The sequence below is a fragment of the Melospiza georgiana genome, chromosome 1 (assembly GCF_028018845.1).
Source record: "Melospiza georgiana isolate bMelGeo1 chromosome 1, bMelGeo1.pri, whole genome shotgun sequence".
Classification (NCBI taxonomy): domain Eukaryota; kingdom Metazoa; phylum Chordata; class Aves; order Passeriformes; family Passerellidae; genus Melospiza; species Melospiza georgiana.
In genome coordinates, this window is record NC_080430.1 from 64,786,602 (window position 1) to 64,930,780 (window position 144,179).

Genomic DNA, 144,179 nt, shown 5'->3' on the forward strand with positions numbered 1-144,179 from the left:
CTGCGGCAACACAACTTGGAATTTAATTCCTCAAGTAAAATGTTTGGCTTCTGCATTCCATGCAGAAGTTTTTAAGTAGAGACCACTTTTTTATCTATTCCTACAGCTGCTTTCTTACAATTACATTAGCTATCTATTTATTTTCCTGCTTTAAAAAAATTGTCAAACCAAACAACTCACCATTATGTCTCTTAAAGTATATATGCACTTTTCTATAAAGCTCTGGAAATTCTACAGCACTTCATGCCCTTCTTCTCCTAATAAGACTCATTTTAAAGGGCACCAATATTCCCAAAGAAATGGTGCAGCCTTCTCTTACTGCACCAGAAAACACATTTCAAACATAAACAAGCTAGCAGCAACCATATCTTTGCTTGGCAAACGGAGTAGTCTCATCACTTAGTCCTGTTCATAGCAACACACAAAGGAGTACTCTGTAGCCAGGGGTAATAGCTGATCCCATAATCTGGCAGTAACACTTAGAAAGATTAATTACCCTATTAAGATCTTAGACACTACTAAGAAAATCTTTGTATAAACCTTTTAACTCACAACAAATGCAGCATATTTGGTGCCATCAGTTTGTTGCACAATAAAGGTTCTCACCCTCCCACACTTGCTCAGTTTAGTCTCTGTCTCCCATACTATATAAACACACACACACATGTGCTCACACACACAGCGCTTCTTTCCTTTTTTTTTTTTCTTTTTTTTTTGCTTCTTTTTTTTTTCCTGTTTTCCCAATACAAAGGAATAAAGTACAAGTGTGTTTGGAGCAGATAAAGTAAAGACTCCTTCTGTCCCCAAATTGGCTGCCTCAGAGATTAAGCAGCAAGAGCAGATGCTCGCTGATTCAAAGGCTGCTGCTGTGTCAGAAACCAGAGGCACCTAAGCAGATTCAGGTTGTAAACCCTACACAAATTATATATCCAAAAATATAAGGAGGGTTAAATTATAAAGGCACGTTATCAAAAGACACCTTCTAAAGTACACGGTTCCTGATTAGCACCATCAGATGCCAATGCAAAATAGCTCGTCACCTTGGCACGGCCTCCCACTTCCACACTATCTCACTCTCTCACTCTGTCCTTCTCCGCCACATCGTCACCAGCAAGAAAAGCTGCAACAGTGTGAACAGACTTAGATAAAGCGACTGTGAGGCATCCAGCAATGTTTAAGATCACCATTACTGCCCCGGCTATCCATAAGGCGATTGCATGTGATTAAAGTCTGGCGCGAGGGAAGAACGCGCGCCTTGGGCACAGCCTGTGGGGGAGCAGGCAGGGGCTCTCTGCTGGGAAGCAAGTGGAAGGATGCAGGGAAGAACACTTTACCTGCACCCTGCTAACCTTATTTCCATCTGGGGACTAAGCACCAGATTTTCCACTCGGGGAACACTTGGCCTGAAAGTCAAAGATGCGGTTTAACATTTCACAGTCCTTTTTTGAGGAAGCACTTCCAAAAAGAGCATTATAAAATCTTTGATACTTCTGTCTTGTAAATGAAGTGGTAGGAGCAACTCCCACCCTAGATCCTAAATGCAACAGGCATGAGTAGTAGCTTCCAGTTGCCAGCACACTGCCCATACTACAAAAATCACATCTGCTTTGATGCATTCCCCCTGAATGCTTGTTGTCTGAGCTTACTATTTTGATTTCAAAAGATATCTGAAGAAGCTGACCTTGGAAACATACCAGGAAAAAGAAGTACTAACTTTCACATCCTAAAGCATAGTTTTCTTATTGTTCATCACTGATTTTCTTGATAATTGCCAGGCCCCAGTTTTGTCAAGGATGATTTCATTTGTCAGTGGATGGTGTGGGTGGGCGAGGACCAGTATTCCTGGTACAGAGGGAACATCCAACACAGCTACAGTCCTTCACCAGGGGTTGTCTGAGCATCTTTTCTTATTCCCATCTGACACCAGCCACAGAAGTAGCTGCTGCTTTGCAAATCAGACCCAAGTGCCCAAGTAGACTCGTTGCATTTCCAGAGCTTTCCCCACAAATACTCTCAGTTCAGCATAACCCACTGCGCAATCACATTGTTCATATATCAGCAGTCAATGACATTATGCGCAAAAGCCTATGCTGAGGATGACCCATTTCTTCCTCCCTGACATCTGGTAGGTTTTATGCAACTCAATGGCCAGGACAGAGTGCAGTAACTCTAATAATCTTCCTCTGCCACATCCAGGTCCCTCTTAGTGCCTTATGGCCCGCGCTGCTCCTGCCGCAGCGATTATGGAGACAGCAGTTGTGCTGTAATTAGGATCCTCCTGGGCAAGCCAATCTGAGTTAGCAGCAGAGGCCAGCTGCTCCACTGCCAGCCACATCTTTTTGGCACACCCTCCTCTCGGGCACTCATTCCCTCCTCTCTTCCCAAGCACCGGCAATGCTCGGACGGGCTTTGGATGAAGAAATTTGCCTCCTTTCCACCACTGCCAGCCCCATCCAACACTGCAGCCAGACAAAGCTTTCCCCAAGGAAGGCTGAGCCCGGAGCACAGCCCAGTACCCCCCTGTTCTGTCCTACAGGGGCCTGCTGCTGTTTCAGACCTTTCATGCTGTTTTCACTGCCAGCAGCCACATTTTGCACAATACGGATGTGCACGTTCCTTTTTGCATCAAAATATAAAGGCAGGAGGATGGAGGGGGTGCATGTTCAGTACAGTTCTACCCTGTCCTTTTCCCCTCCTGATAATGACCCAGACAGTTACAAGTTTGACCACTTCTGAGTCACACATTAAGAATCTCATTAGAGTTCCATCTTTTAATTTTTTCCAGAGTTAGAGTCCTGCATCAGTTCTGCTTCCTTTCATTACAAAAGAAAAAAAGTGTTGACTTTTTTGTTTGATTTCTACTGCTACCAAGAGCATATAATAGCTTGTATTTAAGCATATAAATAAATTTAAAAAGAAAATAATAACAAAAATCCACACATGTGCCTTTTCTCTTGACTTCTTAGTGTCTCTGGTTTTTTTTTCAGGCTTGAGAAACAGACAGGCTGTGGTCACATTCATTCTTAGTCAGTTTTGCTTTCTATTTTTATTATTACTTTACTTACTATTTTATTACTATTACTTCCATGTTGCAATGAACTGCCTAACCTTTTTTCTTTCATTTTTAACATTATTAGAAAAAAAAAAAAAAAAAGAAAGATCTACTGTGATCCCTCAAGAACATCCCTCAAAAGCATATCTTCCAAGAGATGGCAACACCTTTGCCTGCAGCATTTTACAGCACAGTGCTATGACCATGGCCATCATAAAAAAGCTAGAGCAGAGATGCACATTTAGTTTTCTTCTTACAGGGACAGTAGCTCATTCTGACATGTCTAATTTAACCAAACTACACCTTGTGGGGAAAATGGATGGTCCCCTTAATCGCAGGTGAAGGTAAAAACAGCGTAGCTACTCAGTGCCTCTCTGGTGACAAAGCTGACCTTGGATAATTCTCATAATCACAAGTCTAGGGCAGATTGGTAAAGAGCTATCAGGTTTCATGAAATAGGTTCTGAAAGCAAAGGGAAGTAGTTCTCCAGTACTTTCCATGGGATCAGGTTGTCTTTACAAGCATGTTCACATTGCTAGGTTGAATTTGTCATCATCTTGCTCTGAAACTAATTTCAATTTGCTATGTTTTCCATAAAAAAGAAGGGGTGTCTATGGTGCACTGCTTCAAGAATACAAAAAAGTTCCTATCTGCTTTTGTTAAAGATTGGATTTGGTTTTTTCCATTAAATTCTGCCGAAGGAAAACAGCCCACACCTACTACAATTCTACATGTTCCTCACCTATTAAGTCCTAAGAGCATCCGCTCTCCTGCCTGGAGTGGACGGACGGAGCAGGCCGGAGAGGGCGATAATTCCGTGTAGTTTTCCTCCCTCTAGCGATGGAAACCGAGATTGCGGGTCACCCCTGCTCCGAAAGAGGACAAGAAGCTCTGAGGAAATAACCCCTAAAAGTTAGGCACCTCGCAGTACGCTGGAGGAGCCCAGCGACCCTTCAGACCATCTCTCACTGCCCTGCACAAGAGTTCTGTGCCAGGAGAGCCACCATGTGCCAACCCAGGGGCTCAGGAGCCCTGCTGTCCATTCTCTCTTGCAAATAAACCCTCTCTGCCAAGAATTAGGGACAGAATTTTCAGCCTTGACCCAAGAGGCATCCAAGTGCATTTCCTTCCAGAGACAAGGACAAAATGGGGTGATAAGCGTGAACTGCTCCCGCTCTTCCGCTGCATTTTGCCTGGGTTTAATGATTGTGGGGCTCATAAAAGAGCATGTGTCTTCACAGGGCTTCTCAAATATTTACAGAATGTATTTGGTATCCCCTGCTAATAATAGCCCATTAGGTCCCCAGATAGAGTGTGAGAGACTGAGGCACTCTTGTTCTGGTTGCTGTTTCGCAGCCTTGCCTCACAATGCTGAAAGGCTCCTCAGTTCTTGTAAAAGGGTAAGAGACAGGGAAACAGATTGCAGAGGTTCCCGAAGCTGTTATTTTAGGAAGCACTGCTTCATCGGTGCAATTGCATGCTTTCTCCAACCAGAGTTGGGTGAGGTTCACACTTACTTTGCTTCAACTTACTTGTTGAAATTAAGAATAAAACCCCACAGAAGTGGACAAGTTTACTAGACAGATTTCTTGGGCTTACTCCTCTGGAGTGAAAATTGCTTGTTTTGACCACAATACATTTCTGACACCAGATGCCAAAACCAGAAAACACCATTTCAAAGCTTCCTGTCCTTGGCAATGAGCCACCCCAGCTAAAGCCCACCTGTGCAATGGGCAAAGCCAGAGTCTCATCCTTTGCCCATAGAGTATCAATCCTAAGCTACCTGGAGCTACTCAGGTTGGAGGAAAGGAGTTTATCTTTCATGGTCTGGAATGATAAGAGCCAAACAGGCCTTGTGGGAGTGCTTCCCAGGCAGGGACATATAGGAGGAACCATATTTCCCACACCCTTCCTTTGATCTCTGGCACACACACACACAGGGGCCCCAGGGGCCTGCAGTTCTCGCTGCAGTAGGAAAAGGACATCAACAGCATCGACCCTCTATGAAATCTCTGTGGGAGCAAGGACAAGGAAGAGGGGTTACTTTGTATTGCCCATTCCCACAGCAACCCAAACACAGTTCCTCCCATCCCATTCTGCGTCCTCTCCCCTCAAAAGTCACAGCTCTGGTCTCTCTCTGGAGACCCTCCAGCATCATATCTGTGAGTCCAGAGACAGCACCTGAGCAGAGATGGGGTCCAGGGACAGACCTGTGCAGCTGGATGGAGATAATCACTCCTGCCTGCCTCACTGATGCACTCAGGGCCAGGATCAACCAAATCCAAACTCCTGCCCTAGCAGGGGTAAGTCAGTCCCTCTCTTTCACTCCCTGTATCCAGCTGCAGGCATTAGAGAGGGACCAGGCCTGCCTCAAGCTGCAGGTCTTGCTTGGTGCAACAGGGCAGTCACAGCCTGCACATCAGATCCAGGTTTTTCTTTAAGCTCCACTCAAGTCCCACACAATCTCAGTTTGACTCCAGTGTGCAATTAAATTCTGTCCTAAGTGAGAACACTCTTGTGAACTGGGCTCACAAACACAGTTTGCCCAAAGTGTGTTTTAGGAGCAGCAAACTGAAGAGAATGGCTGCTGTCAGGAATGGTGCCAAAGACATCACCACAGAAAACATTTCCCCAGGCAGCAGGGTGGGAAGCAGGTTGCTCCCAAACTGAACTGAGAAATTTTGTCCTTCCACACGTGTGCTTTTTGGTTTTTTATCCCTTTTTTGTCCTTTTCACCTCCTCACTTCCTTCCACCTTCATGATCAAGGGGGAAGGAAGAAGCAAAAGTCACAGCTGTATTTTTGTGCCAAAAGCATTAACAGCACTGCTCAGTGGTGGAAGGGGTGCTCTGTGGGGCACATCTGGGGCTCCAGGAAATCTGGAGCAGGGCCAGCCCTAAAGGAGGCACATCTCTCTCCTGCTTTCAAGAGCACAAAGGCAGGCACACCAAGGGCAGAACCATATTTTGTATGAAAGTCTTGCATGGGATGGCAAGGCAGCCCAAGCAAGGAGATTTGATGCATGTGAACACACATAAATGCCCTTCTCTCCTGGCTTTATGCACAGTCTTCATACCAGGCCGTAAACAAGCACCCTAAAGCCAAAATGATGCTTCATTACTCAGAGTACCCCTTACAGCACAGGCACCACAGAGAAACCATTTGTATTGCATTTGTTGCTCCCTGCACCACAGTGCTGCTCTGGGCTGAGCCCAGGTTCTCACTGGGACGGAAACATATTGACTCAAAAGCCTACAAACTGAAAGACCCAACAGCCATGGGCCTGCACCCTTCCCCAGAGCACAGCAAGTGGCACACAGGGAAAAGGAAGGAGATTCTTCTAAACAAGTCTAAAAACTACCCTGAACAGCCAAAAGACGTGTTAACATTGGCACCAAAAAGAAGCAAGGACGAGTCCGCCAGTGAAGGAAAAAAAGACATGTAACTGCAGTGGAATTTCTAGGAATAGCTTCATTTCTCGTCTCCCTCAAGAATTCATGTGAAGAGCTGGAAATACAGAGGATGAAGCTAGGCACGCACAGATGTCCCAAGGATGTACCGAGGGATGTGCCAGGGCAGCTTCTCCAGGCGCAGTTCCCTGCAGATGGTTGTTGAGTACATCCATATTAGCCCAAGGGTGTTTCTGCACACCATCTGAAGGCAAGGAGATGGAGCAGGGCTGCATGAACAGAGGCTGTACAGAGAGCCACGAGCAGAGGCTGTACAGAGAGGCCCCAAGGCTTCCCCCTTCCCAGTCACACCCCTTCTTCCCACCTCAACCAGCACTGGCAGTCCCACACGAACGCAAAGGGACAAGCTCTGACCATCAGCACTGTAGAGTTTGCATTGACTGGGCTTTGCTGCGTTTGGTTCACGAGAAATTATCTGCCTTAAAGCACTCTTCCACCACGTCCTAGAGTGAGAACTACTCACTTCAGGCTGCTGCTGCCTCATCCTCTTGGGCAGGTCCCTTTGCTTAACCATTTTCACCTTGCTGGTCACCATTAGCTTCCTCCTAAATCCCAAAAGCCATCAGTCTCCACCATCTGGGAGCACTCACTCATCTACTGGCATCCCATATGACACCCTAGGACCTGCAATACTGGGAAAAACAGATCCAAAAATGTGTGCAAAAGGTGCACATCTGAATCCAAATTGCACCCACTTCCAAACTAGCCAAGCTGAGTCTCCAAGGACATCACCACGAAGCAGCCTGTGTCATCACAGACTGGAAGACTTCCAGACTATGGATATTTAGGTACTGGACCCACTATGCTTTGGTCCCTCCCATCCAAGCCAGTACAGCCTGTAGCAGCATGGGGACACGTGCTTTTGGGTGACTCAATCTTCTCCATTCCCAAATTTAAAATGAAACCTTGGAATAGCCCAATGCTCCGTTTCAGCTCAGTTCTTCTGGAGACAACAAACATATGCATGAGTGTGAAAGGGAACACATGAGGAAGATAGGAGTTGCAGAACATACATGAATGCACTTGTGGTTCGTGTGCATTTGATTCACGATGGTTAAAGCATCACCAAACACATCCCAGCAGCCTTTAACAAACCAAGAGCCATTCCTGGTTACCAGATACAGTAATTTTCTACACAGATACTGTGATTTGTCCTTCAGAAAACTTCACAGCCTTGTCATGAATCTCTATGATTTACAGTACCTGCTGCTAGCTGGAGCACACAGATGGAGCGCCAGTACTCCAGACTGACAATACGCAGCCAGTAACGCTGAGCAGGGATGTGTCACCTCTATAAAGGTTGAAAATAGGACAAAAATAACAGAGAACAGAATAAACTTCTGATCGAGTCTATTTTAGTCCTCTAATCTGAATATTCAGGCTTAATTTAGTATTTTACATGGGGCCAATTAGACATCCACAAAATGGCACGAGACTGGTTTGCACTGACGAGTATTCTGGGTTTGTAATTCTTCTGTCAGCAACCTTAGTCACTTGTTATTTCATGGTCAACTTCCAGGTATCTTTCCAGGGATCAAGTAAGGGAACATATTACCTTAAAAAGATATTAATTTAAATTCCATCGGGAGACCATTCTTTCTCACTTACATATGCAAGTTTGCTTAACTAGGTTGCTTGCCATTTTCAAACACCAGAATTTCAATTTATCCACCAAATTAAACAGTTACCTTTGTGCCCCAGGGGAAAGCTGCACAGAGGGAGGAGAAAGGGGAAAACACATACACATGGGCACACATCCACACTTTTCTGGCTTTTAGAAACAAGGAATAACTTTTTTTGTTATAGCAGCATCAGATCATCTAGAAGGAAAAAAAACCCCACCAAACTACTTGTGGGACTTACCAGTTAAATTTAGCTGTTCCAGGAAGGGTATATGGTGCTCAGAAGGGAACATGCAACTGGCTATCAGTGGAAGTCTCTGCCACATCAGTACTGTGAGCCAGCGCTTCTCTGTTTGTGGCACAGCCTGAAAGGGACTGCATGCCTGTCTGTCATGAGCAGATCACTTAAGAAGTGATGAGAAACATTTCTAAAGGAATGATGAGAACTGTCAAAACATTTTAAGTGTTAAAAGCAACAAAAGATTTGATTTAGAATTTTATTCCTCTATCCAGCCAGAACTATTGTCATCAAGGATGCCTGAATCTTCTCAAAAATTTTTCCTCTTTTTTTCTTTTTCTTCTTTCTCCCTGTACTAAATTTAAAAAATATTCCTGTAATTTCCAAACCAATGGCAGGAAATGACGAGCAAGGAAACTGAATCCTCCTAGCAGCCAATGCAAATTCTAGCAGACTTGCTGACACACATTAGAAGACAGAGAAACTACTGACGTTAAGAAGTGATAAAAAGTTCTCAGCAGCCTCTCACAGGTGCCATATAGACTCAAGGAGAAGGACACAGAAGATGGTCCATGCATGTCATGCACCTGCTCACTTTGCACATTGAAAAATCACAGAAGAGGCCAGAACAACTTCCAGTCCCACCTCAGCAGCATGACCCCAGCAACAGCTCAGTTTCAGCATTGATAACCAGAACTCTGCAGGGTGGCATCCTCACCTGAGGAGGTTTAGGCCATGCAGGGGACACTACACATGTTCAGCACAGCTCTGTGCCTGAAGGGCCACGCTCTGTGGAAGGGGAACTGCAGGGCTGAGTGTCCATCACTGCATGCACGTGAGAGTGCCAGGGCACAGCCATGGCAACCACTCAGCAATTTCAGGTTAAGAGGGAGAATTGAAAAGCATAGCAAATGATCAGGATAAAGAGACCTTTATTTTATCTTTTTCAGAACATATCTAATAAGAAAAACTACAGTGACCACACCAATACCAGCCTTCACAGCAGCTGGCCTCCAGCGTTCTTTCAAATGCTACCTTCACAAAAGTCAGAGCTCTTCCCAGCTGAGAAAGTAAACAAGCCATGTTTGCCCTATGACAAACCCGCAGCTGACTTGGGAACACATTGCTGAGCTCTCACTGAGGGAGAAAGTAGTGCTTGTGCACCAGGTTTGGCTCCTGGGGCACTCTGGTCCCACAGGAGTTGGCAGAGGCAGCAAACATCAGTCACAATCTTATGGGTTGAGGATAAGATTCAGATCATGAAAGGGGTCTCAGCTAGAGACAGGTCTTAGAAGAGCTCTGCATCCTCCAAAAACCTTTAAGGAACTGTTTTTTCCTAGGAAGAAGGCAGATTTTAAGTTACCTATTTCCAAAAAAATAAGAACCAAAAGGAAGCTATAAGGAGAACAGAAAACTGTAATATATCTTTTAACTTCTCATTTCCTCTCACACACTGGGAACTCCCTTCTAATCAACTTTAAAAAAAAAAAAACAAAAACCACACATAGAAATGAAGAAAAGGGCAGTCTTGGACCTGGTATCACATGCTTCCAAGACAGGCAGAAGCTTTTTTCAGGAGACTAACAGATCAGTCAGACACAGGACTACTCATTTTTATAACTCCCATCAGGAGCCTTCTTGCCCTGACAAGCCTTCATTGTGCTCTCTGCGGGCAGCAGCCAGTGCAGGCCTCCAGCATCTGATGAACCCAAAAGGATCAGTGGCTGGAGGGGAAAGGGGACAAGAAGGGTGACCCTCCTAAATAACTTTTGCAAAGTGACTCATCCTTTCACTGACAGCATTAACATCTCTGCTCCTGCCAGCTGGGCAGCTGCTGCAGCCCTCGGAACAGTGAGGGAATGTTTTGTTCCAGCGATGGGAAAAGGGGGGCGCAGGGGGAACAGCCCTTCTGTGTGCATGTGAGCGTGCATGTGTAATTGCCGTATGATTCCAGCTATTTTGACCTAATAGGAGTTATTGCATTAGTCACCAGCCCTGGTACAAACAGATGGGTTTGCAAGAATTTAAAACAGAAGGGGAAGGGAAAAAAAAGATACAAGAGATGCCACAGTCTCCAGGGCAAAAGGGCATCCTGGCCATGGGAGCTGGGGAGGTCCCACACAGCACAGCCCCACTGAGAGCAGCTGGCCCACAGCACCTGGTGGCTTCCCACCTCTCTGCAGTGAAGTGCCAGGAGACACCCTCCTTCATCCAAACCACTGGACTCAACACTCCACTTGTGCTGAAAAAGTTTCTCATGAAAAAGAAAAAGCACAGCTGACGTTATACAATGGTTTCTTTAAAACTCTCCATATTTTTGTCACATTGTAGGATCAGCTTTCAGGTCTTCATAAATTTGCAATACAAGTCTGTAAGGCTTGCTTGGGACACACTGTCTGGTTTTGCTAAGGGAGCATACTTGGTGCCTGGCTAAAGGAAAAGTCATGGCAAGGCAAAATCAGCCTTCCTACCCTCTGAAGCATCTAGATTAACCAAACATAAGCCCCAGGTCCACAGGGTTGAGCCCACCAACATTAGGAAAGCAGATTCAGTGCATCTGGAGCACCGTTCCCATAGCCAATATTTACTTTTCCAAACTAGAGCAAGAAGGCTTTGCCATCATTCATGGAAACATGGGCAGTTCTCTACTAAAAATACTTTCTAACCTTCCCCCTTTCCTCCTCCCTACAGCACTTCCTATTTTCTTTCCAAAAGCTTTGCATAGGCCTCTGCAGACTCTACTGCCAAGAGGGACTGGACACACACATCTTTCCTGCCCGGCTCCAACAACATTCCTGCCATCCATGCAAAAAGTCTTTTTCACCCAAGAGCTCTGTCCAAGCCCACAGGAAACTCCTACTGGCTTCTACCTTGGAGCATCAATTCTAAAAAGCTCTCCTCTGAAGCCTCCAACTTCCCCACCCTATCCCTCTATATTTACTCTTTGCCTTAGCACCTTTCATTAAACCAGTGCCATCAATGCCAATTCCAGGTACCTGGACCAGAGCATTCACCAAAACACAGGTACAGCCATTCCTGCACAGAGATAAGGGTGGGACATGACAACACAGAAGGGGGTTCAGTTCTAAGCACAAGAGGCCCATGTACCAGAACATCTCGTCTTTCTGGGGCACCTCTGCCCAAAAATATGGGAGCTGGGAACACTCAATGCCAAAATGCCACTCTCAGTGTGCAGGGAAAGGGAGGGGGAAGCTTCTTGTACTAAATTACAGGTCTGAACATCGGTGACAGAAACCCCAGTCGATGAAAGCTTGTAAGAACCTGCCCAAGCACATACATTTTAATTCTGAAATAAAAGAGAACAAATTTGGGAGCATAAAGGTTTTAAATTGTTGATTGGAAGATTTGCATGTAGACAGAGTATTGTTTTCTTCTCCTGGCTCACTGGGTAGCAAAACAGAAAAATTATGTGTAATTAAATGGAAACAGTATCAATTAGCTGCGATTCTCCAAGCTGTGGAATGAGTAAACCAATGAGGAAAGACTGTTCTTGTCCTCTGGCAGCCTCTTCATGTCAAGATTATTCTGAAGATATCTTAAATCCACTTAAGCATGAGCTATGCAAACAAATTTTAAAAGAAATCAGTGCAGGTGGAGGGTTATTTACTAGCCAGCGTATTACTCAATCAAGCATATCCTGAGGAATTAACTTGATTGCCAGTACTTGAGCTCATTTCATTAACATTACTTCTTTGTCTTCCTTGAGTTATGCCCCTGAAGTTTAAATACGAATCTAGATAGGGACAGGCTTATCTTGTACCACTATAGAAAGTGGCCTTTGGGTCAACACTTTTAGATACTCCTAAAAAAAGGACGCACACAAGGACAGCAAAAGTCACCCAGTTACTGTATCCAGTACACACAAAATCCTGAGTTTTAAAACAGACAGGCAGACTCCACAAAGACATTGCCCATAAGTACAATTGCACAATGACAAATTCTGAATGGCGTAGTGTTTTATTATAGACTTATTTTCCCCCCTGTGATACTGTTAAGTCAGAAATTGTATCACTTAAATCTATTAAGAAACAATAAGAACAGATTGCTTCTTATAATTTAAAAGTAGTATACTGAGTGCACAGATCAGCAAAGATTAATATTCCTGGTTTATATGTGTTTCACACAAGAACAGAGTTGGACCTGAATTTGATGTAGACAGGTTCTTCCAATAGTTCTCATTCATGAGAATAATTGCTGACACATGAAGGAGATAATGCTTTTTGGTGCCCATCCAACATCTCGACTCAGACTTCTAGAAGACGGACATCCACCAAAACACCACCAGCACATTGTTCTTCCATCTTTTTTCATGCATATTTTTAGGCTCAGCACCAAAGGGGCAGAAGTACATGGAGAACACATTTGCCAAAAAAAAAAAAAAGGAAAAAAAGAAGTCACAACTTGACTGAGTCACCAGTTGAAGCCATTTCATAATACTATGACACCTCTGAAATAACACTAATTTCTTCCTGTCCCAGGAATGATTTGTTTTGGTTTGGTGGTCCTAAGAGCTTGATATTAACACACCCCAACTAAAGTTTTTTCTTCTGAACAAACAAATGGCAGCTTGTATTCTCTAAAACCTCAGGATTAGTCTGCTGCCGCCTACCTGGGGATTTTTGGGGTATCAGGAGTGCACCTTGGAGCTGAAAGGAGCAGAAACTGTGTGTGGCCAAGAGGAACCTCTTCTACACACCAAGGTTAGCCCAATACCATGTGTCCTGCCCATTCTCCACCCCGGTGTGACCCTGTTGGCCTTCCTCCAGGCAGGGAGCATGCCACCTCCATAGCACCTGCCAGCACCCTTTCAAACTATTTGTCAAGTAGTTATTTGTGAATAAATTCTTTTAGTGCTGACACATTTTATAAGTTGGCTGAAAATAATTAACAAATAGGGAAAAAATACAATTGTGAAGTAGAATAATTTATTGCTAATTATTCTCTCAGGTCTAAGAGAGCTGCTGACCTTCTCAATACATTTCTTTTCGTTAAATGAGTACAAACAGATGCTGACCTTCATCAAAAGAGCACTGATAGATTTCCTGAGGAAACACAAATGAGAGTGTAAAGACGTGACCAAACATATCACAGCCAGTGGCACATTAGTCATGAAGAGCATTTTCCAAAGTGCTTACTTGGTTCTAATGCTCTGTGTTTTGGAGGGGAGTAAAGGGCATGTCACACCTCTGACAACCTAAGTGCAATGGTCTTGGAGTTGAGCAATTGAAAACCCAAGGACATAAAACAAGTGGGTACTTCACATCATTTTATACATTGTTTTGCACCTTTTTTTTTTTGTCACGACAGCTTCTGGACCATTGCTACTCATCATTTGCATCAAGTTTTAAGCTAGGGACAGCAAGAATCGTGAGTTTGAAATGTGACACCACACATCACAATTTAATGGGGCCTCTAGGGCTACGTGCAGCACAGCCCCATTCCCCCTGCACATACAAACACACTCAGATGGTGAATCAGAACGGAGAGCATCTTGCAAAGAACCCCAGGGCTTTATTTAAAGGAAAAAAACCCTGCGATTTGTCAAAGACACTACAGCTCCCTGGAAAGAATGAGATAGTCTTTCTGAGTATTTGTGCTCATGGAGACTTAGAGATCCTTGTCAGGAGTAGAAAATGGAATCGTTCTGGTTTTTAATCCTGAGCAGCAAGTCATTTTAACAGCAAGGTTTCTACAAAATCATTTTTCTTGACCTGAAAGGGTACATACATACAGCCTCCAACAGATGTGAAAAGCAGTTAAGTCAGCATAGATGCTCCATTCAAGGCCTTCCTGAAGAGAGATGCCAGTGCTACATAAAGACAGGTATTCATAGCATCCTCTTAGAGAAATTCCAGCCATCCAGCTTGGACATTATGCGCAGGAGCTAAACTCAGAAGCACAAGTTTCCTCTGCAGTCCCAGGAGCAAGGAGACTGACCAAGCACAGCTGTGACTACCCACGCTATACTAGAGTGGGATGGGCTGAGTGAGGACCACTGCTCCCCGTCAAGAACTTTTTGAGATACAAGTCAGTGTCCTGTGTGCAGCAGACCTCACACAAGAAAGCCAGCTGAAACCAGCTAACAGGCTGCAATCAGGCACTTTAGGCAGCTTTGAAATAAAATGACCAAAACATCAAATATCCTTTTCCCTGGCTGCTGGAGTGAAGACAGAATCAAAATTACAATAGTAAACTTTTGCTTTTAGTGTTGAAGGATGAACTGACAAAAAACACTCAGTGCAAATCCAGATCCCAGTTTCCTCCTAAGGCTCCCCAAACATGTATTTCACCCACTGCTCATGCACACTCAAACTTAGAAAGCTGAAAACACTAATTTTGGTATAGCATAGAAATCATTAATTACAGAAGGGTGACTAAGCTTCATATTTCAATTTCCACAACCCCATTTCTCTGTAGGCTCTGCAGCTATGATACACACATAACCTGCAGGAGATCTGGTTTTCCAAGTACAAGCAAACTGCCAGCAGTACGTGCTGCCCCTCATGATGAAAGTTAGTACCAAACCCTGTTACTTACACAGAGAATCATAGAACATTAAGGGTTGGAAGGGGACCTTAAGGATCATTTAGTCCCAACCTTCCTGCCATGGACAGGGACACCTCCCACTAGGCCAGGTTGCTCAAGGCTTTATACAACCCGGCATTGGACAATGCCAGGGATGGGGCATTCATAGCCTTCCTGGGCAACCTGTTCCAGGAGCTAACTACCTTCATAGTAAAGAACTTCTTCCTAATATCTATCCTTAATTTCCCCTCTGTGTTTGTGAATAATCTGACACTTGGAAATTAAGATCTTTAACACAGGATTCATATTTCCCATGAGACATTGTTTTAAGTGTCAGCAGTGCTCTGATAGATCACTTCTTCCTACCTACCAGGGGGCTGCACATTGTCCACAAAGCCCAGGTTTCAAACTTTTGGAAGGTTTATTCAAGAGCCTACACCACTGCCTGTGTACCAGAATGAGTGGGAAGGGCTGGTGACACTATTAGATCCCACATCTCTCTGATGGCTGGAAATTCAATTGCTGAGACATCTGGAAAAGGCAATTTGTGTCCTATTGCAAAGAAAAGCAAAAAAGCCTTAAGGTTTTCGTTACTTGATCCCACACATCATTCTGACTTTGGGCATTACGTAACCAGCCCCATCCACAGGGCTTTAGATCCCCTATCCAGAGCTCTGCCGACCATGATATTTCAGAGAAAGATAAGAGCTAAAAAACAGGAGAACAAATTCCCCAAGCTTGGAAAACTCCTTACTAGCAAGTAAGAATAAAGTTTGACATCCATTCTATAGGGTGTGGCCCAACAGGACATAGCACTCTACCCCATGAAAAAAACCCTTCTTTCCTGAATATCCTCAAAGACACGGGTGAATGAAGGGATCCTTGTACCAAGAAGTAGTTGCTGACTTCACATATAATCTTATTGTTAAAAAAATACACCAAACAAATAAAATTTCTTTTTTTTTTTTTTCCTTTTAAAGCTGCAAGTGAATCTCTCTTCTGCTGAGCTGCTCCTCTATTTGCACTACTCAAATACCTGTAACACCATCTCTCTTACCAAGATTAAACTCAGGGAACTGGCAGGGACTAGACAGCAGCTCTTTCACAGAAAAATAGTTCTGGAAAAGGTGTCTACGTCTTCCAAATATAGGTACTTATATGGAACGTTCAAGTTATCCCTCAGTCTGTTTCTGATTCACTGAAATGCGCAAACCTCTTTAGATTCACTTCATAAACAGATAGTTTCTAACACCCTCATCATTTTGCTGACCTTCCCTCAGATTTTCTTTGCATATCAGCACTGATTCTACTAAGAGTTCAGAGATGGACTATGGTCCGTCCAACGCAAACTTGACAGTTATAGGCAGGGGAAAAAAAGAAAAGAAAAAAGGAATATCAAGAAGATAGGAAGTTAATTTCTCTGAAGGCATAATACTTATATGACTATTTCCCAGTTGTGACAACAAATTCCCTTTCACAGTGTGGGTACAAGTTATCACCCACCATTCTCAGAACATTAGCAAGCAAATGTCTGGATTAACACATCTAGCTGGAACTGCATTATGAATTTCAAAGGTGAAGAAGAGCCCAGAACACCTGAGCACCACAAATGCACACAGCACACTGTACTTTGAGCACCAGCCACTGAGACTACATTGAGCTGAAGCACAGGAGGAGCCACAGTCTTAAAGTACCAAAACAAAATCCAGCATGATTTGTAACTCAGCAAGTAAAACACTAACTCCTAAATTGAAGATAGGACAGAAAAACATGCAGGAAACAGTGTATCCTACTGAGAAAAAAACCCTCTATAAATAGTTCTTCAGAAATATGCATCTTCCTTTACTCACCATTTTAGCAAAAGTATGAAGGAGGAGAGCACTATTTTAACATTTCACAAAACTTTAGAGAAAATCAGTGAATCTTTTAAAAACAAGCACTTACCTAGGACTTTTCCCAGAGCTGGTCTACTTCCTTCAGGCACCACACAGAAAACCACCTCACATTCTGCACCTTGTAGCAATGAAGCTCCTTTACAAATACCTGTCTTGCTCTCTGTAGACTTTTGTGATCCTAAACTAGTGTTCCAATGGAAACAGCTGCCAGAACTGAGGGAATGTTGGAACTAACATGCCCTCACCCTCTTTTCTCCTTGGTTTCACCTTTGCTCTAGAAGATGCAAGTATTTGCAATGCTTGGTCTTTTGAGACTATTTACTTTTATTTTGCCTTAAAATTATACTTCCCTTTGTTACCTTTAATGCTCTATTTGCATGTTTCTTACTGTTTGCAGAACCATCTTAAGAGGCCTTGGAAGACAAGGCTAAATCCCATTTTTGCCTCCGTGTAAATGATGTTATCTGTGGGGAAAACAAATTCAGCTTTTCTAGTAACAGCAGAGAGAACATATGAAGAAGGGATTTGGAGAAAGCTGGGTCTGACAAAACCTTTGTAATTAGTGAGGCTTGGGACTGAAGATAAGAAATAAGGCCTGTGTTGGGAGATGCAGGCGGGAAGCTGAAAGTACCTGAAGTTTTGGCAGCTGGAAATAAACCCAGGGGCTACAAGGGTCAGGGTGACCATGCCTTTCCAGAAAGGTCTTTCTCTGTCCCCCCAGATTTCCATTTCCCTAATCTCTGTGACTACTTTCCTTGATTGCATTCCTTTTCCTCCTATTCCCCCTCCTTGAGAAAAAAACAGAAGTTCAAGGGGTATTATTTTGAAGTGCTGGATATCAGCATTTGTACATCTTGCTGTCACCTCCTTCACATGCTTCCACCTCCTCATGGCAATGGTCAGTGCAAGGCAGGGATGGGGTTCCCATCTGGCTGGGGCAAGGCAGGCGGGTCCTTCTTGTGGACCACAAAACCACACACACATCTTGGGCACTGCACCTGTGATGGTGAAAACCATGCTGAACCAGAGAGAAAGGAGGGCAGAGAGAGCCAAATATGTCAGGGCTGCTGGGGATCAGCCGTGCCTCAGTGATGTTGGATTCTGCTCTCTATTAATAGGCCACCAGCTTCCTGCTCCTCCAAGAGTCAGAGATGCTTTGAAGTAAAATCAGCTTTTCCGGGGACTGATCAAAATAGAAACCCAAGCTGCCTAAATCTGCAATGGAAATTTCAATCAACATTAAGTTTTTAAATAAAATTTGGACTCTATTCTGGTTCAAAATGAATTGAATAAAGAAATCAGATACACAAATAAGGCTTTTGGTCAGCTTTTGCTTTACATTCACTCTAATAAAACTTCCTGTATAATGAGCATTAACTCTAGGAGATCCCAAGTCCTCACTTGTGTTGAGACACTGCCAAAGATGCCAGCAGTCAGCCCAAAGAAAACAAAGAATAACTAGAAATTTTGTACAGGTGGAGACCCCATCCTCCCGTTCTGACAGCTCCCAGTCGGCCTCCCAAAGAGTTAACGCTCATGGGCCAATAAAGTGTGATTGATTCATCGATAGCACACTGCTGCTGCCTCAGGGAGAGGGAAGAAGCCATCTCCAGAGACAAGCGAGGCAATTGTTTGCTGTCCCCGGTGCCCGCGGCGTGCCCCGCGGTAACCCCTGCGCTCTGGAATACTCACGTTGGTTATTGCCGAGCAGGGTGCAGAGCTGTGCTTTCCCATGGCTGCCACTAATGACTTGCAGCTGTTGCTAATCCGTGCCTCTGATTTCCTTTGATTGCTGTGTGTATGGATGCCTGTGGTAAACAGGCATCTGCCAGGTGCCAGCACAATCAGGGGGGAAAATATAAAAAGTTCCCTGTTTCAAATTCAATGTGACATTGTGCTTGTCGAGAGGCAGCCGTTTAACTATTTAAGGGGAACAGTTTCCTGGGCTCTTCACTGGCCTCCTGGCTATGTAGGAGATTCTCATGCATTTTGGTGACAGCAATCTCCCAGCCCCAGCTGTAGGAAATAGCCATGGGGAGAAGCTGGTGTCTTCAGGAACTGTCCCAGCCATATAACACAGCCCATGACACGCGAGTTTGGCTCTGCTATCCCAGAAAGCAGGGGCTCTCTGGCTCCACTCATTCCTCCCTCCTCAGGCACAGCATCCCAGAGCCTTAGAAGGACATTTGTTCCCATGTGAACCCTCAGGCTGACCTCAGCCTGCTGCCCCTTTCTCCTCAAAATTCTCTGCTCTTGCGATGTATTACACAGAAAGGCAGTGAAACATCTCAGCTCACAGTTCCAGGCTAAAAAGAGTGGAGCAGAGGCTTCCCACAGCCCATTAGGAAAATGTATGCCTTGATGGAAGCCAAGGCTAATATTAAATTTTACAGAAGGAAGCACAGGGGTCTCGCAATAAGAAATGTCCCTGAAAGCATTTCCCCAGCAGGGTGCTGTAGCCTGTTTCTAGCACTAATGTTTTGCCTCAGCCCCACAGCCCCTCCAAGCAATTTCTCTGGGCATTTCTGATTCCCCTCCTGTCACAGCAGCCAGCTGAAGATGCCACACAGCTGCTCCATGCCTCCATCCATCATCCTTCCTCCTGGTAGCAGGTAATTATTCCCAGCTGTTCATTACCCAAGACCATCACACCTGACCCATATTGTTTGCCTTTCATTTGCACCTCAGGTACAGAAAAGAAATACGGAAAGGAAAGCCTCAGAGAGGATCTGATTATGTGCCAGTGCTAGAGAAAGGGGTATCCTGCTCTCTCCAAAGCTGCTTTCGTGGCTCCTTTCCTTGGATTCCTGCTCACTTGTGCACCAGTGAACATTTACGGGGCAACAATAAGTCAAAGGGGCAAGTCTACTGGAGTCCTCAGCACTGGCTCATTCTGGTATCCCTGGCTGCTCATCCTGCTCCCCTGCATGCTGTGAGCAGTCCTCAGGGTCAGGAGAGCAGAGCACAGCAAAGGATGCAATCCCTGTCCTCACAACAGTGCTGGAGAAAAGTCATGAATATTGAAATTTAGTGCAGTTTCTTTAAGTCTTGCTCCGCTCTCTATTAGAAAGAAGGGGGAGCTCAGCTTAGGAGAGGCCAGTGATGTTGCACCTGAAAAGCCAGAGGGTACATGACTGCAAGAGTTATGTTCTCTGAGAGTCATAGCTGTGTGCTGGCATTTTAGACCTCCTTCCCAGTCAAAAAAAGAAGGCTGAAGATGAACCATGTATCCAAATGTGCACACACAATTTCTACAGCCAAAGCTGTTCACCTTGGCTACCAACTAACAGCTAAGATGACAACTAAGAGTTATTTGACTCATACCACTATCATAGCTGATCCTGTCCTTTCAGTTTTGTGCAAAGTGCTAATTCTGGTTCCCTACAGATAGATGACTGAAATGGAAAGCTGGGCATCCTGCTCTCCTAAAACAAAGCAAATAAGGTACCTTGGAAATCTAAGGTCTCTCAGTTAAAAATGATAGGGCTCAGAGAGCCAGGATAACAGAGGGAGTTGGTGAGAAGCTGATCCAGATGGAGAAGGGGAAAAGCCCTTCATCAGTGTGCCACAGTGCACGGCCCATAGGAGAGGTGGAGAATGGGGTTTTTGAGCAAGGGGGAAGTGAAGGGAAATGAGGGTTTTGAAAAAAGAGGCAGCCTTCTAGTTGTTTGACTGCTAGTGAGTTTAGGGTAACACAGCCTTGTACCTGGGAGTTACCATCTGATTTCAGAGACAGCCAAGTTCTCTATCAGCCTTTTCTCCTCCATGAAATAACTTCAACTTTTAGCTTTGGTCATTATGTCACATTTAGCTGATGTAGAAAAAGCACACCAATTTCAGTCAGCTAACAAGAGAAAGTAAAAAAGCCCTCTAGCAAATATAATAGCACATCCAAAAAGTTTTCTTTAGCTTAAAGACTGGGTGATTTTGGGCTTGGAGCTACACTGGCCCTCAAGACTTCTGCCAAGGAAGACTGCTCTGCCCCTTTTAATCAACACTGACACTCCAGACTTCCTCTGGGCTGTAAAGCAAGGCTCTCCACACTCCCAGCTCGCGATGGGAAAAAGATGGACATTGGCAAAGAGCAGCAGGGTGAAGGTCGCAGCACCTCCCAATTAGCCTGTCAGCTCCCTTCAGAAAGTCACATATCCTTGTTCAGATGTGGCTGGGGACTCAAAGGGACAGGAAGGTTTTACGTTTCACCACTGAGACTCCCAGAGGTTTTGCCAAGTACTTACCAAGTTATTTAGAAGGAAAACAAGAACTCGTCTGGGCTTCTCCTTTGTTTCAGTCCTGCTCTGGGATCAGGCACCTGAGCTGGCAGCTGCATCTCGTTCTAATGACACAAGAGAGAAGGGGACATTCATGCTGTCATCCCTGCTGGCATATCCTGTTTCTGTAAGTTCACATCTTGTAACTAGCCTAAGCCAGTCAGCGCTGTGTTTTTCAAGGAAAAGAAAAACATCTGAACTTTGGCATCAAACCCCTCTGGAAACTGGCCATTGCCTAGGACGTAACCAAGCCCTTCAGCTCAGCTTTCATTACAGCAAGAGTTCCCAGGAGAAAATGTACAGAGGTCCAACAGCAAGGGTTTCTGCAGCAGTAAAACACACAGACACACCACCAATCCCACTCAAAAGCCATTCACAGACCCACATATCTGTTATCAGCCTCCCCCCAGGCAAGGCAGGAGGGTGCCTGAGGACCAGCTGTGTGGCAGTGAGCAGGCTCTCCCAGGTATCCCTGTCAGTGTGGCAGCAGGCAGCACAAAGAACAGAGGGGGCCCAGGGTCCCAGCCCAAGCATGGTGCCAGTGATGCCAAAGAGAGACACCCTGCCCCAAGGAAGGCCTGTAGGGTCCCTCCCCACGAGGGAAAGTTGAGATCAGACCAGACCCAGAGTCTAACCCTGCTTCCCTACATGGATTTGCAAGGCTACACGCTCTGCCCCTTGTGCATTATTTAATCTCCAAGGTGCACTGGACAGCACCAGGTCCCAACAATGGCAGCAGCCACTTTTACAGCTCCAGCCTCCACAAAATAATAGAGTGGGACAAGTGCCTCACAGTGGACGGATGCACTGCTCAGTTTGCCACTCTAATCTCTTCCCACCATACCTAGGAATGGTTATGAAGATAAAAGAGAGGCTGGAAACTGTTATTGTATCAAAGCAGATCTGCAGTACCCAGATTTTGTGTGGCTCTGTCGTATTCTCCTCTGCTGGCTCTCTATTTTTAAAATCTGAGCGACAAAAAATAAATTACTGTCGACCTGAGTGTGAAAAAGAATTTTCTTTTATACTGGAATCTTAACTTTATCTGATAATGAGACTCAAGTAATTTCCTTGAGTTTCAGCTGCAGCAAGTAATGAAACAGTGAAATCTTTCTTCACTGATTAACAGTATTAGGCTTCCAGGGAACTGAAGCAATTCTCCAGTCTCAGGGAACACGAGAAATTTGCAGGTAATCCTAACCTCATCCGTGTCCCCTCTGACTCCCCAGCTTCTGTCTCACTCAATATGTTAGATTGGCAGCAATGCAGCAGAACATAACTTCCCAAATCATTAAACTGATTTAAACCTCTTGGGGAGAAAAAGTTTATGGGATTTGTGTTGTTGTTTTCCAGGGTTTCAAATCCTTAAGGGACACATTTCAAGATTTTTTCGTAACTAGGAAAGGAGGCCTGCTTGCTCTCCCTTGTTATTTCTAGATGTGTCATCTCAGCTAAAGTACACAGAAACTCAAGAAGAGACTTTCCATTAACTTTGGTGGGCTCTCAAGCAGTGGGTTTGTGTCAAACACCAAAATGTCTTTTAATCCAGAAAGAAGTATATCTCCCTATAAACTTATGTCTGCGCTCAGGCTGTGATATGGATGCACATCTTAACCATATAAATTGCAATTTGATTATATAATTATAAATTATTCACATTTTAATTATATAAATTCCACATCTTCTCTTACAGGTTTTCTGATACATCAGCACGTTTGCCAAGCCTCAGCACTTGTACTTCACAGTGATCAGTCATCAGCCAATCTCCAGTTTTCTCTCTGCAGCCAGGAGACCATGGGCAGTCACAGGCAGAAGCAGCCACTTTTTGGGAAGAAGTAAAAGTGCTGCAACCGAGACCAATTATGACAATAACCCATAGCTGTGTTACAGAAAGAGTAATCTAGAGTCTTTTTAGAGAAGCTGTTTGGAAAACAGCTAGCCATTTTGGTGCCAAATGGCATATAAGCATCTGGCTTCCAAAGGACACTGAATATCTGTTCTCTGGCAGTAAGACACCTCTGCAAGTTTCACAGGCTAGCCATTAAAAAAAAAAAAGACACCCCAAAATTCCAAAAATTCCAAAATTTATCAATCACTAGGCTGCAACTAGTTCTTTTTCAGAGCTGAGAAAATGATGTGAGATGATGAAGCAGCAGATAAAACTTCCAGAAGGTTTTCCTTTATTTCCACGTGCTGTATCCTCCATGCTGGTGCTTGCAGCTCCTGGAGCCTGCACAGCGTATGGTAACTGAGGGTGACATTAATGCTCAACTCTGTGGCAACCACATGCCTGCCCACAACTGAAGTCAGTTGCACACACTCGTATATAAGCCTACTATTTGGGTATTAATTGAATAAGCTTTCAGAAATAGTTTAAGCAAATTAGTTCCTGATACATTGCACATCTTGAGCTTTCCATTTGTGGCCTTTCATTCATAAGCGATCATCCACAGAGTGAAAAGAAGCACACTTCACTCTAATTAGGGAGGAGCTAATTATCCTCCATCAATTAGATCCTACAACACTTATCTGTAAACAGTTGCTGGAAAGGTACATAACAGATTAGTGACTGAAGACCTAATTAATAAGGAATAATGAGCTCCTTCCTGCAGGAAATGTGCTCTCACTCCTTGAAAATGCCTAGTGATAAGAGCCATAAAACAGACCATAAACGTGGCAGGAGTCATTTTGTACATAAGAGTTTCCTCATTTTTACATCCAATGTGCAGCCTGTGCTTTCCCAGCCTCACTGCACAGCCATGCCACACCACTCTGCCTGCACAACAGGGTCATGCAAATAAAGTGAAGGAAATGCTGGATTTCCCAGCTCTTATGCCTCATCTGCTATTTGTACTTCTTTTCATTAAATTAAATATGCGTATTTTCCTCTGCCTATTTATAGAAAAGCAGCAGTTTTGATTTTTTTTCCCCTAACTGGCTTCACATGTGATTTTTTTCTGCTTACACCCAATCAGTTTTATGCTGCTTTGCTGCAGTCACTGCCAGTTATGAGTCCCCATTTCCACCTGTCACATAAATCCCTTTGATTTCTAGGTCTTGGCTCCTGGTGCAGTTGGATGCTGCTCTCCTGCTCGGTTTCCTCTTTCTTTTGCATCAGGATAGCTTACCATTCTGCTTTTGTTAACAGCAGTTTCAGTAACTGACAGTTCATTGCTCTCCAGGGTTACCTTCCCAGAAGACACACATTTACCTGTTTCCCAGGCTTGTTGACATCTGCTTTTTGAAGTTTACTACTCTTTTTCTTCTCCTTTCACTCCCTTCTTTCCCCAGAACAGTGATTCTGTTGTTTCATGGCTGCTTTCACTCTAATTTCTTTCTAACTCTGGTTTATCTCCATCCATTCATCCCTTGCAGAGTCAAATTTTAAAATAGACACTGCTCTGATGTTTTCAATATTATAAAGTTGGAGCTTGGATCAATAGGGAAGTTATAAGTGATGCTCTGGTTTTATGCACCAAAGTGTCTCACTGAGATGTTTCTCTTACACTCTGTCCAGTGGAAGAAACTCATCACGTTACAATAAAACCAAATAAACCTAGATTCCATTAAAAGTTCTTAAATTTACCAGTATTCTGTTTAAAAATATCAGGTAATACATATTCTGCAGATAAATAAATTATATCAGTCAATGAAAAGTTCTATGTGTGTCCTACGAAAATTGTTCTAAGCCACATCAAACAAATGTCTAACTTTGAAGCCTTTGAAAAGATAGGGAAATAAATTATTCCTGAGGAATCACTGACTGAGGTTGCATAGAAATAAAATTAAGGGGGGGGAATTAGAAAAGTTAAAAAGCAAACAACTCAAAAGGTCTCAAAAAACCCAGAAAATGCCCTCTTAGTGGCTGCCCTCTCCTGTTAAAGAATCTCCACTAGTGATTATAACAGTGCAGATGGACAAACATTTCTAAGATGGCCCTGGTCCCAGGCTGCTCCAGACTTCAGACCAAGAAGATTTTGTAAGAAAGCCTGGGTATGATCTGGCCGGGAGGGAAGCAGCAGCAACTTCAGGCTGTTCCTCCAGCACATACAGGCTTTACACACTTGAGCATTTTCCTGGAGTGTGTGTGTCCTGCACAGCCAGGAACAGGCAGAACTGAGCCATGGACAGTGATTTAATGCACACCAAAGCCAGATATACTGAAGCTGCAGGGTTTTGAGGAATGAACGCATGACAGTGCACTAAGAGTTTTCTGGAAAACAGAAACTGATCAGAAAAGACCAATATTAGAAAGCTGCAGAGGAAATGGAAAGAAAATTTGCTGCTCCTATACATAGCAATTTGTTTCTTCTGCTCAGGATGATGAGTAAGGCCTCAGCTGGAGCATGGTCAACAGGTTTGGGAATCACACTGAGGAAGATAAGGACTAATAGTAAATTATTTAGAGAGCCACAGAAACAATTAGGTCTCAATGGGATTACTTTATAAGAAAAAATTGTTTGAACAATGCCAATTTATTCAGAGAAGAGAGAACTGAGAGAAGTGGGATGTGTTTAAGAATTAAATGTTTTATCCAAGGAAATCTGTTTCACATACTGAAGACAAGAAACAGATGTCCAGCAGAACCACATTAGAGAGGGGAAAAAAACAGGTAAAACAATAGGTGTGGGATTAGTCTGACTAAACACAGGCATCTCTGCTGTAGGCATCTTGAGCTGAAGAAATCAACATCAGTGAAGGCTGTGAAGGTGAGACTCTTTTTGTCCTCAGTAGATGACTACAGTCAAATTCAGCTACACTGAACAGAGAGACCAAATGTTCATTGAGCATCACGGCAGCCAAGAGTGCTGGGTCAGCATACAGAGAGCAAGGGAAGTCTGGTTTCATGGAGGAGCTTCCATTCCAGTCAGAGACCAGAACTGTGACAAAGTCCGCTGAAACAAATACAGAGCAGCTGGAACTTCTTGGGACTCTCTCATAACTCATTCACCACTTAAAAGTAAAACTTATATTCAAAATACTTTTAAACCAAAAAAGTGCCCATGTGTGCCACAATGTACTTGAAGGCAGCATTTGACAAGTGTCTCACTAATAAATTCATAAGTAAACTTAATTCACTGTTAATATTTTTATATTTAATAATAATACACACAATACTTAGCTATAATATAAAAAAGTAAAATAAGGTTTCAATGGGAATATGTTTGAGGGCTGTTACTAACTCAGCAAAACAGGGAGTCTTGGAATACAGACGTTTTATCAACCAACTGCCTGCTTGGGTAGATCCTGCAGACATCAAATTCAACTCTAAGAAAGACATTCTGAGTAGGGCACAGATAAATCTAAATAAACCAGTACAACAAGCCCCTGGTGAATTTGGGGCAAATCCCTGTTGCAGATCAAATCCCCACACTCAGGGATTCTCTCTGTGTTTTCCAGCTCCCACAAGGCACAGCTGAAGCGCACCAGGGCTGAAAGAAGAATTTTTGCTCTGGACTCAGACGTGGCAGTTCCCCTCACCCAAGTGTTGTACCAAGCCACCCCACAGAGCCCCTCTGCCACCAGAGCTGCTAAAGAGCCAGGACCAGGGTGATTGGCACTCTGGCCCCTTACAGCACTGTGCCAGCTGCTTCTGCAAGCATACATGGCTTGAAGGAGGTTCAAGAGATGAGTGATCTCTGACTCTATGCGTTACCTAAACAAATGCTAAATTCCAAAACATTTTTAATCCACATGAGGTTAAAATCTAGGCTTGCCAAACAATTTCCCTGGGCAAGGCCAGCTCCTTTTTCAACTACCCAGCTCAGCTACTGTCTGACAGAGCCCACAAGGGCAGCTCCCTTGGGACAGACAGGCATGACCTGAGATAAAGCTGATAAGTAGGACTGATTAGGATTACCGTGTAATGAATTTGTCCATCCTTACCTACCACAAGAACTGCTGGACAAACCTGATGGCAAACCACCGTTACTTTCCACCTCAAGGGCACTGGAAGCAAAGGCCAGAATCATTCTCATTTGTACGAAAGCAAGCACGCCTTCAGATGCAGAAAACCTCAGTGAAGAGGTTTTCATTAAACATTATCGTCCAGATAGAAGCACTGATTTTTTTAAAACATCTGCAAGCATCATGACCCAGTGAAGAGAGGAAAGACAGTCTCTTGCCACCAAATCAAACAGAAAAGGGAATCTATGTGGATGCAGTTATACTCTAGCTGCTCTTCTCACCCCAGGAATGCTCCAGCTGGGAATGAAGAGATTGCAGTGTTAAAAACCAAGGTGATCACATCTGTTTTATTTCTGCACGTATCCAACACTAGAAGCCCTTGCACATCTCCTCCTCTGCTGAAGGCTGCCCTCAGTTAAACCCCTGTGGCTGAGCACAACAAAAAATTACATATTTTTAAATCAAACTCTCTGCTTGAGGAGTTCCAGCCCAAATGACTGATAAGAGATGATGGCTGAAACTTTAGGCCTGTGATTTTTCCTGCCTTAGCATCCAACACTCAGCCTGGGGGCTTTAGGTTTGATACATAAACTTCAGCAATCTCACTTAGGCTTCTTGTCCAACTTATATCTTCTGGCATCCTTTCAAGACAAAGCCAGACCAGTTGTTTTTTTAATCCATCTATTTAATTCAAACAATATCAGAGGATTATACTTCACCCGTGTGCTTACATGTGTTCATCCAAACTCCAAAAGACATGCACATTTTTCTGCCTGCCATCCAAGTAACGAAAAGCACTTTCTCAGATGTTTTTCATCAGTTTTACAAGGAGTTCTGAGGTCCCAGTTTTGGTCCTCTGATGCAGCTGGCTGTGAAGTTGATTTGAATGTCAGCCATGTGCATGGTTCCTAGCATGAGGAAAGGCTGTGAATGGGACTTTGTACATAATATAATAATTCTCTTTTTCCTCTGCCTCAAATGTTACTTCACTGGAGTCAGAAATCTTCTGATTTGGTTCATTGAAGCCAGCTGGTCATTTCTGCACCCTCACATATATTGGGGGAAATAGAGGATAGAGGGCAAGAACTTGAGTGTGACCCCTGCTAGATCCTGCTTCCCTATCCTAATTCTAGCAGAAGGTAAAAAGTAACATAGAACAGCTCTGGAAATGTAAGGCACCGGAATCCTTTGCAAGGAAGATACTGCTACCATTAGGATTTTACATCACCAACATAAAAGTCTTATGAACTATCACCTAATAAGTTTGGGGTATATACTGCTGCTCTTGCTATGCCCTGAGCCCAATTACTCATGGCTTTGTAACACCATGACTTTGGGAAAGATATTGCATCTTGATTTGGCAACTTAAAAGGATGGAGATTGCACCAGCTATTCCAAGAGTAACACTCCTAGTTGTAAACTGGGTCTGGTTTCCAGTCTGGACTTGCACTGTATGCGCTGGATAACGCTCCACGAGAGTCTTTTCCACTCATAGCTTGCCATTATTGAACCTGTTGGGTACTACATGCCCAGGGTTTGGTATCTGTGGCTAAATTCCTCCAGATGGTCTCAGTGGGACAAGACAAAGAGCAAAATCCTTCCTGAGTAGCGACTCTTGGTCATCAAGTGTGACCAGTGACTCCTCCACTGCTGCAGAGGACACATCTATCCTGTACACCCAAAGCTCTATCCTGCCCCAAAATTAATGCCCAGATGTGGTGTGGCCAGCTGTTTCACAAAGCTGGCCTCCGGATGGGAGCAGCAAAGGAGGGATGCAGTGTCCATCTGGAGCTGGCTGTGCCCAGCAGCAACTCTGCTGCCCCCACGCTGCAGCCTCCTCAGCCACAAGCCCAAAAGCTCACAGGTGCATCCCTCCTGCTGCTCACTGGGGAGCAGTTGGGGCAAAAAGGGGCTCATCAAACCCAGAGGGACCTTATTAGTTATGCAGTGCCATGGTACAGGCCCAGGAAGGGAAAGTTTGGCCTGTTTGCATGTGGCAGGTGGGGAAAGGGCATGTGCCTCACCTTGTGAAAGTCACTGCTCTGCTTTTTTGTGCACCTTTCACCACCTTAGTCTCATCCACACTCCTCCAGGAGCTTTTTGACTTTACCTCTGTCCAAATTTTTACCTCCCCAGTGATCAAAAAGGATAGCAAACCTATCACAGCAAAGACAGATTCACCTTCAGAGCAGGGAAGTACTTCACCGCCATCCCCTCACGAGGCTGTGTGACCAACCAGCAGCCCCAGTTCACCTCTCACATCCCACCTGAGTGCACTGTCAGCTCCTCTGGGGTCACACACACATCACCTTCCTGTGTCCAAACTAACCTCCCCACTCCAATGAAGGGGACTGTCATCTTTAATTCCCTTGTAACAGTCTTTAAAACATTACAGATGCATAAACACATTTTTTAGGCCATCACACATTTGTTCCCTTTTTAACAAGGGATCATTAACCTTGTTTTAAAAATACACAGGTTGGAGAGCAGTAGTTTGAGTGTTACATTTCTGTTTGGCTGCTTGCATTGCCCTTGGTGCCAGCAGTTTGCATTTTATCAAGGATTTAAGCTCTTCTGGGATGATGGCAAGGTTTTTTCTGATGGCTGAAAGCAAGGGTCACTCCAAGTAATTACTACAGCTGCCCCCAAAGACACCAGCAGCACCAGTGATTTATCACCGCTGGCACCATGGCTCCCCAAGATGCCAGGGAACAAAAAGGACTGAAGGAATGGGAATGAGCCACCTGTAGTATTTCTAGGCATCCTGCTTGCAGCAGCAGAAGACCACTTGGTGGGTCTCCCTGCAAAGCTTCAGGCTGGGAGGAAGGCACAGAAAAAGGGGATAAAGGGGATAGAAGGAAAAGTCATTGTGCAATGTCCTGCTTCCATCACAGACCTTGCAAGAGGCTGTTTGGAGGGAGAGGGAAGAAGCCTGCTAGGTGATAACAGGATGCAAAGATGGTTCATGTCAAGGGTATTTAGAGACACAAGAGTAAGGTTAGAGTACCCAAAACATATTATACTGGGATGAATGAGCCACAGCAGCAGTAAACACAAAGGAGCTCCAGGAAGCTTTCTAAAAATGTTTCCAAGGTAAAAATATTATCTTCACCATGTTCTTATTTTGAAGCAGTAAAGGGACTCACAAGTTTTATAGTGAAATCTTGGCCTAATCAGAATTTATAGAAGTTTCATTAATTTCTGTAGAAAATGCACAGATTTTCACCTGTAAGCTCAAGAACATCCAGTTAGAAGATTAATTGCAGTCCTATTAATTTTCTAGATCTGGAAGGGTCAAGATTTATGTGATCCCTATAAACCATTTAAACAATCCATTAATGCCCTATTTCTCTGCTTTTCTAGGTCTGCCTTACACTTCTCCATGGGAAAAAATATTATGGGTCATGGTCCATCATTATTAGGGGAGTCTGAAGCATTTGAAAGTACAAAAATAAATAAATTTTCCCCTTTTTTTATTGAGTTAAACTTTGCTGATGAATCTGGAGTTATCTTGGGGGTTTCTTGCCCTGTCAGGGGCATCACCAGGGCACTGTTACGAGGAATGGGCACAGCCAAGCAAAGACAGCCTGCTCCAATGCAGAGCCACAACGCTATGGAGGAAAAAACCCAGCTTTAATTTTTGCCTCAAATCTGGGAAGAAACCTTATACCCTTATTCAGTAACAAATATATTTCATGACTAATAACCCACCACAGCCTGTCTCGGCGTGCCGGAGCTTCCCGCGGTTGTTTTGTAGGAGATGCAGGAGCCAGACACCAACCACGGTGTTTCGGGATTGTTTCGCCGCCGTTCGCCAGCGCAGCCACTCCGCTCGCAGCCCGGCGCCAGAACCGAGCATTTTTTGACATTTTTAGGTACCCACGAACGTCACTAGATGGCAGCAAGAAACTGCACTTGGCCACCCGATGGGCATCTGCCCACCTGAGTGCCCCCAGCTTCCCCTCACTTTGCCCGGTGTCACAGACATATTTTATGAAACATCCTTTTGCTAGGATCTTTTCTCCTGAGAAGCTTCAGCTTCTCCATGTTTTGCTGCTTTGGAATGTGATTTGGAGAATTGCTTACCCAGCGTGTGAAATTGTTTTTACTTGATGACCAATGACAGCCACCTGTGTCAAGGCTGTGAGCAGTCACAATATTTTATTGTCATTCTTTTTCATTCCTTGCTAGCCTTCTGATGAAATCCTTTCTCTATTCTTTTGGTATAGTTATAACATATCATTTTCTTTTAATATACTATATCTAATAAAATAATAAATCAGCCTTCTGAAACATGGAGTCGAGATTCTTGTCTCTTCCCTCATCCTGGGACCCCTGTGAACACCACCACAGCCCAGGAGTATTGATCCCTTTTACCCAGGACACCAGGGATACAGCTTGCTGCCCACCTCAGTCCACCAGCTTTTACCAACCCAACAGCATCCTTAACACACAATAAGATCACATGGATAGAGCCTAAAACCTCACAAGTTTCACAATGCAGTTTCACCTTCCCAAGAAGCTGGAGGCATGTTCCCATTCCCAAATTCTTTTCATGCCTTTTTTATCACACCTGCCTCACATCACCTCTTGCTTTCCCAAGAGTGAGTGAGTGAGTGTTGTACATCCAGGAGGCAGAGAGGGATCTGCTGGAAAAGGCCTCAGCCAGCTGCAGCCCCAGTCCATCCCAAATCAGGACCTCCAGCAGGAAATGCCCCCTCAGGAGGATCTTTCCTCCCCTGGCCACAGGTTTCTCTAGTGGATGATTTCTCAGGCTGTCCTTACAGCAGCAGGGGTCACACACACTTGGTGTCAGCAGAGTGCTCTGTACTGTGCTTTCTGAAAACCTTCCTCAGTTACCAGATACCTGTCCTTGGCCTCCCATATCCCCCCACTATCTCTGTCTCTGCCCCTCTGACAGAGCAGTTTGCTCCCAAGGATACTTTGGAGCAGATTTTCAGAGTGTTCCCACACACACTCACTTCTCCTTCAGCTCTAAGGCTTGGGTTTCTTTCACCAATATATCTTTTGCTTTATTTTCTATTAGAAAATTTATTTATTTTCTATTTGAAGATAAAGAAATGTTGGTGGAAGAAACCCAACTTTCTATATAACTGTACTGATCTGCATGACAGAACTCTCTGCCTGCCCCAGCTCATCCCTCTGTCCTGAGATACCTAGAGATGCCCTCCTCACCTGCCTGATGGCATGGAAGGCCAGAGAAGAGGAAATAACTCGAATAAGCCATTGGATTTGCTTCATTCTCTTTTCAATACTCACTTAGAGGCCATGGACAGCTTCAGTCACACACCTGACCATTCATTTTGCATTTCCCCCCACCAAAATCCATGACAGCTCCTCTCACAGGGCAGAAGAATCCCTCATCTATCCTGCTTTTTGTCACCACATTGGTACCTCCTATCCAGGGGTAGAAAGAGCAACATGGAATAGGATCTTTAAAATGCGTGACAACAGGCTCAAACTCTTCTGTGGTACAAGAACTAGGAGCAAGGAGGCTGCTCACAGCTTTGCTTCCCCCAGCTTTATTTCCCACTCAGAGGCACCCAACTGTGCAGCTTCCCAAAATGTGCACCCCTCATAAGCCCCTGAAAGCAATGACAACCAGTGGCCACCTGGAGAGATTATTTTAAGGGACTTCCAGGGCTGCTCAAGGGAAGCTGAGGAGGATATACTGGGGTACATCATCTATCACACTCCATTTTTAACCTCATTCTTTAGGTGAAGATGACGGGACAGGATTGAGGTGACTCCTTTGTCTACAGCAGCTCAGTGTTTATGTTCACGCCACACAATATAAAACATATCCCCTGTATTTACCTCTGCAAGCTGTCTGACTCCTCCTGGGAGGGCCCAAACCTGCCAGCCCCAGCCTTGAATCCCTCCTGAATCAGCCACAGAAGGTACAGAGGAGCACACACATTCCCCAGTCTCATATCCATAATAAGCACCTTTCAACCCCCTACTGGCAGAAGGGCAGACCATGAGCACCTCTTACCAGAGGAAGGCTGAGACCTGACTGAAGCCAATGCTCCAGTTACAGTTCCCCTTTGACATCAGACACATTTAGCATCATGTGCACATAATCCCCCTTTTTCATCCTCTCCCCAACACCCAACCCCTGACACTTATTCCAGGCTCAAGGCAGCCCATATCTCATCTCTCCTCTGCAGCCTGCTCTGCCACAGGTGCCAGAGCTGGGACCTGCCCTGGCTGCCCTCTGCAGCCAGGACACACCTGGGCAGGGCTGGGTGTGAGCTGGGGTTCCATACTATTGTCTCCTTATAGGAAAAGTTTCAGACCTTCTTTGTGTTCCTCGTGGGCATCTCCTCAGGATATTGACTAGTTCTTCCTCACAAAGGACCAAACTGACTCCAGTTCCCTTCTTACCCAGCCACCCCACTCTTTCATGGCACTCTTCTTCTCATGGGTTACAGCTGTGGCCTGTTAAAGTCAGGCCTGTTCCTAATCTTTGATAACTGGCCAGCTGCAACTCCTTAGGGGTAAGATTACTTTCTACACTATCTTTATTTTCTTATATTCTATGCCCCTACAGGAAGGGGCAGCATGCCCCAGCTATCCCCAGTCCCATGGCAGGGGGTGAGGGTGTGAGAGCTGACAGACCTGACAGCAACCTCAAAGAGTCAGAGGTCCTCTTGGCAGACCTGCACTTTGTGCCTTAAAGCTGCACAAACTTGGCCAGCTAAAGTGAGACCCTTTTCCTTCTTTGCTAACATTGCCCAGGTTCCTTCCTTCACGGCACTGGGTTTCTAAAGACCAGGGGAAAACATAGCAAAGTGAAAATAGGGAGTTCTTTCATACAGTCTATGTGTATGAAGAACTCTCCTTCCCTGTTAAGGCTGCTCTCCTCCTCTCTGCTAAAGCTGCTCCTTCAAAACACTCTCTGACCTTTGATGTCTCACCCAGATCCAGTTAGTCTGATGCTGCACCCATCACTCTGGCAGTGACTCTGTTCAGAGAGCCCCATTTCACTCAGAGGCTTCAATTTCACCCTCTCTCTCTCTTTTCCCAGCATTTATATTCCAACCTGCTGCAGCACTACCCCACTGATATTTGCTATCTGCAGCCAACCTTCAGCCTCACCAGCTTTCTATCCAACCCAACAGCAGTTCCAGGGAAAACCTCACAGGAAGCAGAAGGGAACCCTTGGAATTCCAGACCCTTCAGAGCCCACACCCAGAAGAAAATAAAGGCTTTAGCAAGAAAAGTATAACTGTGTTTACTGGTGCCTACTCCAAGATAAAAGATACTAATCTTCTAAAAGGCAAAGTGCTGGCTTGTCATCATCAGCTGTATTTACCACCTGTTGGAAAGGTCACACCCTGGCCCTGCCACAGTGGCTGCTTCTGCGGTTCCAGAGCACTCGTGCAGCTTTGGCTCTGAAATGACACTCAGCTGAAACCTCTGCATTAGTGCTCTGCTTTATCCCGTGGGGAGGGCAGGCAGCTGCCTGGCAGAGGGGCAAGAACATCACTGATTTCCCTTAACCCTACCCCTTGCCATTGCCTTGGGTCACACCTGACGAAAGGGGAAGAAGCAGCAAAGAAAAGTCCCTAGAAAGCCCTTCGGTACACAGAAGAAACCCAGGTTGTTCCCAGACTGGTAAAGGCTCTGTTCCTGCAAGTAATAGTGAAATTTTCCATACAGAGAAGTGTCTGAAGCATTTCAGAGACATCCTTTAACTTCCATGAAAAGCAACACTGTTTTGCTCCCACAAAGCCTCACACATCACAGCTGAGGCACACAGCAATCCATGGTAAACCCCTTATCCCAGTTAATGGGAAGTTGCATCATCCCAGGCACCCAGACCATGTTTGGATGTGTCAGATGTTGTGGCATTTGGAGAACATAACCTACTTCCTCTGGCTGAATTTTCTCTTATTTCCAGAGAATCAACCACTGCAGCGCAGCCAGGCAGGGGAGCAGAGCTTGCACTCAGCTGTGCTGCGAGTCAGTGTTTAACCTTCCCACTGCTGCAAAGGGGAAATTGCTGTCTGTGGATCCTTGTAGGGCCAAACCTCACCAGTTTATTCCACTTCTATTCCCACCCTTGCTAGAGGTCAGATAAGATAAATGGACACCATCTGGCAGCTTCCATGGCCCCATCCCTTCTGGCCCCTCTCTTCCCAGATTTTGGAAGCTGACACTTGCTCAGTTAGGAGCCATGAGTGCCCCATTATCTAGTCAGCAAGCACACACAGGCATGATTCAATTTCCTCTGCACCCCTTCCAAGACCCTTGTTGTCACTGTAGAGCCCCCAGACTTGGCCCAGCTGTGGCAGAGTGTGTGACCATGGTGAATCCACACCTCTGAGAAAAAGGGTATCCTGCTTTCTGGAGCAGGAATGTGGCTCTGCAGTGTCTTGGCTTCACCCATCCTCAAGGCCATACAAGGAAGATCTGTGGGGGAGGTGGGGGAGGAGAACAGGGAGGGACAAGGACATAAACACAGCTTCCCACTATTGCTCAAGGATGCTCAAGTCAGGTGCCTCCAAGAGTTATGCAGCAGAGCCCCATCTGCAGGGTCAAGTCAAAGATGTGCCCACCTGAAGCCCTAATATAGGCAAAAATTCCCACAAACACGCTGGAGAAGATTAGGCACCGGTGTCTAAGATGCCAGATCAGGGCTCTGTACCACCCCAGTGCTGGATCCACTAGGCAAAAGGCATGATCTCACAGGACATCCCATGACAGCAGGGCAGAAGGGTCCCCACATGTCCCCCTCTGTGGGTAGCTGTACCTCTCTTATGCCCTGTGGAGCCAACACCAGCTCAGCAACACACGCAGATCTCCATGGGGTCATTCATGCTGTGGTGTCCATCCATGTGCCAATCTCTGAGTTACCGCTTCGAGAAACCCAAATTCCAGACCCTCAACACCCACCTCCAACATCCCTTTTGACTCCTCCAGGAGCATAAAGTCTGACAGTGTGCCCACATCAACTATTTCCCAGCAGTGACTGGGCAACATTAAAGGAAAAAACAGTTAAATCAGTCCGTGAAATCAGCTGGCAAGAATCCCACACTGGTTTTTCGCCTTTGAGTCAGGCAATTATTGTAACCTGCTTTTTGTTTCCTGGCCCATGTTTTGCCTGTTCACCCACGTAATCCCTCACTCGCAAGTTGTTTCCCTGCCATGGCACAAGCAGGAGATCCAGAGCAAGGAGCACAGCCAGCTATCGATGCCCCTGCACAGCTTTTCTGGCAGCTCCCTTGCTTCCTGGGAACAGAGATGATGTAGCACAACATAGCCACATTCCAATGGTGGCTATGAGGGACAAGGGAAACTTCAGAAGTGCAAGACAAATCTCTCTGGCACCCATCACTGTTTGCCTCTCGCTCTCCTTCTCCCTTCCCACCCTCCCTTTCTCCTCTGCACAAAGTCACTGGTGAGCAGTCGCTGTTCCTGCTCCTCTCTCACACATCACCTGCCCTGTGCTCCTCAGGGATGCCAGCAAGGTGGTGAGCTGGGTTTTACCTCAGGGCATTTGACTCTCAGTGTTCCTGCTTAGCCCAGAGATGCACTGAATGGATTTACAGAGGGTACCACAACAGTAAATGGCAGAATCCTACCTCCAAGGCAGTATTTGGCTTTTCTTCCTCCTCTCTCTTTCCCACTTTGGACTTGTACATTTTTCCCCCACTGTTTTCCCAAAGATGTAAGTGAAACACAAATGATACAGCATGAAACAGTGCAAATGGTTTCTAGTTAAACGCTGTTTAAAAATAAATGGCATCTTTGCTTTTAGTACATTAGCATGCATTTTTTAAAACAAATCTTGGGGAGGAAGCTATTATACTTTGCATGATGCAGTCCACAGAGTATAAAGGAGTCTCTTCTTCCTCTGTCCTGCCAGGCCACGGGAATGCTGGAGCCCAGCAGCAATCCCAGCAGGTCCACATCAGTGCCAGCTTTACAGGAAGCTTTGGATGTGCAAAATCCCATAACAAGAGGCAGAGGGCACATCTTCAGCCAAAATCACTGTCATTTCAAAGAATGAACCAAGGCTAAGGGAGACAAGGATGATGGTGACACATGATTTGCAAAGAACAAAATAACTTCATCTTCCCCCAGAAAACGCTTCCATCCTCCCCCAGCAAAGCAATACCCTGCATAGTTTGAGTGCCTCATCATCCCTGGACTTCTGCAGGCCTCAGCCAGCCAGGTATTTTAGTTTCACATGCACTGGAGCCCAACCATGTTTGGGAAGAAACTGGTCACTTCAGGTGTCCCAAGATCACCATGTGCATATAAATATATAGCTAGATAATGGCAATTATATCCAATTATATGATAGTATAATGATAACTTATGGGTAATGGGGCTCATAATAACACCTCCACAAGCAATCCTGGTTGTCACTGGTGCTTATCCTTTCGGCATGACCTCAGTTTAATGACAGCTGCAGACATGGACTGACGCCAAACCCTGGCTCTGAGAGGGACTCGCCTTCCCAGAGGAGTGGGAGCAGGATTACTGAGCACCTTGCTGCTCCTGTACAGATGAACCTGGGGGAGAAGAGGTGAGCAGCAGACACTGCCCTGCCAGGGTGTGGTATGGGGCACACGCTTCCCTCCAGGCCACCATCACAGCCTGTGCCAGAGAAGCCCCTCTCTGTAGATACTTACAGCTGTAACATCCCCTATCCCAGCCTGCACGGGCTCCAGGGGCTGCGGGAGTCACTCAGGAGCAAAGGCGTTCACTTAGAAAAGCCACCAGTCTAGTTAAAATCAAATCTCTACTTGATTTTAACTAGAAGGCTGGGTCTCCCCATGCCTCAGTAACACCCAAAACACATGGATCAGGAGACACAAGGTGCTTGGGAAAAGAAGAGGGCACCACCCTCCATTCCCTTGGGTGGTGTCAGCAACAGATGAGGCTGCTGGAGGGAGGCTGGCATGCAATCCCACCAGTCTCCATGCCCACTGCCATCCAGGGTTTGTCTCCTGCAGAGCTGTCAGCCCACAAAAGTTCATACACAGGCACAAACTTGGCACAGAACACACTGGCAGCAATGGGACACACATACACATATAACACTAAGCACAGCCACAAGCCCAGGCCTGGCACCATCAAAACCCAAGCCACAGCTGGGAAGAGAGACCAAAATCCTTAGAGGGATAATGAACAACCAGAAGCTTAGAATTAGGGGCTTACTTTTAATTAACAAAGAAGAACATGGTTGATTTTTGCTGAATTACCTCCTGTTGTTTTCGTACATGCTCTTTTCTTTGAATTCTTTTATTGATCCCATATGCCTCAACACTGGCAGCTGAACCAAGTCATCTTACAAAAATTAACAAAAATAATGTAGTCTTGTATATTACTCCCATGATTTGTTCTCCAACACAGGCATTTGCCTTTCCCTACTTCGAAAGGGTTTTTCTGTCTCTGCAGTCAGTTTTTTCCCCTGCAATATTCACCTCCAGAGGGATTTGGAGGGGCTCATAGGAAGGGTCTTGCCACACCAGGAGCTAGCTGCCAGGAATCAAAAGTGAGCAGAGCCCTGGAAGGCAGGAGAGACACTGGGGCAGCAGCATTCAGGTATCCCCTGGGTCTCCAAACCTGCCTCCTCTTCCAGGCTCTTCACATGCCCTGTTCAGGTCCCAAGCTGGGATTCAGGACAGTGGACAAAAATCTTCCACAACCATTCCCATTCCCCTTGTGTTTCCTCTATAAACAGGTCTCACCTTAAGTGCACAGATAGTTTTATTGGCTCATCTAAGATGGGATTAGGGTATTGTTTTAGGAAGTTAACTCTTACATGGAGAAGAGAGGTGAAAGGACCAAATTCATAACAAAACTCTCCCTTTATCTCGCTGTAGTAGGACCCTGTCCAAGCTCCCTACAAGTGATAAAGAGGTCCCAGCCAAGCTCTGTGCAGCAGCACAGCCCTGTAAGGAGACACATTTGCCACCTCTCACAGCACTCAGGCAGAGAGATCCTCTGGAGTGGCTGTACTGGGCACCAATTCAAATAAACACAAAACAGCATGAACAGCTGTGCCACTTGTCTGCAGGGAACAGGCAGAAAGAAAACCCACAAGCACCACAGTCTATATGAGGGATGGGACATTATAGGAAATCGCTCATCTTCCTAAATAGGATTAATAAGAGGGTCATAGTTACAGGCTGAACTTTAACCAGGACACCTTTGGCTAACTAGTGAAGTGTCTTATCCTCCAAAAGCTATCTGCAATACAGACTGAAGCCTTTAATTAAACTATCACCATACCAAATGTTATACATTTGGTGCAAGAGAGAAGAGGAAAGTTTTCTTACAGCCGCCTCAAACCTCCACTCTGTCTACCAGACTTCTCCTGTGGCCAAGAGCCCTAGACCACACATAGGAGTGATGTGAAGGCAACATAGCTCAGAGGTGGTAGGAATGAGTGTAAAACCCAGCCGGCCCACCACTACCAGAAGCACTCTTCTGGTTTCTGAGCCACCACAGATTTATCAGGCCCTGCTGCACTTTCTCACCCAGCCAAGAGGGACTCGGGTCTGGCTGCAGCCCAGAACATCCCTGTTACCACTGTGAAACCACTGCCCCTGAGGAGCCACAAACTGCTCCCCACGGAACCTCGTAATGACACGGGCTGGAGGCCCCAGGGCATGTCACATTTTAGTTGTTTGTAGTCATAGCCTGAGCAAAGCCAGAAGTCTCCTATCCATTCTGATTGTGTTTTTAAAATGACACTACCTCATTTGGTGCCACTGGCACTACAACACTGCTCCCTCCAGCTGACTTTGGTAGCAGACAAGCCACAAGGCTTCTCCAGCTGAAAGATCATCAGGAACACCATCCCTTCCAGGCAACATATAGGTCAGAAAAACTGAACACAGAGTAGCAGAAAACAGATTAATTCCCCTCTCCTGGCAAGGCTGAGGGCAGAAGCACAGAACTTCATCAAGCTTCAGTGTCCCAGGGAGTCAGATATCAATCCCTTGATCTATCCCCATGGCATATCTGACTGTACACTCTGACTGGGATCCCAGGGAGAAAAACCTCCAAATGGGAGCAGGTACAGTTAGAAAAAAACTCAAATCTTTCTGAAGAGACATTCAGCTGAGCAGTGCTCAAGGTCCTGAACTACCCCCTCTGCTATCCAGAGTGCTGCTTGTGGGCCCTTCCACAGAGCACTACCTGGAATCCTCTTCCTATGGCGTGACCCTCAGGCCCCCATCCCACAAAATGATTAGGGTTGTAAGGTCCTTGAGGTCATCTAGTTCCAACCCCTTACCACAGGCAGGGACAACTTCCAGGGGACCAAGTTGCTCAAAGTCTTACCTAGCCCAGTTGAACACTTCCAGGGATAGAGCACCCACAACTTCTCTGGGCAACCCAACCAAGCAATGTTGGGCTGTTCAGACACAGTCACATGGGTCAATCCAACAGCTGCCAGAGCAGCTTCCCCACTAGCTATGGTGCCCAGGATGAGCAGGAGCTACTAGAAGCAGTAGAAGCAGCAGTAGTCTCTTACCTCTCATACCTGGGAACCACACACACTACAACAGGCACCTGCGCCCACCTGGGCTTAAATATAAGTTTTTTAGCCAAGACCCAGGAAAACACAATTACCTAGGTTTCTCAAAGTCTGAGCTCTTGACACTGGCATGGATCTCAAGAAGGTGAGACTGTGAAATTACTGACTGTGCCTGATAATGGATTATGCTAAGAAAGGGTCGGCATAAGGAAGGATTTTTCATTTCTTCGCTACATGGTAGTATCAAGGAAAAAGTGCTGGGGTGCTCTTGCTCAGAGGTTTCATCCCTCTGCAGACACTTTTTGTAACCCCATTTTGAGAAATCTGAGATCCTGCAATTTTCCCCTTTTTGATAAAACACAAGCACATCTTCAGGTAGGTGTGGGCACAAGACTTGCTTAAGAGCTCTGACACAGTTATTCCAGCATCCTGCTGAATTTTAAAGTGTGCCTATTGCTAGGTGCACTGTTCTCTAGCTCAGATTAGGGAAAGGAATGACAAGAAAGAATTTAGGTTTTTTTTTTAAAGTGTTGTCATCTTATTGCCAAAGTTCCATATCTTCTTGGTGATTTCTCATGGGCAGCCCTTCACAGCCCAGCCAACAAACTCCAACTCTCTCCTCACCCACCTAACCCACTCTTTTACTCATCGTTATTAGAAACAGCTGTGGCCTGTTAAGGGTAGGCCTGTTCCTAATCTTTGATAATTAGTTCAGCTGCAACTCCTCAGGGGTGAGATTACCTTCTGCACTACCTTTATTTTCTTACATTCTATCCCCCCACATCACAGTCCAGATTTGAAGCCTTGAGTTTGCCCACTGTACACCTGTGAGGCTCAGCATGGCAGTGGCTGCAGACATGGCTCACTGCAGAGCTGTTAACAAGGTGCTCTCTGGGCTGAGAAGCTCAGCATGAGACGTCCCACGCAAGAAGTAGCACATGGCTCTAAGTGGAAAGTGTTTCCTCTGAGACATATAATTTTGTGGGTCGTATGGGATGTTGGTTTAGTTTTATTTTTGTTGTGGATTGCTTTGGGGTTTCAGATTTTTTGGTGGTTTTTATCCATGGAAACTGTAGAAAGACAAACCCTTTTTGTTCTAATTTTCCATGATTTATGGTTTCCAAAAACTAAGTTTTCAGACCAGAAAAGTTGTAGAACTTGAAAGAGAAAGGAGCTGCCAAACAGGCACCAGGATCAAAGGACATTGGGAAAGGTATTTGCAAGGGCAATCCTTCTGAGAGGCAAACGATTGCTGCCTACAGAGGAGGAAGGATTCCCAGGAGGAGTCACGGGCCCCATAGGAAATGTGACAGAATGATGATGGCGTGGGTGGCACCACCCACAGGATCATCCCAGAAAAAAATGGGAGACCGGGAAAGGTGATTTAAGAGGGTGATGTGGGTTGTGTTTGTCAAACTGTAAGGATGGATCAGACTGTGGGTAGCGTAGAAGCGGGTGTGGGTGAGTGGATGGATGTGCACACACACAGAGGTTAAGAAGGTAAATGACATTTTATGTAATCTCAAAAAATATGGAGAGTTTAAAATTGAGGGATTTGGTCACAAATAATTCTGAAATAAAAAGCTTTTGAAGAAAACTAGTCTTCGTGACAAGGGCAGGAGCCAGGAGGGAAAATTATACCTTGAAGCTGGAATCAAATCAAAATTGAATCCATTGAGTTTGTTTTTATTTTCCTGGCCAGAAGATGCTTGGGTTGCTTAGACTAGTCTGATTTGGAATTTTAAATATTGGAAATTCAGAAATGTGTATCTTTTTTCTTGGAAAAGATTTGTTGGTGTTTTCTTCAAAGTTGCCAGGTGAGGAGCTGGCAGTTCACCCGTCTACCAGGTGGGAAGCCGGGCACTTTGCCCACCACTGGCAGCTGGTAGGCTGGCAGGGTACCAGGCACACTGGCTGCCAGCAGCTGGTGTCCATCACAAGTCTGACAGAATGGACACATTCCCATCAGAAAGCTGGTTCCTCAGCAATCAGCAAGATCCTCTGAAGGAAAAGTGGTGTGCTGGAAACCTTCAGTCTGCTGCAGGTCATCACCTTTGTTAATGTGTGGACTGGTAAGTTGCTCCTGCTTTGTTGCACAAGACCAGAGCCTTGAACATACACACATATTTGAAAAAAAAATTGCTGTGTTTAAGTGGAATAATATCAGTGCTGAATTTATTCTAAGCAAACTAGTGGGGGAGAAAATGTACATTCATCACCAAAATTTGAGCTGTAAGCGACAATGGTGGTATTCTCCTCAGCCTTCATCCTGAAAACATATTCTCTGAGGCAAAACTATCAAGACCTTTCAGATAATGTATTGAGGTGAAAAGCCCCACAGATGACACACGGGGTTTTCAAGGATGTGTCAGCCAGCTGGAAAATCCTGCCTTCAGATGATGAGTAATTGTAGCTAAGCTAGAAATATTTAACAGTAAACATCGCCTTCGTGGGTGATGCTCAGAAGCACAGCTGTGATTGTCTCTCGTAAGCACTGCAGGATGCAGTGGGAGTGTGAGGAAACGCATAAAGGAGCATGGATGTCTGAAAGTGCCCAGCAGGATGTAGCCTTCCATCAGGTCCTTTGGGAACTCGGAGCAGGAGGCCCCGTTCTGCTGCAAGGACAGGCAGGGCTGAGGGAGCAAGTGAAGAGAAAGGGGGCTCTGAAGCAGCAGGCTTTCCTCTGTGCAGCCTGCCACAAATCCCACAACAACTTCCTGGGGTATCCCCAGCTCCTGGCAGCTCCCAAGCCAGAGTCTCCACCAGACTTTGCAGGGGAGCAGATCTTTAGTAATCCTGCACGCCACCTATGGAGAGCAAGCACCACCGCTGGCTGCACGCCCTGCAGCAGCTCCCAGGGCTAATCCAGAGCCTGCCCCACACTCTTTAAAAGGATTTTAATGTCAATTATTCTGAGAAAGTAAATAACAGTCCAGACTCTTGATTCAAGCTTTTTAACCTTCTTTTATCCTCAAAATTTCCATTAAGCACATCTGATGTATTCAAATTCTTTCCATAAATTTTCTGTTATCTTTTTAAAGGCAGTTGAAGATTACAACAAAATGAGACGATGTCTTTACACTGATTTTTTTAATGTTGCACATACCGCATTTTATAACATCAGAAGAAAAAAAAAACCCAAAGTAAACCTTAAGGACAGAAAATAAATATAATTTTTATGAATATATGCAGAGAGAGTGCAAAAAACTGCATCTGTAAAACATTTAAATGCTGAATCATACCACAAAAAAAATTTACAAAAGCACTTATTTCTTTATACATATCAGCTTTCTTCTTATAAACACAAAAATATTTTAACAAATCTTACAAAGATCAAACCCTTTTGCCCTTCACCAGAAGAAAAGTGGTGAAGAAAGTGTATTACCCGGAGGAAAAGAAAAAAACCCAAAAAATAACAGATAAACAGAAGGTAAAATCTGCGAGGGGCAGGACAGGGGTCTGTGGCTGCTGCTGGTTCACACCACACACACAAACACACCCAGTGTCAGACTCGGACACTTCCATGCACACACATTTTAAACACAGGCTTTTTTCAGAAATGAGCAATGCTGGGGCAGTCAAAAGAGGTCTCACACAGCGACCCTTGGTGCCTGTGATGCCAATACCAGCATATGGAACAGTTCTGCTTCTCCTCATTCCCAAGCCTTGTTCATTAGGGAAAAGTCAATGATCAGACCAGCTGAGCTCCAAATATCTCATGTGAACTGGATCTTCTGTGAAACTGGACCAGACCAGCAGCGAGAGACTTGGAGAATGAATGGATTTGCTCTGGGTTCTGGGGTGTTTTGAAGGTGGGCAGGTAGCTATGGAAAGGGCAAGCTTGAGACAGGGCCGAACATGGTGAGACAGCCCAGCACAAGAGGTGCCATAGAGCTGGTGACACCCAAAGCCTCACCTGGCCGAGTCCCTTGTGCACCACATCCACCCTGGGCCCCAGGAAGCCATAAAGCTCAGGCACCTTCTGGAAATTTAAGCAACTCACTGCACATGTGCTGCAGCTTCGTACATTCAATCTGTCTGGGATCTCCTGGCACGTGGCCACCAGAAGCTGCAGCTTCTGTCTGGACATCCAGAAGGCATCAGCAAATTACTGACATCCTTAATTTTCATCCAAGAAAAGATAAAGTTTCTGGGGAAGAAGGGAGAAGAATGAGGCTGTGTCCTTGAAAGAGCTGGTGGACCTTGTCAATCAGTATCATCTTTTACAGCTCAGATTGTGATGGTCAATTAAACTCATTGCTAGGAAATCACCTTCCCTAACAATAGAGATTTGCTCGACTCAAAGAACTAACCTGAAGGATCATAAGAAAACCCTTTGATATAACTACAAAACAGTAGGAAACATCTACTGTGGACTGCACCATATCACAGAAATTTACTTTGCAGGTGCACCATGACCTTCTCTACCGGAAGCAGAAGAGAAAAGCCTTCCAGTATGAATGCAATTAAAATAAATATCATATGATAAAGGCAATGATACTTCATCCTTAGTATTTTATAATTACTAATTATAAATTATATTTGCATTGCATAAATTATAATAATAAATTATAAAACCACATTGGTTATGAGAAACTTGACTGTCGTGACACAAGACAGACCTTTGGGCTTTGTATTCAGCAACATCATTCAGCTCTCACTTCATTACTTTGCTAACCAGAGTACAAACTAAAATGAGACTGAAGTTCTCCAGAGTCTTAGCAGTAAGTTAACCTTCCAGAAGGCTGCAAGAACCAACTCTTGCTGTTCCAGGAAAGGTAAATTTTCACATCTTTATTTCGAGCCATGTAAATTATGATCTCATCCTACACACTCATGTGTGAGAGATGTCTGACAACTATTTTATAACTAGCACACTCTGTTCAACTGCCTCAGCATATTTATAAGATTATCTTCCTGGGTAAGTGTACCCTAGAAAGCCTCCAGAGAGCTTGAATTCTTAAATTACGAATCTATACATGATAAGTATTTTTTATTTATATAAGAAAAATATGTATACAGGGTATAGGGGTTTTTGGCTTTTTTTCCCCCCAGCACATTTCCAAAGAAGTCTGCTTAACAACAGAAGCATCTCCTCTGTGAAGCTCAAAAGCTGCATGGCTCCCTTGTCTATTAGCTCTAACAAAGCAGCCCTTATTTAGGTGCTAAAAGAGAACTTCTTAAGTCTCAATAAGTTTTTCTAAACAAGCCAAGTCTGGAATTTCTAACTTTGGTCAGGTAACTCAGCATCAAATTTCTTTTTAAAACCTGGGAGAAAATGGTTGGAAGATTTTTATCCTCATACAAAGAAATCTACTAGCTTTGCTCTAAGACTCTTTGGCCTGAAATACAGGATGAAAAATAAGATCACAAAAGGAATTAGTTTGAGAAAGAATGACTGGGAGAAGGAGATTACAGTGCAAAACAGATTTCAAATTTTTAAAGCAGCAGGCACTACAGTACAACCATCCATTGTGGTACCAAAAAATGGAGTTGCCAAAAATTTATTTTATTGTCCCATTGTGGAAATGCAGTTGTACCTGCCCACTTGTATTTATTTCTTCATGCAAATATGGAGGCAATACCCAGTTTCTCTTAGTTCATTCAAGTAAACTTTGTGTACATTTTAAACATGTCTTTGGACTTCATGCTGTGTAACTGGACAGACAACAAGATGTGGCATTTAGCATCATTAAAGCACGGAGAAATATTCATTATTGTTACCCCTTGTGCCCTTCTTTGGGGGAAGCAACCCCATGCACCAAAAATAAACCGTCACTGAAGAGCACCCACTATAGCTCTGGAATAAATATTGCAGAGATGCACTTGTGCTGTAGCATGACAAGTGTCTTCTTTTTACTAAGAGATGGATTTGGGAGCAGGTATCATCATGCTCATTTTAACACAAGGACATGAAGTGCTGAATGGGATCTTCAGCTGTATTGGACACAGATCCAGTGACTGATGGGAAATGGTGTGATATGTGTCCATGGAGATTTGTGGCCAGATGCAGTACAAATCCAGATTTCTAGCACTGGTCTCTTAAGTTTAGGAGCTGACCTTTAAACACCTAGGGCCCAATTTTCATAAGGTCTGAATGCCCCTGGTTCAGAAGGAACGGAGTACTTTCCACTTCTGTTCTCCAAGAGAGACATCTGTGAATGCTCTCAGTGTAACATTAAAGGCCCAAAACCCCCAAGGTGTCTCTCAGTGGTCAAAGGCCCAAAGACAAACTGGTGATGAGTCCAGGGTGGGCAATTGCTCCTGTGGGGTACCTGCACTGCCACAGCCCTGGGCTCTCCCCTGGCTGCCATCCCCACACCAGCCACCTGCTACAAGGGCAAGAAGAGAGATGGGAAGAGCAGTGAAGCCTGGTAGTTGGTGATGTGCACCAACTACATCACACAGAGGGAGCTCAGGAGAGTGGATTTACAGATACCTCGATTAAAAAGAGTTAGATGTAGTCAGTCCTCTTTTTTAGTTCTCCCTAATTATTACTAGTATTATTTGTCATGCTTTCAATAAATCTTTTATAAAGTGACTTTAATGTTTCCTACAAAATTGAAAAACAAACCAAAGCAACACAAAAGCAAAAGCCAACACTGTAAAAAGATTCCTGCTAAAATGTTTCTGTGGAAACTCTGTGAGCATAGCCAGTTGGTGCAAAATAGCTGCCTTCTGGAAAACAAAGCATCAGGGCTTTCCTGCTCCCAGCACTTCAGCATAGGTAATGCTTGACTCAGCCAGGCCAGGGTCTACTTAATGCACATGCTCAAGTATTCCCATGCAATGAAAAGCCAGGATACATGGGGCATTGGACACAGCCTTTTTTAAAAAATCAATGTTGTAAAACTTTAATTGTAAGCTCTTAAGATATCCAGAGCTTTTCTTGGTCCATTTGTTGCACCTACACAGCCAAAGGAAGGGGTGCCTGTAGCTTGTGTTCTCCTTATCCAGTTTTTGTGTAAAGACCTCCAGCAAAAGCTTGGGCTACCAATCCACATCTAGATTTCTTAGATGCCTGGACTGGGACTGAGACTGCCAGGCTGTGTTAACTCCTGCATGGTTAATTTATATGAGTTTTGGTGTGCCCACCAGGCACTTAAACTGCCTTCAGCGGCCTTTCTTTAGCAGAGGGAGAACCTGACAGTTTTGTTAACACAACAGTGCTAATGAAAAAAAGATTTGCCACCCTCATTCCAATAGGCATTTTAGCAAAACCAGGCCAACAGAAGGAGGGAGAGGAAAAGGAAAGAAACCAGACTACCAAAGGGTCATGGGTAAGATCACAAAACATGAAAAACACTCAAACTTCAACATGCAAAGGATATTGGTACATTGCAATGCTGGTTATGGTTAAAGAGACTGTACAGCTCCTACGTCTTTGTCCTTGAGGCTCTGTTAAAGTAAGACTTGCAACTTCAAGTTCATAAATGAAATGGAAATGACAATAGTGCCATAAAAACGTAGGTAGAAAAATAGTGCAAAGCCAAGGGCTGGACACTTTAATCTGTCACGAGTACCCCAAAGCACTACCATTAGTGCTCTTCAAGAAAACACATACAGAAAACATTCTTTATTTATTATAAATGGCAGTTGCCTGCATTGCACTCTGTATTTAGAATGTACTGTCTACCATTCTGCTTCCCTTCAAAGCTGAGGATGAAGAATAAATACAGCCTTTCACACTGGCGAGCACTGCCTGCCCTCCAGCCACGACTGGTAGCAAAGTCAGACAGTATTTATAAAAGAAATCAATTAAAAAGTAAAACAGACAGTATCATTTAAGGCCTCTGTCCTTGCTAGTCTGCTCAACAGACTACACTTTCTCAAAAGAAGAAAACCTGCCACTTTTGTTACAGTAAGCAGAGAGCAAAGTTAAACAGAAAAAAGGTCACATTTACAGCTGCCAAGAAGGCAAAGTTCCTGAGGCTCGGCCAAGCAGCACACACACACAGGCAGCACTCGCAGCACCCTCGCAGCACTCCCAGCTGAGCTCCGACAGGGCCCAGCGCCAGCCCGACACCGCGCTCGGGCCCAGCATCTCCTTCAAACCCTGCAGCCCTTGCAGAAAGGGGTTTGGAATTACAACCAATTGTACAGTGCAAACTTGAATCTGCTCCCACAGATATAGAATGCACAGACGGGAGTCCAGAACAAAAGCGCCACCGGCCCCAGTTGTGAGGAGCACCATCCATTAAGGAAATAAACTCCAGGGAGCAGAGTCTGATCTCAGCTACTCCTGACTGAAGAGCTGCAGTAATTCCAGCTCTTCAGTGAGCTTTCAGGGAACTTACACAGGTGTAACTGATACCAGGGCTTGAACTGGTTTGGCAGTGATGCACCAAATTAAAGTGAAGCACTTATTAACTGACAGCCTTCCAGATTTAGAGTAAATAAAAAATATCACCAACAGAGTTTGTTAGCCTTGAGCAGGACAAGAGAAATACCCACCAATGGACGGAGGTCACATTTACACAGCATTTCTCAAGTATTCACTTCAGCAGGTCCATAAGGTTTTGAAGGAGGGCTTGGCTTAGCCTGGTTTCAATAACTTTTTATCAGGGTTCTTGCTGCTACCCCATGTAAACTGTTGAAAAAAATATACTGACTGCCCATATGTACTTAGTATATCTGTGCCCATGCTGCCACTCTGCACAGACCCAACCAGGATTCCAACGCTCTGCACAAAGTGGGAACTGTATCACAGTTTTTCTTACGATATTACCTTCACTGTGAGTTTTCTACACCCATGGTACTGACAAAAGGCATGCCCAATGGTAGGGAAATATGCATATTCTTAATATTTCATGGTAGATATGTCATGTTAATGTGAAAAAATAGCAGCTTTCTCAAGGTCCAGTCTCTCAAAAGAGAGCCCTATCTTAGAAACAGTTTTGTTGGTTTTCTACTTCTGTAGTTGAGATCAATGGCAAAAATCATATTGATTTCAATGCTGAAAGAAATGCCATGGCAGCCAATTGACAGGAAACTACCAAACGTATTTTCTTAATGGTTTGTTACATTTAACTGTACACAAGCTATCAGACAGAGGAACCTAATCAGGCTTTTCCCTCTCCCTCTTTCACTAAAGACCCAAAACTTTCTGAGAAATCTGAGTGTCACCAAGAACCAACAGCAAGCACGACAGTAATGACTGAATCTGCAAAGAAGAGTAATGCAGCAGGATCAAGTCATGTGCAGCTGATGGAAAATGGGAATGTTCTATCAGTCTTGAATAGGGTATGAAGGACTGAATGGTGTCCTGTTTTCCTCTTCAGGAAGCAAAAACCTACACTGCATGTACTGCACAATAATCTGGACTTGTTAGTGATAGAGTAGCCTGTAAAGAATAGGCACTTATCCCAAGAACTGGCAAAAAAAGGGAGCATTATTTGGTAGGTATGGCACCAAAACACAACCATTGTGCTTCCTCACATACGTATGCTGTACAGATGGAGACTCAAAAAGACACAGCGTTTTAGGTTGTTGGCAGGCTGGGTTTTTTCTTTTTGCTCCGGCAAGATTTGCAAATGCAACAGATGATGCATGGAGATGCCACAAGCAGCAAGGGGGAGGTCACCAACGCTATGATACCTAGTCCAACGAGGATCCCCACAACCTGAAAGACAGGGTGGTGAAAAATACATATTTAGATAGTATGGAAAATAAAATATGCATGTGCATACATAAACATAGCATAGGTCACCAAAAAAAAGATGAAAATATGAAAATAATCATCTTGGGTCTTCTCTGAAGGCTAAAATCTCTTTGCTTCATGCATGCATGAGAGCTCTGCCCAGCTGGTTAGGAACACACCTGTGTTCTGTTCCACATCACTGAAGCCCGTGAGTGGCCCAGCTTGTTTCTGCAAGGGCCTCTGTCGTAATGCCGTAAGAAAATATCATTCTGAAAAACAAAAGGAGAAGCTGTAAGAGCAGGTTAGAGAACTGCAGGGAGAAGTTCAAGGCCAGAGTGGAAACACAACCTTCCTGGCACTGCTTTGAAATTGCCAGCTGCCAGCAGACAAGTTCACCTGTCTTCCAAATCATTACCTAGAGTAACTTGCAATTTCAGAAATTGACGTATGTTTGGCACCTGAGCTATCATACAGCATCTTTCCTCCTCCACTTTTAAAAAGCGCATGAGTTCCACCTAATTGCACAAGTACCTAGGCTATAATTTGGTGATGATAAAGGGAACTGAAAACAACAGGCATTTCTGAAACCTAGCAATGTGAGGGATCGTCCTCCTGAAGTATTTTACCTTCTGTACTCCTGCTGTACCTACTTCACAGTAATTCTCTTCTTAGACTCAACAGGAAAATATAAAAAGTACAAAAATCCTGTTGAATTTCTCTTTTACCATTAATACTCATTAAACTACTCATTCTTTTCTTCAGAAGGTGACTCATGCCCTGCATTACCCTCCCTAAACCACTGTGCTGTAACCTGATGCTGCCTCCCCTTTCATTTTTCAGCTCTGCTCTCTGGCTTTGCAGGTACTACCTTCATCTACGCCTGGAGCTCCTGTAACCCCTACACATTCAGAAAAACTACATTTGAATCACACAACTACAGTTTCTTTCTCTCTTTCTCCCTTTGAACTGACAAAAACTCGATAAGGGCATGTCTGTGGAGTCTGCAAGAATATGACACTCCTCAGGTTCAGCACAGTGTTAAGCAATCACCGTGTACTGCATGTACTCTGAGGCAAGCCCTAAGACTCATGTTGAAAAAGCACGTTCGCCCACACAGGAAGGGGACATAACACTAAGAGAAATCTGTTTAGTGTGCTGAGTAAAGGATGAAGACTGAGGAAGTCTCATTGTTTGCTGGCTGTGGAGTACAAAAAAGACAAGAAAAGCTACGCAGCACATAACAATTTAGTTCAAGTGCTGGTAAAGTCCTTTTCATGCTCCCACAGCTCTTACTGATGACTGTGCCAAAAGGGCAAGCTGCCATATATACAAGTGCATTACTTCCAAGACTCTTCATGCTGCTAGGATACTTGAAGTCCACACAAGTTGAGACTGGTTTGTAACCTTTGAGAAGTAACTAGCAACATGGACTTCACAATCTGTGTTCATGATCCTACATTTTTATCCTCAAGCCTAATAGGCAATCGTTCTCTTCAGCAAACATGGCACTAAAGATGGACTAGTAAAGGAGACCTGGTGCTCCCTAGCCACCATACCATGGAACAACCCCCTTCACCCAGCACCATACCATTTTTAGACAGACTGTGTCCTTTGCTGTTGAAACAGGTGGAAGACATCTATTTCCCTCACTCTCAACCAAACTGTTTTTAGGAAGAGCGAATCCAAGCAAGGTATTGCTGGAACGAACCTCCAGAAAGCAATGTGTTAGTCCCATTTCCCTCAGAGAACTAACATGGGACGCATAGACATGGCCATAACTGTTTATGGAAGAAATAAAAAACTATATTGATATAATTAAAAGGATTGGGTGAAAGAAAAGAAAACAACTGAGTCAGAAGCTGAATTGAGCCAAGAAATTTGCTAGGACAGCAATGAACAAACAAAAAGCTTGCGCAGGGCCTCAGACTAACCCTTAACACCATTATTCTTTATCCTGGTGTTTTTTCTGCAGCACTTACATCCAAGTTCTGTAGACAATACCAGCAAAATGTGTGCTTGCAGTTCTTGCACATCATCTGAGCACAGCCCTCGTTTCGCTCAATATAAATTCGACAAACTGGGCACTGCTTAATTGGTGCCTCTGTCTCTGCTCCAATAAGGAATCTAGAAAAGTAAGGAAACATTAAAAAGTGAGATGTGAACATATTGGTCGGTATTCAGGTCCACTGCCTGATGTGTATCGTGCTTATCTTTCAGAGCATCTAATGTTGTCCTAAGTGTCCTCAGTGTGTGAAGCTTCCTATATTCAGTACAATACACAATACATTGAAACACACTCGCTACTAGGCGTAAGACTATTAATGTCACACAAAAGTGAAAATCCCTTGCCTTGTTCCTTTATGCTGTATAAATGTAACACTCACTACACTCACAATTAATCACCTATAGCATTAAAACTTAGCATTTTGTTACAGAGACCTTACACAATTCATTTAACAGGACTGGATTATGCAACTCATAATCCTTGTCTGAATCCTCCCTGTCTAAATAAAATAGGCTTAAACCCTACCACAGCCAGAGATCACACCTAGAGAAGAAAAATCACAGCAAGAGCTTTTTGGCAACACCTATTCCATGGAGTTTCTAGCAAGCAGAATGCTCTAGGTTTTAAGTTTTTCATTTATTGAAAAAAAATTATAGAAAACTTTGAAAACATGACTCAATATAACCTGATTCTGAAAACAAAGATGGATAGCCAAAGACATGACATAGCTTAAACACAAAAGCCTCTCTTCTATAGATAATGGCTTTTACAACCTGATCTGCAGGTTGTTTGCAGTTAAGGAAAATGAGCATAAATAAGGCTTCTCACTCCAAGTGAAATTTACACTGTGTAGGAGTTAAGGTTTTTCTATGCAAAGATTCTGTAAATATTAAGCAGGGGTGATTTCTTAACCACAGTATAAGCAAAATTTGGATCCTGCAATATTGGTATATTGGATTTTTGGTATGGGCACAGGTCATAATTCTAGCATGTGAACAAAGCCTTTAGGCAGATTTAAAGTCCTGGAGGGCTTCACCTTTTAGAAGTGTCAGTTGCAACCCAAGCTTGATAAGTACACAAATAATACTAAGTATGTGAAAATAAAATTTAGCATTTAAAGTAATATTTAGACTGGAATTGTATTTAGGAAACACCAGGAGAGTTGGACAGTTTCCAGGCTGAAGCTTTGGACCTAGAAGGAAGCTGCTCCATGAACGCAACGTGAGGCCCTGTGATGAAAAGAACCAAAAGATGGCACGGCCATCGTGGATTCCCATCTTACCCCTGCTCAGTGGGTACCGGGGTCATTTGGTTTTCCTGGCACAGGTGCTGCCCGTGCCATGGCTCCTTGCAGGAGGAGCAGAAGGTCAGGCGGCAGGCGGGGCACTCCACTGGCACCGGCGCTCCCGACTCGCTCGGTGCGATGTGGCACACGGTTTGGCAGTCGGCTGTGGGGCACCATGTTCTCTGGGGGTCCAAATGGACTTCTGAAATGCAACAGAGAGAGAAATAAAACTCTTTATGCAGTCCTCTTCTTGTCCCAGTGACATGTGTCTAGGTACACAGCACCCAATTCTGCACAAGGGTGTGGAAGCCAAAGCGCTCCACACCCACACCCACGGGCATTTGGGCCTGCTCTTCTTCAGGCAGGTCTGCATTTGTCCTCTGCTAAGCAGTTGCACTGAAAGCATTGCGACAATAGAAATACACTACACAGAATGTGTTCCTTGCCTTTTTATAGCAAGGTTCAAAATATGAACCTAGCTGCTGCTGGCTGAGAAGCAAGTGTCTTTTGTAGCACTAGGCCACTCCATGTCTTGGACATGTGCAAGCCATGCAGTAACTTCCATGTAAACAGCAGAAGGACTGTAATTAAATTAATGTCAAGTCACTTTCCATGCCTTATGTACTATCCTTTATCTATAAATTGCAGTTAATATTCACTGCATCACATCATTACTATTTGTCCGGTATCAGATTATCACAGGGGTCAAGATTCAGGGTGTAGACACTGAGTTACAGTCATCACCACATAGCAGAAAATGATAAATGTTGATCCTCTCTCTCACTTCCAAATCTTTATTCAAGGACTTTGCAACAAAAACCCAGCTGGGACACATTCACCATTGGTCATTTGCTACTCAATTCCATGAAGTGCATGAACACACACCCTGCAGAGCCTCCCCAGAAAAGGGCTGTCAGGGGCTACCTTGCCCTTCCTCCTTCCCTGGTTGCTCTCTGGGACCACCACTGAAAATAAATAGATGGAGGGGATGTCTTCAAAGTCAATGGAAATCCTGACTGTGAGATGGCAAAAGGCATTACAAGGTACCTCCAGCAGATAAAATTAGTTGTCCCACTTGAAACAAAAAGCTGCACAAGGACGTCATATACGAGTTCTCCAGCAAATTTTGCTGAAAGCACATATGGACACACAGGTACACACTACTCTGACTTTGGGTAACTTCTGAGTCTGTGTCAGAGAGCTCCAACATATGTAGAGAATTTCTATTTCCAGGCAAAGGTTGTCACCTATAATTTAGGCAGGACAGCAAAACACCTGTGCCATCTACCTTCAGCCATTTCATGGATCTAGTTGCATTCTTTTCTCTTACTGTCTTGCACACACTTTGTTTGCCTCCCAAAACAAACATTTTGCTTTCTATTGAATGACAGCAAAAACAAATTAGATCTCGGCTTCATTAGTAGGGAGAAGAGAGCCACAGCAAATCAAGTAATTTTTCATATTTACATACTTTTAAAAAGTAATGTCCTGACTGAGAAATTTTTATTTCTCTAGGTTCCTTTGGTGTCTCTTAAAAGAAACCCTGAATTGGTTAAGACTATGGCCTAGTACTTGCTATTGCATTTAATCCTTCACACAATAGATTCTGCATGTTTTCTGTTGAAAATTCAGCTTTGTAAACCTAAATTCCCCTATCCCGTGTTTGGGTGAAAGACAGAATGTCTGGTTTTGACATCATTGGGAGGAGGAGAATTGGGTTGTAAACCTGTTTTTTACAAATTTGTTGCAGCAAGATGTAATGCAACAGATGAAAGTCCCTCCTCTCCCACTTCCTCCATCTTACAAAGAACCTACAGATGGTGTTTTGCAATCCACGCTGTCTCATACTGTTTGGTTTGCCATGGAGCACAAGCGAAACCAGTAACAGCTAAAAAGGCACAGCCAAAAAAGGGAAAGAGGCTATCAGCCTGCTCTGGCAAGTTGCTCCATCTCTTGGTTAGGGCCATTTCTCTCCTGAGCTTTTCCCCTGCTACCCTGCAGCCAGTTCAGCCACAGCTCCCTCAACTCTCAGGAGGAAAGCCTTCCCAAACAGTGCCAGTTTTGGGCAGGGATCTGGCCAGTTTTCATAAAACATCCAAGCAAGCAGGTGAGATGTAGGTGGCAAACAGGAGGAATGCAGCACCCTGAAGAAAATAATTTCTGGCTCAGAAGGATAGGACTGAAAGGATAAGACTGTGTTTCACAGAAATCTTCATTTAAAACAGACTACTTTTGAGTCAGGCATAAAATGGAGATTCTCCTCATCTACCCCTCAGCCTACTGGCAAATATTATGCATGTGCCCTAACCACTTACCATTCCTCTATTTCTTTACTTCTGTTGACTACATCAACACCATCCTTATAGACATAGAACAATTCCTGTTTTTCTAATAAATATGCTTCACAAAAACTCTGTGGCTTAGCCCTGACTGGATGCAGAGAAGTTACAGATATGCAAAAAAATCTTGTTTTTAAAAACACATTTGCATTCTAAGAACACAAACCCCACAAGAGAATAGCTTATTATCAGTGCATCTATTATTAAATTTAACAATTGTCTGTAGATACACCATTCTATACCAATTATTTCTCACTATGTTTCCACACAATATTATTGGCCCATTAAAAAAAGAAAGCAATGAAAATGAGAAGATATATATTCTATTAACATAGCTAGCACAGATTGGGGATGAGGGAAACGGCTGTTGGATGAGTAAGTCCTTCCTGGGGTGTTCCAAATTTTCCTCAAAATAAATCTCACAATGGAAAATGTCTGGACAATAAGTTGAAGATCAGGAAGGAGTCTCTGGACAGATTCTGGGTGAGAATTCATCCCCAGCAGATGCCATCAGTGAGGTCTATTGCTGGTTTCAGAAAAAGAGTGTCAGAGCAGGGCAGGCAGGCTTTGCCAGGTAAGGCTCAGGTCTGAGACTGGTGCTCCAGGCCAGCAGAAACTAATAAGCCAAGTCCCAAGTTCCACTGATGAGTGCAGAAAGGTCAGCCTTGGGGACAGCATTAAATCCAGGATAGGCAAAAGGTCTTGGCTAAGGCTGGGATTAGTGCTGGGTGTCCAGGTCAGAGCTTTAGCAAGCAGGAATCGTTCCCAGACATCAGTAAGCTGGATTTATTGCTGGGGCCAAAAGGCAAGGCAAAAGGGCTATGCCTAAGTCTGCTGCTCGGACACCAGCTTTATCATAAAGGAGTAAGGGCAGATCTTAAAATCATAATGAAGAGAGATAGCAGAGGTGGAAGAGAATTTGTCAGACTTAGGCAAGAAAGAAAAGGAAAGGAGGATTTAAAAACTAGACAAGTTTCAGGCTTCTCTGCGTGGGAGGCAGTAAAAAAAAAGTAACAAAAGATCATGAGTTCAGCTTTGGCTAGTTATAGAGGAAGAGATACCAGGAAACCAATAGTTTCAGAGTCATCAGTAAAAAAAGGTTTTACATAAAACAGATTAATGTATTGCAAGAAAGTCCCTTTGTTTTAAACCCTTTAATATGGTGAATTAACAAGCTGTGACTTCCATTGTCTAGGACTGTAGACAAGCCACTGATTAGATTATGAACTGGAGAGACTTTGTAAGAAATTAAGAATAAACAAGAAGGTGGTAAAACAGGAGAAAGAAACAAAAAATAAAACCAAGGTTTGGGATTTTTTTTCTTTTTGTTTGACCTGAGTGCCTGAATATCATATCTACAATCTGCATTTGCCCATAAACTCTGGGGTATATTTGAGTATTATGAGCAGTTTTTCTACTTTGTGGTCATTCACAAGGATTCATGTCAGATGAGATTCTGTAAAAACCTATATATTCTTCTACCTGACCAACTTTTCAAGTGTATTATTTTGCCTAATTTTTATAGACCTCTGCACTGTCTTACACAATCCACTGCATCTAAGCAGGCATGCAAAGTAAGAATATAAATCCAGTCTTTCAAGGAAAGTTTGAGAACAGGCAGAGTGGGGCAGTGTCTCAGACACACCATTCTGCATACTACCATGCACTTAGGTCTTTAAAAACACTGCACCTTCCAGCTGAAACTTTGAAGCTGGCGGCAGTCTTTAAAACCAGGAAGGGGATCTCATCTTTCTGACTAGCCAGTTTCTTCTTCAGCCTTGTCAAGGACCATCTCTTGATGCAGAAGAGTGACCTCTGGGCATAGGAAATCTTGACCTTCAGTTTTAAACCTCTCTACAAAGTAGGCCTTCCTCAGGAATGAGGGCACAACTATTCCTTGGGAAGAAAAACTCTACTAGATGAACACACATGAGGCTTTTACGTAAGCAAAGCTATTTTGCAGGGATGCTTGCAAAAATTCACACTGCATTTCAGAGTACGTGTCCCCCAGAAGCTCTGAAGATCCCTAGGGATGTGTAAAAGGACTGTGTGCCCTGGCCAGCACCAGCCTCTGGCACCTTGACAAGTTCTACCAGTACAACCACCTCAAGGATCCAAGATGAACATGCCATCAGAAGAACAGTGGAGCCCCAGGCACAAAGTCTGAGAGTGTTGCCCACAAGCTTGAGTTGAAGTCTGGTAATTCATTAAGACGCTGCTTCTTTGAGTCTGCAAAACAGAATTTCAACTTTGTCTGTGGAGCACAGCCCAACCTAGTGACTGCTCCTGAACTATTTAAAAGCAAAGACATCTTCTCTGTCTCTTCCTTCACTCACTCCACAGGCTCTGTCTCTGCCATATATAACAGCGCTGCCTCCACTGACAAAAGAGAAAGTAATAGAGACAAAAAGCTTCACACCTCGTTCAAACTTCAACCTCTTGTATAACTCAAACTGGTCAACAGGAACCAAACAGGCAATCTGAAATGAGAAACACACAAAAGAAGCATTAGAAATAGAAACTTTTAAAAGTTAAAAAGTGTTGTAATAGGACACAAAATGAACTATATGCACAAGCTGAAACGTCCAAGGTAAAAAGAGTATAGTTTATTTTTGAACTCCAATATTTATAGACTTTAAAAGTGACTATGGATTGGAGGATGAAATTGCCACTTCTCCAGCCACACTGGTCAAACTAACAATTCATCAAATTTTTCTTTTTCCAGAAAGGAATGAAAAACAATCATTATTTACATGAAAAGTGTGTGAGAAACTCTATTACAAAAATGTAAACATCAGAAGGCTTAGAAGAACTTAGAAGAACAGGATGACAAATAAGCACTATATTCTACACACCTGCTTTCCTGAGCTGGCTCTCAAATTCACCTTTTTGTTCCTGCTTGCTTTCAGCACCACATTCTTCCACACCCTGACTTCTTCTCAAAAAAGTAGTTCTGAACCTCCCCTGTTTCAGCCACACAACCCAGTAGTGCAGCCCATGTCTTTCTTTCCATGCACACACAAACCTTCTCTGTGGATTCCATATTTACTTCAGGCTCCCCAGTTTTATTTCATGTTGGTTTAGTGTAACAAAGGGTGACATGCTGCCAGCCCTGGAGACTGCAGCATGCTGTTCATGCACAAGAATACAGCTCAAATGAATGGTTCTTCATTCACATCTCCCAGTGTTAATGGCAGGGGCCACTTAGCTCTCAGGAGCTGAAAGGCAGTCTGGTTTCCATTTTTTATTCATTCCATGGGGTTTGGACCAAGACAGATAATGCCATTGCTGTTGGAATTTGCCTTAGACACAGAGCAACCTATTGGTTGCTGACTGAAGTTAACAAATGTAGTTGGCATAGCCAAACAGGCTTTGCTGATACATTTTGCACATTACCCTAATTAAACTAGCAGCCTAAAAGGCTAAATGCTCTAATCTCCAATTAACACTCTACGTAAGAAGACCAAGTGTCCTATTTAAAACTAATAAGCAAACCTGCATACAGGCTATGAAGGGGTTTAAAAGGAACTTCACAGGCACTTCAGGAGTCACATGTTTGTCAGATTCAGAATGTGGGACCATTCTCTTTATCTGATCCGTTTGTAATATTGTACCAGCACTGGAAATATTTTTCTCTTTTACTGAAAATAAACCTAGAATAACATAAGACCTGGGACCTGATCATTTGAAGCACGGTGAGACAGAGTAGAACTGACAGCTTCAAAATGGCCTCAGTGAGAGGCTTTCAAATCTCACATCCAGTATCCAACCACAGTCCTTCAGATTATTGTAAAGGGCAAAATTTGCCCTCGGTGAAGTGGACGCTGGCCCTTGCTGTCCTCCTCAGTTGCAAGGCACAGCACCCATGAGAAGAAATAAAATGACAAAAATCCAATATATATTCAATATCATGCTATAAATCATGCTATGAATACATTTTCTTTCACAGATGGAAAAAATTGTACTATAAAATACAAAATTGCTTTATTAATAACTCAAATAATTTGGACTTGATTGTACACAACTGTATTTTGTAGCAGATACTTGGCTCATTTATTTAACTGAAGCCAGAGGATGAATCCAAATTATGTCAAGATTTAATAATTTAAAGATTCACATGGCTTTAATTAATTAATATTTAAGATTAATGTGACTGTAAGACACAGAGATTTTTCTGGGAAACTCTTCACCTGTTCATAAGAAGTCAGCTGAAATACTCTTGGAAAATACTTAAAAAAAAAAATCAAATGGGTAAAAAGAGTGAAGTTTAGCAATTTCAGCAATGACACATCATTTCAGTTTTGCCCACTCCTCCCCAGGGCAGCTTCACATATAAATAGTTTGGAAAATTAAAAGAGTCATCTGCATTTCTTTAGCTGGGTGAGCACTGGCAACTACTTTAAATTTTCCTTCATTACAACTAAATTAAAACAGTGAGTCTCAATGCTGTAAGAGCCACTTGAGTGAATTTTTTAGTTGGCTGGGGTCCTTCTGTACTTGCTTTTACTTCTAACAAACAGTTTTTTCAAGAGCAGTTCTATTGAGCCCAGAATTTCCCATGTATTAAAAATCAGCCTTTTTCATTACAGTGGGAGCGGAGTTATGCATCTTAACTCAGATTTCAATAGGAAGCAGAGGCAGTGCTGAAAGCTTCCCATTCTCCCGGGGAAAACTTGAGCTTGCCATGCCAGCTTTCCCCACTGGCTTCACTCAGCTCCACTCTTTTTCCTACATGTCTTCTTCAGAGCTCAGCTTGCCCCTCCCGGGGTGCAGCTCTGGGTGCTGAACACATGCAGCCCATCACCTGGGCCACTGACTCCCACAGGCTTGGAAAGGCCAGGTCCTGATGGCACCCAGGTCAGCCCGAGAGGGGCTGAGCCAAAGCCTCTGACAGATTTAGCATCTTCAGGCATGAGGAAAACAATGCACAAATTCCTGCTGCTGCCTGAATTCAGTGCCACGTGAAAGCTGTATGTGCAAACTTAATTGAAAAAAAAAAAAAACCCAAACAAACATGAATATCAGGTCCCTATTAAAAAAAAAGCCAATCTTTTCCTCAGGGAACTTTTAATCTTATTTATACCTAATCAAGAAGGACAGTATTAAGTACAATAAGGGGATTAGGTGTTTATCTCCTCCTACTTGGCATCAGTCTAAATGTCCATTTCCAGACAACTTCTCAAGCCCCACCTGGGTGTCTGTCCATCCCAAACACCTCCTCTCCTGCACAATCTCTCATGTCTCTGGGCCGGTCAGGGCATGGAAATCTGGGGAGGCAGCAAACCAGCAACCCAGCAGATGGCAAAGAGCCAAAATAGGAAGACCATGAGCATATCAGAAAACAGGCTATTCTTATTCTATGCTATGAAATTATTCAATGTAGGAAGAAATGCTAGAGGACAGTCTGGTGAACTTGTCTTTTTTTTCTTTTTAATACTGGGGGTTTAAATTAAAAAAAATATACAGGTAAGAACATTCCTCTCCTGAAAATATCTTGATTTGAGACTTATTAGGCTGTTAGGAGTTGAAATAAGTTTTCTGATTTCCCACACCCTGTAAGCAATATCTGCAGTTAAAATCCTCTTGCTATACAGCACAAGGATACACAAGAGCAATTGCTAAGAACAGCAGCATTCACCTGAAGTAAAAACATTGATGGACAAAAGCAAAATTCTGAAGGCTTACTACCACAAAGGGCTCCAGCTGGATCCTTGTCAAGCATTCAAAAAGATCATGTCATGAAATATGTCACAATAACCAGGGTCCCTGCTACTATATGAGACAAAAGAGCAAAGAAAGGAAATTGAAATGGTTCAAAATAATTTGGTTCAGTGTACACAGCAACAAACTTTTCCAGGCAGTGCAGTAACCAGGACCCAAGGAAGAACAACTCCCCTGTTTTTAAATACTGGCTACCACAGTGGAAAGGGAAAATCACTACTCCACCTATTCTCAGACTTTCAAGGGGCATGCAAGGAGGCAATCAAGCAAATTGAATAGATCTTACTTCCTTTCACACCCATATGAATCAAACTTTGATAATGCCAAGGGAGGGAAGTTCAGCGGGCCAAAATCTTCTCACTCTCTCACTTTAGCAGACAGCCAGCAAGGGCAGATCCTACACTGGCAGAAGAATTTGCTAAGGGTGACATTGCCCACCTCTGCCAAAGCCCCACTCACACAGGCACTGTCTTCTTTTGCAAGCAGTGTAAAATGGTTCCAACAGGGGCTCTGGTTTGCTTTTGAAAGGGGTATGGGAGCTCAGTCTCTATGCTGCTAGAAATTACACCCACAACTTTCTTTGTCAAGCTACTATGCTCACTAGACTCATAATGAAACACTAAATTATTCATGTTCTCCATTAAAGAGCTCTTCTCTTATTTAGCGACAAATAAAAACAAAATTAAGGCTCTCTCACTTGCTCCCCTAGGTTTTACATAAAAACAAGTAAATAAGAAGAACAAAAATTTTTGTTTTGACCCTGAAAAAGATAGGTCAGCCTGCAACATGTTCTCACATTGCTTCTCATTTTACCATTTCAATCTCTTCTGCAGCAAAGCATAAACCAATTTTGAAATTAAAAATAAAACTGATATTTTAGACTGAGTCCCAGTGGGATTTTGTGTTTGGCTAGGTATGGAATATGAGGCAATTAAGAATTCTAAGATCTGGGTTACTGTCCTATTTCAGCATTGCTTTACTGACAGCCCTCTGTCAGGTTAGCACTGGCGTGGATCACAGATTTACACAGATAGAGGGACAATGAGCAGAACCTGCACTGCGTGCAAAGGGGGAATTCTGGACAAAGAACCCAAATCAGTGTCTCCTTTACTGACTGCTGCACAGCTTTAATCCAAATCAGATTGTGTATACGTGGATCACTGCATCGATGTTATAAACCACAGAACAATACAGGAATCAGAAACAGCAAAGCACAATGCCCTAGATATTATCCAAGTAAGTATTACAGTAGAAATCCCTGTATGCAGTGGAGATTTACCCTGATTCATAGCTTACACTGGTGACTGGATTCACACCAAGCAAAATAATTTCAAACCATGATAAATTACCCCTTATTTAGATTAGCAGTATTAACTGGTCCAATTACATCAATGGAGCAAGTTCCCAAGAGAGGCAGGAATATTCTAGACATAAGAATTCTGCATGTTTAAAGAGAACTGTATTAACATAAGATGTTCCTTCTACCTTCTGCTTCCAGGAAGGAATCCAAGTAATCTTTGTTTATTGTGCCACTGGAGCTTGAAAGGGCAAACATTTTGTTTAACAAGACTGTTTTGGACTTCCCCTCTTTTGTGTAACCAGCTATTTGAAAGAGAGTCTGTAGCCAAAGCCACTGCCTTACCACCACCACCCCTCATTTATTTCTGCTACAAGACAGCTATACTACAAGCTGCTATCTAGATGTAACAGGTCAAGATGTGACCTAGGATTGCACTTGATTTCAAGCACTTCAGTGGAACAGTTCCTTCTGTTCAAATGCACTATTTGTCAAAACAAAAACTACTGGGAAATAAACCAGTTTCAACTAGATTTTGTTGAAGGAAAAAGAAACCCAAGCCAGAGGGGTTTCAGAAAACATATTTTCAAAGTACTGAAAAGTATAATTTTCTAGTTCAAATGACTTTTCACTTTATGCATTTTAAGATCAAAAAACCTGGAACATTTTTTTTCTGAGGTCCAGAGGGACCTCAGAAAGTAAAGCCTTAATTCCCAACATCTTCTATACTCTATGAATAAGAAGTTTATTCCCTAAGCACCGATTAAATATTCAACTGTTTTAGAGAAACACATTCCTACTATTCACACTTGCTCATTTCTTCATGAGACATACAAGAAAAAATTCTATTCTGTGTTTAAAATGTTAACCAGAGCTTTCCCTCCCTCCATCCCCTAAAAGCAACTGAAGAAGAACACAAATCAGAAGCAAGGCAAGAGCTTTGAAAAGGCTCTAGTAATTTAGCACCAAACTAGACAAACTCTTCAGAATTTTACTGAGAAAATAAACAGGACTTAATTCTGATTTGTCTAAATGAAGACAAACAGGTCACTGGAAAGCACTGAAGGAATGTTACACAGCTTGAATAAGGACCCTGAGAGGGAGAAGTAGGTGAAATTTCAAAGCTATACTGTGCTCATAGCTATACTGTGTTATATATGCTTATAAGCTTTATTAATTGTTCAGTTTCCTTATTGAAGAAAGCTCAATCCAAAATGCACTGAAGCCAATGAAGAGGCTTTCCTTCACTTAAAATTATGTCCAAATTCACCTTTAGCTCCCTTTTTCAGGCTATGGCAAAAACAAAACATAAACAAAACAACTGCTTTAGCTAACACAGTGAGATGCATTTAGCTCAAAGTATAGGAGCCAATTTAGCAACACATCCATGACAAAGACAGTTCAAACTGTTATTTTTTCTTCAAATTGTAACAGTACCTGATGAGCAGCAGTCACAGCATAGTCTGAAATGAACATGACATGAAAAATACACCTTTACAAAACACTGATGCTATCTCAGAGGAGAAAAAAAAAGGATCTTTTATTTTTGTTTTTCCCCACAGTACAGGCAACGTGTACTCTCACCATGGTCCTGGTGAGGAACCTTGTCCTGCCAGAAGCCAGAGAAAAAATCCAGGACCCCCTCAGAGGTGAGAAGCCGCCCACTTTTACACCAGGAGTTTGAGAGTGTAAGGAATGAACTGTAACTCTAAATAGTACTTCCATGACAAACAATAGTCCTAGTTAAGCACATTCTGTATCATCTGATAAGGTTCTGCTTTTTTAAGAAATAGCTTTAAAAGGCTGCATTTTCACAAAGAACAGCCTTTATTTATAGAGAGGAAAAAAAGTAATAGAAAGTATTCATACATAAATCTCTAGTTTACATACTGTTCTTTTATATTGTGAATGGAGTCAGTTTATTCTTTATTTCATTACTGTTTTTCAGGGTGTTTTTTTTTTTTCATTAAAGAAATAGGTATTTGGTAAAACACATAAGCAGTAATTTTAACCAGGCTGGGGATTTGTTTGCTATTCAAGCAGAAGATTGTGTTTCAAGCACCTTGCCAAAAGGGAGTGTCAGAACCTTCAGTCATCCATGGGACACTAATGCACATTCGGGCTGTTCAGTCATTCTGCTGTCAGACCAAAAAACACCCAAGGATTAGGCCAGTGGTCCATTTTAAATACCTCTCGAGTCTCCTTTACTAAGGGGAAATATATATTTCATAATTCTTATAGCATTTTATAACCCTGGTTGAACAGAGCAGAACTCTTCCTGTCATTTGGTAATTTTTCTTTAAAAATACATTTTCAATAAAGGCTAGATGCCTCCAATCTGGTGCAATGGGTGGAAGGACATTGCTACACCCTCTCTGTATCTTTGCAGAAAGAGGAGAAAGGGAAACAGCTGGCTGCTTTTCACAATAGCTGGATTCAGCCAAATAAAAAGGCTCCACCATAACTAACATAGCTGAAAGTCCCATGACCTGATTAAACTAAGCACAACATTTCAAATGTTTCAAATGCTGGGGAATAGATCCAGAATTTTTTCTGGAGAAAAAGTAATTTTTGGTATTGGGAATCACACTGTCACTGATGGCATTTGAATAGGATTATATACTTCTGCCATAGTTATGGCATCTGTGTGCACAGAGCTCAAGATAACACAGAAGACAAACTTCTCTTCTGCAGTTCAAGGATGGAGATCTAATTCTCCTTGATTTTATTTCTCAAATACTGGGAGAATGTACAAAACTTATCAAAAAATCCCTTAGCCATGTTATTTTTCCTGGTTTTTTGGTTTGCCTTTTTTTTTTTTCTTTTTTTTGTCCTATTTGTATTCTCAGGCTCAGCAGGGACATTCCCACCTCACAAAGCAGGCAAGCAAGCATCTTGGGTGTATCCCAAGAGACAACTTCCATATCTCTTAAGACCTACTTCTACCTGGTGTTGTGCAGGTAGCTTTCTCTCAATATAATTATACAGCCCTGCATTATTAGACTGGACTGCAAATTGGTTGTTGCAGCCCAAGATCAACATACACAAGGAAATTCTGGCCTTGCATACCATCAATCTGAGTTCTTGCTCTTAAGAAAGATGCGAGAATTTCAGTGTTTGCAGTCAAATCAAATCTGATTGAAATGACAATCTAATGGAGGCTCAGCAATTCTGGGATACAGGGTACTCTGGTTAAGTCACCTGCATGGGTAATTCAGAGGCTGTCCAGATGCCAAGGGAACTTCTCCTCCAAGGCATAGAGGGAGGGAAAAAAGAGCAAAACCCTTGGAAAACATCTGCTTGTTTCTATCACCTCTTGTCAGTCAGGCCTCTTGCCAAAAGCTCATTAAAAGTAATTAAAGGGAGGAAAAATTGTATGATTACATTTATTATTATGCAGATAAAGAAATTTGGGGGATATATGTTTTAAAAAAAGAGAGAGAGAGAGAGAGAAAGAAGTATGAGAAGTATAGATACCTCTGCTTCTTGTAGGGTCCCATGGTTCAAGCATACCATGTCTGGACATGTGATAGGGGAACCACAACCTTCTTGAATTGCCAGCTCCACGTACTGTTTTAGACACTAGAAACAAGCAAAGAAAAGAAAAAAAAAAAAGTTATAGCCCACATGTTGGTAACAACCAGATGTCAGAGATGCTGTGCAGTTCCCAGCTTCACCACCTTAATTGGCTGTCCTGAAGCTCCAGCACACAGCAAACATCAATTATTGTAAGTGTGAATGCTACAAGTCATTACATTGGAAAGAATGCAACAAAGAACAATTAATTATGCATGACTTCATCTGCCAAGCATTGCATTTACCTAAGTCAGCAAGTCAGACCTTTCAGCCCTAACAACTCTTATGCTCTGCTAAACTGGGATTGGAGAATTTGGCAAGGGTGAGTATCTTTTATCCTAATTAAACAGGCTTTGTGCCTTCGTTTTTCCTCCTGTGTTCTTAATTCAGACTCTCATCCAGCAGTCACCATTGTAGGAGAACTCCTTTACAACACTGTTCTCAGCTGCACAAAAGAGGAAAGGGGTTTAGTACCTGCTTGGGAGGTTATAATGTGCCCTAGAAGACGTGCAGCTATCAGTTTTTCCTCCCCCTCAACCCTGCCCCCCCATAGTTCAAATAATATCCATAATTTATTACAATTTATCATCAGCCCCTACTCTATAGACTCCAAAGTCTATTTTCAGCATGGAGGCCACTTTATGAATGTATCCAAATTGTTCCATTACAAAAACAGTAGGCTTCCCCTCCAAGCTCAAAGAGCCCTCTACTCTCCTCACACTTTATTTGGTATGCCAGTTTCAAATATATTCAACTTGTCTTTATAACTCATATTCTTCAGTAAAATCATGGCACAAAACTCATGCAATGGATCAAAGAACAGTGCTTGAACTGTTCCTCCAAATTGCCTAGGTAAGTAAGTAAGGTCACTTCTACAGAAAACAAAACAACAAAGTCTCCTCAAAATAATGGCAAAGCATAAAATAAATTGCAAGTCACCATTAACAGAAAAACAAAGCATGGACTTCTGACAGATTTTGGTATTAGCTTGCAATGTTTACTGTAAATGAAAATAAACATGTTATGAAAAGTAGAACCGATGTAGTTTTTTCCCCTACAGTTTTATATTTCATGCCCACATTACAAACCTCCTCCCCAGTACTGCTGATTTCTTCATTATTGCCCCATCGATTTTCAAGAAATATGTCAAAGTGAAATAGGGTTTTGAGACCTCTGTCTCTCTGCCAACTTTTGGAAGAGGCACTGAGTTCCAAAGCTAATAGGTGAGTGATGGGGAAATCACAGCCCTTACGAGTATGGCAGCCTTAGACTCTTCAAAAAACATTGTTTTATTATTTATAGGCATGGAACACTCAAGTCTGCGTTAGTCTGGACTATTTTGAGAAACACTTGCATATTGCGCTCTGATTAAAGAAATTTCCTCATTTGTATTTTTTATTGGAAAACTGATTCCCTCTAAGCCACCAGGATAATTAGGACCCTTACAAATGGAAATGAGATTTCCTTATTATTCTGTCTGTCTCTCTACTGAAATCTCCAAATCCACATTTTGTTGAATTCTGATGAGCTATAGAGATACTAGCTTAAGCAAGTAGAATAATCTTAACTTACTGGTATTTGAAATTAACTTACTTTTGATTTGTAAATATTTGAAGTGCATTCTCTTAGAAGAACATTGGGATATAACCTAACCGGTAAGCTTTAAACGTGTATCTCATTAAGAACTAATGTATTCAGCTCCAGCATGCACCCCTATAAGAAAGCAGCAGAGCAGGTTGTAAGGAATTGATGGTGCAAGTAGTGTGTGGGAGGCGAGGGAGATACTCACAGGTGAAGAGCGAAAAAGAAATCATGTCAGCTACTGAAAGCAGTATTAGCTCCCTAGGGATTATCAGCCCAGATTTAACCAGCGTTATTCTTTTATTATTCCAACAGCAGTCTCCATGCCCTGTCCCATCTTCTCGCCCACTGCTCCCAAAGGCACCCAGGCACAGTGCTTTTATAAAGTCAGTTTACCCACGGGATCAAAGCACCCCCTGGCACAGCAGCTCCATCACAGAGCAGTGAGCAGCAAACAGAAGCAGGTATGGAACCACAGTGGTGCCTGGAGTGGGCTCCTGGTGACACTGGAGCTGCCACGGCTGTGCCCACATCCGCCACCATGGGCTGGGCAGTGGCAGCAGGTGACATAGGGAAAGCCCAAAAAAAGCATGCCCAGAGCCCAGGGTGGCTCCCAGTGGTGTTACTGATGCAGACGGAGGCTGTGGGTGACCTTGTCCGGCAGCTCCATATTCATTAAGCACTGAGCATTGCCCACATGCTTCAGCACATATCACAGGAGAAATGGGGCAGCAAGTACTCACTCCCTACACAGATTTTCTCCCTGGTTTGTACCTGTTCACAGCCTCCTCCACAAATAAAGTAAACAGAAAATTCTGCCCTCAGAGCTCCTTCCCCAAGGCCTGCACAGGCTGCAGTGTGTTAAGTGTACTTCTTAAATCCATGGGCAGAACCTCCTTACATCTCACTTCATCTCCTCATGGGAGACCTGATTATTTTCTGGATCAAGTCTCAGGGCAGCATTTGGTGAAGGGCAAATGTTTCCTCCCCACCAAAGCATTTAGGTTGCCTTAATTCCTCAGCAAGCATGAGAGAGCAACCTTTTACTTTTGCTAAGATCCTGGCTTCTGTCTCCTCCGTGGGGCCGCCTGATATTTAGTAATTTGTTTTGACAGCATGGAACAGTAGATTTGTATTCTGGGGGCAGCTCAGGTCAGGTGGTTACAGAGGGAGGACAAAGCCTGAGAAGTTACTGCAAGCCCAGCAGCAGCCCAGAGGCTTGTTCTTAATTTAGACTCTCAGGACAGGAGCTCGGAGCACTGACGATTACGCTTTCGCACAAGGATGGGCATGAAGCTCTTAAGGAGCTTCGATCCACAGTATGGATTTTGCAATCATTTTCCATATGCAGTATCTAAGTCATTATGGGTACCAAGCCAGGAGAACAGAGGTTTCTGAGGATTGCTAATGATCTAGATTCTTCTTCTCTTCTAACCCACTGCTTGATTGTAGGTGAACATAAGTGGCCAATCAACCTTCTGTGGTTCTTTTAGAGGTTGCTGTGTTTTCAGCTTGGGGAGATTATGTAACTGGGCTATGCAGTGCCATGGATCTTCAAGCATTTCCCAGAAAATCTCTCTGTTAAATCATTTTTATAGATATGAAATCTTTGGTCTTGACTTTCTGTGCTTGGAGAAGGTGCTTTGGGTGTAATACAAGAAAGGCTTAAAGTTGCCGGGAAACTTGAAGGAAGCATTTAATATTTATTGCTGAAGGATTAGGCTTTTTACCAAAGGATGTACATAAATGAAGATGTGAATTTCTTGTTCCCTCTTAGCACCAAAGAAGAAACATTGGAAGATCACTAAAAGTTTAAAATATGCCTTCATCTTGCAGAGAAACTCTTCTCAGAGGGGTTTCACCATTATTTACAGCTCAGCTACTAATTCAGCTGCTTACTTGAGAAGTGGCAACTAAGAGTATCTGAAAAGATGCAAGCCAAAAACGTGATGAAAAGATGCTTTCATGTCTGTATAATGAATTAAAACTGACCTTCTCAGCAATGTGTCCTCCCACACTTTAGAGAATACATTATTACAGACATAAAATGGCAAGATTTTTTGGGCATTTTGTCTACAAAAATCAGCAGTGTCTCAGGAAAACTGCATACACTACATATGCTACTTAATTGCTCTTCAAAGTGAAGGGAAAATCAAGATGCTCTGCCTTCTGTGATACAAAGAACTTCCTGAAAGGGTCTTAATCTTGACATCCTAGCAATTATGAGATCTCAACACCCTGGGCTATACTCTCCCAGCAATTTCTTGCAGTACAGTGACTTTTGAGCACAGAGAGCAGTCAGTGGCTGGGGTGGCCTCAACACAGGATCTGTGCCTTATGGTGACATTAATGCCATCCTCTTATTTTCCATGGCCAGAGCCAGCAAAGTTTCCATGAATTTTTCACATAGCCAAGGCAGGATGGTTGAGACAACAAACTAAAAATTGACCAAGGTCCTGCTGAACAGGTTAGAATCCTGCTGACCACAGAACACACACTGGAGGTTTGATTCCATTATGTTCACCCCTCAAATAAAAAGCAGACACCAACACAAGTAGTTTTAATTCTCATACCTGCAAGTGTGCTCTAATCAGTTAACTCAGATTTTGCCCCACTGAGCAACTATATCATGTACATATCTGTGCTCTGGGAAACATAATAAAATCCTGAGGCATTAAAGCAAGAGAGATCAATTCAAATGTGATAATATAATTCCACTAGTAAAACTCAGTACACCTAACAGAATGTTTTGTTGCTGATCTAGCTTTGTGAAGCACGTTTTGCTCACACAGGACTACTGACAACTTCAGTCAAAAGAGGACTACAACTATTTTTTTCTCTGCCTGAAATTCATAATGTGTAATGACTTTTTTTTTTTTCAATAATTTGCTGTCTAAGCATTTTGGGGCAAGATTTTTTCCTCTTATGCTGGTTTTGTCTTTCAGGCCATTGCCTTCCTCTGTTTAATAAAATAACATCAATATCCAGTTACCTATGTCACAAAATGTTACCCATGAGGTTTTTTGGTGGAGGTTTTTTTTTGGGTTTTTTTTTTTTTTTTTTTGGTTTTTTGTTTTGGGTTTTTTTGTACCTTGCAAAACTTGTAGGAAACATTATTATTTAGGCAAATTCTTACAAGTTCCCCAAGTAAATATTCCCCTCCTGGAGCTAAGGGGCTGTTGAAAGAGTACATTGAAATGCAATGGAGTCATCTTTATTAATACACTGAAAAGCCTAATCAAGGAATGCATGAACTAGTAATGTAAAAGATTCCTTCTTCAATAATAAACAGAAGTGCTTTCTGTGGTCAGCTTTGAGTCTAAGAATGAAAATTCTGTTCAGACTATTAATGGATTTTTATTTCAACACTTCTGCATGCTGGTCTAACTTCAACTTTTTTTTTCCCCAAAAGTATATTGTACAGAAGCTATTTTTAACATACTTACCAAGAAAAAGACATCTATTTTGTTATGTATTTACTCTGCAAAGGGATCATGCCAGTTCTGCATTTTGACATAAAAATGAGTTCAAAGTGTAACTTTAGCGTTAGATTGCTAGGTAATGATGTGACAAAGGCACTATATCCCTTTCACTGTGAAATCTGAGGTTTCTATTCAAATCCACTTTAAGATAATTTATGTATCAAAGACAAAAGATGGATCTCAATCATTCCTACATACTGCTTTTCAAGTACCTGGACATGTTTCATCACCTTGCCCCTCTCCAACCTCCCTCAGATCCCAAAATACAGCCTCATTAGTTTGGATACAAAAGCATAAAAGAAACCCCTTGTGTAATATGACTAAACTGAACAGGTATCTTTATTAAGAAACATGGAGGGAGGGCTAGAAACAAAAAAGAAACAGAAAACACTGGCTTATTTTCCTGTCAAATGCCACCAATACTGCTGCCAGCCCCTGTGCAGCAGCTGGTACAGGACAAGTAAGGGTATTTGTCTTTAATTCAATGATGCAAAGGTAAAGAACAGATCTACAGTATTTCCCAGACAGTACGAAGCCATTATCTACATTAAATGTGAAAATTCAAAAAATTATTGAAGGCATATTGCCAAAACAAGGTCTTTCCTCCTAACATTTAACTTGAAGACAATTTCCATTCCAAAAAAAAAAAAGAAGAAAAACTCAGGTCTCCCTCTTAAAATCCACAGGAATTATTTACAATGTTAAATCTGTCTTCCAAAGATCTTCTCAAAACTCTGTTTGTTTGGGGGTCAGGTTTTGTTTAGCCTAGGCTTTTTTACAAACTCCAAGTTTGAGGGCAGAGGGCAGAAACACTGTATATGGAGAGAATACTTCACTTTTCAGCTGACATTCCAGAGTGCCTCATGATTCAGAGCAGATGAACAGATAGGCATTCGGTTTTTATTTTAGTTCTGGGCCATGGTTATGTACTTTTTATTCAGTGAGACATAACATTCATTTTTTTCTTATACTTTAGAAATGTTACCTGTTCTTTAGCGTGTACACAATCTACTATTACGAATTTTGGTGAGATGGTTCACATCAGAACTCTAAATTTAACTACCTTGATCTACCCAGCATCTAATCAAACATGTACCAAGATAAATGTACTCCCCTAGACAGTGCTCATAGTGTTTATGGCAGACCTATGTAATGTTTAATAATATGTTCATCATTGCTGTGACATCTGCACTTCCACATGTTCCATCACCAAAATGGATCAGTCACTTTCAATGTGTAGTACTCAAAGTCCTCAAGTATCTCTAAGAAAGTCTTAAAACTAGATGAAAAAAGTCTATTGGCAATTAGCTTGGAGGCATTTGCACTTCACTTGGAAAAAAAAGTGAGGCTCTTCCAATTAAAGTTTTTAGACAAAAATAGAAATCTCTTCATTTGCTACAGATAAACTTATGATAGGCACAGTTTAAAGCAAGAAGCAAAATTCCAATGAAATATTGCCCAATCTCTATTTTAACTGCTAAGGACCAGATACAGTGATAAATGAACAGACAGAAGATCAAATGTAAAGAAGATCAGGCCACATAAGAGTCTTACCAATAAAGATGCTTGAAAGGAAGTGAAAAAATGCCCCTGTAGCTTCAAAGAACATCTAGTCACTTCATGGCTCAGAAGGAGGGAAGGAATAACATCACTAACAAGAATTTAATTTTGTAATGACCAAGTGAAAACACCAAGCAAACAAGACAGTGGACCAGAACATAATTGCCTCCTCTTGGTCCACAAGCCTATTTTTTAGGGGATCCTGCAAATGTACCTGAGAAATATATTGTCATCAGCTTTGTCTCAAAATATCTACCAGTGATGCTGAATTCTGCTCAGAAACACAGTATGAAACCATGAGGTCCAAGACATCCTAGCAGCCTTTCATAAAAAGCAGGAAAGGTTCCTGGTAATTGCTGCCATGAAGAGGTACCACCAAACAGAAAAGGCCCAGAGAAACTCATACTTCACCAAATTGAACCAGCTGCAAATGTAATTTCTCTTGCCAAATATCCGTGTCAGGCCAAACCTGGCCTTACAACAGCTACAAAACAGACACGAGCAGGAGGCTTATGTCACAGTCTGGCTCAGTTACTGTGGCACTTCAAGGCACTGACAACCTACTTCATATAGATTTCTTCATTGCTTAAATGGAGATAACACCAACTGCATCGATGCAATGCTGTCATTAAAATGTTAGTTCCCTCTTCCTCCCATCCTCCCTTGGCCACCATCCAGAGGCTGCCACCTCTACTGACTTCGGAAACATGCAGTCCCTCTTCCTGAATTGTGGTATTCCTCAAAAGTCAATGGGTACATCTATACTGTTTTGATAACCCAACTCTGCCTTTGGTGTTACTCTGCACAGAAACACATGCAAGAAGTTCTTAAACCATCAAAATTACTACAGAACTGCTCTGTGTTCCGTGCCAAATTACCAGGTGTAGGAATCCTCTTTTTTAAAACTTGAAAAAAAATTATTCTGAAACATTTCAAATGTTGAGCAGGGAAAAAAAGAATCCCAAATGTCAACACTTCCAAATGGAAAACAACCTGAGATGAGCTCTATATAAAGTAAGTGGGGCATTGCAGCACAAGGTATATTTAGGAAGAGGAGAAGGTCGTGAGTGTTCTGGTGCAGTTGTGAGAAGGTGTCTTATAGGATGGGGAGAAAAAAGAGAACAAACCCATTCTTGAAAATGAGGACAAACAAACAGAAGTGATACTAAAACCCAGTGTTGGCTAGATGATGGCAAATCCAAATATTCCCTTACATAAGTTTTACTAAGTATTATTTCAGTGGGTTATTGATACGCAGCTGTTTCACTGAGCAGGTATCCCACTCTTTTTTGCGTCCTCCTTGTCCTTGATCTGCTTGATCTCCTCTGCTCTCTGATTCTTCTGCTCATGTTTTTTACAAAGACCCCTCATATTAGTTTTTCCATTTTCCCAGTGCCCCCCTCCACAAACAATCTGAAACTTCACGGCACTAAGGGCCAAATGTCACTGTTCAGCCACCCAAAGGAGGCAGGACAATGCACAGCTGCTCCTGAAAACATTAAGGAAAGCAGAGGAGCCTTAGAGTCTGATGTTGATGGAAGTACCAACAGAGAGACTCCTATTTCTCTAACAGTTTCTTCTTCTCCTCTAGTAAAAGCAGCCATCAGCAGCCTCTTTCTGAGGCTGAAGCCCCCCCAGGGCCCAGGCAGGTGACTGTCCACGGCACCACACCATCCATGGCAGCAAAGGAGCCTTCTGAGCCCATGCCTAGCCCTAGCCTTGCTGTCACACACCGCTGCAGCAGAAAATCTTGTTCTCCAACTGCCTTTGGAACACTGCCTACTTGTAGAAGCACAAGAAAGCACAGAAGCTACCTTGGCTAGCATGCTGGCTCCTGCTTCTTCTAAGGTTGCATTGAAGTTTAATCTCATTTGGACTGCATTGTGTGCACCAAAATAACAAACAGGTAGATCATCATGGTATTTGTTTTGCACATTTTGTAACCCAGTTGCCTCACACACTTCTCAGAAGTACAAGACTCAACAAAGAATTTGCTTGGGAAAAAGAAAGGGTGAATCATGCTAGTTCTGCATAAACCTGTGCCAACAACACAGAATAACATACATGAAAGCATTTTCTGTTTTCAGTTTGTTACACATTGTCTTCGCCATCTCACACCCTGTGCCAGTAAATAACACAAGACAGATGGACATAAGATGCTGCTTGACATAATTAGCAGCAATCCCATTTATTGCTCACCTGGCTCTCACTGAGGCCCTGAAATGCTTAAGAGGAGGCAAAGAAAAGAGGAAAGACAAAACCAGAAAGAATTGGTGTGCAGGGTAAAGCCAACTCTGGTAATTTTTACTGACCCCTAAGACCATGTTTCTGCAACAGCAGTGCACTGGTTCCTCCTGTCACCGCTGCCACCAGGGCAATCTTACCCCACCTGCTAAAACCTCACCTCCACGACTGCTTACAGGCTACAGACTCACATGGAGTCTTTCATAGGGCCCTTGGTATTTCCAGTGTTCCTGCCAGTCCTGCACTCCTCTCTAGCACTTCCAAAGGGTAGAGTGTGCTGTGCCAGACACCGGGGCAGTTCTAGCCCAGGGGATGCAAGGAGCACGTGATCACACCACTCACTGTCTCTCCCTGCTGCCTTCCCAGTTTCAGCCATGTTTTGAAAAGGCAGGAGTCTCCTAGATACACACTTTCCAGACTGTCTAATGAGTACCAAAGCCCAGGCAACACCCAGTGTGCTGTGCAAAGGCAGGGTGGGGAGGGTGGCCCATCCATTCCTGGCACTGCCTCACCAGAGCACTCCAGAGCCTTACCTGAGTGAGCTACTGTGAGAGCTCTCTGGGCAAAGAAGGAAGGAAAAGAGCAAACATTCAGGGATTTTATCAGAAGTAAGTATAATATTCAAAGTATTATTCTGTAAGTGGATCAATCAAGAAGTAATTAGTTAGTCTGCTTTGGACCCAGATGCACTAAAGTGTGATAAAATACTGTATTTTTTAACACTGTAATGGTGTGGACAGACACAGTGTATAATTATTTCACATACATATGTGAGCACCATGACCACTATGGGGACAAAAACCTGAGCAGCTGCACATCCAAGGAAGAGAAAATTGTAACAAAAGGTAAATGTAAGGGCCTGCTGATAAGAAGGACATCCCCACCAAATATACAAGAATGAGTGGGAAGACAAGGAACAAGATGAGCAGTATCAGGAACAGATGAGACCCCCCCTCCCCTTTTGGGAAAGGGATACGTAAAGGTGACAAAGGGACCATAAAATCATGGAGCTTGACCAGTACAGATGTTGCTGAATATCCATATGTGAAAGTGCGCACCACAGCATGGCACCCTGCAAATATTTTATAGACACAGGAAATGAACTGAATAATGTAAAGTTCAGTCCTCTAAAACTTTCACAGATAAAATATATCTCACATCTCTTCCCAGCCCTCTTCAGAGATCAGCCTTTCATTAAAAACTAATGTAAATCCAAACACAATGAAACCAAGTCATTAGGTACACTACAGCCATGTTCAAATTCTTGGGATGTGTGTGTGCTTTATCTCACACTGCAGTGGAATCTTATGCCAAGTGCAACACATTTTGAAAAATACAAGGCTCATGCCTCTTGAGACCTGACTGAGCTACCAAGTAAGATGGCAAGTATGCTCTGCAAGCCATCTGCTTTTTCTGCTGAGAGAGAGAGAGTAAAAATGCCTACAGTTATTTGAAAAACTCCTGCCCTACTAGCAACATTCCACCAAAATGCAAACATACACATGCTAAAGCACAGTTCACTTACTTTGGCTAGAACACAGCTTTTATGGGGTATTTTGTTTACGGCAAGTTTCTAAGATGAAAAAAAATAGCTGTACACAATTCTAAGTTGTCTGAATGCCTTGGTTTTACAGTCTACAAATGAAAAGGAAATATAACCTCACCCCCACAGATATCTAAATAGTAACAATTTTCCAATTATTTCCACAGCCACAAATACTATGAAAAATAATCATTGTTGCAGCATCACCATTACAGTTAGGAAGGGAAAAAAAAAAAAACCAACAGAAGACTTCACATGTAACAGAACAAAAAATTAACAAAAACAATGGTTTCAACTTATTGGAGCAGAACCTATTATTTCCATGTCAAGCCCTTTTCTATTCCAAGTTTAATACTGCTCCTGGATATATAAAATTACCCTTAGTGACAGAAGAATAAGCTATACAAGCTGAGAGCATTGCTAGCTGAAAAATTGCAAAACTGATTGGTGCTCAATCCCAGAGCTCACAGTGGATATTCTTACCCCAAAATCTTTCTTAAGTGTAATGTGAAGGTATCTAGATGTCCTGGCATGGGTGAGGGGAAATTTAGGGCATGGCACACCAGCAGAGCTGCTGCAGGCTGCGCCCCAAGCAATCCCCCATGCAAGTCCCGACACTCCATGTCAAGCTGCTCCTGACACTGGTTTTTGGAGGCTGCCCAAAAATGCAACTCATATGGCCTCCCAGAAACTGCTCTGGCTTCAAGACAGAGAGCCATATAGCCAGATTAAAAGTTTCCAGAGCCCTCACTGTTACAGGATGCAAGATCTACATGTCTGGGCATGCATCAGCCCAGACACATCCATCGGGAGGACACTGGGACACAGGCAACAGCAGACAAACGCTGGACTTGGGAGCACGAACACAATTGAGACATATTATGCTCATTGAAACAAATAGAGCGTGTCTAAAGGCTTCTCCCAACTGCATTCAGGCTCACCTATGGCTGGCTCTTGGTTCAAAGTCAGCAAAGTTTGCACAGATGCCAAGTAACCGTGACACTGTCACAGCACTGGAGCACCAAGTACACAGGAGACTCTTCCTGGTGCTGGGCAGGGAAGGAGTGTATGGATGTGATGGCAGCTGTGGCACTGACAGGGGGCATGCAGGCACAACAACACTCCCAGCCATCCCTGACCTCTCCCTTTGGCCAGTGCCCTGCTGGAGGGCAGAGTCCAGCTCTGCCAGGCACAGTCCTCAGCAGCCCCTGCTTCCCTGAGGGTTACTCTACCCAGCTAGCACTGAGGTTCTTGTACCATTAATACTAAATCAGAGACACTGAGTTCTTGGCATAGGAGTGGGACCACTGTAAAAGCATCAACTTCTCCAATTTTCTGTTTTTTTTTTTTTTTTTTATTTAAAGCAGTATTTTCATATCTACCTTTTAGGTTACATGAACTTCAAAGTTTTGCTACAAACTAAAATACAGAAATCTTTGGTGCAAGTCAGTATGGAAAACAAACTTCATGAAGTTCAGGTTGAAATGCATATTAACCACTCTTATCTTCGTTTCTGGAAATACACAGCTAGATTCTCATCCTGTTTAAGCTACCCTAAATTCAGCATAAGTCAAGATATTCTCACCGTAGCTGGCATCACAAATATCCAATTTCTTCATGAATTCGAACAAGCAAGGGTAAAATTAAACATACTTGCTTGATGTTTATCCACAAATTTTTAAAAATAAAATCAAGTACATTTATTCTAGAGTTTAAAATAAAACCAAACCAACATCCACCCCACCCCCCCTCCACAAAAAAAAAAAAAAAACAAAAAAAAAAAAAAAAAAAAAACAAAAAAGAAACCAAGCAAACAAACAAAAAACAAACAACAAAAAGCAGCACACCAACATCCTCTAGTAACTTCTGACCTGTTTTCAGGTCAGGCACTTTAGTTACCATTAGTGAGGTACATCAAAGTCACTACCACCAGAGAAACAAGGTCCATTTTTCCCATGCTGACAAAGAGACTGGAAGAGTACTACTATCTGTAGGGCTTTTATCAACTCATTCAACTTCTCCCTCTATCACTTCCACCAGCTTTATTTGATCTGAATTTGCAGGCCAAAAAGTCTTTACTGACTACTATAGGCAATGCATGACCTGAGCAACATCTCTGCAGCACAGAGGCAAAGGTTCAAAAGGCCACTTTTGTTTAGGTTTTCTGATTGCCCTTAAAAGTTACATAGAAGACTTTAAAGGTCCGTGAGAACTCAGAAAAGGATAGCAGGGAAACAAAAACTCACAGGTATCCTATGATATTTCAAGGTTTTGCTTCAGAAAAAAGTAAATACTGAGATTGCATGCAAACTGTGTATGTTCTCCAACACTCAAACTGCATCTTATTTCCTTTTGTTTATACTTTTTACTAGTGCTTGCGATGGGAACATATACTAGTTACAAATCATCAAAAGTAAAATGACAAGAGAAATCTTTTAAATAAGGCAAGACAGGCTAACACCAAATGCTCTTTAGAAAAGCATCCTGTGTCAGCACGGGTGTAGCACATGCTTGTACAAGACAAGCAATCCCATCTCACAGCTCTGTCCATCTTCCATTACCCTGCTTCTGTAATGTAAAGGCACTGACAGATCTTACCGCTGTACAAAAGACGCAGTTGCATTCCTGAAGAGTGGTCATCTTATCCCGGGAATATTCACAGAGACATAGCTTGCACGTGAGGAGAGGCTCCAGAGCTAACTCTCCAGCTTCTGACTCATCAGCTGTCATGGTGTCAGGACAAGCCTTCTCAGCAGAGTCCATTCAGTCATCAATGGTGCAACTCAGCCTGAAAAGAGAAATTGGCAGCTGAAACTTTGTACAAGCCATGCAGTCACTTCCGTTGCTTTGAAAATTTACATCTCAGATCCATAAAAGTACCTGCACACCCAAATGAACTACTCAACATCTTGGAGCCAGTCTCAACTTCAGGCCATTCAAAATTTACAAAGAGACCTGAACTGGCTGAGTTCTCTGAGAACATTCACCTTGCTGGCAAAAAGCACCTCAGTCAGGCGGCTTAACATCAAAATAAAAAAAAAGCCAAACAAAAACAAAACACATACAGATGAGGCATTACATATATATATATATATATATATATATATATATATATATATATATATATATATCACTCTGCCTTTTCAAATGAGTTTCAGACTCATACTCCCACCCAAATGGGATCCTTCAGTCTTCAGTGCACCCACACAGTTTCAGTGAGTGTCTCCACTCCCACTTTCTATTCCAGTTGGTGACTTGGAAACTTCCCTAGGCAGTGCAAGACAAGAACAGACTCCCACTTTCCAGGCAGGCACTTCAAACATTTAGTCTGTAATGCTGGTGGTGGGTACCATGAACTCCACCTTCTTGTCACTGAGACAGTGAACTGCCAAGAGGGATGGTGAAGGCATCTAACCCAGGAAAGGACTTCAGCTTGCATGTGCTACTTCACACAGGGCTGGAGCTTAAAATCAAATGAGTAAGAGCATTTTATGCACAGTACTCTTCTTTGCATTGCCTTAATGATGCCAAAAAGTAGCTTTTGTGCATCCCACTTCCTGGCATCCAGCTCTTCTATTTATTTCATAGACCTCTGAGGCATTTAACTGATGTTTGTGAACCAAGTGCACTAGCACTTTGACAGAGAGATGCTCACCAAAGCCATGTTTTCACTACACATCACAGCAGTGCTTGGGAATGAAATTTGTCTTCTCTGATGAGCAGCAGATGGAAATGCTATGTCTGCATGTAATGCTTTCTGGCCTAAGCATTTGAAAACACTGCACCATAATCGTAAAAAATCTCAAGACCCTCATTCTTACACAGAAACACTGAAAAAGCAATTAAAGAGAATATCCTTGTGCTTAAGCTGAAACAATGCAAAGCCTATTTGCAGATTTTACTCACCTCAGCACAGACAGTGGGGTTCACTACTGTATTTAAGGCACAGAAAAATCTATCCACATCTCTAAGAAACTTGGCCCAGATTCCACAGACCTCCTTCTGAATACAATTTGCTGATGGCAAGACAACCTTCACACATATTTTACAAGCAGAGACCTGATGGCCAGCTGTGCACAGCTGCTTGCAGCAGCACCAAGAGTGCAGCTCCACTAAATCTGAAGAGCTGCATCACAAATGAAAGCTGCATGAACATGAAACCAATCAAAACCTATTGATGTGCCTGTCAGATCTGACATCTCATGAGGGAAACCAGAGACTTGAGCCCTTTGGTCCTCTTCTGCTGGCCTCCCCTGCAGCCCTGAGCACACTCTGGGCAGGGCTGTCAGGTCACATTTGGCAGCACGTCCCCGCTGCCATTCAGTGGCTGCCGGAGCAGCCAACGCAGCTGCAGACCGTCAATGCATATGTGATGTACTGACTTGCAGTGTCTGCTGAATTCCTCCCTAGGGGGAGAATGATGGGGCTCGTGGAGTTTGTGGAACCCTTCCCTGCAGCTCTCATCTCATAACCTTACTCACAGCTGAGCCCATCTCCAGGCCTGCCCCCAAAGCCTCATGCCTTGTGCTCCCACAATCTGCAGGAAGACACTTTATCCACAATAAATCTGGGTCAGAGGATACTAAGCCCTTTTTAATTTTTACACTTGGTAGTTTCCTAGACTATCCCATCAGAGAAGCCATCAGATTTGTACCTTGGAATGTCTTTCTTGTAAACACACAGTTTCAAGAGATATGAGCATCATGGCCAAGATTCTGGCAACCAAACTCCTGACCACAAATCCAAAGCAAACTCTCTTTTTATGACTTGCTATCACTAGCCCATAACATACACTACTCCCACACAATTCTTGTTGCAGTCCTGGGGCCTGCTACCCTGATGCCCCTCACAATTTGCTCCGTACAACTCCAGAGCTGGAGGTCCAGCATGGCCAGAAGGCTTGGAAGGAAGTCTCCCTCTGAGTCAGGAACTGCAACAATCTTCTGTAATTACTGCAGAAGGGTGGGAGGGAACACTGAGTCACTGGAAATGCTATGGCAGACCAAGAACTACCTGTTATTTAAACCCACGTGCTAGACATTGTCTCAGTATTTAGGAGAACTGTAACACATTTACTCAGGTTGCTTTTCAACAGCAGCTGCATCTGTACAGGTGAGCTACTCACCCTCACTCTGCAGTGATCTGAGATTTCTACACAGTAAAAGGCAGCAAAGCTAAAAGGACAGATGCACAAAAGAACAGGTAGGAAGATTTCAAGATGTGGGAATGGATATAAAATGGATACAACCATTTCAAAAGTCACTGTTCTTCGTATAACTAAAAGGGTTATGACCCTGCATGCAGGCAGCATTAAGACAGCTGTAGCAAGATTCAGGTGTGTGATTGAGTTTTAGGGCTAGAGGCTAATTTTAGATGGCCTAAATCCAGCACTCAGTGTGACAGTGAGGAACAGGCTCCTGACACACTGCTCTGTGCTAGTAGCAGCCTAATGCCACAGTGTGATGGCTGTAGGAACTCATTATGATATCCTATTCTCATTGATGATAACCCCTGTCCCTGAAGACTGTAGGTTAAATTCAGTTTTACTCCTTGTCCCTCCACATATTCACCCTTCCCTCACACCAAGATGCCAGAGCACAGCTGAGGTTCTCTGTAAAACAGGCAGAGCACCCTGTGGAAAACTCCAGCAGACAACACCAAGCACCACGCAAGCCTGGCACAACAAAGGATCCACCCCCATCCAGCCCAGGCTGGCTCAGCTCACTGCAGCCCCATTAACTCCATCGGAGTTCATCAAACAAAGACAACAGGATCAGAGAACACAGAGACAGCTCTGTGTCCTGCCTGCTCAGCCCTTGAAGGAAACACCATGGCTACCAGGAAGAGCACTCCTCCCTGAGAGGTCCCCGGTCCCTGAGAGGCCAACATGTCCACAAGCAGCTCTCTGGGTCAGGCTGGCACAGGCAAAGCCATCCTGTTAGCGCTGGACACCTGCCTGTCAAAGGGGCAGCAGACCCGTGGCCTGCTGGCCCTGCTCCTTTTCCCAGAGCAACCCAGCCCACACTGGTCCTTCCATCTGCCCATGACAACTGGGACTTCTGCTACTGCTGCCAAGGGACACTTGTTCAGGGAAGAGCACATGGTTACAGAGAAGGGTAATCCCATTCACCAGCAGCTGGGCTCTGAGATCAGGTCTGCAGGGGAGGTTCATTCTCATCATCATCAGATCAGATGGTGATAACAGTATCTTCCTCCAGTTCCCAGCCTCTACTCCTCCTGTTCTTCCCCAACACTTCAAAATGCGTTGTCCTCTCTCAAGATCTGCAACTACCTCCTCAACTTTATGAGCCCAGCAGAACTGACTCTTCCAGGTTCAGCAGGGAAGTTCCACCTCAGCTGCTCTGAATTTTCATGGCTTTCACTTTGCTACAATTGTCCCACAGACTGTCATTACTTAATTACACATCCATCAGTCCTCTTTACAGAGGATTAAAATTCCTATTGTAATTGCAACTGAGTTGCCAATAGGTTAGATTGAAAATTAAGCATCTTGGGTGTATGTGTTGTGCACGAGAAGCGGGAGTCACTGAAAAATGAGTCAAGAACAAAAAGTAAAACATCATTCCGTGTTTAGTTATATGAACAAAAGTGATCAGAAATTAAAGTAAATTGAAAGTTTCTGGAAAACAATGGACACTCATATAAATACAACATATAGTTAAGCACTAAAATCTTCTCTTTCATGTTTACAAACACAAATGACCTGTTTAGGAAAGCATCCCAAACAAAGCAAGAAATGTGTCACTGAAACTGTAGTGCAGCACCTCAATGCTGCAAAAAACCTCCACTGAACAGCAGCACAGGCTCCATGAGATGTCGTGGAATACGGACAAAGACTTCTTGAGGGCATTCTAATCCAGAGAAATATACTGGTGCGAATCCTGCACCAGCGTGAATCATGGCAAGGAAGGGTCAAACTGGCCCTGGCAGGCATCAACACTCAGGAACTTGGAAGATCCACTTTTTTAGTCTACTTCTATCAGCCACGTACACACACGCAAATCATACCCCTTTCACATTGCACAGGATTTCCAGGAAATTGGACATCTTTCCTCAAATTGTCTGCTGCTCAGCTCATAAGAACACTCATACTTTCCTGGCTGTGACCCTGACGGTGCTTATGGCACAGGACAAGGCAGGACCAGAAAGTCTGAACAAATGTGAGCGAGTTAGGGAGGGTCAGCCCTGTGGGGCGCAAACTGCACAGTCACCAGGACCACAGCTTGCCAAGAGCTCAGACCTGCCAACGTTTCCATTTCACTCATCTGCCTGCAGACACTTTCCCTTTGTCTCTGGGAGGTGACAAAGCTTTGTGCTTTCTTGTAGCACTGGAACATCTCAACACTGCCCATAAGCAAGAAAACATTAGAGAGTGCTCAAAGCAGAATGGGCTGAGAAGGGTAAGTACAAGCAGAAACACTAACACGAAAGATTGGAGCTTTTGAGTACGAAAACCGGCAGAAAAGCACTGGAGGAAGGAATGCAGAACTTGTCTGCCTTCAGGGCCTCCTGACATTAGTGTGTCTGGTGTCTAACCTTGAAAATTACTTCCTAACAGCAAATATCTGTAATACCTGCTTCTAGACAGGTACTCATTGCAAATTCTGGCATTAGCATCCCAAAGTGGAAACTACTAATTCCCGGTGATGGGAGTGACAGAGCAGCTGGGTGAGTGAGTGTCTGGGAGACATCCAAAGCCAAGCCACCCCAGCTCCACAGAAGTATCAAAAATTGATGTAACCTACTGCTGAAACATTTCCTATAAGCAGGAATTTTAAGGTAACATCCTTGTTACAGTCACACAAAGGCTCACTTGAGCCTGCTCAGCTGGTTCAAATCATGACTACAACCCAAGAACAGAAGTTACTCTGTATATGCAATAGAGAAAACAAGCCAGGCAGTCTCCTCAGCTGGACATTGTCAATATGCCTGCAACCAAGTCACTGTATTTAGCTAAAAAAAATGTGTCTGAATGTGACTTTCACCACTTAGAAACATCACACAGAATTCATTAATGCCTCCTGCACTGAAGCTGGAAGAGAATGAATGGAGTATGTTTAGCACCACAAGTTATGCTTTCATTTTTCACATGCTGCATCCAATTGCAAAAAAACAGAGCTCTTGGAGAAGCTACTTTAAGTCCTCTGCTTACAAAAAATTCTGCTGAAGTTAGTCAAGCTGCAATTAGAAGGAAGCCAAGAAATGCACAGGTATGAGACACGTTGCTCGAGGAAACATTAATGGAACAAAAAGGGTCCTTAATGTGTTTTCCCCTGTGGGCTGGCACGTCCATCCTGTGGGCAGGGTGAGACCTGAGAGGCCCCTCTGCCCCAGTACACCCATAAACCAGCAGCCAGGCATGTGGACTTGCATAAACATGGTGAGATTGAAAAAAGGTATAAAGATGCATGTGGGTCTAACACCTAGCACAGAAAACCTCCCTTTTACAAAAAAAAAAAAAAAAAAAAGAGAAAGAATTTACCATCAAACAAACTCACAGCATGTGTGCTACACTCCTATTTAGTGTACCAGGTATTTACTAAACTCTCTTGGAGACACATTTGCAAGCACTGCAAGTAATTCTTTCTCATGCCCTAGAGATTTTTCAAGTAATCCACCCATATGAAATTAATTCAGTGCCATACAAAAACCTGGTTTGACATTGTTCACTCAGGATTCTGTTGTTTCCTGTAACTAAGGCTCCCTCCTTAAAAAACAAAATTGAAAAAGAAAACTACCTGAAAAACATGAGTGTTCAAAACCTATGCTAAAAATCAGGTCCTTGGGGAAAAAGAGTAATTACAGAAAGATTTAAAGCATGTAACAGAGTGGTAGTAAGATAATGGAGTCAAATTACAAGATATAAACTGAGCTATGAAATTAGGACTTGTGAAGACAGCTGTCTGAAACCCACATTTCTATCCATTTCAGTGAAATGCCATCATTACCACTTTTGGTTACAAGTCCTTAGCTGTCCCAACTCTCTCAAGACAATGTCATTCAAAATTCATTACTAAGGCAGATTTTTTAAACTCAGCATCTCTGCTCAGAGGATTAGTCTGAGCCAAGTGCACTACAGCTTCTGTGGTCTTACACACAGACCACTAACCCTTGGTGCAATAATTTCTCCGCTGCCTACACCGAGCTACCTACCCAGTCCATACAGCATTACTTATCAGGCAGTGATCCAGTTAGGCTGTAAACATATGATTAAAGCCACAATTTTAAAAGGCCTTCATCTTCAAGAATGACATTTAATCATATGTTTAAGTGCTCCTGTGTATCAAAGCCTGAATGTTCTGCTTTATTTAAATGAGGTTATTAAGAAGTTACACAAGTACTTAAATTTTCTGAAATCACGGTCTCAAAAAAAGCAACCAAATCCACAAATAGAAGGTCTCATTTTAAATACATTTTTAATATATTCAGAATTACTGTATTACATCTGAGCCTTAAAACAGCAAGCAGTTGATTACATGCATGTACAAGGAGAACCCATTTCTGGATTACCATAATATGCTACCAAGCCGAAGCATTAGAGAGCATAAAAGCATTTCAATATCTGTTCTCTTTGAGCGAGGCTTAAGAAAAGTCAGATGTATAATATTTCATGACAGCTTTCTACACTGTAAAATTTTTATTGTCAGAAAACTTGTTTAAAGGACAAGCAGCCTAAGTAAATGTGCTGGTGCATGAGAACACACCAAAGGCAATTTCTCTCACTTGTTTTCATTGGAATGCCTGGAAAAAAAACCCCAAAACCTTGAGCTGCTGAGCTGCTGTTCAAGAAGCAGTAGTTATATGGAGTATTTTCATATCAAGCTAGCAACCAAAAAATAAATATATCAAATACTTCTAAAGAAATGCAGTGAGTGGAAAGCCTCTTGCCCAAAAAAAAAAAAAAAAAAATTAAGGGAGTTAAGGGACTGACTACAGTAATTCAGAATATGATCTGGATTTCTGCCAAGAATTTTTATACCAGCACTTTAGGATATTTAAAATATACATTGAACAGCTTCCCAAATATCACATACATCCAATCATTCTAAAACATTCTAATAAACCAGAACACTACTAGAACACACGCAGATCAGTCTCCACAAGGCTTTGAGAACGCACTTGTTGGATAACTTCTCTACTGTACTGCAATATTGTGAGGTATGAGTAACTTTGAACATTTAGAACAGCAGTTCTTCACAGCAACTTCTTGTGAGCCTATGTCAATATGTCCTCAGGGAGGTGGGGTTTTTTGCAAGAAGACCATGGATATTAACTGAAAATAGCAGAATATATACCTTTTTTCTGAAACAGATGTGACTGCAGTTGTGGGAATCCTCTATAGATTTCCTTGCAATACTGCTTGAGAACAGGTAAGAGGGGAAAAAAAATTGGAATTTCCCCCTTCCACTCTTAAAAAGCAGGAGAGTTCAAGAACAGGGAATCTACAAGATAATGGTGAAATAAATGCTGCCACTCACAGCTGAAGGGAGCTAGGAAAAGCACTTTTGGATCACTTAAATATAAAAACATGTCAGCTAAAAGAGAAATAATTCAGCCTGTTATTAAACTGAAAGGCATAATCAAAACAAGGTATTTGACTCGTTGCAATACTGACAGGAGCCACACAATGGCAATACTCATGGAGTCCATGAGGATGGGAGCAAGCCATTCTGCATGGGATGAGGTCAGACCATATTGCAGAAGCCACCACTTTCACTCAGTTCTGTGCTTGAAACCAGCACATATCCAAGTTCAGGACACAGCTCTATCAACACTGGCAGCCTGGAAAGCCACAGCTTCCTGCACCAGATCTCCTGGATGTGAGTGCTGGGCAGGCCTGTGGGTTTCCATCTCAGGGTGACTCAGATGTATCAGGCTTACTGTGCCTTACGGAGCAGGGGGATGGTGCTGGCCCCAGACACAGGCTTATGGTGACCCCCTGGTCCTGCAGGAGGTCAACAGCAGGATTCTCCTAAGGTTTTATGTTCATCCTGGTCACAGTGCTCAGCAAAGCTGATCAGCACAAAATGCAGTGAAACAAAATGCAGTCAGAAAAGAGAACTAGAGTGGTTTTGGCATCAAACATTTCCAAATATTTCCAAAACACATTCAAGCAACAAAATTATACCAAGTGGAATCCCAAGTACTGGTTACCAGGTCTGAGATTAAAATCTAAAGCTTTTCTAAATAACATCCCCTGTTCTTAATGACACAATGCAACATATGCTAATGCTAAGCTACAAGGAATTTCCACCCAAACTAGTTTGGTGTACTTTACTTTTAACATCCTGTTGACAAGAGGTAATATACCACTATTAAATAAAAACACATTCTTCAAAATGACAAATGACAGATCTTTCTTTCAGACCACATGAAGGCTTTTGGTAACTGTGGAATTTACTAAGTAAAAGGAATTGGCCTTTTGGGAGGTCAAATGGGTTGATAACTTGGCTAGCTGTCTTTGCTAAGACAGGAATAGAAAGTCAGATGTAACAATTTGCCTTTGACATAGAAAAAATGTTTATTTTTGTTAATCAGAAAACAAAACCTTGGGATATGCTAAATCTCTGAGCTGGAATGTTTACAGTTTAATAGGGTGTGTTCAGAAGACATTTGCAACACTAGCCTCTTCTAACGTAAAAGATTTTTAGGAGAGACTTGTAAACACACATTGTTAAAGTGAAAGCAATGGAAAAACAGTGGAAAACAGAGGGACCAGCTCCATGTGACTGTAGTCTGCACTCTTCTTCTAACAAGAAACTAACTGGACTCTTGGGGTCCCTTGGTTGGAGACTGCCAAAGCTGTGTCTGGAGCAAGCAGTGTCCCAACTGCAAGGCAAGCAGGTCAAGGCAAACAGAGATGTGACACAAAGCCAGGCCTCCAAAGGGCCAGCAAGAACATTACTGGTGTCAAGAGGAGAATGCAGGGTTTGCCAGAAGCCAAGGAACAACGCAACTGACAGGAACAATGAACCTGATCCTTCACTGAATTCTGCAAAAGGTACTGAAAGCCAACTATTGGGAAAAAAAAATTACCGTGTGTTTGTTTTTAGAAGGGATGAACTGAGAATTTTTCTTTCAGTGCTTGCAATAAGATAATACCTTTAACATCTCTGTCCATATAGTTTTGTTAAGCCACAGAAAGTGCAAACTTGCAAGAATATGGCCCTACAGACTTTTTTCACTGCAAGCATTGAAAAGCACTTTTAACAACTTTAGATTTACATCAACAGAAATGACAGAATAAGTTGATTTTCCTCCTATAATGATTTTTGTGTGACTGCTCAGTGAACAAAACTAATACACATAATATTTTAATCTGCCCCTATCTAATCTTACAGCCAAATACACTGCTGATTATTATACAATAAATATGTTATTTGAGGTCACCAAAATAAAAGAATTGAAACATTGAAAACTGCCCTTGACCCAAATGTATCTCAGTGACTTAGAAAGCTTACCCAGTGGTAACTTTCAAGTCTTAGCTACAAGGACAGTCAGTGAATCAAAGACTGGAAGTCAAATCTGAGGATTAGACCTTGGGGAAGTCACTATCTCTAATATAAGCCTTTGCCATTAAGAAAACAACATGAACAGCTACTGACTATGCTGAAATTTGGCAAGAAACAATAGCAGAGGTTTGGACCTGGACATGAGGCTGTTTTGAAACTAAACACATTTATTACTACTGCTTTTCATGACTGGTAGTTAAACTAGTCAGTCTATCCCTAAACCACTCCTCTGCCAGCTCTTCAACAAGTCCTTACAAAGGCAACTGGAGATGAGGAAAGGACAAGTTCCAGCTCTGACCCGATCTGCAGAGGCAAAAAAGGAGAAGTAAACACCAGTAGCAGTCCCCCGACTTTGCATCTCTCTGCTTGTCCTCTCGGTATTCACATTGCATCTCCCTCTTTCCCAGCCCACACATGGGAAAGGGTAAGAGCCCAGCATGCTGGGAGACAGATCCTGGGAGGAATTCTGCTGCAGGCAATTCCTTCCATATTGCCTACTGCTCCAGTGTGGAGGAGCCCCATGTGCCCAAGCTTTGAATTCGGGGCACCTCTAACCACTGACATACCTCACGTACATGCTACTGAACAGATGTGAACTATGCTGGAATACCTTCAACTACTATTAGTCTTACACTCTTGACGAACTTTAACAGACATGTATTTTTAAAACAACTGTATATTAACATTTTTATTAGTAAACATTTTTAACACACTATTTTGCTCTGCATTTTATTAACAGTGTAAGACAAATACAGTATTTGCTTAAACCTGGGTAAAAATGCTGTTTGGCTGATGACACTGTCTATCACACAACACAACATTGTCTCATTGCTGCCCTGCCCTCTCCCACCCTATTTCTACATCCACCTTCTGTCTCTGTGCTTCAGGCTCCAAGCATTTACAAGAAGATTTCTGCCTGTATTGTGCCAAGCACAGGGAACACAGTTTCTCAGGGGCTCGATGCAATACTCAGAAATCCAGATGTTAGTATAAGACATGTAATAAACCAGAAGTGTCCATCAAATGCAGTAAGAGGTTTGCATTCATCACTCCCTCACTTCAGATCCAAATTTCAACATTCATTGCAGAAATAATTACAAGGGAGAACAGCAACCTGTAAACATATGAGATTTCAGCCTCAAGTGCCTCAGCCTCTGCTAACAATTGGCTAGTCTCTACATGATCTTAGCCATGCAGTCCAAATCCTGCCAAGAGGAGTGTTTCCAAAGGAGTGCTTTTCAATGGACCTGTGCATTATGTGTGCAAAGATAAGCAACTGGGAGCTTATCTTTGTAAGAAGCTGCCCCACCTCCCAAACTCTCAGAAAAACGAGTAAGTAGAGCTGAAAAGAGCTCATAGACTTGTTACATTATAGGATTACAGTCTTACAGAAAATTTTCTGGAAACTTTCTGCTAGCTGGTCTTTTAATTATGACCATGACAACTAATGCCCATAGGCAAAATAGGCATTTTGTCCTCGTTGTTGTGGAATTTGGAGAAAAGACAAGAATTCCTGACGTTTTTCTACTCTTCACAAGTGTATGTTTCCTTAATTTGTTGGTCCTTCCTCCCAAAATGCGATAAGCAAAGTTAACAAGGGGGTTGAAATTGCTCAAGCCATGCACATTGCTTGGGTATTTGCAACAAAAACATTGACCAACACTAAAAATACACATCCTCATAGCAGTATTGTCTAAATTATGTACATGTATGTGGCTTCTACTTCACCCCTGGCAAAGGGCATGATTGCCTTTCCCACAGATTTTCTGTGGAAACTGATGAAGAATCTCCACCACTGAAACCATCAGGGCAACTGTGGAGAGGTCAAGAGGGTGCAAGATTGCATCTTCTCCATTGTGCAAAATTTCAGCAAGCAAGTTATTGCTGGCCCTGTGGATGTTATCTTAGCCCTAAAATGGGCAAACCCCATGGGGAAGAGTTCCAGTATCAGTGGCTGGCAGAGCACCCACTGCTGTGAAAAATGTTCCAGTGACTGCAATGGTAAACAGCCCACAGGATCAGCTCCATTTCCCCAATGACTACAGCACTGTAACCTTCTTTTTTTTCTAAGGGGGGCGTGGGGAGACTGGCTTGTTTTCCTTCATCATCTCCCCACCTCCATCAGAATGCTTCAAAAATTAATCACAGGCAGAACATATGAACTCTCCCATCTACTGCTCAGACATAACCAGTGCCAGCCTGTGTGTCACTGCTTCTACTTAGTTCTGGAATTTTCTTTGCATGCAAAGGATTAGCCTGGATGCAAGTTGTCATTAAATGTGTTTTTCCTTTTATGTACATAGGGATTTAGAGCGTGCAATTTTGAACTATTTGCAGCTATATATGCACACATGTGCAAAGAAATCTCCCCTACGCCACAGCAACATACAGCACTAAGAGTGTAAGCAGAGGTAGCCTCCAATTAATCATTTCAGTCCCCAAAAACAGATACAGCTCTTCTGTGCCCATGATTTTTCCTTTTGCAAATATACAGAACACATCAATGTTTTCAGATCTGCAAGTTTTGTTCCCATCTATCTGAAAATTCAACATGAATTCAATATCATCAAAGCCTCTGTCAGATACTCAGACAACGTCCACTCCTTGAGTAATGACTCATGTCTTATGCTTTCCATCCTCTCCTCATTTTTACAACAAAGCAAAAGGCAGAAAAGCTTGCAACAGACACAAATACTGACAGTCTCAATTAAAGGGCAGAAGCATGAGCATGACAGTAAAATGGTAATTTTTCCTTCTAATAAAAAGTGATTCTGTATTCTGTCTCCTAACCAGCATCTGGACAAACTAGAGAAATGGGTGCATAAGAACTAAATGGTTCAGCAAGTCCAAGTGCAAAGTGCTGCACCTGGGTCAGAGTAATCCCAGACATGGGTACAGAATGTGAGAAGAACTCATTGAGAGCTGCTCTGCCAAAAAGGACTTGGTGGTTCTCATGGATGAAAACCTGGACATGAGTCAACAGCATCAGTGCTTGCAGTCCAAAATGCCAACCACACCCTCGGCTGCACCAAAAGCAAAGCGGGCAGGAGATCAAGGGAGGGGATTCTGCCCCTCTACTCTGCTGACACCCCACCTGGAATTCTGAATCCAGCCCTGTGGTCCTCAGCACAGGAAGCACAATGGCCCTGTTTAGAGCACATTGAGAAAAGGGCAACAAAGATGATCAGAGGGCTGGAACAACTCTCCTCCAAAGACAGGCTGAGAGCTGTGATTGTCCCGCCTGGAGAGGGGAAGGCTCCAGGAACACATCAGTGTAGCATTCCAGTAGCTAAAGGGGGTCTATAAAAAAGGAAAAGCAATTTTTACACAGGCAGATAGTGATCAAAGAAGTGGAATGGTTTTAAACTAGAAGAGGGGAGATTTACATTAGGTGTTAGGAATAAATTTCTTTCCTCAGAAGGATAGTGAGACACCAGAATAGACTGCCTAGAGAAGCTGTGTATGACTCATCCTTGGAAGGCCAGGTTGGATAGAACTATTAACAACCTGGTCTAGTGGAAGACGTCCCTGACCATGGCAGGTAGGCTGGAACTAGATGGTCATCAAAGTCCCTTTCAACCCAAGCCATTCCATGATTCTATGCTCTCTTGTCTCTCCTTGCAACAAAAAGCATGTATAACGAGTACCCCTGATGGCTGTGCCTACAACAGGCTTGGGAAATACACAGGAAGAAACTCCATGCAGGGAATTTGTTCTAATGTGCATGGACCCAAAAGTGTGACCCAGATTCATGTGTCCCAAATCATTGTGCCTGCTGCTGGCTGGCTTTGGGACTCCAAAGAGATATTGACTCCAGAGAGATATTGACTCACTCAGAAGGAGCAAGGATGCTAAGTTAGCCCAAACTCAACCAAAGCTGGAACTGTGCTTGCAGGAACCAAGGACACTCAAAGCAGAAGGTACACTAGTGACCTTTCTAACTACATATTATGGGTTTTCTCTTGCGGGCTGAGCAGATTCCCCTAAAAATATAAAAAAAACCCCACCCAGATCTCGGGTAACTAATGACATTTTTTTATTATTACAATAGAATAAAAGAAACTAAAAATGAGCAACACATATGTCATTGTGCACAAGTACCAATACATACAAAGAGATCTAGGAAACTTCAAAAAAAAGTGGTTTTTTACATAGCTGCATTTTTTTTTTTGAAAGTATGTTTGTTTGCAATGCAATTAACCTAGTTATGCTCTGGAGCCTAAAACTTTCTACTTGGCACCTCTGTTACTCCTGGAAGACTAGGAGTTGGAAAAGTTCTACTTCAGCAGGAAGGGAAGGATAAGGACCTTTGTAACTTGAGATTTTTTATTTTTGTTTTAGTGTTTTAGTATCTCCTAGCAGTGACCTACTTTATGAATGTAAAGCCCACTCAGTTCCCACTGAGCCGAAACTATTTAGAAGAGACACAGAACGATTACTGAACACTATTTTCTTACTGATCAGCACAAAGTTATTTGGCACAAGCATCTCTGTAAATGTTTGTCCAAGACTAGGTAAATTTGCAGTGTACGATGGCCCTCAGACCTGTGCTTCTGTCAAGTGAGAAGGCTCATAGTCTAGCACTGCAGCTCAGCTATGCTTCAGGAGAAATACAGAATGCTAGAGGCTGAGCTTAATATCACTGCTGTCTTTCCCTTTGGATCTGTTCTTTCTTGTTTTCCTCAATGTTTCCTTTTGCAAACCAAACGAAGATCAGATTTCAAATGGAATGAATGTAAGGGCAAAGAAGACGATTTGTGAAGTGCATTTTACTGGGCTCTGCTTTGGCATGGAGAAACCAGAGGAAGAGAAGGGAAATGTACCCAGCTCTGGGCAAGTACCAGAGGAAAAGCACAGCTCCAGAATCACTTTCAGCCTCACAAAGCTGAAGGCAAAGTCTGCTTTAGGATATGCAAGGAGGTCTGATGGACTCAGCTCACGGCAACACTGGCAGCCTGCCACAGTATTTTGTTCACGTGTGCCTGAGATATCCATGGGCCCAGAGCTGTAATTATGGTCTCAGGTGTCACAGTACTACTAGCCCAGGAGATATTTATGGATCTGATACGCACAACCTATAGGCACTGTGAAGTTACAGGCACATTCAAGAAAACTCCCCACTCCAGAAGAGGGACAGCAAGTCTGTAGCAGTTCTTTCAAGCTACATCAAAGCAACACACTCCACTGGGTCTCAGTCACTGAAAGGTCTGAACAGGGTGAACTGCAGGCACAGGGCTCAGGCTCACACCACAGATAATATCAGAGGCATACTAATGAGCTGGGAACCAGGTTAAGCATTAGCACTGCTTGTTTCCCTACAGAGGGGTTTGCTGATTCTCACAGTTGCATTTTAAACTCACAATAATAATATGGACAAGTATGTGCACAATAATACGGACACTTTCCTCCACCAAAAGGGAAAGGGCAGACAATCACTTCCACACTGTTTATTTCTACAAAGGTTATGAAGCATTTAGAGAATAGAGTGCAATCAAAAAACCTAGCTAGAAAGAAAAAACTCCATATTGTTTGCTATTTATACTGCTAACTTTTGCTCCAAGGCATACTACCACACAAACAGAATCACCAAAATGTCACATCTGCGGGAAAGAAGCCCACAACCACCACTGAGGTGCATGCAGAATGGGGAGCAGAAACTATTCCAGGTTGCCAAATGCTAGTTCCACATGAAGCCTAGGGAGGTTTCTGTGTCCTGACATGAGCAGACAGGACTTTGTGTGAAATACCCCCATCAGCCAGTAAGATGCATGGAAGAAAAGGAGTTTGATTGTCATCACACTTGCTTGGCTCTGGAGTAGCTGTGGTTTATTATGAAAGAATACCTCCACTTTACTACAGCTTTAGACACTCTGCAAACACACACTTCTCAATCTATAATCTAAAGCATTACTTTCAGCAGCATAACTGCAGCCATGCAGCCTTATCAATGTGCATTTCTTTCTCCAAAATAGCTTATGTTCATTGATGGAAGCGTTTCAGCCACTTTCATGTTAAAGCAACAACCCAGACACCCACTCACATTCAGGCACAGACAAGTCCTATACAGGACAAGCATCAGGACAATCTGCTTGTTTTGAAAAATATTTAAAACAAGATTTTGAAACTTCTGTTTCCGTAAATATTGGAATCCCAAACGCAGTGCCTGCCCTTAACCGAGACCGCTTGCCCTTCAGGCTGAGGGCAGCCAAACATATCAGATTGCTCTGCCTGCTCACAGGCACATGGAAAGTTGCATGGGGGTATTTTCAGTCACAGCTTGTGTATCTCTGCTAAAATTTACTTCTTTAAAGCATTCGGTGTCTATTGACCAAGAGGATTCGAAGGCACCCTGCAATGCTTTCTTTACTATAGTAATTCTAAATATTTTACAACTTACAGTGCTCTCTGAAGGAAGACATTCGATATTGCTGCATGCAGTTAGGAAGCAAAGTACTTTTGTATTACAGAAAATAGAGCTTTAAAATAAACTAGACTGAAATATCTTTATTACTAAAGCTGCTTCACACTGAGAAAGCCTCATGATGAGAAAGCAGGGCAAACATTCCAGTAAACGCAGTTGTCTATTCTCAGCATCAAAAAAAAATTTAAATGCAAACTAGGAAACTAAAGTATGGCAGATTTTGTATGTGCTTACATAAATGACATAACCCTAAACCCTGATCAGATTAGAAGTGTACATTAACACGGATTAGAAATTAACACATGCACAATACAGATGAATGTCTTTTTTCCTTCCTGATACCAGCTGCATGAAACTCTGCCAGAAGAAATGCCTTTAAACCAGGAGGAAGTATCAGCATTTTAAACTCAGGCTTCCTCCAGCTTAATCAGGTATTTTTTCAGTATGAAAGTTCCTCTATTTAAACTAAAACATAAGCCATTTTAGCAACTGCCTTTCACACAGACATATCCTAATTCTGCAGCATTTTCAAACACTTCACGTAGATATTTCTCCAAAAGTTACACTGACAAAAGTCATTTCACCCTTTTGGGAAGTACTTGACGTCTATTTATTTTCAGCCTTTTAACAGTCAGGACACCAAGGTTTCCTTCTGCCTCAGCTCTAAGCACCACGTAGTTTGATTTTAGCCAAACCACAAATAACATTTATTTTAGCTATTTAATCATTCTAGTCCTTACCTTGGGGGGGGGGGGGGGGAGGAGGGGGGGGGAGGAAAAAAAAAAAGAAAAAAAGCCTTTTCCATTTTCTTCCATTAGAAGCAAATGCTGGCTTTTCTGTTCTTTGCAGGTATCCTAAAACAGACGGAAAGCTGCATTCCAACATACCTTGAAAGGAGAGCAGCGCTCAGTGCCAGCTGTGTGACTTTTCAGCAGCTGCACTCAGACTCGGGCATTCCCAAGGAACCACGATGCCACCGAGCCGCGCAGCTCGCAGCGAGGAGCGCAGCCGGTCGCTCTCACACGCCCTTCCTCGTCCCTGGCGCTCTGACAGCTGAACGCTTCTGAGGGCTGCAGCAGGGCTCGTCTGCCAGCCCCTGTGCCACTGCGAGAAACCATCCCCTCCCTGCTATTTAGTGCGTGCTGCCATTACATCTCACCCGCGCCTCACAGCCCGCATGCAGCGGCTGTGGGAAAGCCGCATTTATTTGTACAGGAAGCGTGAGCACAGCACTTCCTACTTCCCATGCCAGACTCACTTCAGCCGCAGGTGATCGCCGGCACCCGGGCAGCTCCCGGCAGGGCACACCTCACCTTCTCCTTGGGGTCCCTGGGCAGCTCCCGGCAGGGCACACCTCACCTTCTCCTTGGGGTCCCTGGGCAGCTCCCGGCAGGGCACACCTCACCTCCTGCTCGGGGTCCCTGGGCAGCTCTCAGCCAGGGCACACCTCACCTTCTCCTTGGGGTCCCTGGGCAGCTCCCAGCAGGGCACACCTCACCTCCTGCTCGGGGTCCCTGGGCAGCGCCCGGCCACGGCTCCCACCCCAGCCCCGCAAGGTAAAACTGAAAGCAGCGAGGCTTCTTTCAGATGTGACACTCATCAGAGCCCTCCCGAATTAACCTGTTTGGGGAGAGCACTTTGCATAGCTGCTGATGTCTGAAACCTCGCTGGCTTCTGCTTGTGAAAAATGTCATCTAAAAAAATTAAAAAAGTGATTTCTTCACGTTGGAGGGGAAGTGAGCAAAAATTCTAGACTCAAAAGTAGAGTACCCATGTAATTTCAGATCTGAGTGTTTAATGATGATGGTGCTCATCTAACTCTGTCAATACTAAAATTACACTCTTTAAGCTGTCCCTGTGTGCAAGAGAGGTTAGGAATCCTGCAGTTCCGTATTCCAGACCTACGGGTGTGATTCACAGCAGCCAAGCAGCAGGAGAGAATATCTAATTGTGCCACATGACACCAAACCCTAAAGAACTTTTCCTGCTGTAGGAAATGCACCACACCCACAGATAAGAAATATAGATACATCAGAGTGCAGAGAGTGCAGAAAAACAGAAGGAAGTTTAAATGTTAATCTACAATTTTCTTATGATGAAATAAATTTACTTTGTACTTCATGCAATCATTGCTGGCATCTTGCCTTCAGTACTTTCCTGTAAATTATATATATTTAAAATTATATATAGGCATTTCTTCCGGGGTGTATAAAAGCTCACAGCTGAGCTTTTAGTTATTTTCAGACAATTATACTGCATCAGATTAATTTAAGGAAAAAAAAAAAATCTTGTGCAACTTCAATTCAGCCTCCTTGCTAAATTATTTCTTTATATTACAGCTTTGCTTGAATTCCATCATACACTCTTTTCATCTCAGAACAATTACAAACTTAGAATTTATCTATTTAACACTGGGTGGTATAAATAATTTTAGATATAGTTATATAATATATATAATTTATATAATTTTATCAATACTATTTTTATATATTTATATATATATTTAGGGAGGGAGGGGATAATAACCAGAAAAAAAACAGCTGCTCTAACATGTGGGATCTTGTTGATTCTTATGGTGTTCATCAACAGGGTTACAACGGATTAGGCAAACTAGAGCCATGTCACATTTACTGCCACTTGAACTAGGAGAGCATTTCCCAGCAGATGCAGACGTAAGTATTCTCAGCAGTGGCCAGTCCTAGACAAGACTCAAGAAACACTGAAGGCTCAGAGCTATTTTTAGGCTCTAGAACAGTACTGAAAATGTGGAATTCTTTGGAAAACTTTACAAGTAGAAAATTATTCTCCTTCTGTGGTTAGATTTTCATCCTCCATGTTCTGTTCTAGTATGAAATAGCATGAGCCTCTATCACTACTCTCTTCACTACCTTCCCTCTGCTTCCAGCTCCTATATTTTCCTCCTGCAGCTCCCCCTTTGCTACTCTGCCTCAATCACACAAGTACTTGGTAGGCCACAGATGAAGATCAGCAGGAAAACTCTGCCTGTTCTCAGCCCCTGTGCTCAGCACCACAGCACATAAACAAGCAAAAGGCAATTATCTCAAGGAGGAGAGTGGTGAGAGAGAGAGGATGAAGGAAATCAAGTCATCCATGCAGGTGTAGGAAAAATAGCAGGGCAGCTGCCAATAGCAGAGTAGCAAAAGTAGCATCTGGTTTGGTACTTACTCCTTGCTGGCACAACAAAACAAAAACAAGCTTCACTGAAGTAGCCTCCACCAGTGAAGAGACAGAACTACAACAAAGATTAGCCATCTTCCCTTCAGATAAATGATGAGACCAGCTTGTATCTGGGGGGGATGTTCTTTTAAACTATGAAAACTAGATTTAGTACATTAAAATGCACAGACATTCTGGAAACTTCATCTACAAACATCCCATAGTATTTTTATCCCATTTCCTACTGTCTCCATGCAAGTTATAATGTGATTCCATAAACGTGCAAAACTGCTTACAACAAAATTATTTTCCTTTAGACATCACAAAATTAGTGAGAAAAATAATGTTTCTCAAGACATTTAATTAACTAGAAATGTTAAGAAATGCTTGTTTCAAGCACTCCACTTCTTGGGTATCAAATCCTAAACTGTGGGGCCCAGATTTCCACGGCGGACAATCACTTACTGATGTTCTTTGGACAGCTGGCTATGCCTCTGCTTCCATCTTCTCTTCAGTATTTGCCCCTACTTTTGTGCTTCTCCAGGATCTCAACAGCAAAGGTGAGCTGAAGGTGATGTGGCACTGTACAGAAGCTCAGGCTATAAGGACTTGAAATGATCAATACTGATGATTCTTTCAATTGCCGTCACCCAAAGACGTGAGCTGGACTTTTATGAGCTCTTCTGTCAAAATGATTTCTCTTCCAGCTGTACCTCGAGCCCAGGTACTTCACAGTTTCACAGAAGCACATCTTCTTGGCAAGCTAATTTTATGAAGTGTTATGAGTCATGCTAAAATTGCTACCCAGCTCAAATCCCTGAATCTCTTAATCCAGACTGATTGGCTTCCTTTCTGAGCCAGCAAATAGAAAAGAAGTTCACATTGTCACACAATTCCAGACAAGGCACAAGCTAAGTTCTCCCCATTTGCTTTCTTCTTGGACAGCTGTGATATAAAGCACAAAACTGAAAGGGTCCAATTAATTTTTGGACACGCTTAACTGATGCTTTTATACCTCCAGACTGGGGGAATAGCTGAGCCTTTGAGATGCCAAAATGCACTATCACTGGAAACTTTTAGTTGAGTTACTAGCCAAAATAAGAATGAAGGCTGGCCTAGTTAATTACTAACATGGCTGTGTCATCCTTGCAGTGACTTGAAATACTTCAGAAATGACTAAGCCACTCTTCATTAACTGAAATTGCTAATTAATTTTTGACATAGATGGGTAAAAAAGTAATAGCGTGACCAGTGAAAAGATAGCTGACATCCCACAAACAAAATACCATTAACAGCGAGTGAAAACACTGAGTTAGTGTATAACTAACGGTTTCATTGTAATTCTACATAAAGAAAATAGGACTAGCTTATGAGGGGAAAAAAATTTCACTACCGTGTTTCACAGTTTTCAACTAAAAGAAAACAAATCACCTGAAAAGCAATTGGCATCCATAGGTGTAATATAAAAACAGGTTTTATAACAAGCTTTTTAAAATCAGAGCCTGACTAAAAAAAATGAGTCCTAATCAATTTTATTTAGTGTACATGCAAATAATCCATTTTGCTATGGAAAAAGAAAGTATTTGTAGATATGAGAGAGACAGTTTCACAACAAAAATAGATACTAATGTGTAACATAACCAATACTGAAAACAAAATAGGAAGGGGTTTTGCACAGGGAGTATACATATATTATCTGAAGTTGAAAGTGTGACGCCCCTGAAGTCATAGACTATTAATAGTTGTCTTCAATGGGAACTATTTTAAAGGGGAATTACACCATAAAAAGTCATTTGTGGTACCTTCATAAACCAAATGTTTTAAAAAGGGATCTCTATTCCATATATGTATTTATACACTCACACGGTGCTAGAAATCAGATGACAGTGCAGAAAAATACAGAGCTATGTAATATTTTGCATGCAGACAAGTTTTAATGAGTATAGCTACAAGAAAATCAGGACCACATCTTTTTCTGTTTAAATAACCCTATTGTTCTACAATTCTGACTTGGTATGCAAGTCACTCACTGACAAACCAGGCTTGAAAGCTTCATTAATCCCTTTAGCTAAAACATAAAACTTTATTATAAGGAGTTTTCTATTAGAGTGAAATAAATCAAGTTAAATTATTTTGAAATAATTGTAGGTGCTATGTAAAGAGCTTTTAATTTTACAGTAAAAAAGGGAGTGGGATGGCCCACTGTCTCTACTGAACATTTATGATTATGATCTCAAAAATGAGTGAATTTGTCTCAGACACAAAGAAGAGTGGTAGGTGACTTACACTCATCCTGTTCCTACGAACAAAGCAAAATGCAATATTCATTAGACTTTGTTGGCATAGTGGATAATATCCAAAGAAAATCATATGGCTTCCATAAGTTCTATATTACTTCTCCATTCGTATTTTTTCCTGTGTTTATACTTTAAACTATCTTTTGGTATTTGATCCATACAGAACTGTGCTAGAGGGGAAAAAATAAAATAGAGCCTCAGCAGAAAACCATGAGAAGTCAGCCTGCTACCCCAGTGGGTGGGTTTCAGGTGCTTAGAAATTTCAGCTTAAAGATCCAGGCTGATGGCTTTGACAGCATATTACTGGAATTCCAGTGCAACTTCTCTCCTTGGGATCTGGAAGCATCGAAAGAGACAAGTGGATTTGCCCCCATAGCAAAACCTCCTGGTGGCAGAACTCTACTGGCAGTACCACCAGGAGTGGGCATTTTGCCACTGGCACCAAACAGCTCTGCAACAGCTCTACAGAAATTTTTGCTTAGGCAAACTCCTTCCTGCTCACCAGGTGCATGAAGAGCCAGTCTGCTGGAAGAAAACAAGCTAGGTTTCTATGAGCCTGCCATAAGTAAGACACTGATGAGCTGCCAGTGAGCAGCAGTCACCCAGCCCAGGGGCAGCCAGAGCAGCACCCTCAGCTCAGGGCACGTCCTCAGGCACCTCCTTGCCCTGGGGACACACTGGGGGCAGGCTGCTGTCACACTCCCCCTGACCTTCTCCTGTGACACGAGGCATGCCAGCCACCACCTCACAAGGCAGTTCTGTCCCTCCCCAGCCACACAGTGGCCATCAATGAGGTGACAGCACTGCCTCTGGAGACACTGCAGCCAGGGTCATGGGACACCTCTCGGGCCCATGTAGCGCCCCCAAGCCAGCACCACCTCGGGAACTGATGATAAAAAATAAAATGGAACCAAACAGCTTGCTTTGCTCTCATATTCATGTGTTACACGTACAGAAGTGGAGTTGCTCAGTTCTTACGGGCATCAGGTAACAGGTGAGATTCTCTACATGTGAAAAGAGTAATTTATAAAGCAGCATGGAAGGAACCACACTAATTACACATGAAAGAGGAGGCACTGAAGTTGTCCTCTTCTCCTGCCTTCTCTTAAAGTTAGCACCCAGTTTTTAACAAGAGAATATAACGATTGAATGGAGATAACCTAAGACTCAGATAAATTAATTTCTTTTCTATTAACAGTGCTTATAGCTAACTTCAGAGCATGGCACAGACCTTCAATCATGCATAGATTTTTTTTTCTCCTTTTGATTGTGTGCCCAAAATGACACATTCTGTTGACTTTTAACAAAGTGTTTTGGTAATGTACCTGGAATTGCAATGATTTCAGACATCAGAATCACCATCAGTTTAAAAACTGAGAGGGGAAAACCATCCTGGCAGCCAATGCAGGAAGCTTCCTCTGTAACAGAGGAGGTCATCAACCTGTCCTTGTCATGAGATAAAAATGTGCACTGTTTTCATCTCTGATTCTACTGTGTTTTCTGTCCTGCCTCAAGCTCTTGACTGCTTTTTTTGGAAATAGTAAGAGACAGCTTTATTCCTTCCAACCCAAGCCAGTCTCCTAGGTGATGGTTTTGCCTTAGCCTGATGAGACTCTATGTACAGATTTATAAGACAGGTAGAATTTGGAGGAGAGGGTGGCAGAGGGCACCTAATAATACATTTCAGCCCAGTCTTGGTTGATTTAACTAACCTCTGAAGACAAGGATGGGCAGGTCAGAGATGAGACAGAGCTGAGGCACTTAATTTTATGGCTATAAAAGCCAACAAGAGGACTTTCACTGACATATGGCAGGAAGAACCAAGGTGAGGGGCTAATATATATCTTTGAGTCATAAATTTTCTTTAGTATTTAAGTATGACACACACAGCCTCTGGTTTGTTTAGGGTGAGAAATATATTCCAAGAGAGGATGGAGAGGGGTTACTCCAAAGGACTGGCTATGCAGGGAAATAATGGAGCTGAAGCATACCTATAGGGGAAAACCAAGAACTCGATCCTCTCTCCCAGCATCCCTCTCCTTACTCAACTTCCAGGAAGGGTCTCCATGCCATTCCGCTCCCTTTTACAGTCTCCTTTCCCCACCAGAATTTACATCGCGCCCTTTTATGATGAGACCAGATATGAAAAGATTTGTCCAGATCCACTTTTCTCTCTATGGAATTCAATCACCTGGTCATGTAACACAACTAATAGTTTCTAAGGATTTCAGCCTCTCAGTGCACCACAACACAACAGGGCAATGTTTGAGTGATCCTGTTTTCTGCCTGCTGCTTTAGGCTGGCCACCTTTGTAATGGCAGCATCCAACAAGGACACAGTACCACTTCCCAGATGAGAAGCAGCAAAGTGTTAAAACATGTGCAACTGTTTGCTGTCAGCATTCTTATCACATCACAGCTGTAGTAACAAAATCCAAGATTGCTTCACATTCTCCTTAGGATAGTGATAAAACTTTTTTCTTTGCTCAGAGCAGTGCAGACAGCAATTACAACAATCTCCTTGAAAGGACACCTTCCACACACCAGCTAGCAAGCAGTTGTTAAATTCAACAATTCCAAAATTAGGATAGTGGGAACTCAAAACCAAGCACGTGGCTTGCTTGCAAGTGACGTAAGAATTTATTTAGTTGTACTGAAATAATTTGGGAAGTGTTTACTTAATGTTTATTTTTGTGTCTGTTAAAAATTAATTTAAATTTGTGTATGTTACAATTTTTGTTAATGTTTATTTTTATGTTAACTGCCAGGTAACTTGATTAAAAATATGTGCTTTTAACCTAGCAATTTGTTTAAGACTCTTATAAAATTAGGGATACCCAGCATGGCAGAGAGAATCTCTAGGAAAAGAAATCTGAGTTGTACAAGACTGATCAGGGGCAGGAGGGCAAGAAGAATACCAAAACCTTTGGTTTTCCAAACACTGCTAAAATCCAAGCAAACAGTGTTTTTTGTTTCAGTACTATCTGCGGTCATTGAAGAAATTACAACTGAGCTCATCTTTTTGTTAAGCTTGACTTCATCTTTGAAAAGCCCCTGGCTCCACTTTACTGCCCTATACTCATCAGGAAGAAAGTTAAACAGATCAAGTATTTCCTCCAAGTTTTGATTTTATACATGTATATATACTTCCTGGGATATGACAAAACATAGTCAAGGCAAAATGCATCAATAAATCTGTTTCCACTGAGAATTACTTTGCATTATACAATATAAACAAATATATATAATATATAAATAAAGCTTTTAAGTGTGAAGTCTGAATTTTTAGTTTCCATGAGTTCTGTCTTACAAGGTGAAGAAATCTGTTTAGTGACCTCTGACTGTGAGTAAATTTTTCTAAACTAAATTTCTTCTTGTTGTATCCTTAGGCTAACTCTCTACATGCTTGCAATTTACATAGCTTGGGAAAAACAATATCCTAAATCACAGAGAATGGAAATGCTGCACTGTGGAAGAAGAGGAAGAGACTTTAGACAAAAGGAGAAACAACTGGCCTACTTGCAAGGAAGAACCTGACACCTTTCTCACTTACCAAACGAGCAAAGCTAGGCCAGATCCCACCTGCAGAAGGCAGATGGGAAGAAACTTCCAGGATCCTGAAATCTGCCGAGGAGGTGTGAGAGAACATGAAGTTTAAAGAGGAACTCAACACAAAGTTCAAGGAAGGTTTGGTGATGAGAGGCTGGACATGACCCAGCAATGTGCACTTGCAGCCCAGAAAGCCAATTGTACGCAGGGCTGCATAACAGGAGCCACGGCCAGCAGAGTGAGGGAGGGGATTCTCCCCCTCTCTGCTCTCATGAGACCCCACCTGCAGTGATGCCTGCCCCTCCTGGGTCCCATACACAAGAAGGCCATGGACCTGCTGGGGTGAGTCCAGAGGAGGACCACAAAGATGATCAGAGGGCTGGAGCACACCTCCTACGAAGACAGGCTGAGAGAATTGGGGTTTTTCAGCCTGGAGAAGAGAAGGGTTCAGGAGGACCTTATAGCACTTTCCAGGGACCTACATGAGAGCTAGGGAGAAACCTTTTACAAAGGCGAGTAGTGACAGGTCAAAGGGGAATGCCTTTAAACTGAGAGTCAGTTTAAATTAGATATTAGGAACTGAGGGTGGTAAAACCCTGGAACACATTGCCTAGGAAGCTGGTGATGCCCCATTCCTGTTCTAGGTCAGGTTGGATGTGGTGCTGAGAGACCTCAGCCCGTTGAAGACGTCCCTGCTCATTGCAGGGGAGTTGTACTAGACACGTCCCTTCAAGCCAAGATGCTCCATAATTCTAACAGAAGCCAAAGGCATGGAAACCATTTGACTCTCCTGAATATGAAATTAGCAACATGAAGAGACTGAGTATAACACTCTCCAGTCTTTCTGGTTTTGGTTCATGAATAGAGTACATTTGCTACACTGAATAAAAAGCAAGTGAAAGGAAAGAAGAATCATACACATTTACAGAATATTTCTAACATTGTATGAAAAAAACATTAAGACCTTTTAGCTTTGTATATCTTCATGGCTTTTTGAACAACATAAACAAAAAGATGACAAACAACACTTGCCAATAGCCTTGCAGAGAACAAACTCAGTGTCAAAATCTAGACATGTAGCATCCCCAGCACCCCTCTTGCTGATCACAAACATCCCACCAGTCTCTGGGTGTCCCAGGGAGCAAGCTGCCACGGCCTTCAGCACAAAGCATCTCTCTGGGCTGACAAAACTGGAACAAACAGGCTGCTTCCTACTGAGCAAACCTCAGAGTAATTATACAGCACAACTTGGTAAGAACCAAGAAACTCCACCTGAGATCCTCTTGAAATATGGTGATCATCACACTATGCCACAGGAACACGGTTTACAACAATGGCTTCTCACCTTTGGGTTAAAAACAGTATTAGATCATGATGTGAGATGTAGCACTCAAACTTGAATGTGGAAACCAAATCTGGACAGCAGGAGAACATAGCTTATTTCAACTATGGATTTATTCCTGATAATACTGGTTTAAGGATTTGAAGAATTTCTGGCAGTTCTGTTAAATTGTTTATTTAAGCATAATTGTTTCTCCTTCCCCAAGGAAAATGACAGGAAACATGAATCAAGACTGTTCAAAAACTAAAATAACAACTTCCTTTGTCCTTATTGATAACATTTTTGTTTTTGTGGCCTGAGTGGGTATTTGTGAGTGTGTTTACTGTGTGAAATCTTTTTCTAATGAATCATTATTTTGATGCAATATTTTACATAAAGCCAACAGCTGATCTTTTGTGTGATTTCTTTTGTTGTCAATAGGACTAGGAAGGAGAGGAGAGAACTGAAAAACACGTAGGAAGAATAAATAAAATTAATGTTTTACAGGAAATCAGATGTGTTCTGGATGTTCTGCTGCAGTTAATTTCCCCTAAACACAGCAGAGTGTGACGGGAATGGAGATAGTGACTGTGAAGGAAAAATTCCAATAATGTGCTTTCATTCTTTGATTGTCTTTCCAGGAAACAGAGAAGTTGCTTCAGCCTCCTTCAAATGGCAACAAGTGCGCAATAAATTTTTTATCTCTTAGTGATAACCCAAATGTGCAACACTCCACATACCAAGATGTTTTGAGTTTCAGTACTATTATGGGTCACAAGACCCATCCATCACTCTGTCTAGACCACACAAACTCTGTTATTGGCACTGCATGAAGGTTTAAGATTCTCTCACATTAAAGCATCCCTGAACTGCTGATCAAGATCTCTGCTCTCTATACCATCCATTGCCAAACTTTATTTTTTTTATTGTGAAAAGATTCCCAAAAGCTTATGAATTTAAAATAATGAACAGTTGTACAAGTGTTTCCAGCATGTGGCTGAAAAACAGTCAGTGAGTAAATTATTTTCCTCACTCAGAAGGAATTGCAAACCATGGTTTTCCTCAGGAATGGAGGTTCATTAATTCGGCAAATTTTATGCTCCAAACTTGTATGTGAAGAAATGGTTGAACAGCAAAACTGACAAAGCCTGTTTTCTAAGGATTTATGTGCCTTAAGACTACTAAAACAATAACCCTAGTTCCCTGGTATTGCTTCCAAAGTGCCCCTGGAGCAGTCATAAACTGCACTGCCCCACATGCACACTGATTAGTGAGCCTTATATGTGATACTGGTTTTTTGACTGGATGTAGCAGAAAATGTACAACAGGGGAGTCCTGCCTGCCTTTTTACATCTATGGCTCAGAAAGTTGTCAAGCATATCAGTAGACAAATAGTGTAATCCACATGAGCTCTATTTCCCTAAGAAATTCAGTTAAGCAGGAGACCTAAATCAGCTCAAACCTTTAAGGATTAGACTGATTATTTCACAAAATCATAGCAGAAGTCAGGGCTCTTTACTGGGTAGTCTCCAAAAGTGTGGAGAGTACCCAGCCTTTCAGTTTCATTATACACAGTAGGAAGTAAAGAGGAAACACTTTCATATGACATGCTGGTTTTGACCATTGGAAGTCAACTTCAGGAGTTTTGCAATAGGCTTTCCATCTCTTTAACAAAAAACACCTGGAGTACAAATAAAAGGTTTAGAATTTCTTCTTCTTCTTTTCTATGCTTTTCTACAAACACCCTCTGACCTTGGAAAAGCACAGTAATTTTATCATCTGTAACACCACTTACTTACTTGTATACAAAGTATACAACACATGCTTCAGCTGTCCAGTGTGCTTTGCTACAGATTGTAAAGTGCCTTGCATTCAAGGGCAAAGCAGTGAAACACAAATTTTCAAAGGGAAATCTGGAGTGAATTCAAAGATGAAAAGTTAGTCCCTATAAAAATAAGTTTTCTAGTGAACATCACTGATCTGATGAAGTATATTTGTTTGGAAGATAATACAAATAATCATTTAAATAATACAAAGTGTCTACATGTGTTTCCATCAATCCTGCCAAACTGAGGTAGAAGAGATAAATGCCATATACATTCTACCTGCCTAAATATTAGATGCTAATACAAAATAAATACAAATGCTTGCAGAGGAACCAAGGGGCCACTGATACCTCTTATTTCTGAATCTCTTCCTGTATTCTTCCTCCCACCTTCCCACCATCTTCCCTTTGACTCATACCCTTTCTATCTTCTTATCTCAGCCACACAAAATGTTTGGCAGACAGTTCCTAAAATTTCCTGCACTACCTGTCTGAATCTATTCTAAAAGTCTAAAATCTTTTCACCTTTTCTTCAGAATAGTTACTTCCATCAGTAAACAAAATCCCAAACATCCCACTGTGAATATGGCACTAGTTCATTACTATTTCTATCTGTAAAAATATATAACATGCTCCAGTGTGCTTGATCTTGTTTTTGCCTTAAAGCCCTTCTTGTGAAATGTGTTGAACAAACAATTTTTTCTTCAGTATTTACATCTGGGTTCCTGTGCTACTGCCAATGTAATGTGCATGACCATGACATTTTAATGTTTGTCATTAATGTGTGCATAGGATTATCAGAAGGCAACTCCTTCAGGTAACACCTATTTGACAACTCCTAACTGCTAAGATTTCTACTTTTAAAAGTAATGATAAGAGGCTGTACTTTGTGAGACTATGAAGTAGCCTGGTATCAATACTTTTTATGTTACAGATTTTCTGTATCCTACTTCAGACTGCAGTCCCCTGCAAGGCATCACCCAAACACACTGTCAGAAAGAGTTCACAGGGTTTGAATTGCAGTCAGAGGGAACCAGAGGAAGAGCTGTGAAATAACACAAAAAAGAAGGCAGGAAGAATGTGACAGGAAGAAGATACAAGATACCTTTTTCCACAATTAAACCAGTCTGAATATTTGACATTTCTTCTTCAGCCTCCTTTCCTCCTCATCAAGAAAATAAATAGCTACAATTCTTGACCAGCATTAACTAGTCATCACTGTTGGCTGGCCACTGGTACAAGTCATAGAGGAAGCAAAGAAGCTGAAAGAAGAAATGTTTCCCTTATGAATAATAAAGCAAGGTGCTTTTTTTTATAGATGGGCCCACATAGAACATAACAACACAAGCAAGGATGACATCGATGGCAGAAGACAAGGGAGTAGCAGTGAGTTGTGGAGGATTAGAAGGGTAGAGAGGAGAAGCAGCAATCCTCCCTGCTGAAAGGTTGTGGGTGGGAGAGAGGGTTCTCAGCACGAGCTACAGGCCAGTGTAGGGACTGTACAAACAGCTGAACAGCCACAGCCAGCACCACAGGATGTTTGATGGTAACACCTAATGCCTGAAAAACACTCACAACAAAACCACACATTTCCTTTCACTTGTTTCCAGAATCAGTCATTTTGTCACTTCAAAAAAACCCAAAAAATCCCCAAAACAACAACAAACTTTTTCAAGCAGATTTTATCCATTGGCCAGAACACTTTTCCAAACTCAATAGCCCCATCCCATGAAGCATTCCTGCATCAGTTGATGTCAAACATTTTATCACAAAGCTGACAGTCGCTGCATGGCATTAAATGAACAATTCCTGGGAGACTTTCCCCCTTTTCAGCTTTTCCTAGTTCATCCACCAACCCCCACCCCCCCTCAAAAATCCTCACTGTTTCAGCCAGGTCTGGGGAGAACCTGTTTTAGTAATCAATAGGGTGCTCCAATTACTTCATCATGACACAAATATTGCCAACACCTCAGATGAGGAGGTGTTTCTGGCAGAGTCTCTGTTTTGCCATGCAGTCTTCCTCCACAATGGGAGTCACCTTAATAAAGGAAGACATTTTGCTGACGTGCACAGCTGAGAGGAACTTTCCCTGGCGTTTGTAATTGGAGCCCCAGTAACTGATTGTCCTGAAAAATGATACAAGGAAACTATTCTAGGAGGGATTAGCTCTTAGTTAGGAGATAGAAACAAAGCGGAGTGTTTAAATGCCATGAAATCAAGGAATGCTCCACAGACCACTCTGGAGGAACAGTTCTGTGTGGATTAGCTTCCTGAAAAACAGACATAGAAGAATTCAGAGACCAGGCTCTAGAAAGCATCTGTTTGTGTGTCTGTCTGTCACTGGGGTTGGCAGTAGCCAGGCAGACAGGTTAGTGATCTCCTGACTCAGTCCCCTTGCAGTGTCACACAAAGCTTTGCCTTTTCTTGGATACAAAGTCCCAAGCCCTGCTGACAAAGTCAGCAAGGGATCAACTGTCCTAGTCCTTAGCTAGACACATTTCTCTTTTCAAAGTCCGTTTGAGCCATTTAATTATCATGAATGCTGTCTTTATCAAGCCTGCCTCCACTCAAGTGGCAGATTCAATACTACTCAATACTGTCTGCCAGAGTAATTGAAACCCTTGATGTGTGTTCAGAACAGTATTCTGCTACCCTGAAGCTCAGATAACTCTTGAGCATTGCCTTGCCATGATTTTAGACACTGGGAAAGATTTCGGCCTTTGAGAAACATCATGGCCTCCAGAGCTCCCCCTCCATTTCCAGGTGAGAACAATTAATCTTTTTTGCCAGCTTGACCCAATTGAACAAGCTATCCTCTTTTATAGTTTTATATATATATTTCAGTCCCTTCCCCCCATATTGATACCCACTGCAAGGAAACAGTATTGGCCCATTTGTGCTCCCTGCAGCTATTCAGCCTCTTCTGGGCAATGCTACATTTGTAGACTTCCTCTTGGGACAACTGCTCCATGTTGGGTAAAACTACAGTAAAACAAAAAACCACAGACAGAGGGGTCTGGCCTGAAAGTCAAAAGGTTCACACAGCATGTTACCAATATCTGGAGTGTTGGACAACCTTTAGTCAAGTATTTTGATCATACAATTGCATTATTTGTCTTAATATCATGCACAAAACAAACCTGATGGTATCTAATGAGCTTTTCAACTTCTGCAAAAGGCAAAATCACTAATGCATCCTAGCACTGTGTGTGAATTTCCAATAAGATTTCCAAGAAGCAAAAAAAAGGTGATAAAAGCCCTTTGCTTCTGTACCCCATCTCCTTCAAAGAGCTGCTGAGCAAAGTGCTAAATGAACATGCTACAAGGTCACCTGAAAACCAGCTCTGACCAGTTATTCAGTGGATCTTCAAGAACAAAATAAATACTGAACACTTCAAAACGCAGGTCACAGTTATTATTTACCCTAGCTTAAAAGGGGAATAGTCAATAAAATAGAAGACTACTCAGTCAAAGCTACCGCAGTAAAAATACACAGAAAACATTAAAGAGAGAATGCAAATTAAGAGCTGTGATAACTGGATGGTGTCTGGCATTAGTAGGCTGAAGAAAAACACACTACTGTGTAAAAGATGAATAACATCTGAAGAGATGTGCAATTAGGACCAGCTATCACAGGATTTAACACATTATCTCATCAGACTACACCAAACAGGTTCATGAGGATCTTTGTTAACTGAAATCAGATAGACGCTCCTGGAGGAGGAAGTTATTGGTGTTTCCAGTGGCTCACTTGCAGGATAAATGCATTTGAGATCCAGAGCACCAAACAGTGCACCAAACTACACTTTACCTTTTTTTTTGTTTGCTTGTTTTTCTACTGACCATAGCTGCTTTATTCACTCCTCTTTCTGTCTTTTTATTTTGCTCTGAATTACAGTACGTGGGATAATGTTGTTAAACAACCACATTTGTGAATGTTAGAAAAAAGTATCCTTTTGAAATAATTCAGTGGGAAAATCAGCAGAGGAGTTGCAAATATGATTCCATCCCCTCCAAAACTGTGGCTAGTGAGAAGAGCTTGAATTTCGCTTTTGATGCAACTACATGCCAGTCTCAATTTTAAAGATACGTTTCAGTAGAGCAACTGCCTCTGCATTCTTTTAAACTATTGTGAAGAAATATGAACAGAAAAAGATCTATTTTTATATCAACATTCTAAAGGCACATAAAAGGGAATCTAGCTTTGTCCTCATGATTTATACTTATAGAAAAGCTTTAACTAAGTTACAGTAATATTATTCCGTTGGATTTGGGTTTTTTTGTAGAGCAAACATATGTGAGCTATAAATCTCAAGAAACAAAAAAAATCTATTTAGCTTTAGGCGCTTTTGTATCACCAGCAGGCTTAGGTATGCTTTCAACATTTTGTCTGCTCAATGCTAATGGCAATGGATTAGGCAGATTAGATATGCCTACCAGTGCAGTTCCCCGATAAATTACAGGCTTTCTATCCTCAGCAGGCCCTCAATAATTCCATTTTCTGTAGAAATGAAAATGTGTCTTTGGAACAAAAGAAAGCACTCAGTCTTCCAGCCATTCACACAAAGTTTTGCTGGTACACAGCCATATGTCAAAGCATGCCTACTGTTCTGTAAATCACCCTGGGAATAGCAGGACTAATGAAGCCTGGTTTCCTACAGAATCATGTCCTACATTTAGCACCCACAGTGTAATGCAGTGCCTGAGCCCTCCAGTGCAGCACAGCTGTATTGCCCATGTTCCCTCACAGCAATCTTGCACAACACCTGAACTGCTCCAACACACACAGCTCTGTCCCAGTGTCCTCCCACAGCATTTCTCCACTGCCTCCTCTCCATGCCCTTCCCCTTCCCAGAGTCACCTCACTCATCCTTCCTCCCTCCCAGCTCCTGCCAGCCTGGTGCTACACCTGCACTGAGGGGTGACCAGCAGCAGCTGAACATGATGAACTAGACCTGAGCTCTGTCTCCTCCAACCTGGCAGGAACCACTACAAGCTGGACAGCAAGTCCAACACCATGAGAGGGAAGATGGACCGACAAATGGATGGATGAATGGTGGGATGGATACATAGGGTGGTTGCACACACTGTGTTTTCTTTGAAAGCAGAAAATCTAGTCTCTTGAGAAGGCTGCTGAGATGCTTCTTTTTGCTTCTTACCAGACTTACCAGAAAATTTACCCTTCAAAATGTCCTGAGATAATTATTTTCATTGCACAACTTCTGCTTCTGGGAGTTTACTTGCACAGCTAACTCAAAAGAAAGAAAAAAGCCACTAAGTGTGATATTAAGTTTTATGCACTTTATTGAAGCCAATAAGAAGCTGTCTAAGAGGATCAGTGCTGCTGCCTCAGACTGAGGTTCTCAGCCCTACCTTCCACCTACAGAAAGGCCTTGGCATGACAGAAGAGGATGCACTATGCAGTTCCTCAAAATGATGGACTTGTGGCAAGCTGTTCAGTTTCTCACCTCAGCTGTGAGATATCAGAGCTGCATCAGCAAGAGATTTAATAAGGTTTTGGCTGCTGTATTATAAGAGAGATCTCAATAGCAGTCAGGCAGTTTTTGTGTTCATATTTTTGAACTGTGTCATGGAGCCTAGAGCAAAATTTGCTTTATGGAGGAAATGTGCAATTGGAAAAAGTATGAACTCTTGGCAAAATGAACATGGATGGTTGGGGCAAGTCCACAGGATCCAGCCTGTCTTTGTGAATCTTTGTCCCATGAAAACTAAATAAAAAGCAAGAATGGAAAGATAGGGACACAGTCGTGGTTACACTGAGAGTATCTGTATGTTTTGCATTGGAAAAAGGGTTATTTTTTAACACCACCAACATAAAATTTCCCACTTCCACCTAACTTCTCAGCTGAAAACTGGGAAACATCAATTTTAGATAATGGGTAGAGAAAAATATATCTGCATACCTATCACAGAAAACTATTTAGCTGTGATAATACTCTCCAACTCCCACCTTCTGAGATTGAGAATAAGCTGCATTTATATGAAAAGCTATTAACATTAATTATATTGCTTATATGGGTTACTAAATATCTGTGGGTTTTATAAACTTCATCAAAACCATAGACCTCTTCAGCATTCCCACACCTACTGGTATACAAAGTAATGGGAATTGGTTTGGCCCCATCACCACTGTTTTCTATCAGCAGAAGTCAGGGTCTAACATTAACATTTCCCTTTCTTCCCTTCCTTTTCTTTCACTGCCTCTCTACAATCCAGGTAGACATTACCTTTTTGTCTAGAAAGAACCATGCCTTTGAAGAACAATATTAATATAACTTGTTATAAACTGAAAGAGGCATTGAGGCAAATAATACTACATATTAAAGAGGATTCCTCACATTTGTTAAAATTCCCAACAGAATTTCTTTCATCAGAAAGACAGAGTTCTAAATGTGCTTTTAATTCTTGATTTTTTTGTTGATGATTAGGCTTGGCATAATTACTTGTTTACAAAATGTCAAAATTATACATTTCATTAATTGTTCAAAATGTTTTTACCAGCAATATAGTCAAATGTTGTCTGCAGCAAGTTTTTGCTTCAGAATTTATGTAATACTGAACAAAATTACTCTCTTTCAAAGAACCCTGTCCTTGGACAAGTTAGCATTTTAGAATTATTCGATTCTTTTAAACATAAGCCTTTATCTTCTAATAATGTGAAACACATTAATCTTTCCTGACTATGTTTGTCACAATTTAGTTTCCTCCTGATGTGCTGCAATTCTTGGCAATTATTTGAATCTTGCCCTAAAACCTAGAATTGAAAAAGCTAAAAATATTATTTCAAGTAGGAATTACATAGAATTACATGTATGTATATATTAAGTCACATTAGCAAAAACTTAGTAGAGCTAGGAAATGAGCTCGGGCTTCCCAGAATCACAGAATTTCACATTCTATTTTTTATTCAAACAAAGCCTAGCCAAATAGAGCTAACCATGACACAGAAGACTGAAATATTTTCTAAATGCATTATATTCTTTTCACTGAGCATTCAGTCTGTTCAGCCTAGTGCCAACACAGGCTCTCCTGAAATCCTAGACTGCACTCATGGGATAAACTGCTGATTATATCAAAGGAACCTTCTCATTGCCAAAGTGTTTGATACCTGGCTGGCATTTTCCCTAGGCAAGTGTGTTTTGCAAGCTCTATGAACTGTGTTGTAGCTTATGCTATTTTGGTTCTATGATAGTTAGAAGCAGCAGCTGAGACAGATCCAAGCCTGTCATCTTCTAATCTAAGTCACCACACGGCATCATGCTTCATCAGTGATGAAAATAGAAATATAGCATCCAGACACATCTTTGGCCATAGAGTGTACAGAAGACATTTTAATGAAGTCTAACATCCTAGCTCAAATTCACTTTGTGTGCAGCAAACTGAACTACACAGACAGTGCATTCATCCTCAAAGAAAACTGAAATTACTTTGATTCTGGTAATTGTTAGGTCTAATATTGGCAGTGTTTGGGAGAAGAGAGCTATGCTATCCTCCATGGAATCACTTCAAGGCACCTCAGCAAGATGGATAAAACCAAATGCTACTGCCCCGAGGATGAGAAGAAACTAAGTACTTCTGTCCTCATTCCTGTGCCAGCAATATTTGGAAACAGCAGCAGAGCAGGGATAAAGGTAGGGCAGAGGTGATAGGAGTGGGGTTATGGTAGGTGGGAAAGTTGTTGGACTGCAGTGGAGAAAGGGTGAGGATATGAAAGAGGTCTGGAGGGATTCCCAAATGTCCCTAGGGAGTGGGTACCAGCAAGGGATTAGAGGGTTATGAGAGGGGTAGAAGGTTTAGGAGCAGCCAGGGACAATTTGTGCTTGTAGTAGGTTTTCTTTGTCTCCTTTCCCCCTAACCTTCCCCATTCCTCCTCACAATCTGACCTCAGTACAGCAGATGCCTTAGCCTTTTGCTTTTCAACACATTGCTTTTCATCTTCTTTCCCTATCTTTTTTCCTGGCAAGAAAAGCACCCCAATTCCACCTACATCACTCTTAGATACCATTTTCCAAATATTCTTTCTCCCACTCCCCCTAAGATCATGTATGAACAATTAAGTGAACTTGATGGGACTTGGGGGAGAGAAAATTATAAAATGGACCACAATGTTCTTTCCTTGCTCTCTTTGCAAGCTGTTCTGGTCAGTTAACACTTCACTCAACATCAGTAAGAATCCTCTCTGACTAGAAAAGATTCCTTCTTGTAAATTTACAGCCCCCCTTTGAACAGTGGATATTTTGAGTCACCAAGTGTCAGGAACCTGAAAGAAAAGCCAGATGGGAATAGATCACTCTTGAAACAGTTCAACTAGATCTCCTGCTCTTGGGCCCACTACATCATTACATTTCTTTACTTCCAAAAATTCCACTTGGAGGCAGAATGTTTTGAACAGAACACCACCACCAAGGGCTAAAAATAAGTTGCATATACCTGTGACTGGAAACAGTACATCAGGGCCAGGAAAATACAAGAAAGTGGGGAATGTATGACAGACAAAGAAAGTGTTTTAAGTAAAATTACCCTGCTGCTGCTGCTGCCAATATTATTTAAGACAGAAAAATCTCCACTGGTTTCTACAACGTTGGTCCCATAAATAAACTATCTCTCAGCCTTTATTTAAAGTCTCATTTGCTGCCTTGATGATTGACTTGCTATTGGGAAAAAAATGCCCTTCATTTTTCTAAATAAGCAGCCTACTCATTGTTCTCTACAAAGTCTACACTTGAAACAAGTGTACATTTGTGTCTATGTAAAAGCTTTACATATTGAAGGCACAGTTGAACTAATTTTGGCTCATAATTTCAGACTTCCCTCTGACAATAAAAAATTATGCTACCTAGAGTGATGTAAATTGGGTACTATAATAACTAATTCAATTTTTAACGTCTCTCCCTTTCTCTAATATCAATTACCTTCTGCAACACCATGCTGTCCTTGAAAAATACTCAAAAAAATTCTGCACAAGAACCATTATACAAGGAAAAATCAAGAGGATGTATGAAAAAAATATATCTGACTACAAGACTCTGTAAACCAAGACAATAAGACCACTGTTCCCCTACAGCTTATAGAGAGGCCCTTTTTTATGGTTTTTTTCCCCATCAGCATAGAGTAGGTTTTATAGGTCCTCCTTCCCACCAAATCAACTAACTAGGCATCAACTAACACTGGAATAAACACACTCAGTCCATATATCAGCCAGTGTAAGATGGCAAAGCCTCTTTGGGCCGCACTAGAAATTCAGACCAGCTAAGAATCATTTTTGACATTCATGAAATATATAATGTTCAGCCCTTTTTTGAAAAGCAAGTCCAAAGTGATTGAAAAACACTTCCAAAGAAGCATAGCTATATTTTACATTCATCTCTGGATACAGCAATCACTTTTATTAGATTGCAAGGCAGACTTGGGCTTTATAATGCAGGGGGCAATTATAAACTAACCACCATGTAAGGAAAGACATTTAAAGGTGGACAGATAAGCAGAAAGAAACATAAACCATGCACTTAAGCTATCTTAAAATAAACCACTTGGAAAGGGAACATGAAAAAAATCTTTACTGCTAATGAAAAAAATGTATAAAAATTTAAGCCAGCAGGATGCCTACATATAAAGGCAACACTTCTCAAAAATTCAAACACTTGCTATGTAACAACAGGCTATATTCCTCTCCTTTCAAATACATTGATTTATTTTTTTCTTGAAAAGGGAAGCCTTAAACTATTCTAATGAAAACAGTGGTTTTGATTGTTTAATTCAAGATACCAAAATGCCTCAGACATATCCTTGATGACAAACATGACATTGTATTCTTTTCCTTTAGTCTAAGGAGCCCTCTAGTGCTCACTGACGGCAACCATAATATATTATCTCAAATAAGTAAGGAACTTCCTTGCAAATCTCTGCCTATTAGCTCTACCAAACACCTCCAGCTAAGGGGAAAAAAAAATTAATCTGAGGCACTGGATGATACATCTACATGAAGCAAGTAACTTAAATTCCATATTTTGCTATTTGGAAAATATGTTTACATTGCTTTCTTATAATTTCAAAGGACTCATGGGTTTAAACAACATTTCAGTCATCCACTAATAATTTTAATAAACTAATAAGTTTATTTATATATAGAAAAAGAGCCTTCAGTTTTCAAAATGATTCAGCTCTCTCAGTCACCACTGATGAAAGTCAGTGACTAATGAGCCACACTGCAATCATCTCCAGAGAGTACTTTTTTCCACAGTGGTTCTATTCAGGTAAGTCTATGAAGGACCACCCCATTCCACTTTAAACAATTAATTCACTTTAAACAAAAGCCTCCAGATCATGTTGTGGAGAAAAGGTGCTATTAGCTTAAGACTTCTTATTCATTCACATGCCCCACTCCCTCATTTGGGTCAACAAAACTGCCTGTGGAGATGAGCTGTGAACCACACCACAACATTCCTCAGTGCTACCACAGGCTATAGAAAAAACATATAGAGAGTATGGCTTCAAGTTCCCTATCCACCATCTGAGAAGGGATTTTAACCAATTTCCCCACTGAAAAGAGCTGCAAGACAGAGATATGGCAATCCATAAAATTGCACAAAATTTTCTTACATTTTGTCTGGAGGAAGTCTACTGATAGACTAATTTGATCCACTCTGTAATGTCCAATATCCTGAGTTCCTGTTCCTAAAAAAGTTTCTTTTAGCAGCACAGTACTTGTTATTGAATCTTCCAACCCCCACCAGTAACAATCACATAATGGATTTACCAGTGAAGGGTGGTTGCCAGCTATCCTACAATGAATACCATTCCCATTTTTAAGGGGAAACTGATTCTAATCCAAGCAGCTGCAATATTAGAATGAAGTTAATACAAAATTGTAACTAATTTCCTTTTCTTATCCTAATATCAGAAATTTACTGTCACTTACACCTTAGAAACACTGTTTAGTCAACTGCAGTCAGAATTCAGATGTGAAAGAAATACACATTCTCTGCACTTTGAATTTAAGAAACTACTTACACTTATGTATACTTACAAACACATGCCAGTATCATACAAAAGTCCATGCCCAGACACTGTAGGAAGCTTTCAAAAAAAAAAAAAAAAAAAAAAACCCAAAAAACCTGTGAAGCTCCCCAAAGTACCAAAGCTCCCCTCTAATTTAGCTGAGGACCTATATATCTTCTACTTACTGAGGGACAGACAGAGCCTTTGGTCTTAGCAACAGCAAAGTGTTGGATATAAGACTGCCACCTTAGAGACATGAAACTTGCATGGGAGATTATGAGATTTCTTCAGCTTGCACAATTCTAGACTCCAGCATGCACCCAAAATTGTCCAGGACAAAGTACTTCTATAACCTGAGCCAGGAGTAGGGAATGTGTGTGTCTAGAGGATAATGAGATGGTAAAAATAAAACTACTGTGTTCTTTAAGTTATTACTTGTATTGACTAAATGGTTACACTGGTACTTCTACAGCACTTGATGCAGCTCTTAAAAGTGAATTTTTAAAAGTTTCTCAACCTGAAGGATCCGTGTTGTCAGCAAGAGAGGCAATTCTTCATCTACACCAAAGCATTTTCTTTAGGGAGATAATGCAATAAATGTCAAAGTATTATGATATTTTATTTCTGCATCTTTCATTATTTGTAGTAGTTTTTTATATCCACAGCATGACTGAAATTGAAAAAGGGCTAGAAATGTAATGCTGCAGTGAGATAAAAGCTAATGCATTAAATACTCTTACAAAAATATTATACTTCTATAATTACTTCATTTTTAGAAAGACTGAGCAAAAGTTTTGAGAACAAAGTTTGGTAGCAAAGACAGGCCCTCTGACTAAACTGATATTCATCCTCGAGATGTCATTTCAAAGTCCACCTTTAGATTTGCTTTAGTATAATGTTATATTACGTGCAATCAAAATCACTGCTAAATTAACAGGATTAGGAGGTGTAACATCTGCCTTTGTTTGAGTTCTGTTAGGCAAGCTGGACATATGAAAAGCCACACAGTGACTTTTTGTTCACTCTTCCATTAGGAAGAATATAGAATATTTAACACAGTCTTAATTCCCATATGTTTACTTACACAATTCTCTCTTCAGGGACTTGAAAGGATATTTCTGTGTTGCAGTCATTGTAAGAACAAGAAGTGTAAATTATTTTAAATATGGAATGAAAATGTTAATTTACTTAACTCAGTTACAGAACATTTGTGCAAAAGCTTTAGAAATGTTCATAACATCCTGGCATTAGCAGAAGCTGGTTATCTAAAAGTAAATGAAATTTATGTTTCCTATTAAATCAGTAAAATTATCTAGGGAATATAAGAAAAAGGAAAATACATTAAATCCTGTAGTGAATTCAGGTCTATGGAATCATTCTGTTGTTGAGGTTATTGATGACAAGGTCAAAGCACATACAACTTCACCAAGAACAAAAATACCAAAGAAAACCTTGTTTTCCCAAAGGAAATTTACTGCTACTTTACTATTATTATATTTTCCCATGTAAATTAGAGTTCAATTCTCAGTGTCCTGTTATGATTTCTCTCTTCCTGTAACCTCCATTAGAAAATGAAATGCAGCATGAAAGAAAGCAGACTGACACTAGAACAAATTAATTATGATGCTCTGACAGAGGGGATTGGATTGTTTTATTATATTAATGATAATACAGATTAATTTTGAAGAACCCTACTGGTCCTAAGTCACAGAAACTAGAAATGCCACAAGATTTTGTTGAAACAAGCAATGATTTCCAAGGTCAGGGAAGAACTTTGTATGCCATTATTTGACAGGAACATTTTCAAATACTTTCATGACTCAAAAACATGTCTGACGGCTGCTCTCAGGTCAACTGTCACAAACACAGTTTTATTTTCACCCTGACATAGCCAAAACTATCAACCAATCTATCCCCTGAGAAAGACATAATATACCAAATTCATTCAACATTTTGTCTTCTCCTCCTTCAAAAAAGGTCAGGGTAAGGAAAAAACCATGCACCACAGATCCCTGTTGAGAGATGACTCTGCAAAGGTCAACTCAAGTAAGCAAGCATATTTTCTTCACCTGAAAACTGAAAACCATAGCATCTTCCGCAAATGCTTTAAAAAGAACTGTAATTCTGTAGTTACAAAGATTACAAGTGCTTCTGTCTTCATCTTTTAATAGTACATTGAACAAAAATAATTTGCAAGCTGTAGCTTCACACTTTCTGTTCCATGTTGGATTAATGACCTATTTTTCTTTTCCACTTCCCAGAGAGGTTTCAGAAATGAATGCATTTTCCTTCTGCAATCAAAAAGGTTTATGGATCTCATAAGACTCTACATTGATCTCTTCAAATGCCTGTTAACATTACATGTGAAAGATGAGGAGATTTATATGTTTGCCTGAGATGCTTTCAACCCATTTCAAGTGAAATAAAAGTCAGACATTAAAAGTTTTACAACTGTTTCATGTAAAGTCAAGTGTGAACTGAGCTTGTAGCTGAAACTGAAGCTCCTTCAAATTCTGTGGAACCCAGAACTAAGCAGGGAGCTGCTGCACAATGGCAGTACATGCTACAGCCACCACCCTGCCTAGAAAAATCAGTTTGTAGCCCTGTACTCAATGCTCACTTCTAGCTATGAAAGCTTTAAAGAGAGCAGCCACCAGATCTTCAAAGGCCTCACATTGGAAACTGGTTGAATCATACAGAATTAAGAATGATGGGACATTAAAATTCAGCATTTCAGAGCAAATCATAATAGCAAACAACCAGAAAAGCAGCCAAACTCTTGGACCTTCCAGAGGCAACTGGAGTACTCACATCTCAGCAGTGGCTGCTCTCCTGGTCCAGCAGGGCAGTTCTGAGCACAGCTCTGCAGTGCTGAGGGGCTGCCTGCAGCTGTGCACAGACTTTAGACAAGCATAATTTTGATTCCCTGCATTTACAGCATCGTGCCTCATGGTAACATATCACATGAGAGGCAATATTTGGCACATGAATCCCCAATATTTAAATAACATTATAAAACCTGATTTTATGCACTTATTATGATTAAAATACACTCAAAAATTCCCACAAAAATACACTCAAACTTTTAGGGTGCCTTCAAAGCTCAAATTTACCAACATTGACATAATAAAAAAGAAAAGAATGTATTAGAACTTGGCTCCATACATTACAACCAGCAAGTTTTCTCTTCTAAAATAAACCTAGTTGGAAAGGCAACAGGATTTGGGAGTTTTTAAAAGTGCTCTTTGCAGAAGTCTTTATATAAATTTAACTATTTATTTAATGAAGAAGTAGTGGAGGGAGAATGAACTGTTCTGGAAAGTTGTCCAGCTCCACAAAGCTTCGCTGTGTACTTTCATATCTGTGGCTCACATGGCATAGCTGAGCCCTCTTTAGGTACTGGGAGACTGCTCTAAGTTCTTCCTGGAGCCTTTTTCAGGCTGAACTACCCCAACCCTCTCAGCCTGGCCTCATATGGAAGGTGCTCCAGGCCTCAGATAGTCCTTATGGCCTTCCACTGGACTTGCCCCAACAGATCCACATCTTTCTTATGCTGGGGTCCCCAAAGCTAGACACAGCACTCCAGGTTGGGTCTCACCAGAGCAGAGCAGAGGGGCAGAATCCCCTGACTCAACATGCATCACACTTCTTTTGATGCAGCCCAGAATGCAACAGGCTTTCATATTCAGTTTTTCATCCAGCAATTCCCCCTAGACCCTCTCCACAGGGCTGTTCTCAATCCACTCATTGCCAAGCCTGTATCCATGTTTGGGATTGCCCCAGCCCAGGTGCAGGACCTTGCACTTGGCTTGATGAACTTCATGAGGTTTGCACACTCCCACCTCTCAGGTCTCTCTGGATGGCATCCCTTCCCTCCAGTCTGTTGAGCTCACCACACACAGTCTGGTGTCATCAACAAACTTGCTGAGTTGGTCTTGCTTGTACTACTCAAGTACCAACAGTAGTCCTAAACCAAAAATAATGTCAGTGAACAAAGAACCCACTGTTTTCTCAGAACACCTCCCCCCCTTTCCCTTGTTTATGTCATCAGGTTATCTGAGTTGAACTTGAACTAACAGCTTTGTATCCCAAACTCTTCTGTCAGAGGGCCAAGGGAAGAGAACAGCCAATGAACAGGCAAATGACAAATGAGTGCTTGGTGGCACTCATCCAGAAGATGGATGTAGAGAGGCGGGAGCTCAGTGAATCCACACACACCAATATTCTGGATGAGGGAGGTCCTCAGGGGCCTTCAATTCCCTCCTGCCACCCCAAGGGTGTCACCACATACACACTTGTGATTTCTCTACACATTGTGCCAGTGCTTCTGCCTGTGCTTTCATTCATTCCTGCACCCTTTCATTCCCTAGTGGGATCTCCTGAGCTGCTGGACAACAGACCATCACAGCTCCCTTAATTCCCAGGCAGCAGCTCAGGACAAAGTAGCACATGCATGTGTCTCCTGAGAATAAAGAACCAGGATACAAAGTGCACAAGAAGAGTCAGAGGAAATGAGCATGTAATCAGTGCTGGAGGGCACTCTGCACACCCTGTGACTTTTTTCAATGCTTGCCTTTTACAGCTTTTGTAAATTAACACACTTAGCAGGCTGGTGGGAATTTGAGTCATCTGTAACAAAAAAATCAATGTATTCAAATGTTAAAAACAAGCAAGTATAAGTTTCAGGTTTCAAGAGATATTAGAATTGTAATTTATTTTGTTTTATTCATAAAAATATGTCCATGTATACTATGTAAATAATCTAATGTTTTATTCAGTATTTAAAGTTATTCAGTGAACTATTATTCATATTACTTTACATTTGGTTTTAAGACGCAAGTCAGCTAATCTCTGTGGATACTGCAAAATCTGATGATTAAGTCTGACTTTATTAACACACAAAAAAAAGAAAAATATTTCATAAGTGCTAAAATATCCCAGAAGCATTCAAAATAATTAAAACAGTGGTTCGTTTTGTTAATAACAAAGTAGTTTTTATTAAATCTTCCCTTTATGACAGAAGACTAACTTTTTTTATTCAAAAGCAAGTCATTAGAACTGTGAGGACAGAAAGAAATGAAATTCTACTCAAATTTGTACTTTGTTATTTTAAATATTTAGAGTTAATATGTCTCCAACACCTTCCAATCTGGTGCAACTGTGGGCTTCCCTGAAAGAAGAGCTCCTACTTGCCTTGTTCCCCCTCATCTCTCTCTTCCTTAACATCCTCTCCACCAGACCTGGCAACAGTGCAACCACAAAGACAGTCCTGCTGATTGGCCTGACAGAAGATTTAGTCAGTCTTCTGCCAACCTTTGAAAAAGAAAAATCATTTTCACCAGACCAGTTTACTGGACTTGCCCCATCAACAGAGGAAGTATATGAATTGGCACCAAAATGTAACAGAAATCCCCTTCTTCCTATGGGAATGGCAGTTGTACTAGACAGCTTCATATCCAGCCACAAGCTCAGGGCATAGTTTTAAGCCAAAACTGATCTAATTTTATCTTGCTCCCCAAAAAGAAAGAGGGTCCTGACTTCTATTTGTACCAGAATAGCACTGGTGTAGGCACGTGATCTGCAAGGTCAGAGCCTTAAATAGCAAAAACCTGATCCCTCTCCAACTGGTCCATGTCTATTACCCACTTAATCTTGTAGCCAATAAATGCTAGAAGTAGCACAAAAGAGGGCAGCAGCGCTTGGTGAGAGGCCAGGAGGAGGACAGAGACACAAGCACAGACTGAAGGTATTTCTATGCAATGTTGAGGAGAAGGGCAATTCCTCCAAGGGCCCAGAGTAAGGTAAGGAAGGAGAGCAGCTCCACCTTGTGAGGCCAACAGGCACCAACCAGCACATTCATTCTCTGTATCCTTGCACAGTCCCTTGTGATGGATGAATAGTCAGGCACATGAGAAACTTTTTTGTGTTTCAGTGGGCTCCACAATTTTCACATCCTTCCACTCCCCAGTATTGTGCATTTTCCTCTGGCAGTTTAATGAATGGCAGAGTGATCCTGCTGAAGCAGCACCACTTTTGCAATAAATAAATAGGAGTTCTCTTCCTAGTCCATTACTATTTTAAAAAATAAATAAACCAAATCATTTCACTTAAGCTGTTTTTTTGGGTTTTGGTTTGTTTTCTTCCCATCTTCATCTCATTGTACACTAAAAGGATCTGGAAATCTGCTGCCAAACAAACGTGCAATAACTCTACATGCAACATTTGTCCCTTCATGCCTCTCCTCATCAGCTATAAACATAGATTAATTCATTTTTTCAATTACCTACACATTTGCTTTTAAAATATCCTGCAACACCTGAGTTCTTTCTCAAATGTATCTGAAAATGTCAACTGGCACAAAAATATAGACAAATTTCCATATTATACTATATTTGCCAGAATAAAATGCAACACAGGAAGCAAAATGGGCCAGTACTCAGCTCTGCAATGATGACAAAATGCAAGCAAGCAAAAAATCTGCATTCCAAAAAACAAGTTTTAAAAGTCCCAATATGCTGTAAGGATGAAACATTTAATTTACATGAGCAAAATACAGAACAGAAATAGCTGCAAGTCTATGAAGACGACTTATTAACCCTTTACAGAGAACCCCAAGCACAAAACCAGGTATCCTCAGAAGAATGCAGAAACCAACACCTAGTAATAATTCCAAAGAAGTTGCTTCCAACTGCTCTGAACTGTTTCAATTGATTTTCATGACTGTTTCTCTGAGGTCAGGAGCAGAGCCCATGCCAAAGTACATGATCTGTTTCACTAGTCAAAAGGGAGTATTTGGTTTGGGAAGCTTCAGGAATGTTCAAGGGGGCATATTTTGGAGGTTTTTGCAGGTTACTACCAGGAAAGTTTCAGATTATTTGGTCTATATTACAGGAGAGGAAAGTGATGTGTAACTACTTACAGGTTATAAAGAAGCTCAATATGCATTACTCCACACTAAGTTTGAAAAGCAGTCAGTGTTCCCAGCCAGAAGCATATAAACAAGAATGATTTGGATGAACATGTGGAATCTATCTGTATTGAATATAATCATAATTCCAGAGAAGGAAGCTTGTCTTATCCCACCACTAACTGCATTCAAAATTTCCTCTTGCACAGTTTCTCCAGTTCTGTTCCAGAGTTTCACTGTGTGAGGATCTTTGGAATCAGGAATGCCCACATGCGAAGAAGACTTTTGTACTCCTTGAAAAGTGTGGAAAGATATCAAGAATACATTCAAGAATTGCATGAATAAAGAAAAGGACTCTTACAGCTTATCTGCACAAATAAATTACTCAGTATTAATTGAGAGTATGAATATATAGTACAAATTCAAACACTCAACAACTACTTCCACGTGCAATGAGCTGAACACTCCAGTATAATGAGCATTATAATTCAGTATAATTTACATTGAACAAGAATATTCAGTAACACCCAAAAGTGGAGTCAGTGTGGAGCAACGTGTATTTTGTACATTCTGCCTTTTCCCCCAGCAAATTCCCTTGGAAGAAGCATTTTCAGTATCAGTAAAATACAAACTTAAAACAAAAAGCAGAAACAAAACAACAAACCAACAAATCACCAAAACTACCTCACTGTACAGTTTAACTTAACAGAGATTTCCAGGAGAGAGCACATTGCTATTTCACTGTCTGTAGACAGATCATTTACAGGGATGTTCTTGCTACTGACGCAAGTCCTGCCAAAACCTGAAGGTGTCAGGGAACACTGAAGATGTTACCCCTTTTTGCTGCCTGGCCCACTTTCTGCAGAAGATGGCCCTTGATGCAGCACAATAAGCAATCTGTCCGTGCCTCGTGCCTCCCCAGTTCGCAGTTCCCTGAATTTGGTTTTTCTGAATGTAAGTTTCTGCTGTGCACCATCTGTGAATCACCCTGGCTGCTCAACAAGTACCCATGTTGTTCTGCTGCTCTTTGTTCAGCAGACTGAGGAGAGGAGCAGAACAGAGAACTAGACATAGTAAACTCTGCAATCACCATACCACAACTTAGAAGGGTTTATTAGCCAGAACTTTCAGGAAGATTAATTTGAAAAAGCTTTAAAATGTATTAGTTAAACCACAACTAAAGTTTAAATGCTCTTGTTTAATTTACTTAAGAAGTAAATTTAACTTAATTTACTTTAGAATTCAAAACAAAAGTCAATTCCAAATAAAAGAACCCATAACAGATTTGAATGTGATTTAATTGATAAACTTTTGAAGTTAGCTCAAATGAAAAATAAAGAATGTTCATGCAGCAATTTAGAATATTTTTCCTGAATGTTGCTATGTATGCAAGCTGAGAGACTGCTATTCATTTTTTCTGAGACAGAAAATGCAGTAAAGACAGAGGGCTGTGTTTAGAACTGGGCAGGAAGGTAGCTATGAAGAAGTGTGAAGCGAAAGCATTTCAAGTAAGTATTTTTGTAAGGCACTTGCAAATATGACAAAAATTGCTCTGTTGCCTAGCTCATTTTTCAGCTGAATTACTTAACCAGATGGTAAGCCAAGATATGTGACCTTCTATGCCAAGTAAGGTCACATATCTGGGTTTTGGGGTTTTTTTCAATATAGTTTTAAAGTAAAAAATACTCTGAAAAGACAAGCAAAACTTTTTTGGAAAACTAAAGGTGAATGCATTTTCTAAAGGATAATTGCTTAGTCAATGAAACACACACAAGAGATGTAATCTAACGACACTCAGACTTCTAAGAAAATGCATATATGATACCACCCCTGTATTATTGACCATTCTGATGCATATTGCAGGCCAAATTCTACCTTGCAAAGTCACCTCTTAAACACACCAGGAAAAAAAAAAAAAAAACAGAAAATGACATATGTATGCACATTTTAAATAAGAAATAGCCACAACATAACAAAGTTCTTACTCTAATGAGAGCCATGGCATTTGTTTTTAATAAGCCTTAAGTTCTGTAGTTAATGCTAGATCCTGCTTCACTGTTCAGCATCTGCATTCCCTCACAGCAAAGCCTGCTGCAGATTAGATGGAGGCTTAAACTTACAAATTGAACTGACACTTACAAGTCAGAAGTGACACATAGAAACTCTGCAATTGAATCACTCAGTCTGGGTACACTCCCAGCTGGCTTCAGTAACAGGATACATCAGATTGCAATTCACCATGGACAAAAAGACTTTTCTCACAATTGCTACATCCAGGACTTTGTTAAAACATTGGAAAGATTTTATGAGGCTTTAGGACCTGACAGATCTTATAGCAAATTTTAAGGAAAATTAAGCAAATTGTTAGTGTTTCAGACATATTTACTTTTAAAGCCCAAAATGGCAAGTGTTATAGAACAATCAGACCTAATAATATTAGGTAGTACTGTCTTATATAAAGCTTTAAAAACTGTTACAGAGATATCAGCTATGTTACATTTTTAAGGTCTACAATCCTGCACAACTGTAGAAATCTTGAGTATGTGAATAATCCATCTTTATATGGTGAGCAAATCAGGAAACCACTCTCATAGGTATTTAAAGCATTGGGGTTTCAGGACCTGTTTCTGAGAGGCAGACTTCTTCCAACACATCAGAGTGTTCAAGTTACAAAGCTCCATGTGACCAAGGGTCTTGTAATCAATGTGCAATCCACCACCAAAAAGTCTAATTCTCATGAGTAACAGAAGCTGCTTTACATAGTGGGTGTTAAGTATTTCCCTTAAGGCCTAACTCAGCATCCAAGGAAGCCTCATCCCACCAAAGGCAGCAAGCAAGTGTAGTAGGTATTTATTAATTTTTACTAATTTACAGCAGTTTAAGGGCACAGCAGTATAAGCCTCACCAAAACATAGTAACCAGCACGCAAGTCTTTCAAAACAACATAAAGCAGCTAATAGTAAACTAGAAACAGACGTCAAAATTTGAAAATGCTTTTTCAATTTTTTATTTCCAAAGTAATTAAACCCTCAATGAGAAATGGCCAGGCTAAAACTGTCAGATTATACAGTTGTGTTTCTATAACACCAGTTTCTTTCTCCAGCTACATTTCAAATGGGAGAAGCATACAGTTTTTTTTTTAAATGAAAACCAGCCAAAGTATTTTCCCATAAGCTTTCCAGGAAAGTCAACCTCTGGACTAAAACCAAACATAAAACCTTCATCAGGAAAGGAGAATATTTCATTAAATTGTGAAGACGCAAAGACAACATTCAGGCATAACACGATGGAGAAAATCCTTATGTAACTTTCCACTTAGCAGCTATTACAGACTACCACCTACTATAACAAGAACATAACATAATCATTTATTTCCAAAAACTCAACTGAATTCAAGGCAAAGGCATTATATTGTGTGCTGTCTACCACTGTCTGAGTTTTGTACATTAATCTTCAGCATCAGGAGTGAATGATCAAAAGGGATGAGAATGAATATGTGCTGCTCCACAAAGCTACTTTTGTCCACATAACTATGCATGTTTTGTTCCAAAAAACAGTAGATAATTTAATAGAATCACAGGATTTTGATAAGTTTGATGGTTTTCATTTTTCCAATATTAAAGACTTTCAGCTTATTTATAAAGTAATCACTTAGAAAAGTTGAGATATTTATTTTGAAATATCTATCACCTTCCTCTAAACAGAAGAAATAATAAATATACCTGCAATAACAAAGGTTTTGTAAGAAGAAAAAGTCTGAAGTGTCTTGTAAAATTATTTATATTAAAAACTATAGGGTAAAATTTGAAACACTCCAGAAATTTTGCAGAAAATTAACAAACCCAAGGTCTATTTTACCAATTCTTAAATCTTTTAAAAATTTGTAATGCACCTATCTGTGGATACTGGATCATTAATAAGATTTAAGTGAAATACTTGTTCTACATAATGTTCTAAATAATGCACCATCTTAACAAACATCAAAAAATAGCAGTTTTGAAGTTAATTTTGCATTTCAAGATCTATCTTAAAACCTGCTCACAATGTACATAAAAATGTGGTAGTGAGAATACAGGAGACATCAGACCTTGCATATTTTACTGTCACTAGCACCTCTTTGACCTAAAATAGGGCACCTACAGGAACAGATGTTTGGTTGCTTTGAGCTCGAATCATGAAAAGCACAAAGAGCCAAAGTTCTAAAGTCACCCTCAAAAACTGAAGAAAATAATTGTGTCACAGTTTTCATGCCAGCAAAGCATGCATCATAAAACACATCCACATTCACAAACACAGAAAATCATACTTGGAAGACAAAAGTCATCAGCTTATATCCAGTATATGTTCAGGTTTCTATCCCAAATCCCAGCTGCCTTTCATGGATGGCAACCCAGTACTTCATCCTAACACACCAAGCTGAAGAGCACAGTGAGGCTACTGCTTCATAGGGAGCAAAACCACCAAAGGTGTCAGAATGGGCATCAGAACAATTTCCAGATAGACTGTTCCTGTTAGCAATTAAAGGTCTTCTGGGACTGTACAGTTTGATCAGCTTAATATTCTACTGACTTTCAGGAAAGATGTTGTAAATTTCCATTTTCTTTTTCCACTGCCCACACAGTATGGATGGAAATCAGCAGACTTAGAGCCTATTTCCAGATCTGCTATTAAATAATATTCATACTATGTTAATCCTCATTTTATTAAGACATAAAAAGAAAAAAAAAAAAAAAAACCAAAAAAACCAACTAACCTGCTAGTCCAAATTCAGTGTTTAGGAGGTAGTTTCACTTAGAGACACTAACTGGCAAACTCCAACTGGTTTAAGAATTTTCCTAGCTAGTCTGTGCATTTTCTGGAAAAGCTTAATCAACTACCCATGGATGCCTGTGGATAGCAATGTGATGTTATTCCTGGAAAGTGTATTTGTAGTGTCCACATTTCAGAAGTGGCATCTTCAGGCAATTCAGTACTCAAATTCTGCCTTCTGTGACAGTCTTGCAATGATTTTGACTTGCACAGGGATTGCTGCAACCAAAGTATTTTACAGAGCAATCCAATTTTCAGGATTTCATCAAGTAAAATAGTGTATTGATATCATCTGCACAATAAATAGGATACTAAAGCACTGATTTCCATGTAAGTTGATACTCTTTGTGTTTGGGTATTTTGACCAGAAAAGATTAGCCCAACTTTACAGGCATGACTTAAAATACAATCTACAATTCCATTGTCCATTTTGAGAACTTACACAGCTTCCATTCACTGGGCATCACACAATGTTTCATTTTTTGAGAGAGCTTCAGAATATCCCTGTTAGAGTATGGTGCTAACAGCACCAAGGTTGTGGGCTCAGTCCCCATATGGGCCATTCACTTAACAACTGGACTTGAGGATCATTGTGGGTCCCTTCCAACTCAGAATATTCTGTGAATCTGTAATTTTTTACTCCATATTATACCTACAAAGCCCAGGTACAGAAACCTTCATCATTTGTCTTTGATGACACAGGAGGTGACTATCAGACTCATACATGTAGGACTTGCAACTTGTCTTCCAGTTCCATACTGAAAAAGCCTTTCCACTTTTTCAAAGATTAAGAATTAAGCAATATTTGCTAAAACATATTTAAATTTTGTGCAAATATTTTCCAAAGTCCATCAACACATGTAAATACACTGCTTTATACTAGGAAGACTTCAGAATGCATCTGTTATCAATGTGCAAAAAAGACTGAAATACCAAAAAGTCTGTTTAGAAGAACAATAAAATTTATGACTCCATGCTCCTCTTCTGTACAGAAAAAAAAGCTGAGCAGCCATTTAAGATCAGTGAATTTAAGTGAGTGTCTTCCTCCACAAAGAATGGCTGATGTCCTAGTGGTAAAATTTGGGAGAAGTGAAATTCTGCAGAACTGGTTCCAGCTTTTGCATAGCAGCATCTCAAATCACTCCTATCCAGCATCTTCATCTCTTTATTCGTACCAAAAGTAATGAGTGTCTTTGAATTTCACTCCTGCTTGTCACAAGCAAAATTATCCACCTCACGTTTTAACATGGGGAATTTTCTCTTACCTATTATAATTCCTGCAAGCCAGATTGCTTTATCTGGTGATTACCAAGGTGCAGTCTTTATTTTAAGCTCTGGTAAGAAAGAAATTTTTATCACCATGTCCACAGCTGCTAGTCAGGAATTACTATTTTCACAGCTTTCAGACCTTGCCTCATCATTTGAATGCACTATACAATGGCACATTTCAGAATAATGAGCTTCTACAGCCAGTACATCCACTAGAAAGAATGGTGATTGATTCAGTCCTCTCAGTCTAAATGCACTCTCCCTTTTTATGTTTTTTCATAACCATTACTGCATATGGATACCTCTTGGAATTACGTGACGTGTGCATGTCAGTGCAAATCTATCATGCTCCAAACTCAAAATAAAACATACCAATTAAAGTTTACTTGGAAAAATGATAAATGAAAAAGCAACAGGGTGGAGAAATAGTGACAGAAGCAACCTTTCTAGAATGTTTAGATTAGGCTGCAGCTCTGCAAAAACTTCAGAATGTTTAATTTTCCCCTTCATGTATCAAGCAGTTGAGTCTTGCATACAAAATTAGGTATGAAAACATGTTTTCTCCAAAATCAGGATACTGCTATCAAAAGTGATACTTCAGGTAAGTGTTATAAAATTTGTTTCCACTTAAAAGTATTGTGACAACATTTAAGTAAGACTTTGACAATCCATTTCCATTCATGCATATTTGAGTATCAAATTTCTGTATAATAAATGAGGCATTTTCCCTTTACATATTTTAGTAATTTAAAATATGCCTTTCTAGGTTCTGATACTGAAACTTATCTAAATGCCCCCTTAAATATGCATTAACACAGAACAAGAACAAACCAAGACCTGACATACAAAACAGTATATCTCCTGTCCTATGTTAAATCTCTGCAGCTCTCTACAGGCTCCCAGCTGCTTTCCTTGGTGTCCTAGGCCATGGTGGAGCCCACCTCACACCAAGAAGAAGCCAGATGCAGAAACCAGTGGAGCCTCTGAAGTCCAGCCACCAAAAAGGAAAATATGAGCTTCCTATATTTAAACTGCTTCTTTTTCAGGATGTCATTGCTGGAAGTCTTGTAACATTTTAAAAGCCTTTCTCATCTCAACTTTGCAAGTTTATTTATGTGTGTACACATAAAATAGTTTCCCTAAAGCCTTTAGTTCTGGCATATCAGAATTTTCACTAAAAAGTCACCAGGACTGAAAGCTTATAGCTTTTAGCCATACAAAACAGCACTGCAGTTTCTTGTCTCTACTAAAAGCATATTTGCAATCCTGCAATCCTAGTGAAGAGGGGAATTAATTAAATGGCATTATTCAATTTACATACAAATCCTGTATTAAAAACTTTAACTTGAGCTGACAAAGTTAAAAAATATGACAGAAGCTATTGAACAAATTTAGGCTTCAGTTACAGTCAGGTAAATCTGTGGTGACAGCTCTGAAACAAATAAAGTTACCATGGTGTAAAGTCTGAAGTAGCTGGGAAATGAACTTGGCCACCTGGCATTTACTTACTTCACTAAACCTAAAGCACTGCAAGGGTCAAACAATGAATAACTACATAGTTTGTGAGAAGAAATGCCTAGAAAGCCAGGATACAGAGGTGAAATAAGGATAAATGCTTTGCTTCCATACTCAACTTTATGGCTTTTGTTACTCTAAGCCAGGCCATGGATATTGCTTTAATATGCTATGAATATTTTCAGTGTAAAATTACATTCATTTAAAAATAAGGTATGATTCATATAGAATTCACATGGAATTTTAAATTAGATTGACTATTACAGCCAGATGTATAAACCTTTAAACTTCAGTTGGGATTTCTTTTTCCATATAATAAATGTAATTGTTTCAACTATGGACTAGCTGAAAGTATCCAACTAGTATCTTCCAACTAGGAAGACTTGGATACTTTAATACTTGTTTCTGCATCTAGTTTATGTATTTCATAGTAAACACCAATAGCCTGAATCTGGAAAATGTGAAATTAATCAGAGCAGCAGTCTCTTCAAGGCTAAGAAGCTTTTGTAGACTTGCACTTGCACCTTACATGTAGCAAAGCACACCTAAAAAAAAGATATGTGAAGAACAACTTAACAACTGCAAAAATTACAAAGAGTACAGGCTTAAATGAATGTTATTTAAAATAAAAATGAAACCTCAATTAGGCTTCAGAATATTACTTGTAAGAATAAAAAATGAAACCCCCACTAAATGCCATTATCCCATTATGTTAGCCCCGGAGCATACTTGCATTCCGAAGCATCCAGTCGAGAGGAACCCCACGCAAATCCCAAAGCAAACTTCAGTTAAACTTTAAAAGTTCACCTCTTTCGCATAAAATAACGCAATTAACACACATGCCTCGAGCTAGCAATCACCTCCTCTTCACCTGAAAGGCGGGGGTGGAGAAGCTTCGGGGGAAGGCGGGAAGGGCTCAGCTCCCTTCCCCGCGCTCGCAGGTGCCGGGCGGCGCCTACCCGGGTCCCTGCGGGAGCAGCGCGGCGCCGGCGCTGGGAGCGCAGCGCCTCCCGCTGCCGGGCCGCCGCGGGGCCCCCGAGCCCCGGCTGCCGCTCCCTGCCTCTGCCCGCCCGCGGGTTTCTCCTGGGCGCGGGGGGGCGGCACTGCGGGGGTATCCCGCGGGAAGGCGGCCGGGGAGCTGCTGCGAGCCCCCGGGCAGCGCTCGGCTCCTGCCGCCCTCGCAGCCGCTCTCCGCGCCGCGCATCGGCCTCCCGGCCCGGGGGCTGGCGGCGAGCGCGGGCACCGCGGGGCTCCGGCCGCCCAGGCCGCTGCCGGTGGCGGCCCCGGGCGTGCAGCTGCAGGCGGTGCCGCCGCCTCCCACAAAGGACAAATTCATTTTCCACGTCCCGAGCGCGGCGGCGGAAAGGCTCGGGGCCGGGTGGGTCCCACCGCTACCGGGCGGCTGCGGGGGGAGGACCTCGCTCGGGAAAGAAAAGCCTCTTGTCTTCTGGACAGCGTGGAATTATATCATGTCAGGAAGACAAGTTATTACCATGATCACCTTAAATTATTAGAAAGCCACAGTGTTTTCATTTTTCTCATCTTTGGTTCTTCGGTGTTTTCTTTTTTTTGTTTAAATAGAGGTTGCCAATACCTACATACAATGCATGTGGAAAACCACCAGTTTGTCATACAACTTGATGGTCTAAGTATAAACTCCTTCTAGTGCAACGTAGTAATGGCCTCAGCGACGTTTTCCATTTACAGTAAGTTCAAAAATGTGAAATTGTAAATGAATTGTGCAAATACCTATGGACTTGCCAAGTAGAAATTTGCAGACTCAAACCTTTAAGGCATAAATGAATGGACAGTGTTTCTTTTTCCAAAGTGTGGGTTCCATAACATTTGCATAGCTTGCTGGCACATCCAGGCACTATTCATTGCAACGCCCTCCCAAGGCAGCGGGAGGCTGGTAACTGAGTGAGCATTCACTGCAGGTCAGATTCTGTCCTTGCCATGCTTTGCTCTGGAAACCATCCTGAGCACAGCTGGATAGTGAGAAGTGGGAGGAACACTAAGGCAAGGGCCCTTTTACACCCCTCTCCTTGGTGTCAACAGCAGAGTTCTTTAGGGCTGTCACCTATGGGAGCTACAGGTCGTCTGTGCACAGCTCCCAGGCTCTTCCTTCTAAATACTGCAACTAGCAGTAGATGGGAGTATTGCATAGAACACAGAAAGACATGCATGCTTTGACTGAACACAAAGTTGTAGGTCTTCCCAAACACACACTAAGTGGTAATTTTCAAACCCTGCAAAGTAAGATTTGACTTTGTGGTAAGTGGAAGGTAAACAGAAATCCCCACACAGAGCTCAGTCTGACAAAACATCAATGTTGTTATTAGACACAGATGAAAAATGTGCCTTCATACCCTCCTTTGATTCATTGTCTATCTCTGATGTTTCTTTGTACTTTACAATTTTGCTGAATCTTGCACATACTTACCCTGAATCATGGCACAAAAAGAGATTTCTAAAGTACAGTGAAACTGTTTGGATTGACTTCACATTGATTACGCATTTCATGTTTGCAAGTATTTGTATTTACAGGGACGGCTCTTTAAGCTTCTTAAGGATCAGGCATGACAAGCCTGATGATAGATGCAACAGCCTGCTAAAATTCTGAAACACTTAGATGGGGTATAAAAAAGAAAATTAATGTAGGATGCAGGACCCCCTTAGGAAACACTGTGCAAATTGAGTCTTCTTATCAGTCAATAAAAGTAAAACACCTTGCACAAATATGCAAACCTGAAGAGTCTCAGCTTATGCTATTCATCGCATCACAACTTAACTGCATACTACCTAAACAGTTTTCAAGTTCTTGTCTTTTAAATTGTATTAATTAGCACAATTATTGGTTCATATTTAGATTCCTGCTTTCAACAGCGATTAAATAACCCTTAGATTCAAAACCACACACTGCTCCTAAGGGTAATAAAGATGTACTTGGCATTTAAACAGAATTTTCTCAGAATTTCACAGGCCAGGCATTTTGACATTTCTAGGAAACCTTGTCACATGACTGTTAGAAAAACCCTGAAGTGTGGACACACACACATATATATTTAAATTACTCATAGGAACACAAAAGCTACAGTACCTACATTACTAGAAAAGTAGCATCCCATCATTTGCTGCTGTGGTATTTTACTCTATGGATAAAAATCCAAATGAGAGGTACTTGGTGTCTACTTTGATGCAGGGCACTTTCTCTGTGCAATCCACAGATGACCTTTGCTGTAGTTTTGCCCACAGACTTGCCAGTTTCTGTGCTGATGGCAGGACACTGCAGGAAACAGGTCATTTTGTAAACAAAATAAATGCAACCCTGGGGGACTTTGTAAAGGGAAGCCTACATTTCTGCTCCCAAAAGCTTCTCATACATTGTTTTATACTCTATACTGAGAGCCAATAAACATTGTTTGCAAATACAAGCTGCTCCCAACTAACTGAAAAGAGCTGTTTTTATTAATTAACAGCCGCTGGTGACCATGTTTAAAACTGCACTGATTGGTGCACTTCAACATAAAATACAAGCTTGTAATGTATGCTGAAACATGAAGCTGCCCCTTTTTACAGCCCCCTCAAAGCAGTTTTCACCATTTAATGCTACTGAGCTATGATGTCTAAGAAACATACCCTTTGACATCTAAAAGTGAGCCCCAGATACCTCCAGGAGAACAGTGTTTCACAGAACTGGCCTCTGCAGATGGAGCTAGATGTCAAAACTCAGTGTGTCCTGAACATTAGGACTCTGACAGTAGAGAAGCACACTCTCTGTGATGGAATAAGAAGAGCAGGTTATAGGAAGCAACTCTTAAGAACCACTTAAAATTACTTATCCCCTTCTAATTCGTCCTTCGTCCAGGATTAAGGCTTTTAGGTTGCATTTAGAACCTTTCATTAAACTGTCTAAACTCCTGAGATAATGCTAATATTTTATACCAATACCATTATCACATCTAGGTGTTTCAAATCTCAACTGAACTTCCTCAGACTGGGAGAAGACAGCAATATAGAAGTGTTGATACAGCATATCATCCCAAAGCAGTATATTGAGAATCAGCATTCTTACTTATACTCAAAATGAGAAGACAAACCAGTTTCAAACTATTTTCTTGAATGTAGAAATTTCTGATTAAAACATATCTGTTTTTTTTTTTTTTCAAATTGGTCCCCTCCTTCTCCTAAATTATAGCTTTGAAGATTTTTTTGTGAAGTCTTCTTAACCCATATTGTCTCAGTTTATCTGGGAATGCAACAACCAATTATTAAACTGTTGACAGAGTACTGAAACGACTCCATAAAGCTGTAAATCAAAAAAATACTATGAAGGGCAGCGAAGGTTTCAAAAAACACAATCAAGAGAAGTTATCATAGCTGTTGAAGTTCTGCCAGAGGAATCTGTGACAAAATGAAATTTACCTGCGCCAAGTATATAAGTTCCTAAAATAGTGGATTTGGTTTATGTTTTAGGGTCTGTCAGCTACTAAAGTGGCATGACTTCACTAAAAGGATCAATGAAACCATTATCTTCTATTTCTCCTCAAGATGAAGGTGCATCTAATGTGGTATGTGTAGAATATCAATATACGTAATTCAGTTAGGCAAATCATCTCCATTGGGTAAATACATCCCTCTTTACAAAATGATGATCTAATTTATCATCACAACCCAAAGCACAGCCTTTGGATGTTTTCTGTCACAATTCTGAATTAATCCAAACTTATTCATTTTACAGGAAGTAGTTTGTTGTCTTCAAACATCTGTCTCATGCCATTTGTGTAGCCCATGGCTCAATTATATTTTTGTCTCATTATTGTGTGTTAACAATAAGCTTGTCTAATTACATATTGTTGGTAAATAATTTACATTTTCCCTTTTAAAATGACCACCATCTGTGATTGCACCAGCTTTTAAAAAAAGCTTTAAAATAAGGAATCTGCATCTCTCTTGCCTAAATTGGGCGGTGATTAATATACGCTCCCCAGACTCTCCTTTTGTACACAGCATATAAATTGTAGTATTTCCTAATATCTTTATCCTACAGGTTGCCCAGAGCAGCTGTGGATGCCTCATCCCTGGCAGTGTTCAAGGCCAGGTTGGATGGGGCTCTGAGCAATCTGAGCTAGTGGAAGGTGTCTCTGCCCACAGCATGGGGACTGGCACCTGATGACCTTTAAGGTCCCTTCCAACCCCATCCGTTCTTTGATTCTAAATATTTTGTAGTATTTGTGTTACACATATTTCCTGGGTTTACTACCAATTCTACAGGACTATGTTTAACATGCATCTAAGATGAACAATTCACAGAAGTGTGACACTCTTTTCATTTCCTCTCTGTTTTACTGTCCCTTTACCTCCCAAAGAGCCATGTGCCTACAGCTCCACAGCAGCCAAGAAACTGCTCTTGGGATAACGTGGCTTTCAGACAAGACACCTGCACTGGCTAGTTCGGGCTGCTTTCCTACAACATACCGCCTGTGTACTCCCGACTCTTGTTGTAGGCAACGTGGACACCAGCCTGGCCTCTTCTCAGACTCCAAGATTAAATCTTAAACTTAAGAATTGAACTCGGGCCACAGCGCACTCGCAGTCCTCAGCGAGTGGGGCTGGCCCCTCGGCTCTTTCTGGGGCCGCCTGTGACCCTACATTTTGCAGGAGCAAGGAGGCGACTTGGCTCCTCAGCCGTTCCCTCCCGTTGGCCGCAACCCCCGGGCCCGCCGCGGCCCGAGCGAGGCGCGGCCGTTGCACGGCGCGGGCCCGCCCGGCGCCGCCGCCGCGGAGATGCGCGCAGGGAAGGGATCCCCCCGCCACGGAACCGCGGCATAGAACGGGAGCTTTGCGCCAGCCCCCGCGGGGAGGAGCCGCGCTGGAGTAATACGGAGGCAGCGGGAAGAATGCCACACTCCTGAGAATTGTTCATCGTAGGCGCGCGGGAAGCAGTCACGTAGCACTGGTAGTACAAGTAGGATACATGTGTAACACAAATACTACTAAATACTTAAGAACCTAGAACGGATTGGGTTGGAAGGGACCTTAGAGATCATCTAGTCCCAACCTGATGCGGGCAGGGACATATTCCACTAGCCCAGGTTGCTGAGAGCCCCATCCAACCTGGCCTTGGAACGCTTCCAGGGATGGGGCACCCACAGCTTCTCTGGGCAACCTGCGCCAGAGCAATTGGGAAACGCTACTGTGTATAAAAGGAAAGTCTAGGGAGCGTATATTAATCACTGCCCAATTTAGGCAGGATAAGAGATACGGGTTCCTTATTTTAAAGTTTTTGGGGTTTATGGGGATTTTTTTTTTGGTTTTTTTTTTTTTAAGCCGCTACAACTACAGACGGTGCCGCTTTTAAAAGGGAAAACGCAACGCCGCGCCGCTCACACCCCCCCGCCCCTCAGCAGAAGCGCGCGCTCGCCGCCGCGCGCGGCCTGACGTCACCGCGGGCGGGCGGGCGTGACGCGCGCCCTCCCCTGCCCTCCCCGCGCCGGCGGGAACGCGGGCGCTGATTGGCCGCCGCCTTCCCGCTTCCTCCTCGCCGCCCGAGAACCCGCCATTTTGAAAACCTTGTTGATTCCGGGAGGGAGGGAAGAGGGAGAAGGAGAGGGAAAGGGCAAGAGTGGCTGCTGGCCGTAGCGCTGTGCCGCGGCTGGACGTGTGTGTGTCGCTGCGCCCGGACTCGCCTCGTCCAGCGGTAACTGCCGCCTTCAGCTGCTGCCGCCGCGCCTGAGGAGGGAGCCTGGGCTCGTGCTGAGGTGGGTCCTGCCGCCATGGCCGTAACGGCGCCCGAGAGCGGTCCCGCCTCGCCGCGCCCGGGCCGAGCGGGGACGGACTGCGACGAGGAGAAATGAAACGCGGCCGCCGCGCCGCCGGGCTCCCGTCCCGCCCCACGGACACGCCGTGTGCGGGGCGCTTGTCACCGGCGCTGCCTCCCCCCTGCCCCTGCCCGGGCTGTGTGTGCTGGGTCCCGCCGTGTCCTGCGGCGGGAGCGGGCCGGGCGCTCCTCAGCCCGGCTGCAGCGGGGAGGCGGTGCCGCCTTGGCCGCCCGCGCCACCGGGCGCTGCGCGTCGCCGTCCGTTCGCCCCGGCATCCCGCGTACAGATCGGGAAGGGGGGATAGGTGTAAAGTCCTCGTGGGAAAAGCTCCAGCCGAGGGCGGGAGACCCTCTCCCGGTAAAGGTGCATCCCAGAACCCTTTTTCCCTAAGCAAAACGTCGTCCTGAACCCCGGTGGTGGAAAGCTAAGAAGTCTCTTAACTTTCCCCCTTCAGTTCCCATTGAAAGGGGAGGGAAAGTCAGCTTGTAGTGCTTCTCTTGCTTTTACTCATGCCTTCAAGTAAAATGAAAATGCCAGATTACTGAAGTGATAGATTATTTACTACAAATGAAATACTGGTAGTAATTCCTGAAGGATGTATGTTTCCCTGATGATTTAGCCAGGAAACTTTACTTTTCCCGTACTGTGGGTAATAAATATTAACTCATGTTTTCTGTCATTTGGAACGTGACTGGTCTCTGATACCTACTAATGCTGCACATAAGCAGCAGATTAAAATGTTACTTATTGCACCTAGCAGACAATACTGGCTCTAGTATTGCAAAAAGAAAATGGTTAATTGTGTGAAATTCTGTTCCAGATCTAAACGCTGAAAATTTTTGAAAGCTAGAATTTAAAAAAAGGAAACATATGGTTATCTTGCTCTATTGGGTAGATGCTTTCTGTTAGTAGGGAAATGGTATATGTGTAACTAAGATATTTTAAAGTTTACACATAGGCCATTTCAGATGTTAAGAAAATACTCTTGAATATGTGAAGTATGAAGCATTTATTCTTTTTTGCTGTAGATCTGTAAATTAAAACCAGGAAGTATTTTTATGCCTAAAGATACAGCAGCTGTCTGGGTTATGAAAGCAGTGTTAATTCTTTCCTGAATTGCTTGCAAGTTATTTTTTTAAAGTGTTTCTGTTCCCATTTCCCGTCTAAATAAGTAACTTGTTTAAGTTACTAGGAGACTTGTATGCATAGTTAACCATGATCAAGAATAAGTATTAAATTTATAGGAGGATGCAGTAAAATTGGGATATCTTAAAACACTGCAGTTTTTAATAGATATCAGTATCAGCTGCTTTGAGTGGGTGTTTCCGAATGCTTCACAAAAGCAGCTTGAAGACTTGTGTGTGAATAGAATTTATAACCTTTTGGAGTGTTCTTAACCAGACTAATTGCAGAATGGGTGGCAGCTTGTTCTGAAAAGTTGTGTGTATTGTGTGTATGCAAACACCTCAGTGATTAGAGAATGTGAACAGTCACAGTACCAGCACACTGCTTCTGCTGCACAAGGAGATCATTTTTGAAAGCAAGATTCCTGTGTTTCTTATGGATGTTGTTCTGTTGATGGTTTCCCCTGACTCTTTCTACAGAAGCTTATACCATGTCTTCTGTTGACTCATCAAAAGAAGATACAATGTCGTCAGAAAAAACAGACGAGAAACAACCTGAAACTGAAAACAAAGCTGAGGAAAGTGATGAAGATGAAGAAGAGGAAGAGGAGGAAGAGGAAGAAGAAAAGGGTACTTTTTTTCCATTTAATAAGTTGTTCTTTAATGAATGCCAAGCTATTGAATGCAGTCTCCTGTCTCTGGCTAATTGTACTGTTATTGAGGAGATTCCATGGTGCATCTGTCTCATGTGTCATCATAGCTTCCCAGTAGTCTATAGCAGGCAGTGATTTCTCTCAGAAAAGACTTAAGGAATTGCCAGTATCCTGGACTTCTGTACCAGGGATTTTTTCGTTGATGTGTAAATTTTTCAATGATTATAGTAGGTAGTGTCCCTTATCAGATTATTTTTTTGCCCATAACGCTCTGAAGAGATCTGTGTTTGCAAAAGAGAAACTTGTAAGTGTGCAGTAGTTTTGAAAACAACACAAATGTCTTTGCTTAACTAGAGTGAATTAATTTTCTGGGTATCCAAATTTAATTATGTTGGGTCAGCGGAAATTCTTTTAGACTAATTTTGGTAATAAAAAATTGTGGCAATATGAAAGGATGAGCAAGCAAGGCAAGTTTTTTGTTGTGGCCTGTAATTGAAGATAGTCAAGGAGAACAAAACAAGATGAAGGAACTACTATGCAAAAATGTTAATTTCTATTGTGAACTCTCCAGGCATCTGTTTTCAAAAGGAAAGCATTCATGGAAATAGAGCTGTAATGTGGCACAGTAAAAACCAAGTCACTCATGCTCTTGGATCCTTGAAAGAGATGCAGTTTGTCTTTAGGAAAGGTAGTAGAAGGAAAACGGGTTTGGGAAACAGTGAAGTAATTAGCGTTGGATTTTCAGGAAAAAAATCTTTTTGCTCTGGTTTTGATTATGTTCATACAAGTTTTGAAGCTACTTTTAGATGTTAAAGCCAGGACAGCCCATCTGTTTAGCTCTAAGGATAGAGTTATTTGAGGGCAAGTGTTTTAGTATGAAATGTTTAAATGAAGCTTTAGCTTTTTCTTCAGAGTGGTATTAAATGAGTGATGTGCAGGCTGTATGTAAAACAATCCAAATGTATTCATTAGTAAGCACTACCAGAATTACTGGGAATAATACTCTTGTTGTATTTGTGACACTTATTATTGTGCCCTGCCGTGTGCTTCTCTGTGTAGTACAGTCCCACTGCACTTGTGCTTCTCCCTCCCCTGCTGAAATGTGTCGTTTCTCCAGTCCAGTAGTGGGAAACAAATCTGTATGCAGGCATCCTTGACTCTGCTTTTGCCCATTTGGTAGTAGTATTCTTCTTCAGAGTGTTTTGTGTGGAGCTGTGTGTGTACTGACTGCAGCATCCAAGGAGAATGTGTAAACAGGGTCATTTTGTACCTGAAAAAGGCAGTGAAAGGAGAGAGGGATGGGTTTCTGAATACACCTAGTCCTGCAGTCTTCATCATGCTGAAGTTACCTTTAGGAAATGTCTAAAGGTAATGTAAAGTTACCTTTAGTCTTGTCTTCAAGGTTACCTTGGGTACAAGATTGTGGTGAAGAGCTAGAGAGGCTTCTAGTTATGTACATGAAGCTCCATAGAATCACATTGGCTTATTAGCCAAAGGTCAGAAAGTGTCATGGTACCTGCTAATATCATCATCTGGTTTTGATTTGCTATTTCAAAGTCAGTGTTGTGTTGCCTGTCACTTCAGTCAGATCTGCAATGAAGAATATTGTGTTTAAGGAAGCTTTCTTTTGCAGAGAAGAGCCTCATTGTTGAAGGAAAAAGGGAGAAGAAGAAGGTTGACCGACTGACCATGCAAGTGTCCTCACTGCAGAAGGAACCTTTTACAATTACACCGGGTAAGCTTGACTTCTCACACACGAATTGTGAGCGTTAGAAATGAGAATGAAAACTCTAAAAAGATGAAATTACTAATTTGTTGTAGGTGAGACCTAGTTTATGAGTCATGATCCTTCTTAAAACAATAAGGCTGTTATATGAAAACCCTCTTTTATTCTGTAGCATCAGTTTAAACTGTAAAAGTTACATGACATTTGAGCTCACTTGGAATAGGACCTTTGGTGCCTCACCACTACTAACAAAGGCAAGAACAGCCAGAATATAAAGAAATGCCAAATTCTTGTACCCTGATCTAAGTAGTATCAAGTAAGGCAGGTGAAGAGCCTGTCAGGATGCTGAACTGATAGGAAAAGGCCTGCTTAATATTTGACCTATTATAATGTCTACTGCTGGTTTTAAGCAACTT

General features: G+C 42.1%; 2 protein-coding genes across 2 annotated transcripts in view; one reads left to right on the top strand and one right to left on the bottom strand.

The window, feature by feature from the left end:
- Nucleotides 1-48,535: 48,535 nt before the first annotated feature.
- Nucleotides 48,536-96,931, bottom strand: RNF144B (ring finger protein 144B). Its single transcript, XM_058029135.1, has 8 exons — nt 96,640-96,931; nt 79,397-79,586; nt 66,290-66,394; nt 58,214-58,274; nt 53,453-53,657; nt 52,145-52,289; nt 50,345-50,434; nt 48,536-50,147 (listed from the first exon to the last, which is right to left on the bottom strand). The coding sequence occupies exons 2-8, from the start codon at nt 79,559-79,561 to the stop codon at nt 50,007-50,009; spliced, it is 912 nt and encodes a 303-aa protein (XP_057885118.1). The 5' UTR covers nt 79,562-79,586; nt 96,640-96,931; the 3' UTR covers nt 48,536-50,006.
- A 43,072-nt stretch (nt 96,932-140,003) lies between these two features.
- Nucleotides 140,004-144,179, top strand: part of DEK (DEK proto-oncogene) — a 17,229-nt gene continuing 13,053 nt past the window's right edge. Inside the window, exons 1-3 of the mRNA XM_058024767.1 lie at nt 140,004-140,200; nt 141,865-142,014; nt 143,671-143,772. Coding sequence (XP_057880750.1) covers nt 141,876-142,014; nt 143,671-143,772 — 241 coding nt within the window. The 5' untranslated portion in view covers nt 140,004-140,200; nt 141,865-141,875. The remainder of the gene's footprint in view (nt 140,201-141,864; nt 142,015-143,670; nt 143,773-144,179) is intronic.

What these genes read in the sequence shown, in the direction of transcription:
- RNF144B (XM_058029135.1), bottom strand. Translation starts at nt 79,561, where the DNA reads ATGGACTCTGCTGAGAAGGCTTGTCCTGACACCATGACAGCTGATGAG. An exon ending in GGACCCTACAAGAAGCAGAG is followed by an intron (nt 58,275 to 66,289) that starts GTATCTATACTT and finishes TTCTCATTTCAG; the next exon opens with ATTGCCTGTTTGGTTCCTGT. An exon ending in ATTGTCTACAGAACTTGGAT is followed by an intron (nt 50,435 to 52,144) that starts GTAAGTGCTGCA and finishes TTTGTTTTTCAG; the next exon opens with AATGATATTTTCTTACGGCA.